General features: G+C 40.1%; 1 pseudogene; it reads right to left on the minus strand.

Annotated features, from left to right (window-relative positions):
• Nucleotides 1–21,825: 21,825 nt before the first annotated feature.
• Nucleotides 21,826–73,026, minus strand: LOC118837086 (annotated as a pseudogene).
• Nucleotides 73,027–144,179: the final 71,153 nt, after the last annotated feature.

Consider the following 144,179-nt stretch of genomic DNA (forward strand, 5'->3'; position numbering starts at 1 on the left):
ATTGTTGTGAAGATCAAAGGAGATTTTTTTTTTTTGTAAAATGCTTTGTAAACCTTAAAGTGCAATATAAATGCTGGTGATCATTCTTATTACGTTATCTTCCCCATTAGATTATGAGCTCCTCGAGAGCAAAGATCATCTTTTTGCCTTTCTTTATAGCCTTAGCACTTAGCAGGGTGCCTGGTACATAGTAAGTCCATGACAAATACTTGTTGATTGACTGACAAGTGGCATGCTCTTACGGCAAGAGAACAAGAAGGCTTATAACATGTTAGGTGAAACCTACCTAACCTTTTCCCCCTCCCCCCATGGAGGATTTATAGGAGGATATTGACCAAAGTCATATGGGATTAGAGGGCATGGGTAGGTTTTATCTGTATCATTGGAGAGGGCCCCACATTGATGAGATCTATCAAAGCATAGAAATGTATGCCTTGCCACCAATTTCCTAACTGACATATGCTCTGGGGCTCCAGTGAAGAATCTGGATGAACCTCCTAGATCTAGGGAAAAAAATACCATATAGGTGGGATAAACCAGAGCTTAGGCTATGCCTTACCCTGAGAAAACTGTAACTTTAGGCAAAGAGCAATGAGTTAATAGTGTACTATTTACTGTTATATAGTAGATGATACGATTATAAATAGTACCAGGACTGGTACTTGCCAATGGGGCACAAGCCTTCAAAAAAAAAACCCAAACCTCATGCCTCTTGGTAGTATATTCCATGCCCACATCACTCTTGAATCTTGGGCAATTGTGGTAGCAGCATCTCAACCCTATTTGAAGGATCCTATCACTTGCTGGTCAGAGAGCTTAAGCTTAGTGACTTTCTTGGTCATACTTTAAGAATTAGCAAAATTATGATGTAGGCTGTTTGGCTTCAGTACTCCTCACCTTTCCTTTCTACAGTCTCTGCATCCCACCTCGTGATAACCCTTAATACTTCAGAGGTTCAGTCAACTTAAGTCATCTGTCTAGTGCTCTTATGTTCTCTGTCTACTACCTCTATCAAAATATACTCTCAAGAAAATACTTTACATTAGTCATTTATGTCTTAGTGTAAATGTAAATTCCTGTCCTCTCCCCTCCTCTTTGAAGGGGAATAAACTTTATTTCTCATTGTGGAGTGTAAGAGTTTGTACCTTATGAAAGAGATTTTAAGCTTCAAGGGCATGGTCTACTTAGATTTCAGCAAATAATCCGACAGTTTCTCTTGCTATACTTGCCCCAAAGACTTATTCTTGTTGCTGTGATGTTTAATATTATCAAAGGTATATATTTCAAATTTGCAGGTGGCATGAAGTTGGAATGACAGAATCTGAATGCAAAAAGATATCAATAAGCTAGAATGTTGGGCCAAATCTAATACAATGAAATATAAGAGGAGTCAATGTAAATTTCTATAATTGGATTCAAAGAATCAATGACAAGTATAGAATGGGAAAGAATGTCTAGACAATGGTGCTTATGGAAAAGATCTGAGTGATTTATTGAAAGCTCAACCTATTTCAACAGTGTGATGTGGAGCCAAAATGTTGAATGCCAAAAGACTAGGCTACATTAAGGAAAATACAGTGCATAGAATGATGGAGGTGATAGATATACTGCTCTGCCCTGTTCACCCTGCATCTGGAGTAATATGTTCAGGGAAGGCTCCATGTTTAGTAAGGATGCATATTAGCAGGAGTTTTGGTAGAAGAAGACAACCAAGATGCTGAAAGGATTGGATATTATGGATCCACTTGTATTCAAAATAAGTCTTTAACTCTTTTCAAGCCTGAAGTCTTCTTGTGCCTTGTCCCCTTCCCCCCAGGTACTCTTTTTCCTTAAACAGAGGATATGGAAGGTGCAGAATTAAGTCATTCAGAGAGAGTTATCTAAGACTCTTATTAGTCCCTAAATAACGGAATTGCTCCATGGGGAGGTAAAAGGACACACTGTGTATTCAGTTTCACTGGCTGCACAGACTGGGTGGGGGGGGGGTCACTTCTTTAAATCATCTTCATCTTCATTCTTGTCATATTTCTTAAATCAAGTTTTACTCTAGGAGCAAACCCAACTTTCTGGGGAGCCAGAGCTGAACTTGCCCATACATCTTTTACAAGCCATTCTCAAATCATACTTTCATTTGTTATAGGTTCATGCTACTATTCACTATATCTAAAAACAACCATATAACTTATATCTACAACCTTAATAGTTCTTGGCATATTCTGTCACAGATATGTGTCCAGGGGTCAGGTTCCTATTCATACTGGCTCCAAACTAACTCCACTGATTTCCAGCATCAGGAAACAATCCTAACAGATCCTTTATGGAGGCAATCAGTAACTATATCTCTTCAACTCAGGAGCATGACTGCTCTCCCTTTGGAATAAAGACCATGTTATACTGGGATTAATTGAAGGAATTTGAGATGGTCAATCTGCAGAAAAGAAGATTCTGATGGATGTGACAGCAATCTTCAAGGGAGGATTGTGGTTCTGTGGAAAGAGGACTTGTCAACAGACTACAAAATCTAGGTTAATGTGATTTTGAGGTGGATGAATGGGACTTTGCCCCCACACTTTAGGATGTGGAAGATGCTGATCCCCCCCAGCCCTATAACCCCTCTTTACTTTTTAAAACTACTTCCCCCCCCCCCACTTCTCCCAATTCCTGTGGTTCCTAGGGTTATCAGGTACTTGGAGTCATAGGACCTGAGTTCAAATCCTGGCTCTGTCACTTACAATGTGACTTTAGGCATTTCATTCCTTTCTCCTTAGTTCTCTCACTTTCCAAATAAGGGAGTTGTGGCAGAGGGAGTAGACTTTTTGCATTTGGTCCCAGGTAGCTTAACTAGGAGGGATGTGTAGAGGTTACAGAGAATCAGAATTAGCCTTGGTACAAGGATAAACTTCCCAACAATTAGAGCTATTCCAAAGCGTCACAGGCCTTCCTTTGGAATGAGTGAGCCCACCATCATTAAAGGTTTTCAAATGTAGCATGGATGACCACTTTGAGGGTGAAGTTGTGGAAGGGAGCCTTTGTCAAGCAGATTAGATATTCTTCGAAGTTCTGTCCAATTCCGAAGTTCTGTGAAGTTTTGTGATTAGGTAAAATTACATGCCTGAACTATCTGCCTTTTGGCCCTGGTCAAATGGCCAAGCCAATCTCTTCATCCTAATCAACAGAGTCCAAAGGCAATTTTGTGCAAATATGTAGTTAAGGAAATGTGACTTGTAAAGTTCCTGGAAAAGAGCTATGTGCTCCTTTACGGGGGTTTTTAAATATCAGGAAGGGTGGGGAGGAGGAGAGAAAGGTAGTCCTGGGCAAGCTTCCAGCTCAATTTGGCAGCAACATCCTCTGATCAGATGTGCATCATCCTGATATTTATTTTATTTCCAACTGCAGATGCCGTGCTATTGTCCAATTTCTCCTATTTGTTCTGTTTCCAATTATTGTCAGTAGTAGTGGAAAATGAACTATTTTTGAGGGGTTAGTGTTGGGCATTTCAGCTGCTACTTTTCTCCAAGAGATCTTACAGCTTGTTCATCATTGCTCCTGTTGGCAAGTGGCACAATCTGGGCTAATGTGATTTCTAATGGGATGAATGGAACTCTCCCCGACTTTTCCCTCCCTCCTCTAATTTAGGCAGTGGAGATGTTGGGTTTTTCCAATAGCCTCTACTAGCTTCTTAATGTTACTTCTACCTCCTCAATCCTCAGAGATCTCAGAGTTATCAGAAAAACTAATTTGCAAAAACTGGATCCCTCTCCTATTTATAAAATCCCCATCCAGGGATTAATAATGGTCATTGATATATTTATTGCAAGTGGGCAGTCCTCGTTATTTTCCTTTAAACATTTAAAATATACAAGACCCTACATTTATATTTTTGACATGAAACCCTTTTGCCCTTTTTTTTCTCCTGTCACCTCTAAAATCATAATGAATTGCTTGGAAGAGAGCTGTCATCTATAAAATAAGGGGGTTGTACTAGGGAGCCTCTCTGGTCTCTGTCAGCTTTAGAGCTATGATCCTAAAATTCTGTATCACTAAGCAGTACAGACTATATCCTGGACACTAATTGTGCCTTCAGACTAAATTTTTAAGGGCAAATTCACTTTTGGGAGCGGAGTGGAGTTGGGTGGGTGGGTATGTGGGTTGGAGGTAGAAAGAAGGCAGGAAGAAGTAAGCAGGATGTTGGATACTTTCTATTTTTGTTATTCTTGCTAATTAGGCACTAAATCCAGGTTTTTCTGCACCGCTAAAAGGATGCAAGTATTCTTAGCTCCCTCTAAATTTCAGTATCTTGGGACAAAGGCCACAATCCTCACCCTAGTTATGGATCTGTGTGATAATTTATCTTAAGTGTACTTGAAATTGTGATTCAAGAAAGTCAAAATTGAAAGATAGCCATCCAGTAAGGGATCCTTGAGAGATAAGGAATAATTATGGGGTTTGTGTCCTAAGGAAACATCTTTTGTATATAGGTTCTCCTCATATTTCTGGTTAGAACTATCTTGTGTGATATGGGGGATACAAGGTCCTGATGATTCATCCCTAACCCCCAATCCTTCCCTGAACATGTAATTATCACCGATGCCTAGAATTCCATTAGAGCTTAATTCCTAAGTTTAAAGCTTTGCTTCTTCGTAAAAATTCAAATACCCCTGGGAGAGTTAATGCTTAAGCTGTATCAGTCATTCATAACAGAATGATTTTCTTATCTATTCTTGAAAGTAGTTACTTTTTCTTTTCTTAAATGAGGGGGAAAAGCTTCAAGACAGTATGTCCCCAAAGGGGAGCTAAGGTGAATAATAATGAGCAAAGAAACAGGTGGAGAGGGACTGCAGAAGGGGAATTGAGGGGACTGAAGATCTTAGAACATAGAATATCAGAGCTGGAACCATCCTTAGGGGTCTTATCTGGTCCAAGTCCTTCACTTTATATCACAGGGAACCTAGGCCCAGACACTTGTCCATAATTCTTACCTAGTGAAAGATATTATTTCTCTCACCCCTCCCCAATCTCCCCACTTTTGTATTTCCTATTATTTTAGTTTGATGCAATTGGGATGAAATGACTTGCCCAGGATCACATAGTTATTAAGTGTTTGAGGCTGGAATTGAACTCAGGTCCCCCTGACTTTAGGGCTGGTGCCCTATGCATTGTGCCACCTAGTTTCCTTTCGTCTCTATTAATATTAAGAGCCTCACTAAATATCCCAGTCTCCCAACTTGGTGTAATCCTCATTTCTTCACTCTTTCTCACCCTCCATATTCAATCTGTTGCCATGCCTTGTGGATTTTACCTTCATAACATCTCTTGCACATGCCTCCTTCTCTCCTCTGACACTGTCACCACCCTGGTACAGACCCTAGTCACCTCACACCTGGACTGCTGCTGTCGCTTTCTGGTTGATCTATCTCAAGCTTCTTCCCCCTCTAGTCCATCTTCTATCCAGTTGTCAAACAGATCTTCCTAAAGCAGTCACCTCCCTACCTCCTACTGAATAAGCTCCAGGGACTATTTCCTCCAGCAGCAAATATGAAATCTTTTGTTCGGCATTCAAAGCCCTTCATAACCTGTCTCTTCCTATCTTTTTTGCATTTCATGCTTTACTTACCTGCACATACTCTGTGATCCAGTGACACTGGCCCCTTTGCTGTTCCATCTCACGACTCTGAGCATTTTCAAGGCTATCTCTTATACCTGGAATGTTCTCTCTTCTCATCTTGACCTCCTGGCTTCCTTCAAGTCCCTGCTAAAATCCTACTTTTTGTAATAAGCCTTTCCTCATTCACATTAATGCTAGTGACATCTCTCTTTTGATTATCTCCAGTTTATCCTGACTATCTTGAGTTGTATGAAGTCACTTGCATGTCGTCTCCTCTGTTAAGAGTGCGAGCTCCTTGAGATCGAGGATTGTGATTGCCTTACTCGGTATGCCCAGTGCTTAGCACAGAGCCTGGCGCACAGGAGGTGCTTAATAAATGCTTCTTGACCTGATTGACTTGATGTTAGAGGTCATTTAGTCCAACTTCCTCATTTTACCGATAAGAGGTTGAAAGGCTGAAGAGAGTACCTTACAGTAGTAAGCAGTAGGACTGTGACTAGAAGTCGCTATTCCAGGGTTTTCTTGCATCTCCTGCTTCACAAATTTACCCAGGGCCAGTTTTGGTTGCTCATATTTAAAAGAATTAGGGGCCTTAGTTTTCTGCTTGGTATATGCTGAGTTCTACGGAATTGGGATATTATTTTCCTTAGCTCATGCTTAGTTTTAAAGAATTGTGGTGGTGTTTTTTCTCTCCATATACTTAGGTCTTAGGATCACCCACAAATCATGACAGTGTGTATAGTATTTGAAAAATACATCTAGACGTTTACAATTTTCTTAGGAATCCAGGCTGGTAACCACAGGCTTCCTGCAATGAAAGCAGCATTGTTTGCCCCTTTCAAACAACTACTACTATGAATAATTTTCTTAATTGTTCCACATTATTCAAATGATATTTAACACAATGTCAAAGACTGGAATGCTCCCGAAATTTAATATTTTTAAGCAGACTGAAATGGAGAGGATTTATAAGAATAGCAGAATGGAGCATGCAAACCAATCTTTTTTTTCTTTTTTTAAAAAAAAATTTAACTTGTCTTTTCTTACCCAAATTGACTGATAAGATGTGCAGATAATGAATTTTCCTCTTGAACCCAGTTTGCCCTACTCCACTTATGACAAAGGATGTGGTCTATAAGAGATCAAACTTAAAAAAAAATGACCAAATGGTTTATAGTCAAGGTCCTTTAAGAGATCTTGCTTCAACATGCCACATCTCAAAATAGCCTTTATTTTATTTTTTAAATAAAATTTAAGTAAGGCTTATGACCTGGACAAATTGTTAGATGTACCAGCTGGTCTAACTGTAAATGTGGCTTTGGAGTTGAAATACTTGAGCAAGTTTTTCAACATTGTCTACAGGTACAGCAAAATCTGCTTAATTCAGCTTGATTCAGGCCTAACATCAGACAAATCTGACCTGTTGATTCTCTTAAGAGAAAAGCAATTGTTATCATTGTGAGAAATCTTTTAATCCACTCTGCTTGTACTCTTCCTACACACATATTCTTCTCTGTACTTGGCTTTTTGTGTTTTACTCCTTCTAATCCATTATAAGATGCTTGAGAGTAGGGATTGTAATTTCATCTCTGCATCTCTAGCCTGGCATCTTTCATTGTACTTATAGTGTAATAGGAACTTAATATATGTTTTTTAATGTAATAATTAAATGTTACAAGGCCATGACTAATGGAGTCTTGCTAAGTAGGAGTCTCTCCACTCCCCTTCAGTAACAAATGTGTAAGGATCATTATCATCATTTTAGTGGTTTGTATGCCAATGGTAACTGCTAATATTCTCAAAAATTTGTTTTCTGAAGTTGAGTAAACATTTTCTCCCAAGTTTACTTAACACTATTCATTTGCTTAGTAAAATACTTTTTTTTTCTACCTAGAGTATAAATACCCACCTCTTCTTGAACGATCCAGAATTTTGACTCAGCCATGTTAATTTGTTTCCATTTTGGGGATGGACTCAGGCTGGCCGTACTTCATGCTCCTCCTGGCTATGCTTCTGATTCTTCAGATTTTGTTACTCCCTTCCTCCCTTTTCAGCTCTATATGTTGTCTTTCCCCATTAGAAGGTAAGCTTTCTGAGGGCAGGAGCTGTCTTTCATTTTGATTTTACTTGTATACCAAGTTCTCACCACGGTTCCTAACACCAAGTAAATGTTTAATAGCAGCTTCTAGCCTGTCTGCCTGTCTAAATGAGATTTAGTTGTATAAACTAAGAGAAGTCTGTATTGGAGGAGAAGAGAAATAATAGTTGATTGTATACAGAATTTTATGTACATTATCTCAGTTGTAGGTGCTATGATTACCCCCATTTTACAGATGACGAAACTGAGACTCAGAAAGGTTAAAAACCTTCCCCTGGTCACTCAACTAGTAAGCATCAGAGGTATGATTTGAACCTCAGTCTTCCCTGACACCAAACCCAGCACTCTTTCCACCATGAGGTTAAGGATGGAAAGGGAGAAGTGAGAAAAGACGAATGAAAAGAAGAAAAAAGAAGAAAAAAAGAAAAGAAAAATAAAAAAAAGAAGAAAAGAAAAGAATCATGAGCATGTGGTTTCAGTCTGCAGTCTTTTGTCATATAAAATGCTTGGATGACAGTAGGAGGTCACCAGATCTTCCCTGGAGAAAAGAAGTCAGCAAGGTGTTGAGAGAGGCAGCATGGTATTTTTGGATCAGAAGACCTGGATTTAAGTCTTTTTTCTAATCGATTGATTTTTTATTTTATTTTATTTTTTCTCAGTTACATATAAACAACTGGGTTTAAATCTTGATCTTGCCACTTACTAAGTGTGTAGCTTTGGAAAACTGATTCACTTCTAGTTTCCTCAACTATTGATGAAGATAGCGATACTTACCATAACTTATCCCACAGAGTGTTGATGAGGATCAAATTTATATAAAGTTCTTTGTGCCCATAATACAAGATAGAAATGTAAGTTATTTATGATTCTGTCCTTCCAGCCATTCTCTTTTTATTTTAGTACAGGTTCAATTCAGTTTAAAAAACAGATATGTTCATGAAAAGTAAATAAAGCTTCTTAAAATCAAACCATATAGTAAATACAGTAGAGGAGTCTATTACTTAAACTCTGTGGTGAGCCTTTTTGTAAAGCGAAGAATTATGTTCTAAGTCAAACAATTTCCCCATTTAGCTGTTCTAAATCTGGCTTTTCACAGACTGGGTTTGCTTAAAAGCAAGGTCTGCCGATCTATCATTTCTGGCATTGATTTGCCTGTTATAATAGCTCAGGAACTAGGAAACCTGGCCACTCTGTTTGTGATGTGCCCATGAATGTATACATTGAAAGGGAGGCCAGGGATAGTATCAGAAACTGATGTTGAGTTCATGATGTATTTTCACCTTTTTTAGGTCTCCAAGGACTTATGGATTTGTCCTCTCTCAGTACAAACTGCCTCAAGGAAGAATATGCCTGAGGCTGGTCACAGTAATTTGGTCGGTCTTCTCCCTCTCAATTTACACAATGGTTTTATATGGACTGCTCAGGGCTACTCTTCTGGTGTTGCTCAGGTCATGTGTGTTAAGTTAGTCAGTCGACAAACATTTATTAACTGCCTACTATGTGCCAGGCACTGTGCTAAGTACAGGGAATACAAATGTGAGCAAAAAGAAATACAGTTCCTGTCCTCAAGAAACTTACATTCTAATGGAGGAAGACAATACATAAAAAAAAAAATTGAAAAGGGAGCCAGGTACAGGTATATTTGGAGGAGTCTAGTGTATAGCCTGGTGAGAAATGAAGAGACAGCTGGCCTGGATGCCCTCCTTCTATGGAGGTTCTGAGAGATCTAATTAGAGTGAGGGTTGTAGCATCAGAGGGTACTTCTGGGTTTTGAATTTTAGGGCTGAAGTGATGTTCTAGGTCTCTAAGGTCTTTTCTTACTCTAAACACTACGATGCTCTGAGGTTATAAATTTTTTTCCTGACCTCAGGATTCTGTTGCCTATTTAACCCTTTAAAATCATCTCTGTCCACTCCCTGTTCATCCCCAAGGGTGATTGACAGCATTAAAGGCTACAGTGAGGTTGAGAAGGATGAAGACTGGGAAAAATCCATTACATTTGGCATTTAAGAGATCACTGGTAACTTTGGTGAGAGCAGTTTTCATTGACTGATGAGATTGGAGGCCAGGTGATAGTTAAGAAAAGAGTGGGAGGAAAGGACATGGAGACATGAATTGTGGGAGGCCTTCTCAAGGGATTTAGCCACAAAAAGGAGGAGAGGGGATGACAGCTAGTGAGATGATATGGCTAGTCCATGACAGATGACAGTAAATAGACAGATCAAAGGAGAGCTTGAAGCTGCCAGCAGAGAGACAAGATAAGTGAGAAAGGGATAGTAGAAGAGTCAGTCTGCATGTGGAGGTATTTGCCTTGGCATAGAGGAGAGCCATGTCTTCATGTGAAACTGGACAAAGGAGGGGCAGTAGCCAGGGAACAGAGAAAGACTGTGAGACAGCACTGAGCTCCTTGAGGAAAGAAAGGTAGTTTCCTGGAATCTGTAGATAAATTTCCAGAATTTTAATGGGTGGTAAATTTGGATTGAATGAACCTCAAAGGAGGAGAGGTGGTGGTAGAGGGAAAGTTTGAAAGTGGTATTGGGAGCAAGGAATGTTCTAACTCTTTCACTTCAACCCAAATCCATCCAGGGAGTAAAAGTTCAACCAGGGCAGGAAAAGGTGGCAATCAAGGTTGTGTCATCTGAAGGGAAACAGGTCTCAGTGAAAACAAGAAGATGGAAGTAGTGGTAAAGGAAAAGGTCTAAGGTGGAAGTACACTTGTTATCCATGGAGCAGGGATTCCAGAGAACACAATGGAAAGGATGAGTAGCTTTAGAGTAGGACATTGAGGTGTTGGAAAGGAGGAAGTGGGCATTGTGGGACGGAGAACGGGGTCTGAGTAATGACATCCTGGAGTTCAGAATCACTGCGATGGAGAAAGTATGGCTCTGTGTGTGTGTGTGTGTGTGTGTGTGTGTGTGTGTGTGTGTGTGTGTATAAATCACTAAGAAATGAGTTCAGGAAGGTTATCATAATCCCAAGGAGTTTGGCCTTCAAGTGGAGTTCTCTTAGGGTGTTATTCAGCTCAGGTGAGGGGACCAATGAGGGGAGTGGATAGTATGGTGCTTCTTTCCTTACCTTGTAGGCAGGGTAGACCAGGAGGCTTGAGGAAGGAGCACGATGGAATAGCATTTTTCTTCTTCCCAGAAAGGCAGGTGCAGGCCAGGCTTTTTCACGAGCTGTCCTCTATGTCTGGAATGTATATTTTCTTCATCTCTGTTTTGTGTTGTTGTTGTTGGTTTTGCACCATGTCTGACGTTTCATAACCCAATTTGGGGTTTTCTTGGCAAAGATACTGGAATGGTTTACCACTTCTTTCTCCAGCTCATTTTATAGAGGAGGAAACTGAGGCAACAGGGTTCAGTGACTTGTCCAGGGTCACACAGCTAGTAAGTGTCTGGGGCCAGGTTTGAACTCATGTCCTCCTGACTCCAGGCCCCAGTGCTCTATCCACTGTGCCACCTAGTTGTCCCTCCTCTGCCTTGTAGGATCCCAAGTTCCTTCCAGGCTCAATTCAAGTGCCAGCTATTTCATGAGGCCTTTTCTGAAATAACTCCAATAGCTAATGCCCTCTTCCCTCAAATGATTTGGTATCTATTTTGCATTTACTTTTTTGTGTTTGTACTGTTCTCCCTGCTCCTTTACCGCTCCATCCTACCTCATAAAATGTGAGCTCCTTGAGGGCAGGAACTGGTCATTTTTATATTTGTATACCAGTATCTTGAACATAGTTGGCATTTTGTCATTGTTTGATTATTCAGTCTCATCCGACTCTTTGTGACCCCATGGATCATAGCGCACCAATGCTGTCCTTGGGGTTTTCCTGGCAAAAATACTGGAGTGGTTTGCTATTTCCTCCTCCAATGGATTAAGGCAAACAAAGGTTAAATGACTTGCCCAGGGTCACACAACTAGAAAATGAGGCCAGATTTGAACTCAGATCTTCCTGATGCCAGGCCCAATCTCTATCCACTGAGTCATCTAGCTGCCTCCAGTTGGCTTTTAATAAATATTTATTGAATGAATGGTTCCAATTGTTAGAAAGTTTTCCCTGACATCAAGCTTAACTTTGCCCTCTAAGGCTAAAGAGAGGAAGCAGGGGGGATGTGGATCATATGATGGATTTAAAGAAATGAATTTTTGCGGATTTTTTTTTCATCACCTTCATTTTCAAATGTATTTCTCCTCAATCTCTTCTCCCTGAAGAGGCATTCCTTATAATAAAGAAGAAAAAGAAGAAGAAAAAGACAGTTTAGCAAAAGTAATGAACATACTCCCTAAAAGTCTGATATTATATTAGGGTACCACAGCCAAAGTCCCTCCATCTGTCCAAAAAAGTGAGGGGAGATGCCTTCTCTTCTTTGGGGCTAAATTTGATTATTATAACTGCCACATTCAATATTCTTAAATTTCTTTTATAAAATATGACTAAATTGACAAATTGACAAACATGAACTTTTCCTTACACAATGAACAGAAAAAAGATCATATATAACCTCACGAATATCTATTTTGGACAGCTTGTTAAAAAAAAAAAAGCACGCTTGTTTAGGGCAACTAGGTGGCACAGTGGATAGAATGCTGGGCTTGGAGTCAGGAAGACTCCTTTTCCTGAGTTCAAAGCTGGCCTCAGACATTTGTTAGCTGTGTGACCCTGGGCAAGTCACTTAACCCTGTTTGCCTCAGTTTCCTCATTTTAAAATGAGCTGGAGAGGGAAATGGAAAACCATTCCAGTACCTTTGCCAAGAAAACCCAAAAACAGGGCCTCCGAGTTGGACATGACTGAACAACATATTTTCAATTTGACCTGGTAATTCCAACACTGCATTTCGCTTGCTTGTCTGCTTCCCCTTCTGACTCTCCTTCACCATTCTTCTGGATATTTTAAAAATGTTTCATTGATACTCTTTTCTTTATTTTCTTCTTTTTTGTGTCACTGTCACTCACCCCACAACCTTTATAACTTTTCTCCCCACCAAAGAAAATAAAGCAACCTTTATTTTGTAACAAATAAGTACAGTAAAGCAAGTCAAGCCCACACACTGGCTGTGTCCAAAAAGTTTGTCTCATTCTGCACCTTTAGTCCATAACCATTTTGTCAAGAGGTGGGCAGCTCGACTCATCATTAGTTTTCTGGAGTCATAATTGTTCATTGAATTGATCAGTGTTTGTAAGTCTTTCATAGTTGTTTTTCTTTACAATGTTGTAGTCATTGTGTAAATTGTACTCCTAATTCTACTCACTTTGCTCTGCTATCGGTTAATATAAATCTTCCCAGATTTCTCTGAATCCGTCCTTTTGGTCACTAGTTGAATTTCAGTTCCTTGAGGGCAGTTCCATATTTTTTTTTTTTTGTCACTGTTATCTCAACCCTGAGGGTCTTCCCTCCCAGCTTGATTTTTTTCTTTTTTTCTAATTAAAAGGGCCATCCTTTGACTCACTTCTGAAAGAGGCCTATTCATTGAATGGGCATTACCTCACTCTAAGTGAGTGCATGAAAGGGCCTTAGCCTAAAGGGGCCAGGGTCTCCCATTGCATCCTGGGCCATCTCCAGTCATCCTGATGAATATCTGGTCACTGGACACAGATGGCTCTGGAGGAGAAAGTGAGGCGGGTGACCTTGCACAGCCCTCCCTCACTCAAATCAAACTGCAAGTCATGTCATCATTTCCCTGATGCCATGGTCCTCTTCGAAAACAGACAAAAAACAAGGATAGTAGGGACTTCATAGGCATTCATTTGTTTAGACATTATGCCAAATTCTCACCAGTCTGAGATAGATAAAGATTTCCCATTGAATCTGTCTTCTACAGACCTCTTTTCCTTTCCTTCTTTTCCTTTTTTGCCTTTTCTTTCTTTGCTCCCTTCCCCCACTCTAAGATGAGTTAAATGGTTTCACTTGGCTTCTCTGGAAGAGCAGGAAGTCTGCTTATCCATATCTTTCGAGGTTCTGGGAAATGTTTTACACGGCTATAAACAGTTAATCCTCCTCCAGTGCCAAAGTGACTGTTTGGCAGCAGCTGGTGCATTTTCATAATTGAGGCCAGCTTCCAGCACAGGGGTTTTTAAGACATTGCCTCTTAGCACTGGGGACTTGGAGTGCTAATAATGGGAAGCAATTTAACCCAAAAATCTAGTATCAGAATACTGGCTAGAAGATGCAAGCAAACCACTTCCAAACCAGCCTCACGGTATAGTGCAAAGAATGCTGTATTTGGACTCTGAAGTCCTGGGCTTGAATCTTGCCTCTGACCAGAGGCTCAGTGACCACAGGGAAGTCATTTAACATTTATGAGCCCCAATTTCATTATCTCTGAAACAAGGATAATACAATAATTTTTGTGCTGCCTACTTCAACAGGGTGTTTTGGAGAAAGAGTTTCTGTAAACATTAAAGTGACATTGATGTGAGAGGAAAAAAACAATACACTCATCTAAAAAATGAATTACTATGAAGAAGCATAAAACAAAGCATTCTCTGAAGTCTGAGACGGAAAGTTGTTACCAATTTAGTATATTAGGAAAGGCTTCCTGCTAAATGTGGCATGTAAATTGGGGTTAATAGGATGGGTAAGAATTCAAAAGATGAAGAGGGAAAAGGAGGACATTCCAAACACAAAGAATAGCGTGAATGAATATGTGGAAGTGGGATAATGGTGGAGCCAGGAAGACTTGGGTTCAAATCCCACCTCTGATACATATTAGCTATATGAGCCTGGTCAAATCATGAAATCTCTCTACAATTAGAGAAAGCCAACTCTTTAAGATTATATGCTGCTGAGGAGGTACCAACCTATACAGGTGAAGGGAAATTTCCTCTGGGGGTTCCCTATACCAATGAAATAACAGATGTAGTCCCTTTCCTACTTGCATCTGTGGGATTCAGGAAAGGCCTCAGGCAGGAAGTGTTTGAGCTGGGCTTTAAGAAAGACTGGGATTTAAGAATATTTGAGAGGACAAAATGGTATAAATTGGTGAAGTGCCTTTTTTTATCCACAAGGTAAAGAAAATAGAGACAAGATGAAAGTTTTATTTCAAAATAAAACTATAATATGATTTTTATGTCAATTGATATGCCTACTTCTTCTAGCAAGGAAGCTAAGGGATTCTAAACACTGGAGGTAATAAAGAATTTGAGACAACCTATGCAAAGGCATGGAGATGAGAAATAGAGTTCAATGTGTGAAGAACAGTGAGAAGACCAACTTGATTGTAGAATGTGTTAAGGGGAATAATGTTTAGTAATCTAGGAAATAGATGTTGGAATCAGGTTGTGAAGGGCTTTAAATACCAAACAGAATTCGTACTAGAGGCAAAAGAGAGACACTGAGTTTATTGGAAGGAAAATGACAAGGTTTCAATTGATAAATGGTCAAAGGATATGAACAGGCAGTTTTCAGAGGAAGAAATTAGATATCTATAGTCATATGAAAAAATGCTCTAAATCACTATTGATTAAAGCAATGCAAATCAAAACAACTCTTAGGTACCACATTTTCACCTGTCAGATTGATTAACATGACAAAACAGGAAAATTATAAATGCCGGAGAAGATATGGGAAAATTGGAACACTAATGCATTGTTGGTGGAGTTGTGAACTGATCCAGCCATTCTGGAAAGCAATCTGGAACTATGCCCAAAAGGCTATAAAAATGTGCATACCCTCTGACTCAGCATGACTACTTCTAGGGTTGTATCCCAAATAGATCATACAAGTGGGAAAGGAACCCATGTACACAAAAATATTCATAGCAGCTCTTTTTGTGGTGGCAAAGAATTGGAAATCAAGCAGATGCCCATCAATTGAGGAAAGACTAAATAAGTTGTGGTATATGAATGTAATGGAATACTATTGTGCTATAAGAAATGAGGAGCAGACAGTCTTCATAATAACCTGGAAAGACTGATGCTGAGTGAGGGGAGCAGAACCAGAACACTGTATACAATTACAGACACATTGTATCTGTGATGACTAACTTTGATAGACTTGGCTTTTCTCAGCAATGCAAGGTTCTAAGACAACTCCAAAAGACTCATGATGGAAAAAGCAATTCACATCCAGAGAAAGAACTATGGAGTCTGAATGCAGATTGAAGCAAACTATTCTCTCTCTCTCTCTCTCTCTGTGTTTCTCTCTCTCTCTCTCTCTCTCTCTCTCTGTCTCTCTCTCTCTCTCTCTCTCTCTCTCGTTTATTTCTCCTTGTGGTTCATTCCACTGGTTATAATTCTTCTTTTCAAGTTGACTTGTAAAAATATGTTTAATGTGAAGGTATATGTAGAGCCTATATCAGATTACATGCCTCTTGGATGGGGAGAGGGGAAGAGAGGGAGGGGAAGAAAATTTGGAACTCAAACACTTGTGGACCTGAATTGTTGTAAACTAAAATAAATTTAAATAATAATAAAAAAAGAAAATGGCAGGGTTAGATCAGGGGATTCTGTCAATTCTCCAAAGAATATCTACCAGGTATGATGGTGGACTTCTGGTTCTGATGAGGGCACAATCTCTGGGAACCCCTTGAACTCTCCTTGAATCTTCCCACTTGATCTGGCCTTGGCCTGAGGCTATAACCATTAAGCCCAAATGCCTACCTTGCCCGGTCCTCTATTGTCCAGCTGTTTCCCACCCTTAATCCTGTTTCCCATCCTTAATCCTGATCAAAATATCTATACCCTAGCTCTGTTACCCTAGCCCTTTACTGTCTGTCATTTCCATCACCCTAGACCACCCCTCAATCCCTCCCACAATCTTTGTGTATATAATCTCCATCTTGCCTCCATGAAGTTGGTCAGATCCAATCTAGCTCAGATTGATCTGGCCCGCTTTCCTTACAGGCTTCGCAAGGGGTGGGATCTCTTGGGGCAGGCCTATTTGGCTAACTCTTAATAAACTTTATCTTTTCCCTTGGCTGAGAAAGCTTGAGTTGAATTCTTTCGGCAGGATCCGGTGTGTTGGTACTTTGGGGTGTCGAGCACCCCTCACCCCAAACCCTCATCAGTTCTTTCTCTGTTTTGTGGCTCTTGTCTGTTATCTCCTGATATGGTGCTAGGTGGCACAGTGGATAGAGCACTGGGCTGGAGTGAAGAAGACCTGAGCTGAAATCTAGCCTCACATGCTTACCAGTTGTGTGATCCTGGGCAAGTCACTCTCCTTTCTGGCTACCAGTTGTTTTGGTTTCCTTAACTGTAAAATCGGAATAATATTAATAGCACCTACTTCACAGGATTCTTATGAGGGCCAAATGAGGCAATATTTGTAAAGTGTTCAGCACATTGCCTGGTACCTATTAGTTATTTAATAAATGCTTGCTCCTTTCCCTTCTTTTTTACTCACACATGTCCATTTATTTTTGTATATGTAGTATGTAGCATAAGTGCCTTGTGTATAGAAGGCCCTTGATAAATGCATGCTGAATTGAAAGATGTGTATTTGATTAAGTATTTTATGCCATATCTCTGTGGGTAACTTGCTATGGCCTACTTATACCCATCATACATCTTTCTATAACCCTTTGGATCACTTGCAACTTTGATTCTTCTGGGATAATGAAGTTCCATGGTTTGCAGCCATAGAATATCATTGGGAGAATATTAATGTTAAAAAGATGAGCTTTTCCAGCAGAATACAGCTTGAGATCATAGAAGACACTGGGCAATTTCCCAGTGCTACTCAGCCTACCCACTATTATTCAATTTACATAGTATACATATTTGTAATTCCTTTTCTTACTACTAAGTAAGCCAACAATTTCTACAAGCAATTCCTTACATGCCAGTCCTTTACAAACTAGGGAAAAGAAGGGAATCATTTGATAAATGATTATTAACTGAATGAATAAGTGTTTTATAAATTAACAATGAATAGAAATGAATGAGTGCCTGTAGGGGACATACTGTTCATTGGAGTCGATGGCAGAGGAACAGTGGTTCCATGCTGCTAGTTCAGGGACTTTTTCTTTACAGTTTTCTTATCTCCTCTTTTCATTAATTTTCCATTCAACTCCAAACCATACCACCTTCACTTCCACCATTATTCCCACCTTCTCCTCACAGGAACCTTGCACTACATCCCTGGAACTACAGTCAGCCCTGATAGGTGAGCTTTCATCTTAAGTTTCCCAGAACTAGATCTCCCCTTCACTTTCTGGCTACTAGTTCCAAACTATTCAAGTTTCAGCATCCCCTTTCCTTGTCCTCCCTTCTCACTTTCAGCTTCCTGTTATGTGCTATTTTCCTCCATTATAATGTAAACTTCTTGAAGACAGGGACTGTTTTGCTTCCTTGTATTTGTATCCCCTGCTCTTAGCACAGTATCTGACACATAATAATCACTTAATATATCATCTATCTGTCTGTCTGTCTCTGTCTGTCTGTCTATCTGTCTGTGTGCCTGTGTATCTGTCTGTCTGTCTGTTTATCTTTCCATCCACCTATTATTCTTACTTTTAATACGTATATATTCTTAGGTGCATCATTAATATCTGCTGTCCCAGAATGACCTCAAAACATCTCTGTGAGTAGGCAGAAATATTATTATTATCCCTACTTCAAAAAAGAGTGAAGCAAGGGCAGAAAAAAATATACAAATGTAATAAAAATAAGAAGATGCTAAGTGCATAAGAGGGATACTGAGAGCTATGAGATCAGATAATAGAGACTGTCACTTAAAATTCCTCAATGACAATCACTGTGTTTTACTTATCCCTGTATCTTCCTTAGTATTTGAGGGCATTGTATATGGTAGCCACATGTCTGGAATGCTCATCCCCCCTCCCTCCACCTATGAGTTCCCTTGGCTCCCTTCAAGTCTTACCTCAAATCTCAGCTTCAACAAGAGGCTTATCCCAGTTGCCCCAGCTGCTAATGCAGTTCCCTCTCAGATTGCATCCCACTTAATTTCTATACACATTTTATGTACTTAGCTGTTTACATGTTATCTCCTTCATTAGAAAGTAAGCTCCTTGAGGGCCGTGACTGTTCTTGCCTCATTTTTATTTTTATTACCTTTATTCCCAGTGCTTTGGATGTAATAAGGGAAGGGAAAGGAAAGGAGGGAAATGGGAAAAATGAGTTAAGTTTTAGACATGTTAAGTTTAAGATGTCTAAACGCCATCCAGTTCAAGATATCTAATAGGCAACTGGGGATGTGAGATTGGAGGTCAACAGAGAGGTTAGGGCTGGATAAGTAGGTCTGAGAATCATTGGCATAGAGATAAAAAATTGAAAGCATGGGAGCTAATAAGATCACCAAGTAAAGTAGTACAGAGGAAGAAGAGAAGATCTTGGGGACACACATGAAGAACCAGAAAAAGACACCGAGGAGCGGTGGTTAGAAGAGAACCAGGATGGAGCAGTGTCATAGAAACCTAGAGAGAAGAGGGGATCAAAGAAAAGAGGGTAATTGACAGTGTTGAAAGATGCAGAAAGGTCAAGAAGAATGAGGATTGAGAGAAGGCTACTAGATTTGGCAATGAAGAAATCATCGGTAACTTTGGAGAATGCAGTTTCGGTTGAGTGAGGAGGTCAGAAGCTAGACTGTAGAGTTAAAGAAAAGAGTGAGAAGAAAGGAATTGGAAGCAGCTACAAAAGGGAGAAGGGATATGAGGCAATAGCTACAGCAGATGGATGGATCAAATGAAAATTTTTTTGAGGATGAGGGAGAAATAGGCATGTTTGTAGGCATTAGGGAAGCAACCAGTAGATAAGGAGAGACTGAGGATAAGTGAGAGAGTAGGGATGATGGAGGGAAGGCAATCTGCTATAGAAAAAAGGAAGGAATGAGATAGCTTGTGCATGTAGAGAGGTTTGTGTTGGCAAGGGGAAGGGCCACCTCTTCGTGTAAAATGGGTTGAAAGAGAATATAGTGGCAGAAAGCAACTGGGTGATGTGAGATGAGTAGGAGGAGGAGAAAAGAGGGATCTCTTGGTGAATGGCCTCAATTTTTTCAGTGAAATATGAGACAAAGTTCTTAGCTAAATGACGAGGAGCCATTGGAGACTTGAGAAGGGATGCAAAGGTTTAGAAAAGGTGCTATGATGATAGTGAAGTAATTAGAGAAGTACAAAAGGATTGCCATGTCATGGTGAGGGCCCAGTTAAGATTATGTAGCATAAGTTAATAGTGGATCCAATCAGCACAGTTTTGGAACATGGCCAATGTAGGAATTGGTTTTGCTTGATTATGGATATTTGTTATAAGGATTTTTTCTTTTCTTTTTTTTTTTAAGTGGGAGAAGTGAGTAGGAATGAGATAAAATACTTTGTAAATTGAAACAATCAAATTAGATTAAAAAAGAAAACAGCTCACTTCAACTGGCCCTCGAATCTAGAGTAACAATGCATTTAGGTCCTGTAGGAAGGAGTCAGTAGTGACAGCTTCATTCAAGGTTGGTTCTCAGGGGAAAATTGGGAAATAGCCTAAAATGCCTGGGAACCACAGCAGGGCTGGAGTCTGGGAGGAAGGGAATAGAAGTCATCTTCTGAATTTGTTAAGGGTCAGTTCTGGCAAATTAGGTCACCATAAACTCTCCTCTGTTGACTAGCATAAGAGACAGGCTACAGGCCTAAAGCTCTGCACGTAACACCTCTATACTCTCCTGAGTGTTGCTCATCAGTAGTACCAGAGACCTATTTGAGGTCAGACTTGAAATTAGGCCTTCACAACCAAGTTCCTCATGGGGCTAACTCTCTCCTCATTTTCCCTCTGCTCCCTTTCCAGAGGGAGCCAAAGCCAGGGGAGTCTCTAAGAGCCCACTGTATTCACTGTTTGAAAACAGCCCTGTAGGAGTTTCAGGAGGACCAAAGTCTTGCCAAAGATGGCATTTATCCATTTTTTTTCTTTGAGTTAGATCGGCAGCTAATTATAGTCCCTAAGTATTTTAAAAACCACTCTCTCCGCTCAAGGCTGTGTGAATCGCTGCTTTCAGTGGGGATGTTCAGACTGCCAGGAAATCCAAGAGATTTAAGTTTTAAGGCTGATGGAGTGATCAGGATAAAAAAAAAGTATGTTTCCCACCCTGGTGTTATTTCTCAGAGCCCATATTTACTTCCCCAATATCTATGAGCATATACTGATTCAGTTAAATTCAACGAGCACTTATTAATTCATCTCCAAGCATTGGTTAAGTACCCACTATGAACTAGGCTCTGTGGATAAAAATATAATATATGAAATAATCCTTACTCAAAAGGAGCTTCTCTTCTTTTAAGTAATCATGGTGTGCCAGGCAGCATGATAAAGTACAGAGAGCCAGAAAGGCCCACCTTCGATATGGGCTATGTGAGCTTGGACACGAGTCTTAACTTCTCAATGCCCTTGGCAACTCTTTAACAATATAAATTAAAGGATAATAATCAACATACATTTGATAAGCTCTTACTATGTGCCTGGCATTATGCTGGGATACAAAACCAAAAAGGAAATAATTCCTGCCTTCGAAGAGCTTTCTTTGTATCTGGAGAAACAACTCATTCACCTACAAATAAATACAAAGTATATGCAAAATTAATAAAAAGGAATTTTGGGAGTGGCATTAGTAGCTGGGTATATTAGGAAAAGACTCATGTGGTAGGTGGCATTTGGTCTGAACTTTGAAGGGAGCTAGGGAGTCTAACAGCCTGAGGTGAGGACATTCCAGCATGGGGAACAGCCTGAGCAGAGGCATAGAGACAGGAGGCTGAATATCATTATAACACAAATTCTGTTCTCACTCTCCTCAAGTGAGGCTGGCTATACCTTTTTCTCAAGGTTCTAGGGTTTGGGGGTATCTCTCTTCTAGTACAATCAACCTGAGCCCCCTTCTGGTGTGATTCTCCTACTATTAGTTATCAGTACTTAGTACCCTAGTTCCATTTAACCCATTAACATCAATTAGCTTTTACAGTGGCATATTTACTTTCAAGATTTAGCAAGAACAGAAGTACAACCATTTCCCACAGTACCTTGAGGGGCATAATCTCCCTATTTTGCCTCAGTCTCAGAGTAGGCTCAGATTTAACACAGTTTCTAATTGCATTGGTCCCACCAAGTTCATGTACAAATCCTGTACCGGTGCTGGATGAGTTCCTGTCTCAGCTTCTACTAGACTGGGTCCTGAAGGTCAGGTGGCTCCATGGGGCCTCAAAGCTAGGCTGGATTCAAAATCCAGCGTGAACTTGACTCTCGGACTTCTGAAGAAGAAGCTTGCTCTTCTGACCTCTCAAAGTTCACAAGGTCGTAATCATATCCAAACTCCTTCACCTAAAATGAAAGAATAAACGCTAAAGGCAAAGAACCAAGGCCCATATTCATGGGTCACGTCTTAGTCTTGGCCCAAGGCCTCTCCATTCACAACTTTGCTGTTCTCTCTTTAGAATGCCACCTGTCAGGGAGAAGTCAGTGGAAGAGAAGACCTGAGGCCTTAGTCAGCTAGTGTCTTCTGGATACACTTTCACTTCTATCTCTTCAGCCAGTCAAAAAGGACACTGTTCGTCACACGGTAGGTAGATTGCTTACAGAATGTCTATGCGTGCTCCAAAGTCTCTCCAAGTCACTTTAATTGTATACCATCATGATTCTTCAGAAACAGGATTCCTAGGCCCTCAAGGACTTTATATTTTCAGGTGGGGGATCAGGGGTGGGGGGATGGTGTAGGACCTATATTAAAATCCCACCTCTGACATTTATAAGACTGAAAACAACAGAGAGGAGAGAAGTAGAAATGAATTTCTTTCCTATTAATGTTTGCAGTGTCCTGCTTCTTCCTCTCACTGCTCCCAGAAGGAAGGGAAGAAAAGAAAAAGAAGAAAAGCTAATTGCTGTGGGGGAAAAGGAATGACCATTAGTTAAGTGCCTACTATGTGTCAGGCAGTGTGCTAAGCTCTTTACAGATATTATCTCATTTGATCCTTACAACAACCCTGGGAGGGAGGTGCTGTTCTGATTTCCATTTACAGCGGAAGAAATCAAGGCAGGCAGAGGTCAAGTGACCTTCCCAGCGTCACATACCTAGTAAGTGTCTGGGGTTGGATTTGAAATTGAGGCTTCCTGTCTCTAGGCCCAGTTTTCTATCCATTGTGCCACTTAGCTGCCTATAGGTTATCATTTATGCTTGGTACATGTATTTTATCTTTGAGGTGATGTGGATCTCCTGGATATTTTTAAAAATAATTATAACATGACCAAGCTTCTGCATTAGGGTGTTTACTTTGGCAGTTGTGTGGAGTATGGGTTAGGGAAAAGAGAGAGCAGAAGAAGGGAGATTAATTAGGAAGCTATCGTGATGGCCTACATGAGAGGTGATGAGAGTCTGAACAATAGTAGTGACAATCTGAGTGCAAAGAAGGAGCTAGATGGAGAGGTTTGTGGAGAGACCATTGACAACTTGGCAACTGATTGTCTATGGAAGGCAAGGGAGGGGGAACAGCCAAGGATGAAGCTAAGGTTGTCAACCTGGGTAACCAGAATCATGATGGTGCTACCTTCCACAAAAATAACAGGGAAGTTTGGAAGGGGGCCAGGTTTAGGAGAGAAGATGGTTAATTTATTTTTGACCATAATGAGTGTGAAGTGCCAATGGGATGTTCCAGGTTGATGTGCCCAGCAGACAGATGACATTGAGGGAGAATTCAGGAGAGAAAATAAAGTAGCATATATAGATTTTGGAGTCATCTCCACAGAGATAATTCAAACCACTGGCACTTAGGAGATGACAAAGAGAAAAATTGTAGAAAGAGAAAACCCCTAAAATAGGAGGGCTCAGGACAGAGCCTTGGAGAATACATATTCTTTGAAGATGCAAGATGGATGATGTTTCAGGAAAGGAGATTGAAGAGTGGTCAGAGAGGTGGTAGAACTAGGAGAGATCAGTGCTATGGAAGCCAAGAGAGAAGAATAACCAGGCACTGGATACCAGTGTACTCAATAAACACAGAAACATTAATTATTAGAGCTGACTGGTTGATTGATTGAAAAGGGAATGGGCCCTGTTTCATTACCGGTAAAAATAATTTCTAAATCCCTAAATTACTTTCTAGATCCAACTTTCTATAATTCTATTGTAGCAGGTCACTACCCACAGGTAGACCTCAGCATCTCCCCTACCTGGCTTCCAGCCATCATGAGGCTGTGAACATGTTTGAAAAGAAAATTTTTGTCTCTTGTCATCTGAAAGGAAGGAGGAAACTGGCATGTTATGAGAGGTGAGAGAAGACCAAGGCCCTCCCTGGTAGGATGAGACTGCAGCTCAAGTGATACACATAGACTGGGAGGGAGAGAGGACAGAAGAGTTGGATCCCTCACAGCAGCAGCATCCAATGCCACGACTGTGCTTTTGCAAGAGAGCATGGTGAAAGTAAGACTATAGCTGTTCCCTGTTGGCTGCACAATGATAAGCTCCCCCTCCCCCTCACCTCCACCATGTCCTACTTTGTTCTGGCTCCCTTATGAGCCTACTTCCCATTCCTTATTTCTTTTAAACAGTCTGTTTGATTTTTGTGTTGGCCAAATGTGCTCAGAAAGAAACTGGTTTCTCTAAGACATCATTTTCCTTGTGAGTGTGTGTCCTTGTGGGGAATAAAAGAAGCAACAGATCGAGGGGCTGTAGCTGCTCTGGGACACACACACACACACACACACACACACACACACACACACTCGCACTTGCGCGCTTACATACACACATATACATACACACACTTGCGCACACACACACACATATACATACACACACATGCGCGCACACACACACACACGCGAGCACACACACAGAGAGAAGGAAATTGTCTTTCCACATCATTGGTGTATTTTTCCAGTTAGAACTAAAGAGCTATTATTGATAAGAATTATAATAAATATTATAACTTCCCCACAGCAAAGATCAAGAATGAATCTCCATCATTTGTGGATTGCCTTGGTAAGGAAAAATGGGTCAACAGTTTCATAGGAAAAAAAGGCTTTAGTAGGGACCTGGAATAATTTTCTTCGGGCAATTGCCTTAGTGTCCTTGGACATTTCCCTCCTTCTTCCCTAGTCTCCCCCCCGCCCCTGACCCCCCACCTCCACTTCGCCCCTGTTCAAGGCAAGTTTGAGGAAAACTGTCCCTACATGGAGTGGAACCAAGCTCAGTGACTAGAAAGCCATGCCTCAGGGAGGAGTTGGGAACAGACTGGTTCTCTCTACATTAGGATATAGGTCACAAAGTCAAGTCAAATCAACAAGCATTTATCAAATGCTTACTATGTGCTAAGCTGGGAATAAAAAAAAAAAAGCAAAAATAGTCCTTGCCAGGAAGGAACTCACATTCTAATGGGGGGAGATAGCATTAAAACAACTATAAACATACTCAACAGGAGTTAGGTGCACGTGCAGACACCATCAGTTTGCTAAAATGGCATCACCAATGTTAAAGACAATAGGCATCATCTGTTCCTGAGGGAATCGTGGAGGACAGAAGCATGCAGGGACATTCTGCATTGGCCTACCACATGGTTAGGAGCAGTTTTTATCTGTGAGCTGTCCAGTTGGAGCTGTCAAAATTTCTAAAACAGCCTGACTTAGTAATGGGCATGGCTTTTGCTGCATTGATCTGATAATTAAAGAACTAATAGAAAAAAGACTGCTCTCCAACACATAGTAGGATAACCCAGAATGTCCTCACATGGTCCTCTTTTCCATGATTCTCCCAAAGCAGGTCCCTAGTGTCTCCAGTGTGGATGTTCCTGACCTTATCATATGTATATATAAGATACAAACAGGGTAAATTGGAAGTGATCTCAGAAGAAAGGCACTAGCATTGAGGGGAACCAGGAAAGCCTTCTCAAAAAGACAAGATTTGAACAGGAACTTGAAAAAATCTAGGAAAGTAAGGAGGTGGAGAAATGGAGAGAATGGAGAGAAAACATTCCAGGTATGGAAGACCATTAATGAAGAGTTGGGAGCTGGGGGATGGAAGGTCTTGTGTGAGGGATTATTAGGAAGCCAGGGTCATCGAAGGGCAGCTAGGCGGTACAGTAGATAGAGCACTGGGCTTGGAATCAGGAAGACTTTCTTCTAGAATTCAAATCTGGCTTCAGACACTTACCAGCTGTGTCACCCTGGGCAAGTCACTTAACCCTGTTTGCCTCAGTTTCCTTATCTGTAAAATGAACTGGAGAAGGAAATGGCAAACCACTGCAGTATCTTTGCCAAGTAAACCCCAAATGAGATCACAAAGAGTCAGACATGAATGAAGTGACTGAACAAGAAAATTTAAAAGCTGAATGGAGGAGGAAGGACTGGAGTGGGAAGAGACTTGAGGCAGGGAAACCAATTAACAAACTGTGGTAATAGTCCAGATGTGACTAGGAAGATGGTGGCACTCTCGACAATAATAGGAAAGTTTGAAAGGGAGAGTAGTGATTGGAAGGAAACAATGAGTTCAGTATTGGGGATGTAAAGAGATGTGGAGACAAAGCAATAGAGTCTAAGCTTCCTGTACACAAATTTCCTCCCCTACCCCAAGTGACATTGCTAAATTGCTGCTTCCCTGATGGCATTTTCCTCCTCTTTCTTTCCCCAACACACAAATTGACATGCACCTGTCACCACACATTTGGCTCATTAATTTCCCTTCTTCTAAAAGCAGGAGCCTCTTATAACCCCTCTTCTTGCTTTACAAATGTGCTATAATCACATTTGTATCTCAAAATAGCACAAGCGTAGGTGCCAATTCATATGGGAGAACTCCCTCTTTGGCCACATATCTGTACATTGCTGGGCAGAGGCTGAATGTTTTTCTTTTTAATTTCTTTATAAAGTTTTCATTATGATGAATTTCGTTAAATCAATTGATTTGCCTAAGGTAGCAGCAGCACTAAGTGGCAGAGTCAAGATTCAGACCCAGGCAGATCCTCTGACTATAATCCAGCATTCTTTCTCCCATGCCACACTATCTCCCCTAACATTTGTTTCGTTAAGGATCACCCCCCCGCCCCCACCCTGTTGACTCCTTCCATTTCTTCCCCTTTAAGTTGATTGTCCATTTGAAAGTTATTGTGGCATGTGGTGTAAACTCACTTTTTTTGGTCTTTAGCCAAACTGATTTCTAGTTTCTATAGGAGTTCTTGTCAAATCAGGAGCTCTTCCCTACACAGCATATATTCTCCAGTTTATTGAATACTAGGTTATTGAGTGGCACAACTAGGTGGTGCAACGGATACGGTGCCAGTCCTGGAGTAAGGAAGACTCGTCTTCCTAAGTTCAGACACTTAATAGCTATGTGATCCATGGCAAGTCACTTAACCCTGTTTACCTCAGTTTCCTCATCTGTAAAATGAGCTAGAGAGGGAAATGGCAAACTACTCCAGTATCTCTGCCAAGAAAACCCCAAATGGGGTCATGAGAGTTGGATGTGACTGAAGAATGACCAAAGAGCAGGTTATTGAATATTTCGTTTCTGATCCTTGCTTATGTAGTTCGTTCCACTGACCTATTTTTCTATTTTTAGAGCAAATATATTACCAACTAGTCTTGGTGATTACTATTTTGAAATATAGCTTAAGGTCTGGGAGTGCTATTCTTTCCTTCTTACTTTTTTATGACTTTAGATTCTAGAAACTTTGTTCTTCTAAATGAATTTTGTTACTGTTTTGTCTAGCTCCATAAAATATCTCATTAATAGTTTGATTGGTATAATATTAGGTTAATTTAGATTCTATTGCCTTTTTAATTATATGGGTGTAGCCCAATCACTAGCTGTGAATATCCTTCCAAATATTTAATTTATCCTTTGTTTCTTTAAAGATTATTTTGTAATTATATTGATGGAAGTCTTGAAGAATGACTACAAGATGTTTTGCATTTTGTAGTTAATTGGAATAAGATCTCCTTGCTATTATTTCTCCTGAATTTGTTGTTGCTATTTAGAGATACTGATGATTCTTGTGCTTGTATTTTGTATCCTGATACTTTACTGAAAGTATTATTTGTCAAAGTATTTATTTTTTCCTATTTTATTGTTGTGGTTTGGGTTATTTTTATTTTAAACATAATTGTTTTCAATAACTGGCACATAGTAGATGCTTAATAAGTGCCTGTTTTTCAAAGTGCTCATTGAATCGTTATTCAACAGCTGCTATCTGCAAGCAACCATGCTACCTTCAACAGAAGGTACTTGTTTTGGGGGGGGAGGGAGTCACTGAAGATATAAAGATAAAAATTAAAAAAAGTCTCTACCCTCAGGGAGCTTATGTTCTACTAGCAGAATTTTATGTCAGAATTCTGATGCAGAATCATAGAATTTTAAAGCTGAAAGCACTTTAAAGCTGAAAGCACCAAAGAGACGAAGGGAATTGGCTCAAGGTAATAGAAATACTCCACAGCAAAGCCAGGACTAGAACTCAAATATTCTGACCTCTTGAGGCCAGGACTCTTTCCACTAAATTCTACTGTCTTCATAGTACCATTACAGTGAAAGTCATGGCTTTCCCAAATGGTGCAGTGCTCCCAAATGTCCCAGTGCACTTAGGGACCTGGGATTTGTTCTGTGAAGTTTGGATTCAGTCAAACAGTTGCACTTGAAGACCTAGAGGGCCACATGTGTCCTCAAGTTCACAGGTTCCCCACCCCTGGATTAGACCAAAGTGAGGAGATTTGACAAATGATTTTTCTTCTCTTTAAAAACTTAGGAAGTTTGGGACTGAAAAATTGGCACCAATCTTTCTCAGCATTGTTAGATGAAGTGATCACCTGAAAATTCCTCATCATGTTGTTTAACTTAGTCTTGGATACTCAATGCCTTTCCTAATTCCCTCAGCCTCCTCTCTCCTCTGATTGGAGGGTAGGTGGCCTTTTTCCAGCTCACTATCCACTTTTCATCTGCAAACCTGCTTTGTTTGAAGTCCACAGAATAAGATGCTGGGTACCCTCTGGCTTCCCCACTTCTCCAGCTTCTTTTTATGTCTTGTCTTCTCCCATTAGATAATAAGCTTTTTGAGGGTAAGGACTGTCTTTCTTTTTTCCTTATTTTTATCCCTAGTGCTATGGATAGCTAGGTGGTGCAGTGGATAGAATGCTGGGAAGACCTGAGTTTAAATCTGGCTTCAGACACTTACTGGCTGTGTGATCCTGGACAAATCACTTAACCCTATTTGCCTCAGTTTTCTCATCTGCAAAATGAGCTGGAGAGGGAAATGGCAAACCACTCCAGTATGTTTGCCAAGAGAACCCAAAACGGAGTCATGACAAGTTGGACCTGACTGAAACGACTGAACAATGACAATAACATCTCCAGTGCTTAGCTCAGTGCCTGGCATGCAGTGGGCACTTAACGTTCGTTGAATTAATTGAATTTAATCTTGGGTCTGAGATGGCTTTGAGTCTAAATGTTAAGGTGGTTAAGTTTGTCTTTGATGTCTTTGCTTAGTCTTTCTTTGTCCATTGCCAACCTTTAGCTCCCTTGCTCTTCCTTCTCAGTGTTCTCATCAAATGATACAATAAATTTAAAGAGCTTTGCAAACCTTAAGGCACTTCTTGAATTATTTTCACTTGAACTTCCTCACGTCTCTACCTCTTCCATATTCAGCATTGATCTTCCCAGGGTTGTTAATTTCCAGATAACATGAACCCTATTTTAGCAGGGTTCAGGTTCCTAGATGAGTATTCTTGCCTCAGATATCAAGACAATAGAGAATCAAGGAATGGATCAAATGATAGAGAGTATTAGCCAGTCTCTATGATAGAGACTCCAGCCAGTTTGATTCAGTTCACAAGAGCTGATTGTTAAATTTTTGGCATGATCATTTATACTTCCTTCCCAATTTTTTTGTGGTTGATTGCATGACTTAAGAAGGTGATAGAGAAAACATTAATAAAACATATTAACTTAAAAGTGTATTATACACATTTCCTTTACTCCTCCCTAAGGACCTAGTTACTAAACATTTGCCAGCATACCCTTCATTATAGGAATTGTGGGAATTTAGAGAGGCAAAGGAACATAGGATCATGGATTCATAGCTAGAAAGACTTGAGAGACTTTTCAATCTAATACTCTCTATAGACCTAGAATGGTCAGAGAAAACTTCCTGGATGAGGTGAGACCATTTTTATAAAATATTTACTCAGCACTTACTCTTCTCAGAGCACTGTGCCCTAAAAATGAGGTATATACAATGATTTTGGCCAGCTGGTAGCAGAAGAAAGCATAGATCATGGATTCTTGACCATTTTCGTGTGTGTGTCATAGATTCCTTTGTCAGTATGGTGAAGCCTATATACCTTAGCTCAGAATAATGTTTTGTTGCCCACATTCATAATAAAAGGAAATGCTAAATTTTAGTTAGAGACTAAGGAAAATAAACATGTAATTTTTCCCATCCAAGTTTATAGAATCCTCGAAATGAATCTGTGGGAGTCCATGGACCCCAGGTTAAGAACCCCTGGGGTAGACCACAAAAAATCATAATAAGAACTTGGAAGAGAGAAAATGTTGAGAAATTGAGGCAGAAAGTGGGTTGAGGAAAGAAAAATATACACAATGTCATGAGAACACCTTACCTAATTTATAATTAGTCACACATGTAAATGCACACAGAACTATAAGTAAAAAAATCTAGTGCCAAGGTCTAATTCATTTGAGTGTGAGGGCTGAAGGGAAGATGATATCCAGGTCTGGTGAAATTTATCTGGGCAGCTTAGAAGCAAAGGGGGAAAGGAGATTGGGAGAGACAGAGGTGACAGGTAGGAAGGTGCACTTTTGGTGGGTTGGATATAGTGGGTCCCTTTTGGTAAATAGAGTGCCTGAAGAACTGTGGACAGAGGTTTGCAATATTGTATGAGAGGCACCAACAGAAAACATTCCAAAGGAAAAGAAGAGCAAGAAAGCAAAATGGTGGTTTGATGAGGTTTTACAAATAGCTGAGGAAAGAAGGCAAATGAAAAGTAAAGGAGAAAGGGAAAGATATACCCAAATGAATGTAGAATTCCAGAGAATATTAAGGAGAGATAAGTAGTTTTTCTTAAATGAGCAATGCAAAAATGGAAGAAAACAATGGAATGAGAAAGAAAAGAGCTCCTCAAGAAAATTAGAGATATCAAGGAAAAATTTCATGCAAAAATGGGTATGATAAAAGACAAAGATTGTAGGGACTTAACAGAAGCAGAAGAGAATAAGAAAAGGTGGCAAGAATACACAAAAGGACTATACAAGAAAGCTCTTAACATCACCAATAACCATGATGATGTGGTTAATGATTGAGAGCCAGACATCCTGGAGAATGAAGTCAAGTGGGCCTTAGAAAGCATTGCTAACAATAAAGCTAGCAGATGTGATGGAATTGCAGCTGAGCTATTTAAAATCCTAAGATGATGCTTTCAAAATGTGGCACTTAATATGTGGGCAAATTTGGAAAACTCAACAGTGGCCATTGTATTGCCAAAGATAAATTTAATGTACCTAATCCTAAAGAAGGGCAATGCCAAGGAATGTTCAAATTACCAAACAACTGTGCTCATTTCCCATGCCAGTAAGATTATGTTTAAATTTCTGGAAGCTAGGCTTCCTCAAAATGTGAACCAAGAATTACCAGAACAGCAAGCTGGTATTCAAAGAGGCAGAGGAACTAGAGACCAAATTGCCAACATTTGCTGGATTATGGAGAAAGCAAGGGAGTTCCAGAAAAACATCTACTTCTGTTTCATTGACTACACTAAAGCCTTTGACTGTGTGGCTCACAGCAAAATGTAGCTAGTCCTGAAAGAGATGGGAGTACCAGATCATCTTACTTGTCTCCTGAGGAACCTGTATGTGGGTCAAAAGCAACAGTTAGATCCAAACACAGAACAACGGATTGATTTAAGATTGGAAAAGGAGTACAACAAAGCTGCATATTGTCACCTTATTTATTTAACTAATTTGCAGAGTACATCATCCCAAATGCCAGGCTGGATGACTCATAAGCTGGAATTAAGGCTGTCAGGAGAAAAATCAACAGTCTCAGACATGCAGATGATACCACTCTGATGGCAGAAAGTGAAGAAGAATTAAGAAGCCTCTTAATGAAGGTGAGAGATGAGAGTGTAAAAGCTGGCTTGAAGCTTAACATCAAAAATACTCACATCTTGGCAACTGGCCTCATCCCTTCATGGCAAAGAGAAGGAGAAGAAATGGAAGCAGTGCCAGATTTTATATTCTTGGGCTCAAAGATCACTGTAGACAGTGACTGCAGCCATGAAGTTAAAAGACACTTGTTCCCTGGAAGGAAAGCTATAGCAAATCTGGTCAGCATACTAAAAAGCAGAGACATGACCTTGCCAACAAAGGTGCATATGGTCAAAGCTATGGTTTTTCCAGGAGCAATGAATGGCTGTAAGAGTTGGACTATATGGAAAGCTGAGTACTGCAGAACTGACACTTTCAAATTGTGGTGCCGGAGAAGACTTTTGAGACTCCCTTGGATAGCAAGGAGATCAAAGCCATCAATACTTAAAGAAATTAATTTAGGCTATTCACTGAAAGGTCAAATACTGAAGCTGAAGCTTAAATACTTTGGCCACATAATGAGAAGATGGAACTTATTGGAAAAGACCCTGATGTTGGGAAAGATGGAAGGTAAAAGGAAGAGGGAATGATAGAGGATGGGATGGATAGACAGTGTCATGGAAACAATGAACATGAACTTGGACAGACTTTGAGAGATAAGTGGGGATAGAAGGGCTATGGTACCTGGAGTCATGAAGAGTCAGACAGGACTGAATGACTGAGCAACAACAACTCACGGTAAAAGGCAGGAACCAAGAGAAGAACACAACCCTTTTTATGGCTCTATAGAGAACAAGACGAGTGAAGGATCGAAGGCATAGGGGTAGTGGACTGGAAGACTGATGTTGGGAAGAGGTAGGCACTTTGGATGTTGGGCATCCTAGGCAAAGTCCTAATTATTCTGTGTTAGGCATGTCTGTTCACACATGCATTTATATAATTACATAATACATATGTATTCACCTATGTCCATATTCATGGATACATGCACACTTTCTGTTTTTCTTTCTCTTCCCCTCTAATTCCCTTCCTGTTTCCCTTCCTTTGCTGCCCACTTCATACACACACAGATATACACACACAAACATATAGCAACCCAAAATCCCAGTGAGTGAGTCCTCAGTGAGGCTGTTTTTTTACTCAGGCTGCTTCTTATCCTTGTCTATTTATTGCTGGCTGATCAGTGAAAAGAGACATGGTTCTGACTGGAAAGCAGAAGAGACTGCTTCAGATTTGGAGAACAGAGGCAAGAATTTCTCTTTCCCCCCTCCCTACCATTCAAACTGTATCCAAGCCACTGTCTGCAGATGTATCCCAAATGGATCCCAATTGCCACTGCATTTTTTCCCCCGGCAGAGTGAGGCCAAGAAAAAGAGAAGGCTAAGCCAAAAAGCTGAGGGGGAGGGAAGAAGAATTCCAGAAAAACTTAAAAACCCTAGCATTCCTGGCTTTTGTAGGTATCTTGTGACTAGGCTCCCACCAAGGGAAAAACTTTGAAAAATGTGTATCAGGGCAGTTCACGCAGCTCACTTGGGAGAACAGTGTCAATTCACTGTGAGTTTGGGGCTACCCAAGAAAGAGTCATGGGCCAGCTGGTTCTCCAACGTCATGCCTTAGTCCTACAGTCCTAGCGATAAAGTTGATACCATCTGTACTTTTTGTATCCTCCTGGATTTCCCTAAGGGCCCTCTTGGGCACCCGATCTTAGCAAAACTGGGAGACCTAGTGAAATTGGTCTCTGTAATACCCCTATTTTGTTTTCAGTGCCCCCTTATTCAGTTTTCTCATAATGTCCTCTGCTTTCTCATCACCCCTTCAGCCCACCTTCCCATGCCCCAGGGCTTTTCCTCTTTTTCCTCTACCAAAATTAACACACCCACATACACTGTGATCTTAGGGCCTTGCTCTTTGTCATCCAATAGCCAGACACTATGATCATAAAATCTCAAGGATGGACTTCTAGTCTGGTCTTGGCAGAAGTCCAATCCTGACAACCCTTCCTTGACAAGTCATCATTTAGCTTCCGCTCAAAGATGTGGAGAATAGATCTAGTGATGGGGAACTCATTATCTAACACTGCAGTCCATTTTACTTTGGAACAGCTCTGATCATTAGAAGTTTTTCCTCATGTGGAGCCAAAATCTAGCTCCCTGAAATTTCCACTCCTTATTACTAGTTTGGTTCAATGGAGCTAAAAAGAACAAGCCTAACCCTCTTCTACCTAACTGCTCATTTACTACTTGAAGGCAATCCCTTCACCCCTAAATTTTCCCTTCTTTAGGCTAAGAATTCTAAATGCTTTCACCTTATCCTCCTATGGCATGGTTTCCTGTCCCATTATCGTTCTGGTCATCTTTTCCTGCATGATCTCCACTTTGTTAGTGTCCTTCTCAAAACACTGTGTCACAAATGAAATTAATACGTACCTAAAATGTTACTTCTTCCAGAGGACATAAGTATACTTTTAATAGGAGGGAGGGGGAAGGAACACATGTTTACCAAGCACCTACTATGTGCCAGGCACTGTACTAAGTGCTTTACAAATATCTCACTTGATTCTTAGAACTCTGACAAGTAGGTGCTATTACTATCTCCATTTTACAGTTGAGGAAGCTGAGGTAGAGGTTAAGTGACTTGCCCAAGGTCACACAGCTAATAAATATCTGAAGTCAGATTTGAACTCAGGTCTTCCTGACTCCAAGCCCAGTATTCTATCTATTCTATCCTAACTGCCTTATGGAGACAGACAGAGACAAAAATAGAGATACTCTTGGGCGGGTAGTACCTTCAAGCTTTTTCAAATCATCCCATGGGGATCCTGCTCCTCTTTCTCTCAAGTCTTGAAATTTCTGTGCCAAATTGTAACTTCAATATTACTGTAATGGGTCTGGTGCATTTACAGAGCCAATCAGCTTGCTAAGATGGCATCTTCACATGGATGCTAGAGAGCTGTTTCTGGGACAATCATGATGACTTGTAAGGGAAGAGCTTTGGAGAGACAGACTGCAGAGCATTCATAGACATGCAATAAATGGTTCTGTTCTGCCAATCATAGATTGAAAGAGAGACTCTTTGGTTGTAAAATTATTTAAAAAGTCTAATCAGCTTCTGGTAATTTTTTTTCTTCATTGCTCTTGGGAGAATTTTGAGGGGAAGTAGAACTTATAACTTTGTGAGTTTGAGCGATCCAGGGGGGTCCTCCATCCAGGGGAGTCCCATCTTTCTGGAATTCAGATTTCCAACCATTGCAGCATTTATGCCTTGAGATGGAAGGAGCAAATTTTGGGAATTATCTCCAGGAACCCAATCTGGGAGTAGCTGAATCACAGGCTTACCTGGCTGTCATGTTACATCTGGACATCAACGTGTTGGGACCAATGTTATATAGGAACCACCTAAAGTTTAAGCCTAATTTTCACTCCTCCCGAGAGAAAGGTGGTAGAGGGAGATTTACTCCTCCAAGGTGTTGGGGAAAGCCAAATAACATTAAGTGGTTAAATGGACCTAGGGTGCTAATCATAGACCCCTCAAAAATGGAGGGAATGTAGCCAGTGGGCATGGAAGTGGATGGCAGAGAGAAGAGATAGTTCAGTCCCCTCAGGTTACCTGAAAACCCATTAATTCATTCAGTAGGTCTTTATAGAGCATTTTCTATGCGCTAAACACCATGGAGGACACAAAAGAGAAAACCTAGTTTTTGCTTTCAATGATTTTACAATTTAGTCAGGGAAAAAATACAGACGTCAAATAACTAGAAAGCAATAGAATTGAGGAACAGATTATGTATAAGCACCACAGGGTTCAGACAAGAGAAAGATGATAGGATCATAGATCCTAGGCTGGAAGGAACTCAGGAACCATTTAGTTCAATTCCTTCACTTTATAGGTGGGGAATGGCCAGAGGATGCTTCAAAGAAGTCAGATTCAACTATGGCAAACATTTATTAAGCACCTACTGTGTTCACAGCACTGTTCAAGGTGCTGATGATACAAAGAGTTTAGTCCTGAAGGATGGCTTGGATTTGGACGGACAAAGGTGAGTAACAAGGTCATTCTAGCTGGGGGAGGGGGAGGATGTTGCAAACAAAGGAATAAATTAGGGAACAAGCATGGAATGTGTGGTAGATAGAAATGAATGTCCAGGCTCCTGTCACTGTGTGCTGGGGAGAGAAGATAAGGCTAAAAAGATGTTCTGAGGCCATCTCATGGAAGGCCTCAAACACTGGGTTGGGTAGTTTGCACTTTATCCAGTAGATAATGGGTAACCACTGAACATACATATGTTCCAAACTAGAATGTGACCTCTTTGGAGGTAGGAACCTTATCTTCCCATAGATAGAAGTATTTTGAGTTCTTGCCCTGCTGAGTGTGTGAAGTCAGAGTGAGGAGAAGCAGGTAGTACTCAAAAAAAAATAGATTTGAAACTTAGATATGCTATCATCAAGACTTAAAGAATGTTTGTTGATTGACAGAAGAAGAGATTAGGACTGGTTGCCTGGCAACAACACCCCCTCACTCCTTCCACATTAACTCTCAGGCAGAACATTGACCTTTCTTGATAAAATTTCCCCTTCAAGGCTGCCCTTAATATTAATTTTAAAGGGATTTCACCTGCATAATAATGTTGCAGACTCACTTGATAACAAATTTAGAGATGGAAGTAGCCTTACAGGTTATCTAAGGCAACCCCCTCATCTTACGGTTGAGGAAACTTAATTCCATTTAGGTTAAATGATTTGCCCAAGGTCCAGCAGATGGTAAGTGTCAGAGCTGGGATCTGAACCCAAGTTCACTGGCTCCAAATATGTAATTCTCATTGCAGCACAGTCTCCCAAAGAGAGGTGCATTTGCGCTACAATCGCTAGGGATAATCCTGTGCCTTGCTGCCAAGCTCGGCAAAATCAACAACAAAATTTGGCCATATAGTCCTCTCCAAAGAATCAACTGAATTAGGTGGCAATGTCCACAAGGAGCCAGGAGCTGTGTGTAGGGTTTGCAGTCCATGCAGGAATGGCTTCATGTGGTAGGCATAGCAACTGGAGCCTCTTGTCTTCATTGGACTGCAGAGAACTCAGAAAGTTAGTCTTCCCTGGCTTCCGTCTAGTGTTTGCTAAAATCCCATCTTCTGCAAAAAGCCTTTCCTGGCCCCCTTAATGCTAATGACTTTCCTCTAAGAGCACCTCCAAGTCATCCTGTATATTATGTCCCCATTAGATTGTGAACTCCTTGAGGGCAGGGGTTGTTTTTGCCTTTGTCTTATATCCCCATTGTTTAGCACAGTGCTTGGCATGTAGTAGATACTTAATAAATACTTGTCGACTTGATTTGCCTTTAGAGATCATCTCACTAACCCATCTTCTTAAGGACAGAATCCTTTCTCTGTCATCTCTGATAAACAGTCATGCTGCCCTAAATGGTCTGTTCTCTATTGCAGTGCCAAAGTGTCTGAAATGGCATATAAATCATAGACCCGAGACTTTTAGACTGGAAGAGACTTTAGAGGTCAGATTTGATACTTTGGTTCTTGGAAGTTTTTCATCCTTTCTAAATATCCACAATTAAAATGTAAAAACTCCTGGAAGGGGTAAGATTTCAATTGCCTACCTATTTACTAATGTCTTAACCTGGCACTTCAGAATCACAGAAATGCAAAGATAGAAGAGACCTCAGTGGTCTTCTATCATCCTAATCAACTTGGTACCTGAATTGGTAACCCATCTATAATGTTGCTTAAATGTGACTCTACTGGAAAGCCCCCAGTCATGGGGAATTCATATTTCCTGAGCCTATTTTACTTGTGTGGCTATTTTTCTACCCATCCGCAGCCTTCAAGATCGGGGTCAAACAAAGAATTTTGGGTAGTTTCATTCCCAGGTAAAGTTTGAAACTTGTAGGAGCCCTTGGCTCTAATTGTTAGGATTTTTTTCTTACATTGAGGCTAAATCTGTTCCTCTCCAATTGCAGAGCACTTTTCTCTACATCAACCCATCAGGCAGCTAATAGCAAGGACCTCAGATCATAGGATTCAGGAAAGGAGTCTGTGGATGAGTGGGGAAGAGAAAGATGAAGCTCTGAAAAATGGTGTTTTTCGCTGGTATCTGTGAATCTAAACTACATGCAGACATAAATCCCTAAAGATGTGTTTAGTGAGACACAGTGCAACTGCATACTTTCTCCCTCGTTTGAGAATCTGAGTGGAAGGGTCTTCCCTCAGTGGTCCCAACAAAAAATCCAGATGACCCATTCTGTTCTGATCTCTCCTATAACTCTGGCTCATGCTCTGATCTTCAGAGGGTAAATTATCATCATTCACTGTTCTGGGACTGGGTTGACTGAAAACATGCTACCCTAACTCAAAGCACTAGAAAAAGCATATTGTACCAATGCTGGCAGAAAGCTAATAATAGTAAGCATTTATATAGAGCCTTACAAATATTATCTCATTTGATCCTAACAACAACCATGGGAAGTAGGTGCTGCTGCTACTACTACCCCATTTTGTAATTGAGGAAAGTGAAGCAGACAGAAGGTGTGATTTATCTAGTAAGTGCCTGAGGCTAGATTTGAACTCAGGTCTTTCAGATTCTAGGTCCAGCATTACTGAGCCACCTAGCTGCTTCAAGGGACCTCAGACTCTCAAAGGAGTGGCACCCAGAACTTTCTGAATTCATAAAGCTGAGCAATATGCCCTTTGGTATCTGCAGACCATTTCTAAAGTGTTATTGGTCCCATCACCTTCTTTTCTTTATTCTCTTTCTTCCTGGTTTAATGAAGATTGAATCAGGTTAAAATAAACAATAGTATCTGTTCTCAAGAAACAAGAACTCACTGAAGTGGAGATAGGGCAGTCCCATTACTTTTGCTTTATTTGAGGAGGAGATCTTTATGGGCTAACTATGTATATGTGGCTCAAGTCCTTTTTTTTTGTTTGTTTTAAATACAAGATTATGGAGCTTCATCTTTTTCCTCTTTCTCTTTCTTCTTTACTTCCTTTCCATAAATTGCCTTCCTTAGTCATTATCCAGATACAAGAAGCAGTGACTGTAATGCCATGGGCCTGGAGCTGTTGTCCTAAAAATAACATTAGCCTGGGGTCAGTTTAGGTTCTGTCTTTTGCCTTAGCCTCTTAGAATCCCTAGTTTCCTCAATTGAGGAATGGCTGAACAAATTGTGGTATATGATTGTAATGAAATATTATTGTGCTATAAGAAATGATGAGCAGAATGTTTTCAGAAAAACCTAAAAAGACTTGTCTGAACTGATGCAAAGTGAAGTGAGCAGAACCAGGAGAACATTGTGCATAGTAACAGCAATATTATATGATGATCAACTGGGAATGACAGCCATTCTCAGCAATACAGTGATCTAAGACAACTCATTTTTTTTTTCGGAGGGGGGAAGGCAAGGCAATTGGATTAAGTGACTTGCCCAAGGTCACACAGCTAGTAAGTATGTCAAATATCTGAGGCCAAATTTGAACTCAGGTCCTCCTGACTCCAGGACTGGTGCTCTACTCACTGTACCATCTAGCTGCTCCAGATCTAAGACAATTCTGAAGCACTTATGATGAAAAATGCTATCCACCTCCAGGCAAAGAATGGATGGAGTCTAAAAGCAGATTTAAAAAAAAAGTTAAATTTTAAATTCTTTATTTATTTAATTTATTAAAAAAATTTTTCTTTTTTTTGTGGGGAGAGATCTGTGTTTTCTTTTACAACATGACTCAAATTGCTTATTGTCTCAGGGAGGTGGGGAAGGGAGGGAAGGAGGGAGAAAACTTGGAACTCAAAATTTTAAAAATGTTAAAAATTTTTACATATGATTAGAAGATATAAAATATAATATTAAAAAAAGAATCTTGAGTTTTCTTCAAAACTCAGTTCAAATGCCAGTTCTATTGTCTGAGTCTCCTCAGATACCTGGAACCTCTTTCTCTTACCCCCAATTACCTTATCCAAGTCAGGAATCTCTTTTCTATTTCTAGAAAAACAATTCAAATCCTCAATAGTAGCAAATGGTCTATACATAGGTACAGGTATTCTGTATATCAGAGGTAGTATGATGATGGAGAGAGAGCTGGCAGCAAGATCTGAATTCTAATCCTATCTCTGTATATAGTGACTATGTGACTTTGGTCTAGTCATTGAAACTTTCTATGCTCTAGGCAACTCTCTAAGGAATGAATGAATGAAACACTCATTAAGCTCTGTGCAAAGCATATACTATCACCAGAATTTAGGACTGTGCTAAGTGCTGGGGACACAAATAGAAAATTGAGACAGTCACAGCTCTCAAAGAGTTCACATTCTAATGGGAGAAACAAAACATATAGAAGGTTTCAGTTGCAAGTCAGATGGAAAAGTCCTATAGTCCTTAGAACATAGCAGTAAAGCAGATATTGATACCTCTTCTTTAATGTCATTTCTATTGATAAGATGATATGATTTTCTGATGTTGAATCATTTTACAATGCCAAAGACTTCAGAGATGAGAATTCTCTTTTCTGGGTCTATAGTAACTATGGCTGTCACACTCGTAGGAGCAGTTGCCAGGCTGCATCTTTATAAGGTTTGCTTCTCAGGTGATAGCCGAGGATGCTGTTCTGGAAGCATTGCTATCTCCAGAGCTCTTGGGTTTAGAGTCCTGGGCTATCTCCATCAAGGTATGTTGGAAGATGGTGGTCAAGGTAGTGGTAGGGGTTTGACTTGCCTGGGATATAGTGCCTCTCCTCTCTCTCTCTCAGGGAGCTTTGCTGCGTCAGCTAAGCTGGCTTGTTTGCCCTATGTGTGGCAGTTGGTAGAGATGATTGGTGGCTTCTCCACAGGAGTTGCCTCCTCAGATAATGGTGGTGAGGGCTGGGCTGGAAACAGGACTGAACTTCTGGGAGGTGCTGCTGCTCCCAGGGGTGTGTAACAACAATCTGCTAACAGTTACTGTTACTGTTAACACTTACTGAAGTAAGACCCACCAACAACCAGCACACAGAAAACACAGGTTCTTTGATCTGCTTTTCTAAGGAAAGCAATGTTAAAGGGTTAACAATCTCAGTTTAATCAAACATACAAATATCATTCACAGTTTGGGGGAAAAGATCAGCCCCCTGAACTTCAAGGCAAATACAAACAGAAATTACAAACATCAACAGACAGACCTTGTCTGATTCAAATCACAATTCATAGTTACCAGAGAAGAACCAATGGGTCTGGGTTACAAAGCTGGGGCGGGGCAGTTATGGCTTGCCCAGAGTCTCAACACTCCTTCCATGAGTGTGCCCAAAAGTCTAAGGCCAAGCTTTCCTCAATTATACCCTGTTCAGAGCCCTGAGGGCTCTAACCTCACCCAGGCTGGGTGTGGGAAAGTTCTCTATCCTCTGTATCATGTCATATACAAATCAATGACTCCCAATTGTCTCAGTGCTGAGAAATACTCCAAGATAAAAAGGTCCCACTTTATCTGCCCCATTCAGAGAAAGGCCGGAATCCTTAAAGGCACTTAAGAGAAGAACAGCAAAAAGTCCCACCTTAATTACTATTACAGGGTGTTGTTCCTGTTTGACTACTAGTGGCAGTTGGTCTGCAGTTTTTGCTGGTGGTGATGAATAAAGCAGCCCCCCTCGCCACAATAATTTCAACCTTCAATGTTGGCTGTGGAACCTGGGTTGGAAGTGAATTTGGTGGTTTGGAGGGGAAGACACTGCTGTTCCCAAGGCTCTTGGGCTTGGGGTCCTGAGTTGTCACCATTAGTCCTCTAATACTACAAATTGCAGAGAATGTGCTGGGGATACATTAGTAGAGGAAGTTTCCTTATTCTCACTTAATTTCCTCATTTTATGCTATCGAATTGTAGGTCCTATTTTTATAATTTGTATAGATTTTCATATGTATACACATATGTATGTGTGACTGTATATGTATATATATTTATATATGAAATATATACTCCTTGAGGCAAAGGACTTTGATTTTTGTCTTTGTATTCCCAGTACCCAACACAGCAGCCTGCCTATAATAGGTGATTAATGAATGCTTGTTAACTACAACACTGAAAACCAAAAAAAATATCTTCAGGATTTCTATAGGGCCAGATATTTATGTAAATGTAATATCCCCCTAACCAGATTTTAAATATGGGACTGTGTCATATCTAAATTTATCTAGTTGAGTTTTGTACACAGTAGATACAAAAGACATGTTTAATTGAATCGAACCGGAATTTGAGAATTACTCCTTTGACATAATAGATGGTTTGTGAGAAATTGCTGTCAATCAACTTTAAAAAAAAATAGGTAATCCTATTTCCCCTATCTCCTTACTATTCCAGAAGTGGTTTAGAAATTTTTATTTTTAAATTTTTTTCTTCTTTCTTTTTTCAGAGGTGTTTTCATCTTTATGTCTGATCTCTTCCACAAGCAGTGGATCCTCATACCTTAGCTTTCAATTTCTCTGCTTTCAGCCTTTTGGTCAAATAGTTACAGGCCTATAAAAACTAACACATAAATGCACCAGGGAGGCTCACCATTACACCCTCTAGCTTGTATGTTTTCCAAGATTGGATTTTAGCTGTGCGGGGTTCTTTAGCAAAGGATAAGGACAGGTTAATCTGGTCTCTGATGAAACTGGAAACCTGAGCAGGTGGTGATCTAGCCAAGCTGTGAATGGAAAGAATTTAAGCTCGGGGAATTTCCATTCCTTTGATTATTCTCCATCTATAAGATCAAGTGAATTATAGTGCTTATTTTGTTCCAGCTCCCCTGGCATTCCAACCCTGTTCAAATTTAGTCGACAGCTCTCAGCAAAAACAATAAACCCTAGATGGTCTGGTTCAGTCCATTCTACTTTGCTTGAAGAACAGCTCTTTCTTCATTAATCATTTTTCAAATCACAGGGCTATCACAGCTCCATTGGCACCCCCAAGACCTCTTATTCAGTTACACCCTTAAACAGTCCCAAAGTTGGCTTAATGGTAAATTATGGTATCTGGAAAAGTCCAGGTGTCAGGCACTGCCTGTGAAAGGAGCTGCCCACCAGTAGCAGTTTTTCCTCCCTCTTTTTCTGCCCTCTCCCTTTTCCCTCCCACTAGGAGCCATGGTTGGGGATTGGTTACTTTCCTAACAGGAGTAGTACAAAAAATCCATGATCGAGGCAATCCTTTCTCTTCTTTATCTATCACCTTTGTTCTTGCTCATTGGGCTTCTGCAGATATCCTGGTTCTTGACTCCCTGGATTTTGGACTTCTTGCTTAATCCTGCCCTTCTTGCAAATTTTCAGGTTCTTTTCTGTCTATCTGGATTCTTACCAGCTCATTTATCTGACCCTTGTGCTTCTCAGAAACCTGCTAATATATGGTAAGGCATTAATGGCCAGTAACTTTGGGTGAATCTGAGACTGGGCAAGAGTTCCTCTAGGGAGCTACTGTATGCTGTGATTTCAGTTGAGAGGTCAAGTGAGGTAGTCTGAGATCCAGGGAGGGAGCCAAAACTGCTAAATTCAGGGGAGTAGGAAAGTGTGTACAGCAAATACAATCAAGGATGAATGCGATGGGATGCTTAGACATATAGAAAAAAAAAACAAACTAGACATGTAGCTGAGTCACCTTTTGGGATTTTGTCAAAATGGATTTGGACATGGAGCAAGAGGAGAGATACTTTCTGATCAAGCCTCTTTTCTTTGTGGTTTCTAAGCCCTAAGGGGTTTCAGACTTTAGTTGAGAGATAACTACTCCTAGTACTCTTTGTTTGATCCTGACCTTGAAGGGAATATGTGTCTAAAAGAAAAGACAAGCAGAGGGAGGAAAATTACAGAGTCATAATCACACCACCCTGTTTATCTATATTGGATGGTCATTGGCTGGTACTAGGATTCTATTCCTGACTCCTCAGCTCTTGTCTCCATTCTTTGGAGGATGCCTGACAGTGTTGAAGTCCATCCATGAGGACAGAGCTGTGCATTTAGATTCAAGCTGAGTTGCTGCTTGGTGCAGTGGGATATAGAATTAGAGGACTGGGGTTTAAATATTTGTTCAAATCTCTAACTTTGCTATTTATTAGCTGGTTGACCATGGGCAAGTAACTTCACCTAACTGGAACTCAGTTTCCTCATTTGTTAAGTGAGGGAGGTTAAACAGTCTTTCCCAGATCTAAAATTTATTATTTTGTGATCTAGCTCCAACATCTGTCTAATCACATTATTTTTCCTGTCCTTTTGCTTCTCCTCTTCCATTTGCTTGGCCTTTTTTTTTTTTTTTTTTACCTACCCAATCCCTTAAGCGTCAGGCTCACCATCAAACACAAAAAGACTTTGGGAATTTTCTCTGAGGTAAAGTCTAAAACCCTTAGGCACTTAGGTGCCTCCTGAGCTTGGAAGTTCCCAAAGCCTGATTGCTTCACTAACAGAAAGACCATATTCTCTGATTAGCTAGCTCTTTTATCCATACCCTTCAACTAGCTAGGAAATATCTGCTTTCATCTTAAGTATCGCTCCTCCCAAACTGATTAAAGATTTATTCACAAATAGTTTACACCTTTGATCGATCAACTGATTCAATGTAAAGGCCTTCTATGTTTGCATTAACTGGGGTAAGGGGGAAAGTCTTCACCCTTACATGTGAATGGGAAAAGTGAGATGAAAAAGCCAATATTCCATATCATGAAGAAGCCATAAATATAAAGCCATAAGATGAAGTTACAGTAGAAACATTGTTTCTTGATGAGAAAAACCACTCCACAGTCTCTTTAATGAAGGTGGTGTAGCAATAATTGGTGCTACTTTGAAAAATCCATGATTATTTGGCATATTTCTTCTGTCAATGCAAATCACCACCCATCCAGATATCATAAATTAGAGATAAGGATTTAGGAGTTATATTCAGATTTCTCATTTGATACTCTTCCTTATTTGAAGCAGAGTAATAATAATAACTCGTATTCATATAGCACTTTAAAGTTTACAAAACCCTCTCCTCACAACCTTATTAGATAGCTAGTGAAAGCATTCATATCCCCATTTTACAGATGATAGAACTGAGGTAGAGAGAGAATAAATAATAGTTATATTGCTTCTCATTGTCATAGCCTGGACTTGAACCTGTGTTTCCTGATTCCATGTCCAATGCACTTTCTATTATGTTGAGCACGAAACCAAATTAACAAAATTTCCAACTGTGAGTAGAATCACTTGTACTTTTCATTTTCTCTCACGGTCCTTGATTGCCCTAGCGAACACATGCTTCAGGTGGAAAATGAGAGTGTAACTTGGAAATAGAAGAAGGAAAAGGACTAGTAAATCTAGTTAATTAGCCCAGTGAGAGCACTTCCTCACTTCCAAATTTGTATGTAGAATTGTCTTGGCATTGCCAAGAAGATCACGATACTGAAGAGGGATTCCTGCTGGTTTGGACAGAAATCACACCAGCATCCATCCTTCCTCCTTTACCCTGGGGAGTTTGCCTTGATCCTGTGATTGTCAGTTTGGATGATGATTGACAAGCTACCCCTTCATAGCCTAAGGGATTGGAGACTGCTTAAATCACATGAGCAGATAGCATGCCAGCACCAGGCCAGCATATGGAAGTGGAAGAGGGCTGGCAACCACTATATACCTATAGATGTATATATGTGTGTGTGTGTATATACACATATATCTATATCTGTATCTTTATCTGTATCTATCTATTTATCTATATAAAGTGTACATGTTTTATATACATACATACATACATATATATATGTGTATATATATATATATATATATATATGGAGAGAGAGAGAGAGAGAGAAAGAGAGAAAATCTATGTATATAAGCTATATATCTATAACTATTGGATTTTCCATCTCACTTTTCTTATTCGCATGTAAGGGTAAGGATTTTCACTCCTATCTATATCTATATCTGTGTCAACGTCTATGTCTGTATCTGTATCTGTGTCTGTGTCTGTGTCTGCGTCTGTGTCTGTGTCTGTGTCTGTGTCTGTCTGTGTCTGTGTCTGTGTCTGTGTCTGTATCTGTATCTATATCTATCTAGCTCTAGCTCTAGCTATATATCAAGCAACAGAGCCATGAGATCCTCAGCACTGGACTTCAACACCAAAACTGCATGGGTGAATCTTATGTAGTGCACGTGATTTCTCCATGTTGCTTTCTCCTTTTCTCCCAAGAGGGCATGTTACAGTTTCTGGAATCTTATCTCTGTTTTTTAAATGTGGTTTGCCTTTCTGTTTACTTAGTCTTTTAAGTTGGGCTAGTCTGATAAACATGGTTAACCATTGCATTACTGATCTATGTATGTCATTCAAATATAGTACAGAGGACTCATAAGGGAGTACCTGGGAGCTGAGAGAGATAGATTTACAATGTTATTTTGCCCACGTGGCTCTGGCTGGGCTCTCAGAGCTAGAAAAAAAATTATTATTGATTAATCTTTTTCCAACTTCCCAGAGCAGAGAGAGAATACTAATACTTAGATTTTTTTCTAAGAAATGAATGAACCGGCAGTCTGGCCAAGCTGGGTGAGGGGAGGGGGGAAGGAGAAAAGGGGACCCTGAAGAGCTGGATTGGCATTGGAGGTACCATTATGCTTCCCTTTTTCTCCTCCTGGGTTCAGTTTGAAAGGAAAAATGTGTTGGAGGGAAGTGACTGAGTGGCTGAGAGGAGTGTCCAGGTCCACATTAATGTTGGGGCAAGTAAGAGTGACCAGCTCTGATAATGTTACTCTAGCACAATCTGATACTATATGTCTATATTCTTTTCCTTTGTAAAGAAACTGTAAAAAGTACCCTCTTGTGGTCCACCAAGACCTAGACAGAAAGGAGAAAAAGGTCACCACAACCGGATATCTGGTTATGGTGGTGGTGACTGAACAAGGTAAGGAAGGTAAATAGGATCAAGAATGGAGAACCTCTATACTCAGGGACCAAAGAAAAATCCTGCAAATTCTGTGTATTGAGTTAGAAGTCTATTCATGAAGAAGTTTGGAAAGTAGTAGCAAATCAAGGTCTTCTAATGAAATGAAAGAGTAGCCTTGGACCAGCTCCAGAAAGATCTGATACTCTAGGAAGCTGGTTTGGTTCATGAAGGCCTAAAGCTTAGAGGTGACTTCACACTCCCCATACATCTTTTTTTAAACAAATGATAATTTTAAAAAATGAAGTTTATTTTTTATTACAAACATAACAATCATCAACAAATCATAAATATTTCAATACACAAAAAAACAGAAAGAAGGATTGGATATGAAATAATGAACTTCTGTTTTATATTATTTTCAAGGGTATATTTCATTTAGTATGACAGTAGCCAAACTGTCCTACTTATCTGTGTTCTCTTCCGAACTTCCTTCTGTTCTCTTCTGTGTATTAAAGAAGTTTCATTGATGCTGTTTACATTAAGTTTATTGAATTTCACTGATTTCTACCTTCTCTTGCACTTCCTCAAATTGCTACCCCGTCAGGACTTTGATCTACTCAGAGGAAACCATAGATGTTCTAGACTAAGATGGGATTCATATGAGAGGATGAGATCATTCTGTCCACTTGGGGGTCTCCAATTTCACTACAGTGGTTCTGGACTGAAGCTTAACCAAGGACATATGTGCTTGGGCAAGTCAAGCTTCTGGCAAAACTGTAATAGGTAAAGTGAGTATTCAGTATTCCTTTACCCTTTGTTTTGGCAGCTACATGTCTAGGTATCACCTCTAGGTTTCCCATTTATTGCAAGAACTTCCTTCACCCCGCCTTCATTTTGGCATCTCATCATTCAAAGCCTAGCTTCTCTTCCATGAAACCTTCTCTCGTCACCCAGGACCATAGTATCCCTCCCTTCTCTCACCTCTTAATGCATTTCCTGACCGTACCACTCATTTAACCCCTTTTCCTATACCATCATGTAATTTTATTGCTTTAAAATATTACTTAGCTTTCCAGGTGGATATCTTGGCTCTTAATTAGACTAAAAGTCTGGGAGCAAGACTGTGCTGCAGGTGATAGAAAACCTGTGGTCCTGCTGCATGTTCTTGAAACTTAATTTCCAATCATCTCAGGCCTAGCTCCAAGGCCTAGTTTGACTTGGTTACTGCTGATCCAGGAGCTGTGAATAAGCTCAGTAAGTGACTTGAACATGGCATTCCTTCTCTCCCTTGTGTGCCTTTGTCAGGGCTACCCACACCATGCTTAGAATGCTTTCCCTCTTCAACCTACACATCTTTGAATGCCCAGATCCTTTCAAACTTCAGCCCAGGTCCTACCTTCTACAAAAGGCTTTCCTGATGGCCCTAATTAGTGCCTTGTTCCCTGAAACTATTTTGTATTTATTTGGGGTATTTGGGGCGTATTTGGTTTACTTACCTGTACACTTGTTTTCCCCAGTGGAATGTAAGTTATTTCAGAATGGAGATTTGTCTTGTTATTATCTGTTTCTCCAGAGCTTAGCACAGTGTCTGTCATTTAGTAGACAGACAGACAAAGAGCATTTATTAAGTGCTTACTGTGTACTAGGCACTTTTATAAGCACTGAGAATACAAATACAAGCAAAAAAGACAGAATCAACCCTCAAGGAACTTCCATTCTAATGTGAGAACACATAAAAAGGGGATTAGAAAGCAGAGAAGGGCACCCACTAGGGTTGAGTGCAAGGATTCTGCAAAGGATATGGAAAAGTATTGAGTCAGGAGTAGAGCTAGTCATGAAATGGTGGTTCAGGCCAGTACTCATCAATCAGAGGAGAGGACCACAGGAGTGGAAGGAAGTATCCCAAGTATGAGAAGAGGAGGAAAAGTCTAGAGAATCAAAATAGAGTGGAAGTGAAGTGAGCATGGATGGTCTGGTGAAGTTAGATGAATTCCATACTTGTAGAATTAAATTGAATTGAATCCAATGTTCCAGAAATACAGAACTTGGAGATCTGATCTCAGTTGTTGACAGCACCAAGAGAACATTTTTAGAATAGGATAGATGATATCATTTTCTATTCTCACGAATTCAATTGAGTGTTCTGTGTGTAACGCAGTGGTTGAGCTCCTGAACTTGAATGTTTTCGTACTTCAAGTATCATAGATCTTAGATCTAAAAAGGATCTAAAGAGGTCATTTGGTCCAACTCCCTCATTCTGCAGATGAGGAAACTGAGGCTCAGAGAGATTAAGGAACTTGCCCAAGTTTACACAAGGTGTAAGAGACGGAGCCTTAATTCAAAGGGCCACTGAGTCCCAGTTCAGGCTATTACAATGGGATTTTATTATTGTAGTTACAATGGGATTTTATTATTGTAGACACACCCTCCACTGATGTAGATGGCAACCCCTCACTCAGCCTTAGTGTTGAAGAGTTAATCCTGGCTGAAAAAAAAATTATCGCAGTGTGATCAACCACCATGGTGATGAACTTCTCCCCAAATTATCTAAGGCTGTTCCTCATACAGCATTTCTGAGCCTATTCTTAACAGCCTTTCCAGCTTGAGAGAACCTGCAAGAGCTTGTGAATTCCTGACATAGTCTTCAAGCACCCATTCTCCAGAAGATAACCTTCTTTGAGAATGACAGATATAAATATAAATAATAATATCAGTAGTTGACACTAAGATAGCATTTTAAGATTTTTACAAGTATGTGAATAATTAAGTGGCAAGTGTCATAAAGAGAGCAGTTAGGTTGTGTAGTAGATAGAATGCTGGACCTGGAATCAGGAAAACTTGGGTTCAAATCTGGCCTCAAACACTTACTAGCTGTGTGACTCTGGGTAAATCACTTAACCCCATTTTCCTTAGTTTCCTCAACTGTAAAATGAATTGGAAAAGGAATGACAAACCACCAGAATATCTTTGCCAAAAAAACCCCAAATGGGGTCACAACTAGTCAGGCATGACTGAAAAACAACAAAGAAGTATCACAAAAGAGTTAAGGAAGCTGGATACAGATGTGGATTCTATGGGGAGTTCTCAGGTCAGAGCATGATTCATTCATTTGTTCATATATTCGTTGTGTAGGAAAAGGTGGGGAGAAGTTTTGTTTCCACAGAGTTGAAAAAAGTATTCCCCCTGCCCCACCCCAGCTTTAGCAGAATTTAGGTCAGGTGACCCATTAGAACTAGTTCTGATCAGAGCTCTGACCTAGCAGAGACCAGGCCTCTGGTTAGATGAAAGGTTAGAGGCTTGTACGCATGCTTAAATGAGCTGTTTGAGGAGGGCATGACATAGGCAGTCAGGGGGTTGTATCTGGCCAATGAAGAGGCTGGTGGGTGATTTTAAGTGGGAGTCAATAAAAGGACTGGCATCCATCTGAGTCCTTGTACTTTCCTGTACTCTGTTTAGGGGACATACCCATTTATTCAGGCTGAATAAATGTAAAATATAATTAAAATGTTCCTGGCTTCCCAGTGAGTATTGTTTATTCCTAGATAATGTGAGTATTTTTTTAACAATTGGATAATTACTGTATGTCAATCCTGTAAAGCGCCTCCCTCGCTGGATTTGTTCTAGCGGTGGTTGCCCAATTCTCGAGAATTGAATAAAATTTATTTCTGTTCCCATCCTGAGATGGCTCCTTATTAACTTTTAATTGGTGAGGGTCTTTCATCCCACACACTAGTAATTGTGTGTGTGTGTGTGTGTGTGTGTGTGTGAGAGAGAGAGAGAGAGAGAGAGAGAGAGAGAGAGAGAGAGAGAGAAGGGATCTAAAGAATAAGTTATAGGGCTTCCCCTCAGTAAGTTTATTGCATTAACCAAAGAGTATGGGAATGAGCATCCCATTAGTGAGTAGTAATGACAGAGTCATACAATTAAATAGTGAAGAGATGCTGAATTTAAAAAGTGATCAAAGAGAAGAGTGGTAGCAGATCAGATACCCTACTGTATCTCTTTGCTAATTGAAAAAGTACTATAAGCCCCTGGTGTTACACAGGGAAAGCTTCCTGGAGGAGGGGAATTTTGAGTGAGGTCTTGAAAGAAGAGATAAATGGGGAATTTAAGGAAGAGAAAAAGGTTTTTCCTCCGGAGTGAAAGGTAACTGAGGTAGAGTAAGCTCACCTGGATGGAGAGAGAGAAGATAGTTTAGGGAGTTAGACAAAGGGGTGGCTGATGGAGATGAGATAGCAGAACTCTTGGGATATCAAGTGAGAGAGAAATTTGAAGAACTGTCCCCAAACCCGGACAAAGCTAGGCTGTCATCTAGCTGATTAAGGATCTATTCCTTTGGGCCAAGTATTGCACATTCAGGCTCTTCTTTTAAAATGCAAATTTGCATGGAAAGAGAACACTCAAGTATTAAGCCCCCATTATATGCAAAGTACTATGCTGAGTACTAAGGATATGAAGACAAAAAACAAACAATATCTGCTCTCAATGAGCTCTTGTGGTGGGGGGTGGGGGCTGGTGGGAGTGGTACAATAAATACACAGGTGGGTAAATTCAAGGTAATATAAGGTACTTTCCAGAGGGTGAAAATGCATTATGCCCAAAGAGCTATAAAACTGCCTACCCTTTGATCCAGTAATAATGCTAGTAGCACGATAGTACTTTCCCAAAGAGATCAAAGAAAAAGGAAAAGGATCTGTATGCATAAAAATATTTATCATAGCTCTTTTGTTGTAGTGACAAAGAATTGGAAACTGAGGGGATACCCAACAAATAGGGATTGGCTGAACAAGTTGTGGCATATGACTGTGATGAAGTACTATTGTGCTATAAAGACATGATGAGGGGCATGGTTTCAGAAAAACCTGGGAAGACTTACACGAATTGATGCAGAATGAAGTGAACAGAACCAGGAGATCATTGTACACAGTAACAGCAATACTGTAATGATCAACTGTGAAAGACTTAGCTACTCTGATTAATACAGTGATCCAAGACAATTCCAAAGGACTCGTGATGAAAAATTCTATTCTCCTCCAGAGAGAGAACTGATGAACTCTGGGTGCAAATTAAATAGGATAATTTTTCACTTTATTTTTCTGGACTTTATTCCCCCCACAACATGGCTAATATAGAAATTTGTTTTGCATGACTTAACATATTTAATGGGTATCATGTTGTTTGCCTTCTCAATGGGTAAAGGAGGGGCTGGAAAGAGGGAGAGAATTTGGAACAAAAAAAATGAATGCTAAAGAAACAAAGAAAAAAAGAGGGAGATGACAGTAACAACTGGGAAGATCAGAAAGTGTGTCATATAGGAGGTGGTACCTAAGCTGTGTTTTAAATGAAGCTAGAGATTCTAAGTGGTGGTGATCAACGAATACATTCCACATATGTCCAGTTGAATGTTGTGTATTGAGCCTCTAGTAGGCTTTTTGGTCAGAATAGAGTATACTGAAGGGAGTGATATAAAGTAAGACCAAAAGAGTAGGTGGGAACCATATTGTGTAGGGATCTGAAGAACAGATTTTATATGTCCTAGAGGTGATATGAAGCCACAGAAGATATTTAGGTGGGTGGGTGGGGGAATGGTTAGATCTATGTTTTTAAGAATATCAATTTGGCATCTGTGTGGTCTGATATATGGGCGAGAGAAAAGACTGGAAGTATGACCCAGACTCGAGCCATTAGACCCCAAACAACTCAGGGAAATGGAGTTTATTTTACAATCATAGCATCTTAGAATTGAAAGAAATCTTAGGACAACTTCCTACCCAAAGCAAGAATTTCTGACAGATGATTTTCCCTTGGTGGGGAGAAACTACTACAGCATGAAGATACTGGGTACCCCAAGGGAAGGAGGGAAGAGCAAAACAAGGATGGTGGACAGAGAAAAGGGAAATTATACCGAATGTGCTAAATTACAGGGGTCTGGTTGCCCCTGTTCTTGCTAAAAGGTAGTATCAGAATTTGTTACAACAACCCAGGCATCCTAAAATTTTGCCCATACCAAATGCCTTGTCAGTCTCAACACACAGAAGACCAAAAATCTGGTCCCAGCAGCCCAGCTGAGGTGGCGGGAGGGAACCTGCAGATGGAGAGAAAAGCAGGCTGATTTATGGGTTAGCTAGAGGGAAGGGAAGGAGGAGGGGTATTGGCCGCTGGTTCAAGGGAAGAGTCCAACACCACATTTCAAATGTGCATTTAGAAGCGCATTTCCATTCTGCCGGCTTGCAAAACCTCTCCAAGCACTCGCTCATATTTTAGGGAGAGTAATCACAGGGACAATTTAGCATGCTGTGGTGGGGCTGGATTTTAAGCCGATTACTACCACCTTTGTCACATCCACTTTTGTCTATGTCTTTACCTGGCACAAGGGGAGTGCTGTATTTGGGGCTACCCTTGGCACTGGCCCCAAGAAAGGGAATAAGATCCTACAGCCTATCCCCACCGTAATTTCCAACCTAATCTTCTGCCTACTCCCCCTTATGTATTGTGTATTTTAGTCAGGCCTACCTCCTCTTGGTACCCAAAATGTGACATCTGTATTCTCATCTCTGTATACTGGCTCCTGATGTTTGCTCCAACAGGAATGCCTTCTTTCCTCCTTTTTGCTTCCCTAAATCCTGCCCATCCTTCAGGGTTTAGCTTGCCCAAGCTTCTCCATGAAACTTTCCCTAACAGCTCTAGCCCGCAGAGATCTGTCCTTTCTCTGGAATCCAATAGCATTTATTGTCTGTAGCATATGATTTGACCTTTACTTATTCCCCGTTTCATGCATATTAGTTTTGTTTCCCCCAGGAGATTATAAACTCTGAGAGGGTAGTGACCTTGCTGTCTCCTTCTCTTGCATCTCCCACAGCACCTGGTACAGTAGATGCCCAATAAATGCTCACTGATTGATTAAATTAATGATTGATATGTTTGGGGACAGGAAGACCTTGGTAACTGTAAAAGAAAGAAAAAAAATACTCACACGCATCATAGGCCTCTTCTACCTATTCATAAAAGATTGTTCTGGGCCAAAGGCACTTTGGTGATAACCCATGACTATAGCAATCCAATTCCACAGTGGAGCTTCCATAGTTCTGTTCATTTATTCCTCAGTGCCTGGTCCCTGAGTAGCAGAGGCTGTGCCCAATGGCAGTAGGTTCTGAAAGGAGTTGCTTCAAGTACTCCATTGAATGACTCTGGATTCTCCCACCATCTCTCCTTTCATCAGGGCACATTACAGAAGAGGCATTTCAGTGTTAATGGATCTTTAATATCAAATATCTCTGTTCTGCAAGACTTGGTGTCAATCAGGAATCTGGGGGAGCAAGTCAGGAGGAGACTGAACTGACCAGCTAGATACAATATAAAATAAACACTAAAAAGAGTTTGTTGGTAAAATATTTATGAGTCCAGATAGAAAGGTAGCCATGCTGCAGTAGAAAGCACAATAGATTTGCTGTCAGAAGACCTAGATTTGAATCCTGGCTCAGTCATATCTTAGCTCTGTGGCCTTGGGCAAATCATTTAACATTTCTGAGCTTCAGTTTCCTTATCTACAAAATGACACTGAGTCTTGAAATCAGGAAGAACTGAGGTGAAGGTCTGCTTCTAGCTCATTCTAGTTGTGTAACTGGGGACCTCTGTAATGGTAATTAAGGTAGGACTTTTTTACTGTTTTCTCTTTTGGAGCACTGAGGTAATCAAGTGCCTTTGATAAGTCTGGCCTTTGCGTCTTTGATTAAATCAGGAGTCTTTGATGACCTGCTTAAGAAACAAGAAAGCCTAGTTCACATAGGTTTGAGTCCCATGATTGTGATGCCTGAAGAAGTGTCACATGGTTTTGAGTTGCATGGTTGTGATACCCTTTGACCCTGAACAGGGAATATAAACTCAGAGGTTAGCATTTTGTTTGGGGCTCTCACTCACTGGAAGAGTGTCATGTGATTTGACCAGATGAGACTCTGGGTAGCTGTTGGAGTTCCCCAGTTTTGAAAACCTAGATATTGATGTCTCACTCTCTGGTAACTATGTAATTCTTTGGCCAGACAGCTAGAGGCCTGTCTGTTGGAGCTGTGTGTGTTTGCTCTGTTTATATTGTCTCTGTTTGTAATTTCTGTTTGTATTTGCTCTGAAGTTCAGGGTGCTGGCTTTTCCCCCTGAACTAAGTGAATGATGTATATATATGTTTAATTAAAGTAAGATTGTTAACCCCTTAAAGTTGCTTTCCTTAGAAAAGCAGATCAAAGAAATAGTGCTGGCAGCCCTTCAGTGTGCTGGTGTTGTTGGTCTTACACAGACACAATAGCGGCAAGCAGCATTGTTGTTACAACCTCTTAGAGCCCCAGACAACTCTCTAGGACTTATGTTACAGGTAAGTTGTTGATCTGTATTATTGTTTTCCCATGAAGACTCTTCATGCTAACAAAACTATCATTTCGCTTCTCTTCCCTCCTGTTAAAAAAAACAAAACAAAACATTTTCATCACAAATAAATATATTGGTCTCTATGTATAGGAACAGGGCAGGTAGGTGGCAAAGCAGCAGAGTACTGGGCTTAGAAGCAGGAAGAGATCTTCCTGAGTTTAAATATGGCCTCAGACATTTACTAGCTGTATGACCCTGGACAAGTTTCTTAATCCTATTTACCTCAGTTTCCTCATCTATAACATGAGCTGAATTAGGAAATGGCAAACCACTCCAGTATCTTTGCCAAGAAAACCCCAAAAGGGGTCATGAGGAGTCGGACAGGACTGAAACTACTGGACAACAACAAATATATAGGAACCTTGTACTGAAATACTCAGTATAATAATAACCATAGTCATGACTTAAATGACGTATGTAGCTCATGGTACACTCAGGTCTGGATTCTTCAGAGACTGGGGTTCAAATTGCGGGGGATGCTCATTGGCAAATCTGGCTAGTTTTGCTCCTTCTCCATTAAGAACTTTGGTCTAGGGTCTAGGTATTCAGTTGCTAGCTATGCTAATAAATCCAGGCAAGGAACAGTGTTAAAGCAGCAAAACACTTAAGTCAAGAGAAAAATGAAAAACTAAGCAATCAAAAAAAAATCTTAATCACATTCTGCCATTAGAACAATTTCATTCCCTTTCCTTCAAGAGCAATCTGGAACAGAAACTCCTCCAAAGCTCATGACTCTGATGAGGAAGCAAAGGTACAGGATCACTCTTGAGCCAGAGAATACTGGTAGTTGGATCCTAGGGGCTGAGACTTCGCTGACGGGGCAAGTCTGTGCCTACCCAACATTCATTCCCTTGGTTCCCTTGCTGTCATTTCTACATGTGGCTAATCTGGAATCCATCTCTCTCTAGGTTCGCATCCAGCGTGATACTCTACTCCAGGCATTACAAACTGAACTGAACTTCCTATTACTCCTACATCTTTCCTACAGTCCACTTAAATCCATCAACAGCTCTGTTGCAGGCATACAGCCACATGGGAAATGGAGTTTTGCTTTCTTCTAATAAGCATTAATATCCTGGGGCTCAAGATTTTGGTAAACGTAATCCTTTTCCACCTTGGCTATGCCTGTTATGTACAATTTTAAATTAAAATTTTTTTCTTTAAATTTTTTTGACATTCATTGTTTGAAATTTTGAATTTTAAATTCTCTCCCTCCACCCATTGAGAAAGCAAGCAATATGATATTCATTACATATATGACAACTTTAACTTTTCAAAGTACCTTCCTATCCGTGATCCCTTTTGATCTTCAAAACACCCCTTTAAGGTAGGAGTGTCATGTATTTTTATCCATGCTTGACAGATGAGGAAACAGAGACCTGGAGAGGTTAAATGATTTGCCCAAGGTAACCCAGTTAATTAGTTTCAGTGCTGCTCTAGGATTCAGGTCTCCTGGCACTGAGGAATGAGTAAACCTTACCACAAATGCAATATGAACCCCCTCCCTTTTTGTTCAAGTTTCAGTAATTTTACTAGTTCTGAGGAACTCTTAGGGGACAAAATCACTACGGTATCTCATGGAAGCATAAAATAATGAAAGGAGAGGAAAAATACCTGTGCCTGTATAGTGTTATTTAATTATATAAAGTCCTTTTTGTTTCTTAAAAATTATTTATTCGGGGGGGCGGAGCCAAGATGGCGGCTGGTAAGCAGGGAGTAGTGTGAGCTCCTTACCGAGTCCCTCCAAAAACCTATAAAAAATGGCTCTGAACCAATTCTAGAATGGCAGAACCCACAGAACAGCAGAGGGAAGCAGGGCTCCAGCCCAGGACAGCCTGGATCGTCTCTGGGTGAGGTCTATCCCACACGGAGCTGGGAGCTGGGAATGGAGTGGAGCAGAGCCCAGCCTGAGCAGCGTGGAACAACCAAACTTAGAGTTGGGCGGATGGGGCACCTAGCGCCCTGAATATGTGAGCTGCGGCAGTTACCAGACTCCTCAACCCACAAACACCAAAGACTGCGGAGAAGGTTAGTGGGAAAAGCTGCGGGAGTGGAAGGAGTTCCCGGCTTCCAGCCCTGGGGGCAGCGGAGGTGGGGCAGCTACAATTGCTAATGCTTCTGGCCCCAGGCCCACCTGGTGGGAGGAATTAAGTGGCGGATCAGAGCAGGAGTGCACAGCCTGCTAAAGATCTAAGCCCAGTCCGGGCTGGGGGTTCTTGGGGAAGGAGGAGTGCTGGTGTGACAGAGCTAGCACCTCCCCCCCAAACGTGGAACATAGAACTCGTTAGTCTACAAGCAGTCATACCCCACTGAAAAACTCAAGGGTCAAGTTAGTTGGTTGGGAATATGGCCAGGCAGCGAAAGCACACCCAGATTCAGTCTCAGACTTTGGATTCTTTTTTTGGTGACAAAGAAGACCAAAACATACAGCCTAAAGAAGACAACAAAGTCATAGAGCCTACAACAAAAGCCTCCAAGAAAAACATGAACTGGTCCCAGGCCATGGAAGAGCTCAAAAAGGATTTGGAAAAGCAAGTTAGAGAAGTAGAGGAAAAATTGGAAAGAGAAATGAGAAGGATGTGAGAAAACCATGAAAAACAAGTCAATTACTTGCTAAAGGAGACCCAAAAAATACTGAAAAATACACTGAGGAAAACAACACCTTAAAAAATAGATTAACTCAAATGGCAAAAGAGCTCCAAAAAGCCAATGAGGAGAAGAATGCCTTGAAAGGCAGAATTAGCCAAATGGAAAAGGAGGTCCAAAAGACCACTGAAGAAAATACTACTTTAAAAATTAGATTGGAGCAAGTGGAAGCTAGTGACTTTATGAGAAATCAGGATATTATAAAACAGAACCAAAGGAATGAAAAAATGGAAGACAATGTGAAATATCTCATTGGAAAAACCACTGACCTGGAAAATAGATCCAGGAGAGAGAATTTAAAAATTATTGGACTACCTGAAAGCCATGATCAAAAAAAGAGCCCAGATACCATCTTTCAAGAAATTATCAAGGAGAACTGCCCTGATATTCTAGAGCCACAGGGCAAAATAGAAATTGAAAGAATCCATCGATCGCCTCCTCAAATAGATCCCAAAAAGAAATCTCCTAGGAATATTGTCGCCAAATTCCAGAGCTCCCAGATCAAGGAGAAAATACTGCAAGCAGCCAGAAAGAAACAATTTGAGTATTGTGGAAACCCAATCAGAATAACCCAAGATCTGGCAGCTTCTACATTAAGAGATCGAAGGGCTTGGAATGTGATATTCCGGAGGTCAATGGAGCTAGGATTAAAACCTAGAATCACCTACCCAGCAAAACTGAGTATCATGCTCCAAGGCAAAATATGGATTTTCAATAAAATAGAGGACTTTCAAGCTTTCTCAGTGAAAAGACCAGAACTGAATAGAAAATTTGACTTTCAAACACAAGAATCAAGAGAAGCATGAAAAGGTAATCAAGAAACAGAAATTGCAAGGGTCTTACTAAAGTTGAACTGTTTTGTTTACATTCCTACATGGAAAGATGACATGTATGATTCATGAGACCTCAGTATTAGGGTAGCTGAAGGGAATATGCATATATATATATGTTTATGTATATATATAAGTGAATGTGTATGTATGTATATATCTATGTGTATATGTATGTATGTATATATATGTGTGTATATATGTGTATATATGTGTGTGTGTGTGTGTGTGTGTGTGTATATGTAAAAGAGAGAGCAGACACAGGGTGAGTTGAAGATGAAGGGAAGATATCTAAAAGAAATAAAATGAAATTAAGGGATGAGAGAGCATCATACTGAGAGAGGAAGATAGGGAGAGATAGAATGGGGTGGATTATCTCGCATAGAGGTAGTAAGAGGAAGCAGTTCTGCGGGAGGAGGGGAGAGGGCAGGTGAGGGGGGAATGAGTGAACCTTGCTCTCATCAGATTTGGCCTGAGGAGGGAATACCATACATACTCTGTTGGGTATCTTACCTCACAGGAAAGAAGAGGGAGGAAGATAAAAAAATAAAAAAAAAAATAAATAAATAAATAGATAAATAAATAAATAAATAAAAGGGGGGGGATGATGGAGGGGAGGGCAGATGGGGGTGGAGGTAATCAAAACAAACACTTTGGAAAGGGGTCAGGGTCAAGGGAGAAAATTCAATAAAGCGGGATGGGTTGGGAAGGAGCAAAATGAAGTTAGTCTTTCACAACATGAGTAGTGTGGAAGGGTTATACATAATGATACACATGTGGCCTAGGTTGAATTGCTCAACTTCTTAGGGAGGGTGGGTGGGAAGGGAAGAGGGGAGAGAATTTGGAGCTCAAAGTTTTAAAAACAGATGTTCAAAAACAACAAAAAAAGTTTTTGCATGCAACTAAAAAATAAGATACACAGGCAATGGGGTGTAGAAATTTATCCTGCCCTACAAGAAAGGAAGGGAAAAGGGGATGAGAGGGGAGGGGGTTGATAGAGGGGAGGGCTGACTGGGGAACAGGGCAACCAGAATATATGCCATCTTGGAGTGGGGGGGAGGGTAGAAATGGGGAGAAAATTTGTAATTCAAACTGTTGTGAAAATCAATGCTGAAAACTAAATATGTTAAATAAATAATTTTAAAATTAAAAAAAATTATTTATTCACATTCTTAAATTTTTTTCTTGAAATTTCTCTCCTTCCCTCTAGCCCCTTACCCATCCATTGAGAAGGTAAGCAATATATCAATTATACATGTAAAATGCAAAATATTTCCATATTATCAATGTTGCAAAAAAATAAGAAAAATAAAGAAAGTGAAAAAATTACACTTCAATTTGCACTCAGAGTTTGTCAGCTCTCTGGAGGTGGGTAGCATTTTTTCAGCATGAGTCTTTCAGAATTGTCTTGGACCAATACTGATCAGAGTAATTAAGTCTTTCACCGTTGATCATCATTATAGTATTGCTGTTTCTGTGTACAATGATCTACCGGTTCTGTTCACTTCACTCTGCATCAGTTCATATAGGTCTTTCCAGGTTTTCCTGAAGCCATCCCCCTTGTCATTTCTTATAGCAAAATAGCACTCTGTCACAATCACATATCACAACGTGTTCAGCCATTCCTCATCATTCAGGCATCCCCTCAGTTTCCAATTTGTGGCCATCACAAATAGCGCTGCTATGAATGTTTTTGTACATGTAGGTCTTTTACCTTTAAAAAACATCTCTTTGGGATACAAACCTAGTGGTATTGCTGAGTCCAAAGGGTATGTATAATTTTGTAGCCCTTTGGCATAGGTCCAAATTATTCTGCAGAATGGTTGGACTAGTTCATAATTCTACCAAAAGCACATTAACGTCCTTGCTTTCCCACATTCCCTCCAGCATTTGTCATTTTCTTTTTCCGTCTTGTTAGTCAATTTGATAGGTGTGAGGTGGTACCTCAGAGTTGTTTTAATTTGCATTTCTCTAATCAATAATGATTCAGAGCATTATTTCATGGGAATATAGATAGCTTTATTTTCTTTTTTTGAAAAATGCCTGTTATGTCCTTTGACAGTTTGTCAATTGGACAACAGCTCATTTTATAAATTTGACTCGGTTCCTTATATAGTTAAGAAATAAGGTCTCTATTGCCCTTTCATATATGTATATATTATTTAATTTCATACTAACAATTCCATTCCACTTCTCTTCCCCCCTGTAGTTTACTAATTTTACAGATAAATAAACTGAGGGCACGGAAGATTGTAATGATTTGCCTAAGGTTGGAAAACTAATTAATGACAGAGCTGAGACTTGAGCCCAGAGTCTTCTAATTCCCAGACTACTGTTGCTTTTGTTAAGTTGTGTCTGACTTCTTGTGACTCCATTTGAGGTTTTCTGGGCAAAGATACTGAAGTGGTTTGCCATTTCCTTCTCTAGCTCATTTTAACAGATGAGAAAACTGAGGCAAACAGGGTTAAGCGACTTGCCCAGGGTCACATAGTTAGTAAGTGTCTGGGACTAGATTTTAACTCAGGAAGATGAAGTCTCTTTACCTCCAGGCCTAGACCTAGAGTCAGACATGACTGAAAAATAACTCAACAATAGACCATCTAGCCCAGCACCTTCATTTTACTGAGTAGGGAATTGAGGCCCACTAAGTGGGGCTGTTTAGTTGTTGCAGTTGTAGCTAACTCTTTGTGACCCCATTTGGGGTCTTCTTGGCAAAAACCACTGGAGTGGTTTGTCATTTCCTTTTCTAGCTCATTTTACAGATGAAGAAACTGAGGCAAACAGAGTTAAGTGACTTGCCCAGGGGCACACAGCTAGTAAGTGTCTGATTCAGATTTGAACTCAGGTCCCCCTAACTGCAGGCCTGGTTCTCTATCCACTGTGCCACCTATCTGCCCTAGTCACTTCCCAAGTAAGTAGCAGTTCTGGAAATCAAACTCAAACATTCTGACTCCAAATCCAACAAGTCCTGTTAACTCTCTCTCTCTGACTCTGTCTCTGTCTCTGTCTCTGTCTCTGTCTCTCTCTCTCTCTCTCACACACACCCCCAAAGTCATAACGCCATATAATCTCAGTTAGAAAAGCTCAGTAACAAGACCAGCCTGCAAAGGGTTTTCCTTTCTCTGAGACACTTGTGCTTGTCATTTTTTATTATTCCTTGCAGACATTTCCCAGTGGTTTTATTTTTAGGATCTCATCCATTCTCAGTGTTTTCAAGCTTACCCAGAGCCAAGGGTAGAGAAGTTTAAGCAGGTTAAGATGGTTGCTGACAATAGGCAGAACTCACCTAGCAATCTCAGACTATTTGAAATCCTGTCAAGTTGGCAAAGTTTGTCTTTGGTGCCTCCAACCTCCTCTTTTCTGCGTTCATTCATCATGAAGGGTACCCACTCCAGTCCCCAGGTGTCTAGGGCCTGTATGTACTCCTCCTCTATTCCTCTTCTAAATTGCTCCTGGAGTTTCGTTCACTCCCAGATGGCAAGTCATGAAAGTAGGGCAGAGTGGGACCTCTGCTAGAGTTATTTGTAGTAGAAGGACCAAAGCCTTCTAAACTAATAGGATGAAACTCTGATAACGAAATTCCCCACATCAGTAAGTGCATAAGGGAAGGGGGTGGGACATGGCCAAGGCCTTCTCTAAAGTTCCTGAAAACCCCTACAAGGCTTGCACAAGGATGAAGCAGGCCTGAGGGAGAGTTGTTCAATGGCATTACTGGAAAACAAAAATGAAAGTCAAGTCAACAAACATTTATCAAGTGCCTACTATGTGTCAGGCACTGTGTTAACTGCTGGGTATACAAAGAAAAGCAAAAATAGTCTCTGCCTTCAAGGAATTTATGATCTAATAGGGGAGACAGATGCAAACAACTATGTATAAACAAGAAATACAAAAAATAAATTGTAGATAATCTCAGAGGGAAGGTACTAGCATTGAGGGGGACCAGGGAAAAGGCTTCTTGTAAAAGGTAGGATTTTAGCCGAGACTCCAAGAAAGCCAGAGATTATAATGTCTCTTCTGCTGAAAAAGAGGGAACTAAAAGGAGAGAGAGAGACAGAGACAGAGAGAGACAGAGAGAGGAAGAGAGTGGAAGAGGAAGAGAGACAGACAGACCGACAGACAGACGGAGACAGAGAGAAAGAGTCAGAGAGAGGAAGAGGAAGAGAGACGGAGACAGATCTAAGTGCTCACTTACAGTAGTTGAGTGAGGTGGAGGTCCTACTGGGCATCAGGAACAGGTGAATGTAAAGATACACTAATTGTCAGATAGACTTTTACTTCCAAGGGAGGCTTTGGCTCCCTGCAGAAGGGGGAGGTAAGCCGATGTTTTCTTCTTTCTTGCAAATGGCATCGTTTACTTCCTGCCCTGAGATTGAGATTGTGTACTATTTGTGGCCTGTGCTGTGGGAGGAAACCAGCTGTAACTTGAATGCCAGCATCTGAAAGTCCATCTCTGCCAGCATTGCCAGACCTTCATTTTTCCATGGGGCTGATGGCCACACAAAAAAACCAGCTGATGGGCTTTGGCTCAAGTCTTGTTACTGAGTGATGGGCCACCTGCCAGCAGGGAGGAATCATGGGAACTGGGAACTGGCAGGAACCTCAGAGGTCATGTTGTCTGAACCCCTCATTTTACACATTAGGAAACCGAGTCTGAGAGAGGTGAAGGGACTTGCCCCGTGTCACACATATTGTAAATGGCAGAGGCAGGAGCCTCAGCCAGTCTCACACTCTTTGATTTCAAATCTGATGCTCTTTTTGCTACACCATTGTGTAAGATGGGGGCTTGTGGATGGATCTCTGCAGCTCCTTTCTACTCCTCTAGAAACAATTCAAACAATAGCAACCACTACATGAAAAACACTGTATAAAAAAAAATTGTTAAAGGGTTTATAAAAGGTTGTACAGCTACGCAAGGTAGAGCCCGGGCTAAAACCCTCTTCTCTTGACTTTTAGTTCAAGGCTTTAATCCGGTTTTTAGGAAAACGCTTAAAATGGCCCCAAACGTAAATGCATTTGTGGGAGGACCAATAGCTATCTTCCTTCTAATTAGTTATGGAAGGCCTCATGAAAGAGATGAGCCTTTTTATGGCAGAGACATAGGTAGTCAGGATTGCAGGTAAATTAGAACTGCTAAAACTGGAACCTAGGGCTGCTGGATGGTGCAGTGGATAGAGAGCTGAACCTGGAGTCAGGAGGACTCATTTTCACAAGTTCACACCCAGATTCAAACATTTGCTAGCTGCGTGACTCTGGGCAAGTCATTTAACCCGGTTTGCCTCAGTTTTCTCATCTGTAAAATGAGCTGGAGAAGGAAATGGCTAAACCACTCCGGTATCTTTGCCAAGAAGATTCCAAATGGGGTCAAGAAGAGTTGGACATGATTGAAAAAATGGCTGAACAACAAAGCTGGAGCCAATGGCCCAGTCTGGGTGCCTCTTTAATCCTAAGCCCCAAACCACTGAGCTCTTAATTTCTCCCTAAAACCATGTTTCTTTAGTCTGACCATTTTCCACATTTCCATACGGAGGTATCTTTCCCTTTCCCCTCCCAACCCCCAATTATCTGACAATTGTAATCAAATCAACACTGCCATTGCTTCTAGAAAGGGTGTGTCAGCTGAGGGACCTATTGTTCCACTCCTCATCCAGGTGATTTCCCTGACCAAGACTGGTTTCCCTGGCTGTCACTCTACTTTATCTCTTATCTTCCCCTGTTGGAATACAAACTCCTTAAAGGAAGTCACTGTCATGCTTTTCTATTTATATCCCCAGTGCTCAAGTACAGTACTTGAAGATCCATATAGTAATAATGCTTTTTCATTCATTCATTCATCCCATCAATCATTCAGGGGGCAGTTTTAACCCTTGGGGCTTTTCCTCTTATTTGAGAGTCAGAATTAGCTAATAGTTCCATTTTTCCTCTCCTTACCCACTTTCCCATTTGAAAATCAGCCCCTTTAAAGGAAGAAGCTCAGGAAGAGAGATGTACCATACCTAGAACAGTTCATGTCTGATGTCTGCCAACCTAAAGACTTGGGCCTAAACCAGCTTTCCTTAGGCATCTGTTAAAAGAGTTAAAAATATAAATCATCCCCTGTTAAAAAAAATAGCCCAATGGAATACCACTTAGTGAGGCCACATCTGGACAATAGGTTGCTCTCTGTCTGTTAGGAAAAGGACCAGGCCTGGAGGTGGGAGGGTTGGAATGCTTGTGACTTCTGGAGCTGAGCTCACTTTATAGAGACAAGGATGCAAACAAGGGGCTTGGGACTGAAGATCATCTGTAGCAATAGCCTCTAGTAGATATCCCCTCCTCTCGTCATGTGCTCTCCCCACATTCCAAACCTCTAAGAGCAACTATTCAGCAAATATGTGCCTGTCCCCTGGTTGAAAAGGTTTAAAGTTTTCTCATCTTTAGAAGACTTCTCAAATATTGGCCTAGCATGGAGTAAACCTTAATGGCAGTAGGCTTTCAGAGAAGCAGAAGATTGTTACTGAGTAGATGAAAAGAAAGGAACAGAGTTTCCCTACCAGCCCTCAGGTTGGTGGTTCCCTGGTTTAAAAACATGGAAGCTTAACTAGACCCTACTTTGGGTCAGCCCACAGATATTTATTCAGCAGCAAGAGTGTTTTTGGCCCTGAATCACTGTTGGGGATGTAGATAAAGAGTAGGGGAGGCAGCTTGGTGTGAGGGACACTGGATGGTGCAGCAGAATGAACACTAGATCTAAATTCAGAGAATCTGGCTTAGGATCTTGAATCTGGTTATTGGTTATGATTGTGGTCAAGGCAATAACTCTTCATTTGTAAAATGAAGGTATTAGACTAGATAAGGGATTTTTTTTAACCTGGATCCATGAACTTTATTTTTAAAAATATTTTGATAATGATATTTCAACATAGTCATTTTATTTTATATTCCTATTTTATTTAATACATTTAAAAATATTATTATGCCAGCGGGTTCACAGGCTTTTCCAGGCTGCCCAAGGGGCCCGTGACACAAAGATTAAGAACCTTGGACTAGAAGATCTTTAAGGGCACATCCCAACTCTAAAAGTCCATCTTTCTTATAAGGTGAATCCCTGCCCTCAAGCAACTTACCTTGTAATGGGGGCCAAATCTAACGTGTAAAATCATGAGTGGGTAATATAAAATGATATATAATCAAGGGGTGGAGTTTGTGATATTGACTGTAAGTGGAAAATAACGGGGGTCTGAGAAGGTAAAGACCACTGAGGACTGCAGGAGCTTGGCAAATGTTTCCCCTGTTTTCAAAAAAAAGGAAAAGAGGAGAGCTCTAGAAACCTCAGACTGGGGAGTTTGATTTTGATCCCTGGCAAAAATTTAGAGCGGTTAATAATAGGATCTTACAATTATAGGGTACGACAGTTACCACAGGCCTGACCTACCTTAGGTAGCAGAAATAGTATTACTCCCATTATGATTGTTTGGAAAAACCTTCAGGTTTTTGGACCTAGACTTTTTTTTTTTTGTGTGACAGGCTGCCTTTAGTCACATACTCTTTTCTTCCCTGGCACTCGCTGCCTTTTTGGAAGTTTCCATGCATGGAAACTTTCACGCAAAAAACTTCTATCTCCAGTGCCCCAAAGTACAACCTTGGTTCCTCCTTCCTTGTGACATCAGAGGGGGAAGCCAATCAGATGTGACTGAGGCTCTACTACCCTCAATACCCATCCCTCTTTATAATTCTCAAATTGCTGTGACACTGGACCCAATATTCCAAACTATCAATCAGTCAGTCGACAATCATTTATTAAGCACTTACTATGTGTATCAGGCAGGTGGGGCAGTTAGATAGCTCAGTGGATAGAGTGTGGGGCCTGGAGTGAGGAAAACCTGAGTTCAAATCCAGGCTCAGACAGTTACCAGCTGTATGACCCTGGGCAAGTCACTTAACCTCTGTTTGCCTTAATCCGCTGGAGAAGGAAATGGCAAACCATTCCAGTATCTTTGCCAAGAAAACCCCATGGACAGTATGGTCCATGGGGTCATTAAGAGTCTGAAACAACAAAATGTGTCAGGCACTGTGCTAAGCATTGGGGATGTAAGGGGGAGCAAAACATACAGTCTCTGCCCATAAAGAGCAAGGAAAATTTGGTGTAAGTATTGCCCAAGCTCAAGAGGTGGTTGTGGGATTGGTTCTCATATGACCAGCATGGATTTTTCCTTCTTGAAGATGTCAGAAGAGATTGGCTACTATATTCTGGTGTGTGTGTGTGTACACATGAGAGCTTGCATACATACATGCATGTGTGTGTGTGTGTGTGTGTGTGTGTGGTGTATGACACTTATTGTCCACCTCTTGTTGTTGGCTGCTTCCCCCTTTATACTCCCAGCCTTTGGTGTCTCCAGATGAGCCACACAACCTTTCTTTAAATGTCCCACATAAAAGTTCATTGGTTTCCTTCTGACAAGCTCTGGCTTAAGATCCAGGGCTATTGCTATGGATTGGAAGATCCATTTTATGGCTGGAGAAATGGAGGCTCAGAGAGGTCATGTAAATTGCCCATTTATTTGCCTCACATAGCAAGTAAATGGCTGAGGAGGGATTCAAACCCAGGCCCTCTGCCTCCCAGCCCAGTGCTCTTCCTACTATACAAAGTTTATATAACCCCTAAACTCTGAATGCACTTTGTGTCTGTCTCATACAATTTACCCCTTAATAATTTTTCTTTTCCGTTCCCATGTGTTTATTTTGTCTTCCCAATGAGAGTATAAACTTTACGTGGATAAAATTCACATGTGTTAGCCTGGTATTCAAAGCCCACCACAACCTAGTCCTATTTCATCTTACCAGTCATATCTCCAATTATTCTTTGATATGAAATCTTTGCTCCAATTGAGAAGATTTTTATTCTGTCTCTCCCAAGCTATGCTCATTTGTAACTCTATACTTTTGGTGATAATTCTGTTTCCCTCAAGGGAAAATGCAAATCCTTAAGAACAGGGACTGTCTTTTGCCTCTTTTTGTATCCCCAGTGTTTAGCACAGTGCCTGCCACATCATAGGTACATAATAAATGTTTGTTGATTTGATTGATTGAAATATCAATACAAGATAGCATGTGATTAAATGGAGAGGCAATATAGAACAGTGGATAGAGGGCCTGCCTTAGTGTCAGAAAGACCAGGGTTTAATTTTTGCTTCTGACACCTAAAAGTGGCATGCCCCTAAACAAGTCACTTAAAATTATGGATAATTTGCCAACCTATATCAGTGGAGGATTTTTCCCACACTGGTAGTTCCTCACACCAGTGAAATCATGAGTCCAGACTCCAAAATATATATGATTAACTGACAAAATGGGCAGTATCTGGATAGGAAATGAGAAACATTATAGAGTGGAGACAGGAAAGTTGAATAGACACTAGTTATGTGATCTATCTATGCAAAATGTGGGAAGAGGATTAACTTAATGGTCCCTAAAGGCCTTTCAAGTTCTAAATCTATGTTCCTATCTTGAGCTAAAGCACAGAGGAGGTTGTGAACATGCTGTATTCTGGGTCCAGTGAGAGGCCCTGCCTGGCTGGAGGAGATAGTGTGTATTAGAGAGTTATGGGAAATTAGATTCGATAAGATAAAGTGAACCAGGTTATGTAAGGCCATGAAGGCAGATACTCTTTCTTTGCCATTTTTGAGTTCAGCTCATCTCATGTTTGAGCGCTGACTCTTTGAGAACTTTTCTTGAGTCTTACAGTCTAGCAGAGGTATAATTAGCTTGGAGTGAATAGGATTTTGTTCCAGAATGCCAATGTCTTAGGGCAGGGGGATGAGGCAGGGCTCCATGCACACAGTGACCACCATCCTTAGGCCTTGCCTCATGGTTATATGCTATATCACGTGTGGCTGGATTGCTGAAAGAAAGGCACAGCCACTCTTGTGTCACTACTTCCAAGGTCCTGCCACCATGGCATCCCAGACCACATATTCCCTCCCCACCCAACTCCACCAACTCCTAAGGGTAGGAAAGGATTCTCTTCTGGGTAGGAGGGTAGAATGCCTTCCTCCCGGATTGCCTGCAGCCTTAGTTAGGCTCTTCTCACTTTCCCAACCCATCTTTTATCTCAGCTATATTTGCCTCAGGTGCTCAGATTCCTAGTGAGGCACACAGCACTGGTCAGAGGAGATAGGGTGTATCAGGGAGTTATGAGAAATTAGATAAGACAAAGTGGACCAGGTTACATAAGGCCTTGAAGGCAGAAACACTTTCTTTGCCATTTTTAAGCTCAGCTCTTCTCATGTTTGAGAATAAAAGTTTGGACTTCCTGGTGGTGGTAGGAGCTGGTCCAGTGAAGGAGAAATATTTTTAAACATGATTCAGTGGATCCAGGCCAGTGTGAGGTTGTGATGATCTGAGAAGCTGGTGCTAACGGCCCACAAATAGCTGGAATCTTCTGAAAGCAGCAGCCCTATACTTCCTTCCAAATATTTTAATGCTTTCTCAAGAAGTCCTCTGAGAGTAGAATCTGTGTGTTAGAACTTGAGCCAATAGCATTACCCCTCAGATGTGATTAAATAGTGAAGGAACAGTGAGATTTTCTTGTCTCTGGAGATGTTTGGGGAAGGGTACAGGCTGGAAGGTGGCAATCTTGTTCCTTTCTCCTGCTCCAAGAGGGCCTAGTGGAAAGCTTGTTCAGGTACATACTGTCTCTCCAATGTCAATGGGAAAGTATCAATCATGGTGAGAGAGGTGCATAGTCTTTAAATTGCAAGCATAGTTCTTTTCCTTCTTCCTACATGGTTCTGCTTCATGGGTTTTTTTTTGGTTTATTTTTCTATATAATTTGCAGAACTGGACTATTTTGTAACTCAACAATGAGATGCTCTGTGGCCACAGGAAGTGGTCTGGAAGAGAGTGGGGAAAGTTTCTGGGCTCATCCATGTGCACCCATGTCCTCATTCAAGAAAGCCTTTTCCAAAGTGTGCGTCTACCCGTGAAACTTCTATTTGTTCTGTAGTGTTTGTTTGTCTTTTCAAATCAACGTTGGCTCAATCAATCAATTATTCAATCAAGCTTCTATTGAGCACCTACCATAAATATCTTTCTTGTCTCTGAATTTCGATGGTGCTTACAGTAAGAAGGATATCAGTTTTGCTCCTGTTTTCTAGTTGTTTATGATTTCCAAGCTTCTCTTAGAAACAAAGGTCAATCTTTTTTCTTTTTTAGCTATTCCAAATATTTTAATGAGTTCTCTGGAAAGCATTTAAAACACTAGTTTGTGAGGATAAACTCCATTGGAGAGAGAGAGAATACAGAGAGCAGGTAGCCACGGAGCTGAGGAATTTTCTTGATTTGGGGCAGGATCTGAGAGTCCGCTGTTTTCTGATCAGCCTTGCGCTGCTCTGTAATCTCGTATTTCTCTTTTTCTGTGTCAAAAATCTCTCCTTCTTGGTGGCTAGGTTTACAGAGCCTCTTCTTCTTGAAGTAAGCATCAGTAAGATGATTTGGAATTTTTACACCTGAAAGGTTAACCTTGGTAGAGGTGGCAATGACCAATTTCTGATGGGTCCTTCTCAGAGGAACACAATTGATGGTCAGAGGTCCAGTCACCAGTAGCAAACCACTAGTCAGCTGCTTCAGGAAAACCACTTGCTTGCCCCTGCAGTGGCCAGTGAGCATGATCAGAACGGTGCCTGGCTTGATGCTAGCTCCAAGTCTCCTCATATGCTGGCTGAAGGGCTTTTTGCCATGACTTAGCAGCTTTCTAGGCACATCCTCAGTCAGTAATACTGAGGCATTTTGCAATCTTTACCACGAGGGTTCCTCCATTCTTATCACCATCAACTGGCTTTGAGATAGTAGCAGGCACCTTCTCTTTCTTTTTCCTTTCAATTTGGGTTTTTGGTGCAGCATACTTCCACTTGTAGATGGCTCTCCAGGAATACATTGCAGACCTGGAGTATCTACCAACCCCTCAGGCCAGGACTGGGTTCCGACTGCAGTGCTTTTGAGGCTTTTTCACCACCTTTTCAGCCACATCTTCCTTTTCGTTTTCTTTTTTTTTCCTTTTCGTTCTCTTTTTTTTTTCCTTTTTTGAACTTCTTTTCCTTTGGTTCCTTTGGGGGCTTTTTGTCCACCATCTTGAGAGAAGGGAAAGAGCAACAAAAGTCAATCTTAAAAAACATTGGCTCCTCTTTTTAATACCAGTAATGATGGTTTTGTATCAAGGCAAGTCATGGGAAACTATACTCATTGAAAAATTAAACATTAGTGTCACAGAGAAGGTAATGGGGACATGAATGGTGGTTGTTCACAGGCTGCCAAACAACCAAGAAAGATAGCAGAGTGGAGGCGAAACTCAGCTGAATTCTCCCAACAGTCCCCTCCAAACAACTTAAAAAGAATGCCTCAAATAGAATTCTGGAGTGGCAGGGCCCACAAAAGGTCAAGGCAAGATGTTTTCCCAGCCCAAGACAACTTAAGAGTTCTCAGAAGAAGTCTGTGACACTGAGATTGAGACTGGCCTAGAGCAACACCACCAGTGGACTTTGGAGGCAGCAGCAACACCACCAGTAGGGCTTGGAGGTGGCTGTGATAGCAGCAGCAGTCTCTTTGGAAGATCTCAGCCAGAGATGGTAAGGGAGTCAGACAACTAATCAGAGAGAGATCACAGGGGACACTTTGATGCCACTCAGTGCAGCACCCTGTTGCATGGCCCATATGGAGTTTAAGTTCTCAGTTCCAGGGTGAAGAGGAGCACTTGTAGCCACAGGGGAATAGTGGGCCTGGTCACAATTCCAGAGCTAAGAGGAGTGCTAGCACATGCAGCTGCAGAGGAGCAAGGTCTCTTCCTGAGTAAAAACCAGAGCATAGGCCAGTAGAGCATTGACCACACTTTTCCTTGGATTATACCACACTGGAAATATCAAAAACCTACAGACTCTCAGAACTAGCTCTGAAAACAGCAGCACAAAAAATCTGAAACTTGAGGCAGTGCCACCCCCTCCCCTGCCTCCAACCAAGCAGATCCCAGCTTTAACATAAAGTTAAAATTCAAGAAATAGACTGGAAAAGTGAGCAAACAGCAAAAACAGTACTTGTACACAAAAAACTACTATGGTGACAAGGAAGATCAAGACACAAACTTAGAAGAAAACAATGCTTTCTAGTGTTTTTAGTAGGAATGAGCATTGTGTTTTGTCAAAAGCCTTTTCTGGACATATTGATATAATTATATGGTTTTTATTGTTTTTCTTATTGATATGATCAGTTATGCTGATAGTGTTCCTAATATTGAATAAGCCCTACATTCTGGGTATAAATAACACCTACTCATTATGTATGATCTTTGTGATATATTCCTTTCTAGTATTTTGTTTAAATTTTTTTGCATCAATATTCATTAGAGAAATTGGTACAAAGTTTTCTTTCTTTGTTTTTGCTCTTCCTGGTTTTGGTATCAGAACCATATTGGATTTTTTGAGTATGTGGGTTCATTCTGTTCCCTTAAAAACAAAAGGAAGGAAACAAGCATTTATTAAATTAATGCTATTTGCCAGGCATTGTGCTTAGTGCTTAAAAAATACTATCTTATTTGATCCTCACAACAACTCTGGAAGTTAGGTGCTATTATTATCTCTATTTTACAGATGGGGATATTGAGGCAGAGGTTAAATAATTTGCCTTGGGTCACTCATCTAGTAAGAGTCTGATGCAGGATATGAATTTAGGTCTTTCTGACTCCAGGCCCAGAGCTCTGTTTACTGAACCCCCTTGTCTTAATGACATCTATAACAACAGCATTAATAATAATAATAATAGCTAACATTTACATAGTGCTTTCATATAGCTAGATTGTGAACTCCTTGATGGCAAAAATGGTGAATTAGCTCATTCTGGCACAAAGGGTATATTTTATTTGGTGGGTCTTGCAATTCATTCATTCGTTCATTCATTAAGTTTTCATTAAAATACCTGTTTACTAAACACATAGTCCTAAGCTAGGCTTTTTAGCAGGATTTTTTTTTGGGGGGGGAGAGGGAGACAAATGAGCTTTTTCTGCTCCACTCCAGACGTGCTCCCTCTGTGGCTACAGAAAAAGAAGGATTTATTCTTACTGTCCAAGAGTTTATAAACTGATGGGAAAAACAAGATATTTGCTTAGAATCATTGACCCTTCTATTTGGAGAGAATTTGGGCTGTCTAGGCTAACCTCTGATCTAATGCAGGAATCTTGACTATTACATTCCTGAAGGATAGTCTTTCAGCTGCTGTTTTGAGTACCTCTGGAGGAGGGGGTTAGAGTGAGTGTTTTGCCAGCCCTCAGATCTTTTCAAATTGCTGCCTAACCACATCTCCCTCTTCTTGCACTATTGAAGTCAATTTTTCCAACCTAAGTTTAAGACTTCATGTTCTTCCAGGTGCGATGGAACACTCCTGTAGCCCCTGTCATTGAAGAGGCTGACAATAAGCAGAACAAAACAGAAAAAGATCTTACATTTATCACTATCAGATTTCATCTCAGTAGACTCAGTCTCATATTGTAGCAGGTCAAGATCTTTTCGGATCTTGGTTCTATCATTCAGCATATTTATTAACCTTCTCAGTCTCATGCCATCTGCAAAATTGATAAGCATGTTGTCAGTGCTGTTATCCAAGTCACTGATAAAAATGTTCGTTAGCATGGAGCTGGGCACAGGTCTCTGGAGTGCTCCACGTACTGAAGATGTACTTATTGTTATGTTATTATTATACAGGGTGTTCCTAAAGTCTGGACACATAGGAAATCTCATTAGCTTCTCATTAACCGTTTCACCGAAGACTCTGTTGTTCAGCAACTTCTTTTTCGGAGGTATGCTAAAGGAGAAGGTATACTCAATGAAAATCACAGATGCAACACATTTGATTGACTGCATAAATGAATAAAGACTGAATGTGCTAAAATTGATGGCAATGTGGAGTTATTGCATTGAGTTTACGTGAATCTTGCAAAGCGCATCAACCTTTGCATCACAAATGATGGAAATCATATTGAAGATGTTATTTGTTAATATTCCCATTAAATAAAATGTTGTTGAAAATGTCATTCGTTTCATTTCTTGAAAATATGCTTTTTTGCTTCTGTGTCCAGACTTTAGGAATACCCTGTATTATATCAATATTATAAGTAATGTTGATGATAATAATGCTTATAGCTAACATTTACATATTGTTTATATGTGGCAGGCAATGCACCAAGTTCTTTACAATCATTCTCTCACTTGATCCTCAAGGCAACCCTTCCTTGGAGGTAGGTGCTATTATTAACTTCATTTTATAGATGAAGAAACTGAGGCAAATAGAGATTAAGTGACTTACTCAGGGTCAAACAGCTAAAAAATATCTGAGGCTACATTTGAACTCAAGTCTTCCTGACTCTAGGCTTGGTCCTCTCTCCACTGTACCGCTTAGATGCTAGATTGAATAATCAAGGATTGTTTCATGGATCTGGACATTCAACATGTCCTCAATCCAATTATATTTTCATTTAGTCCTCACTTTTCTCTCTTATCCACAGGAGTAATATGGGGAATACTTCATCAAACTCTTTGCTAAAGAAAACTACATATAAGGCATTCCTTTGATCTACCAGCTTAGTAACCCTGTAAAAAACAGGTATAAAAATAGTCTAGCGTGACCTGTTGATTAAAAACAAATTCTGGATTTAACACGCCCAGATAAAATGATGGACATCCTGTTTTTTGATGAAACTATGCAAAGTCTTTGCAATCACGGCTCTCCTTCCTAGATGTTCACTAATTATTTCTTTACTAATAAATACTAGATTTTTTTCCCCCAGGAACAAAAGTCAATCTCACTGATCTAGAGGATGTAGATCAAATTCTCTTCCCTTTTTAGAAAATCAGGGTATTTGCCTGTTTCCATTCCCAGCTTACGCCTCGAGTCCTTCCCAGTCCTTCTCATATCATTGAGAAGTGACTCAACAATCACTCCCATCAGACCTTTCAGTACCCAAAGAGCAATCAGTGAACACCAACATGCATTTGTTAAGCACCATGTCACTCCTATTGAAGGGCACCAAATGCATTCTTTTCACTTCCTTCTCTGGGCTTTAGGTCAACATTTCCCCCACTTTTCTCACTTTTCCCTACACATTTTCCTGCCTCCTAACTAGATAGCTGGAGCATATATTGGGCATACTGCTCATTGTATTATTTGTGATTCATCTATTATCTTCTTCACTGAGTTTGAAAGTCGAGATGGGTCTTAGTTGTCTTTGTTCCTCCTCTAGCACCTGGTGCCTGACACGATGCTCATAACTGTTTGTTGAATGCTGAATGTTGACTTCTCTCACTACCAGCCCTTAGATCTAAGAAGCATATTGCTATTTAGCACTGTGACCTTGAACAGAATTATCATTCTCTTCTATTTACAACTCACAGCCTCCGTTAGAAGATCATAGGATCCAGGGAATGCCTTAATTCAAGCAGGCCAAACTATCAAAGCATAACAGGCCACTGGGCTTGGGAAGCTGCCAGGAGGCAGATGTTGCTGACTGAGGGATTTCAGGAGCTGGCCAATCTGTCACCGAAGCTTATGTGCTTCTTGGAAAATCCCAAACAGAAGGAGTTTCAACTTTGATCAGTGACTTTGATCAGTCAATCAAAATGAATTCCCTGCATTCCTACTATGTGCCCAGTCCTATGTTAAGAACTATGGCTCAGATAGTGCTTAAAGGATAAACCTTATTGAAAAGATAAGACTCAATCCCTTCCCTCAGGTGACAGTCATGAGCAGGAGTTCTCAAAGTGTGGTCTGAGTACCCTTGAGGTCCCTGAGACCCTTTTGGGTGGTCTGCAAGGTCAAAACTGTTTTTATTAATAATACTGACATTTTGATGTCTAATTAGGCAAATATTGGTAGATAAAGGCCACATAAACAAAAGATCTTTGGGTGGGGTATCAATAATTTTTAAGAGTACAAAGGAGTCCACAGACTAAACAGTTTGAGAAGTGCTGGTCAAGTGTTTAGTTGGGGAAACCAGTTATGGATTTATCACATGAAGGGATTGGGAAACAGCTCAAGAAAGCATATAATTAAGGACAGAATGATGTTACAAATCATAAATTCAGGGAAGAGGTAGAATGTATAAATCTTTATCTCTCTGCTGTATGGGGAAGAGTACCAAAAATCCCCCTCCCAGGCTCAAACATCACTCACAGGCTTGCCCCTAAATAAAGCAAGCCTTTTGAGGGCAGTGGCGATCAATTTTTCTTCCCTTTGTATTCTTGGCATCTGGCACATTCACAAAGCACCTTTGGGTGGTGACCATCAACTCCTCCTATAGCACTGATGGCTTCTTTTCAGGGCTAATTAGGCCTGGGAGAGACTATTATTCCAAGAGACTGGAGTCTTCTCCCTGTATAGGCTCCAAAGATTGTCCAGGGCAGTGATGCTGCTTTGGATGGCCACTAAAGTATTGATTGCTACTAAAGGAGATGAATACAGTAGATGACTTTCTTCCACCGATACCCTTTCCCTTTAGGGAGGTAAAAAGCCAGCATATGGTGGAAACACATTTGTGGTTCTGGTTAGCTGATGGGATTGTTTTGTGGAGTTTGTTGGCTGGCGATGCAGTGGTTACGTAAGTGCTATTTTGCTTAAAGGCTGTCAGTGGGGAGGTATGTGAGGATTCAGCAGATTTATCTTGAAGAGGGCAACATCCACACTTGAAGAAGGGTGAATGAGTAAGGATTACTCTTGTGAAAATCTGAAACTCCTTCTGCTCCACAGACAATCAATCCCCCCAGAGTTCTGAGAAATGATGTTGGTTGTTGGTAAGTTTCCTGTAGACAATGACTGGGGTGGGAGCTCTAGTCTGGACTCTGGGAATCTTGACCCAATTTCTTAAAGATAACATTGAAAGTCATTAGACCACTTCACTCACAGTGTTGTGGCATCTCATCCAAACATTGCCTTAGCAACAACATTCCAGAGCCAAATAACTAGATAATAACTCATTTTAGAGGGTCAGAGTGGGGAAGGAAGTTGTTTAAAGAAATTTGGATATAGCAAGGCCTTGATTAGTGTGAATAATGAATCCTATAAAGTGGTTGAATTATTTTAATTTGTACTGCAGGAACCAATGACCAAACTTTACATGATTATGACTTCAAATAATACAAATTTGAATACAGGGGACCACTTCATGGGATTTCATTATTTGTGCTAGTTGGGACCTAGCTGTGTCTTATAGCTTAGGGGTTTTTGGGAACCTGAAGTTTAAACTTCATCCAGCTTTGACTTTTGAACTTTCCAGGAAGTGGAATTCTGTCTCCCAAAATACCTCAGTCTACTACGTGGAAATTCCTTTTGGGAGGATGTTTTTCCTTACTTAAAATTTCCTCTTTTCACCTTCCACCCACTGTTCCCGATTTTGCCTTTTGGGGCCGAGGGGAACAAGTTTGTCAGTTCTTTCAAACACTTGAAGACAGCAATCATGTCAACCTATCTTTCTCTTCTCCAGGCTAACCATCCTCAGTTCATTCAGCCTATTCTTCTATGCCATGAACTCAAGACCCTTCACCATTGTGGTTGCCATCTATTGAACATTTTCCATCTAATCAATGTCCTTCCTAGAAAGTTGTATCTGGAACTGAAGGTCACACCCCAGATGTTGACTGATAAGGGAAGTTATTATCAACTTCTTAGCCCTCGACTTTTTTTTTTTTTTGATCTGTACCTATGGTTTAATTGGCATAAAGAGCTCATTCATAAGGGAAGAATATTAGGGGAAGGGAACAAAGATTTTTTGTGTCTACTATGTACCAGGTACCGTATTAAGCACTTAACAATTATTAACTTATTACCCATTTTATAATGAGGCAATTCCTTACTACAGCCCAGGGTCACACAGCTAGGCAGGGTCTGAAGCCAGATTTAAACTCAGGCTTTTCACTCCAGACCCAGTACTCTATCCACCGTGCCATCTAGCTTCCCAGCTGTAGTAAGGAATTGCTGGTTGGCAAGTATTCTGGAACTTTTATTTTTAGAGAATTTTCTGGGGGCACTGAGAGGTGTTCCCACCTTTTTACTCAAATTGACAATTATTCTGCAACTTTTAGTCCTAGAAAGTTTATTTGAGGGGGGTAGGGTGGAAGGATTCTGTGGCTAAATGACCTGTCCAGGGTCACAGCTCTGGTGTGCCACAGAGGTAGGACCTGAACCCCATGCTAACTCTCAGTCTGGTATTCATGCTGATTTTCAGAGTCCTATATACCAGGGGCAGCTAGGTGGCAAAGTGGATAGAGCACTGGCCTTGGAGTCGGGAGGACCTGAGTTCAAATCTGGCCTCAGACACTTACTGGCTGTGTGACCCTGGGCAAGTCACCTAACTCCTCCCTTCCCCTTCCCCCTCAAAAACCCCCTCCTATAATACCAAATGTCTCTTAAGGCAGCTTCAGAGACAACACTAGCTCTTTTGGCTGCCATATTGAGTTTGATCTTTTTCAGATTCACTTTTATCCAGCCATACCTTGTACTTACAAAGTTGACTTTTAAAAATCCAAGTGCAAGACTTTCCATTGACCTCTATTAAATTTCATCTGATTTGATTTGACCTGTTAAGTTCTTTTTTTGTCTTGACTGTCATCCAGTGTGCTACCTGTCCTTCCAAACTTCATGTCATCTGCAGATAAGGATGCCCTTTACATCTTTATTCAAATCACTGAATAAAAGGCTAAACACACAGGGCAGAAACAGGTTGCATGGCATTTCTCTGGAGACCTTTAAAAACCTATAATTTACAGAGCACTTTAAAGTTTGGGAAGCACTTTGTATCCATTACCTTATTTGATCTTCACTGACTATGTGAAGTAGGTACTCCAGCTATTTTATTCCCATTTTACGGATGATCACACCAAGGTTCATAAAGGTTAAGTGATTTGTTAATAGTTACCCCACTGGGAAGTATTCAAACCCAAGCCTCTCCTAGCTCTAAGTCCAATACTCTTGCTGCCTTTTGTGCTTCATGCTTTCAGATGATCACATTCATGATCCTATCCATGATCTCAGGGAAACTTTACAACAACCCTGTGAGGGCAGGAAAGGAATTGCCCCCATTCTATTGGTAAGGAAACTGGGGTACAGAAAAGTTTATAAACTGCCTATATTAAGAACTCTGTGGCCCCATAGGCACTGAAAAACTGTCTAATTTTCTGTTCCTTTTCTCTTTCCTCCTTCCCATTTGGACAATGATAATCTTTCCTGGGTCCTCTAAAGCTGCTAGAAGTATCTTGTGGAACCAAGGAAACAGTACATTCCTATCTTCCTTCCTAGTCATGGCTCTTATTAAGAATTTCGAAGACAATTTACATAGTTAGTCCCCTTGTAACTAGCCTCCATGAGCTCTCACTGGTTAGATGTTTTTCCCCGATAATGAGTGTGTCTGGGTTATAGGGCAGGAATGGAGGAAAGAGTTGCCTCTCAGAGGTTCATACTCAATTGGCCTCTTAATTCCTCAGGCCATAAAAGAGGAATTGCCTTTCTAGCAAGGAAAGGCTTCAGGCTAGCCTCTTTGTTTCCACTAACTTTAGGGACCCTTCAGCACATGCCTAGTGAGCTTACTGGGTATTTGACCTTGGCCTGGACAAGGCCACACAACTAGCTAGTAGTAGAAGATAGAATGAGCTAGGCCTCCATAAGGATTCTCAGCTCATTGCTCTATTTATTATATAACCCAACCTTTAAAAGTTATGGTCTTGATGTCAAAGACTATAGTCTCAAAACAGATATCTAACTCTTCCTATTAGAAAATCTCTACCACTCATTCTAATAATTTGCTCCCAACTTTTAATAGATTCCGGACAGAGGCAGCTTTGTGGCACAATGAATAGACTGCTAGTCTTGGAGTCGGGTAGACCTGAATTCAAATCTGGCCTTAGATGTTTGCTAGCTGTGTGACCCTGGGCAAGTCACTTAACTTCTGTAGGCTTAATTTTTCTCAACTGCAAAATGTAGATATCATAACAATACTTTACTCCCAGAGATGTTGTGAGGATCAAATGAGATAATATCTGTAAAATGCTTAGCACAGTGTCTGACACATAGTAGGTGTTTAATAAATGCTTCCTTCCTTCCTTCCTTCCTTCCTTCCTTCCTTCCTTCCTTCCTTCCTTCCTTCCTTCCTTCCTTCTTTCCTTCCTTTGTCAGATTACCTGATTACCTCTGGGGGATCTTGTTTTGTTCTAGGACACTCTGATTTCAGAAAGGACAATGATAAGGTGGGGAATGTTCTGAGGAGGGTGACCAGAATGGTAATGGGCCTTGAGATTAAGTCATATGCATATAGATTAAAGGAACTGGGGATGCTTAGCATGAAGAATAGAAGATTTAGGAGTCACATGATAACTGTTTTCAAGTATTTGAAGGGCTGTCAAATGGAAAATGGAATATACTTCTTATCCTCCTTCTGGCATAGGAGCCATGGGTGGAATTGCAAAGAGGTAAAGTTGGAGGAAAATGATATGTTCAGATGGTTCTAGAAATAGAGCTAAAAGGGACACGAGAAGCCACATGGTCCAACCCCCTCATTTTATAAATGATAAAACTGAAGCCCTGGGAAGGTAAGTGACATGCTGAAGGTCACATTGGACACATCAGGTGAGCTCTGTGAGTTGTGGTCCTCAGAGGTCTTCACTTAGAGACTGGACAATGACCTGTCAGGTACATTGTAGAGGGCATTGTCATTCAGATATAGGCAAGACTATATAGACATTGAGGTCACTTACAACTTAGAAACTGTATGATTTTTGACTCCAGCATTCTCTTCTAAATATAAACAATAATTCTTGCTCTTTATACCTTACAAGGTTGTTATCAGGAAAGCATTTTGTAAGCCCAATGGAGATAGTCCAGGATTGTGAATCCAAAAGCCTTGGAATCTGTCATGCCCTGCAGACACACACACACACACACATACACACACACACACACACACACACACACACACACCACATGCATGTATACACGTACATGCATTGGATTTCTGATGGCTCACATTCTCTTTTGGAAAAGTTCCCAAATTTTGACAGAGACTTCAAAACCTACATGCTCTATACCTCCTGGAGTGACATTAATTAATGTTGCTAAAGATCTCTAAGCCTCTTTTTTGAAAGGTGCTGGAAGTCGGAGATATTACTTTAAATTCTGATTATAGAAACCCCTACTGAGATCTTGCAATTAGGTGGCAGTTGTTACACTTGAGCATGTGTAATTTTAATAACAAACTTAGTTTTAATTAAAGTAAGGCCTACTGTAACTCTAGATTTAGCAAGAGAAGTATTGCATTCTTAGCAGCTCATTATATATATAATATGCTTGGGTTTCCAGGGGCATTGCCAATTCTGTGGTCTAAAATTCAAATGTGTTTTTAATCCCTATCCTCTAGATTCCCTCTTAGGTGAGTGAGAATACCTTTCTTCCTCTTTAGGCTTTTTTTATGCTTGCTTGTTTCAACAACCCTTTACACCTCCTACTCTTACTCTTCTGGCTCCCAGGAAGACATCAGTTTTCACTTTCTTAGGTCCTGTTCTTAGTCACACGATTTTGAGATTAGGATTTATATTTCAAGGGTTATGTTTATTGGTAACCTTATAAAATAATATGTATCCTATGGAAAGCAATAAAAATATCCCCAGACTTAGGAATCAAGAGGACTGGATCTGTGTCACTAAGTTATATTAGTCCCTTAAACCATGGTTTCTTGATTTGTGAAATAGCGATATGCAAATAATATTTTCATGAAAAAACAGATGGTGATACCTCTTCTTTCATGTCACTTCCAGAGGTAAAATCATGCCCATTTCTTATACTGACCACGTATTCGATCATGTCATGTTTGACTGTGCCGAGGACTTTGGTAGTGAGAACGTTCTTTGGTAGCTATAGCTGCCAGATCCATGGAAGTAGTTTCAGGCCACATCTCCATAGAGATATGATTCTTGGGTTGGTGGCTGTGGGGGCTGGGCTGGAAGTAGGTATGTTGGAGGGATAATGACTCTCTAGGATTTCCTGGGCTTACACGGTTAGCAGTTGATATTGCTAGGAGCAAGGAAGGTGAGCCTCTTTTCCACAATGATGGTTTTGTGGTCTGGGTTGGAAGTAGGGCACTAAAATTCCCAAGGCTCTTGGATTTATGATCCCAGACTATCTCTACTGGGTTACAAAATATTCCCTCAAAACAACATTGTAAGGTGAAAGGGGGAGAAACATTGTTTTCATTTAATAGGTGTAGAAACTGAGGTTCAGATAGGTTAAATCATTTTCCCATGGTTCTATAGCTAGTAAAAATCAGAGCCAGAATTCAAACCCAGATCTTTGGACCCTTAGGTATGATGTTTTTTTCCACTATACCATGTGGCTTCTTATTACTGAGGGTGTAACAGTAAACACTATTCTTTTTTATTTTCAAAATGATGATTCATTGATTATTAAATGACCGAAAAGCAAGTGAAGACATTATACAAGGCAGCTAAAGTAATGGGGAATATAAAACAGATTGAAAATGATTTAAAAAATTTCCTGACATTTTCCTTCTAACATTCCAGGGTGGTGCTGAAGGCCAAAAAAACTTTCTTTTCCTCCACTGTTACATCTGTGAAGCCTCAGTTCAGTGGATCTGTTCCAGGTGGTGGCTGGCCTGATTAATCTAGAATTCTGCCACTCAGAGAAGTACAACTCTCCCCTCTGAAGAGTTTTTCTCTCTCTGTTTGGTAGGAACACATTCAGAATCTGCTGGACAAAATCTTCACGAAGTGAGCTCAGGGAGGTACAGGAGAGTGAGAGTGTCGTGCTAATGAGGCCAAGGTTGCAGTTTCAATGCTTTCGTGAGCATTGTTCTCTGAACCTCAGTGTCCTCATCGGTAAAATTAGTCGGTTTTGTGTCATCTCTAAGGCCTCTTCCGTCCTCTACCCCTGTGTGTTACTGGTATCATCATATCCAGAGAATATGAGGAAGGTCCCTAGTGCTCACTCCCTCCTTTGGAAGGGAGGGAAGGGAATAAGTGTTTATATTGGCCCTACTGTGTGCTAGGCACTCTGCAAATGCCATCTTATTTGACTACCCTTTGGGTGTGAAACTTAGAGGAGGACATGAACCAGACTTGCACAGAAAGTAGGCATGGTTACATTACGATCTGTGTCATTGCAGGGAACACAGATACATTAAATCACAGATCTGTTTTTAGTATTTGAGTGCTCTCTTAATCATAATATCTTACATTTATATATCACTTTTGTTGTTGTTTGGTCATTTCAATCATGTCTGACTCTTCAAATTTTCTTGGCATAGATACTGGAGCAGTTCTCCATTTCCTTCCCTAGTTCATTTTACAGATGAGGAAACTGAGGCAAACAGGGATAAGTGACTTGCCCAGGGTCACACAGCTAGCAAATGTTTGAGGCCAGATTTGAACTCAGTTCTTCCTTAGTCTAGGCCTGGCACTCTATCCACTATGCCACCTAGTTGCCCCACATATCACTTAAAGTTTACAAAGTAAGTCACGCTATCCAACTTGATCTTTACAACAATCATGTGTGAAAGGTGGTACACATATTATTATCTTTATTTTACAGATGAGGAAACTGAAGCTCAGAAAAATGAAGTGACTTGTTCAAGGTAGCCAATACTGAGGCTGAATCCAGTTCTTCCGAATTAAAGAACGGCTTTCTTTTTGTGACACGACATTGTGTCTTCTTCTCCTTGTTGCCTCAGTTGTATAGTACGATCAATCATAGCTCTATAATTGGAAGGCCATCTCAGCTACCCTCTTCAACTCATACATTTCAAAGCCTACCCCTTACATGAAGCCAATCTGACCACTTCAGCCTGTGGGGATCTCTGGTATCCTAGCATAGTCAGTCTCTCCTATGGTTTTAAGCCTAATCATTTTCCAGATGAGGACACCGAGTTACCAAGGAGAGTGTGTAAATTACCCAAGAACACACAGGAAATAGGTATCAGAGGCAGGATTTGAACCTAGGTTCTCTGCCTCTAGACTCAAGACTCTCTTAGCTGTGTCACGTGACATCCAGTACAGACGGATTGCTTCTCATTTACATTTATTCTACCCTTTCCATTTTGGAGATTCATCCTCCTTGTCACAGAGCATGGAAGTAAAGCCACAGTTGAGTAGTTCTGATTTCTCCCTATCATCTGTTAACATTACACCATCTGCCCCATGCAGCAGGAGTGTCCCTTTTTTCTTCTTCTCCATGCTCTTAACATATTTCAGCTTTTTATATATTAAAAAAAAGCATTTATCTATTTTGGGTCCTGTCATCGTACTGTTGCAGTCAAATTGGTCACGTTACCACCCACTGCCTCTCCCTAACCCGTCTGACAGGAATGCTCACTTCCCCCTGAATGCTGCTCTCTCTGCCAGCATTAACTTCCCCCTCTCTCTCTCCCTCTCTTCACTTTGCACATTTCAAAGCCTACCCTTTATATGCAGCCTCTCTGACCACTTCAGTCCATAGTGGTCTCTTCCTTCTCTGGTGTTCTAGAACATTCAGTCTCCACTACGCTTTTAGCTATAGGCGCCCATGTAAGACCTCGTCCTTATAGGTGGGGAGACATTTCCGTGCATGTGGACTGTGTTGAGGGATTTTTCTTCCTATTTTTTAAATCTTCAATGTTAGTGAGTCATTTCTCTGAGGTGGCAGTGAGGACATGAACCATATTCTTTTGCCTGAAAGAAAGGAGTGGTCAGAGTCAATGGCTGAGAGCAAGGACTCATGTTCAGTCCCATTGTCTCTGGCAGGTTGAGGCGGGCAGGAAGAGTTAACTCAGTTCTGATAATGAATGGGAAATTAGAGTTGACCACCTGGGCCACCCAGGGTGAGAAATAGAACAAAAACTCAGTCTGGGGGGAGCCTGGGAATAAGAGGGCTCCTGATTCTGAATAGTGGGCAACGGAAGTTTAGCCTTATCTTCTGATGCCCAAGGGTCTGCACAGAGCAGTAGGTGAATAGGTGAGACAATTTTCCCTCTCAAGACAGAGCCCTTCTTCTCTGCAGTGATCGCCATTGCTATGTCTTGCTTTGTGATCTTTTGCCACCAACCCTAGGTCAACTTCCCCATCACAGTTCAGCCATCATAACACCTTTCTTTGGGGCCTGCCTCTCCCCCATTTCCCAGCACCCCTGGGGAGCATTATAAGTCAGACTTTCTGAGGGACAGTCCTCTCTCTCTCCCAGGTCCACTACACATGCAATTGGATTGTTTTCTGTGTCACCTTCCTCATAGTTAGTTTGCCATCTCCTTCCTCTGCTCCTTCATCCTGTCCTCTGGGATATTTTTGTCCTAGGTGAATATGAGAATGTCCAAGAATTGGAGAGAGAGAGAGAGAGAGAGAGAGAGAGAGAGAGAGAGAGAGAGAGAGAGAGAGAGAGACAGAGAGAGACAAAGAGAGACAGAGAGAGAGACAGAGAGAGAGAGACAGAGAGACAGAGAGACACAGAGAGAGACAGAGACAGAGAGAGAGACAGAGAGAGACAGAGAGAGGCAGAGAGAGAGAGAGAGAGAGAGACAGACAGACAGAGAGAGAGACAGAGAGAGAGACAGAGAGAGAGAGAGAGAGAGGGACAGAGAGACAGAGACAGAGAGACAGAGACAGAGAAACAGACAGAGACAGACAGAGGCAGAGAGAGACAGAGACACAGAAGTACAGAGAGGGAGAGAGAGAGAAAGAGACAGAGAGATAGAGAGACAGAGACAGAGATAGAGACACACACAGATAGACACAGAGGGAAAGAGGGAGGGAGGGAGGGGGGGGGAAGGAAAGGAGTGAGGGAGAGAGAGAGACAGAGACACAGAGAGACAGAGAGAGAGAGACACAGAGAGAAACAGAGACAGAGACAGCATAAGACAGAGAGACAAAGACAGAGAGAGACAAGGAGACACAGAGATAAAAAGACAGAGAGGAGCAGAGAGAAAGAGACAAAAAGATACAGAGAATATTCAGGAGATAGACCATTGAGATCTCCATAGGAGGGTGAGGAAAGCACAGGATCTGAAGCTCAAGGGAAGAGATCTTAGGAGACCAGTAAGGGAAAATCCTTGGAGAGAGAACAATAGACTTGAAATCCGAAGACCTGGATTTAAGTTTCAGCTCCACTGGACAAGTCACTTACCCTCCCTTACCCTGTTCCTTCATCTGCAAAATGGAGATGAAAACACTTGTAATGCCCACCTCATAATCCTGTTATGAGGAAAGCACTTTTAAGTGCTGTATATTGTGATATTATTGTTGTTATCTTCCCCCTGCTCCTCCTCCCATATTTGAAAGAATTCAGGTAGAGACCATCTGAAGACAAATTACTCTTCTCCTATTATTCTTTGTGTTTGCAAGTGCGAGGAGGACAGGAATATCTCTGTTTTCTGTCCCCAACAGCACCTCGCCTGTGCTAGACTTATAAGAGGTTTACAATGAATATTTGTTGATTGATTTCCAATTAATACATAATCACCATTTAAGATCATCATATAGACACAAACATAAAAATCTGTGGAGTTCCAGCAACAGAGAAAAAGAAGAGACTGAAATGAAGGGAGGAAGATTCTAGAAAAAGTCACCATTCTCAAAGAAGAACTAGTTAGAGAGGGTGGAAAAAGATTATTGTGTAAATGGAGCACATAAAATGGGGATGAAAACAACATTCTCATGCCAGGGTTGTTAAAATGAGATAATAATTATAAAGTGCTTTGCAAACCTTAAAGCACAATATAAGTACTATTACTACTATCATTATTATTATTATTTAGACAAAGGAAACTGGATGCCCCAATCCAGAGTCAGCAGAATACAGCTGTGTTTGAAAACTCTCGCCGGGAGGAGTTCTAATGAGGATAAACATAAAGGTTGGAAGAATCCCTTTGGAGTCAGGCTTGCCCTTCTGGATACTTATTAGTCACGTTAGCAGGCTTTATCTACACATCTCCCCTCCTCTGGGTGAAGGGTCCTGATCTAACCAACCCATATCACAAAGTTGTTCACTTTTTTTAAAATCTGTTTCCTTATTCAATAAATGGAGATGAAAATTCCTTACCTGTCTAAGGATTAGTTAGTGAATGCTATGATGCTTAGAGAAAAGTGTAATGGGGTCTAAGCAAACACACCACACACACATAGTGTTATTTTTTCTTACACTCCATAAATTCTCAGTTTCAAACTTCACATAAAATATCTACCAAAAAGGCATCCCTGAGTGAGCAGAGACAGTGAACCAGAAATGAGAGCTCTACTGGAAGGCTCCAGGGGAAGAGAAGGAAACCCCTGTGAACTCATTAAAGGGTAAGGTCTAGGTATTTGATGGTACTTGGTGTTTTCCCAGAAGATGGGATATTTATTTTCCTTTCAATTCACATATGCTGCCCAGAAGCCTCCAGGCATTTCTGTTGAGAATTTCATCTATCTCTGCAATAATTTTCAAACATCATAGTTTCTGTTAACACTTAGGACCTTCTGTAACACCATCACCATTATAGGAACATAGATTTAGATCTGGAAGGGAGCCATCATCATGAGACAGCATGGTGTAGCACACAGATGTGGAATTGGGAAGTCTTGGGTGTGAGTCCCACTTCATAAACTCATTAGGTATGTAAGCCTAGACAAGTCATTTAACTACTCAGCCTCAGTTTCCTCATCTATAAAATGGTAATGATATATGGTTCACAGTGTTGTTGTGAGCATCAAATGATATTTAGTTCAAAGCAACAAACATTTATAAAGCACCTACTATGTGCTAGGCCCTGAGGATACAAAGACAAAAGCTGTCCTTGCCCTCAAGCTTACATTCTATTGGGATAATGCCTATAAAGTGCTTTGCAAACCTTAAGTGTTATATAAATGTCTGTTATTATCAAGAAACACAATTCGATATATAACTACCTATTCTTGAGCTCCTGGCAGAAATGGAAAAATGCTATGTAGTCTAAAGTTGGGAGGCATATGCTTCTGGGATCAGGAAGCATCCAACCAGGTAGTTCTGAAAAGAGATGGAAATCCTAAGTTACGTTTCCCTCTTATCTATTTCAAGAAGTCTAAATTTCTTTAACTGACTATCAAGGCCCTCAATTACTGGACCCTAATATACTGATCTATCTTTATCCACTACATTTTAATATCCACCTAGTTAATCAGACTGGTTCATTCACTGTTTCCTGAATACTTCATGCTCTGTTCATTTCCTGCTCCACACTCTTTTCAGGCTTCCCTGCATCCCCCTAGTCCGGGATGTCCTTCTACTCCTGAAGGCTATTCAAATCCTACTCATTCTTCAAGGCCTAGCTAGAGTGCCCTTTCTCCCATGAAGCCTTTTTTTTTTTTTTTTTTGCCCATCCTTGACCTCACTAGTTTCTCTCTCTCTTTGGGTCCCCATAGCACTTATTGCGTTTCTCTAGACTCCTTCGGCATTTAATATCTGAACCACATTAATTAGAACTTGATTAGATTCTGGCTTTTCTTGTCTTGTTTTGGTCTGCTGGGGGATTAGGTCATCTTCTCTTACATATCTCATAGTCATAAGGACATACTGTTACTGCTCTCTCCAATGTAACCAGTGAGCTCTTAATTTCTAAATCTAGTGGCCTTTTCTTAGTCCTCATCTTTCTTGACCTTTTTGTAGCTTTTGACCCTTTTGGTGACTGTCTTTTTCTGTACACTCTTTCTTGTACAAATTTTTCATGTTACTGCTCTCTCCTGGCTATGCCTACTTATCTGACCATTTCTTTTCAGTATCCTTTGCTGGTTCTTCAGGTCATGCCTACCCACTGTAGGTGTCCCCCACAGCTCTGTTCTGGGCCCTCTTCTCTTTCCCTCCATAATCCCCTATGGTGATCTCATCAACTCCCATGGATTTAATTATTATTTCTGTGCAGATGATTTCAAGATCTATATATGTAGCCCCAATCTCTTCCCTGAGCTCTTGTCTCATATCACCAACTACCTCTTGGACATCTCAAATCACATAGGCATCTCAAATTGAAGATGCTCAAAAATTTCCTCCCCTCCCCCAAATGCATCTTCTCTACTTCTCTGTTACTTTTCAGGTCACTATCCTCTTAGTCACTCAGGCTTGAAATGTTAGTGTCATTCTCGACTCTTCACTCTCACTGCACCTCCCCCACCTGCCCATATCCAATCTGTCGCCGAGTCTTGCCATTTCTACCTTCCTGACATCCTTTGTATATGTTCTTTTCTCTCAACTCATATAATCACAATCCTGGTTCAGTTTCTCATCACCTGCTCCCTGCACTATTGCATTCGCTTTCTAATTGGTCTCTCTGCCTCAAATCTCCACCCCTTTGCTCCAGTTAATTTCCCACTAAGTTGCCAAAGTGATCTTTCTCAATTTGCAGGTTTGACTATGTTCCATGTCCCTCCTTGTTTAATAAATTCTAGTGCTTCCTTATCACCTCTAGGATAAAATATAAAATCCTCTGTTTGGTTTTAAAGCCATTCACAACCTGTCCCCTCCTACCTTTCCAATATTCTTCTGTTTTGCTCTTCTGTAAGAACTCTACAATACAGGGACATTGACTTTCTTGCTGTTCCTAGCGCATGACACTCTATCCTGACCCTGTGCCCTTTCACTGGTTATTTCTCATGTCTGGAATTCTCTCCCTCCTCACCTCTACCTCTGGGCTTCACTGGTTTTCATTAAGCCTCAGCTCAAATAACACTTTCTGTAAAAGGCACAGTGCCTGGCACATCATAAGTGCCTCATAAATGATGGTTAATTGATGCTACATCTCTGAATGTAGCAGCTATGAGAAATTTCCCTCTATACATTTTAGAGAGTTGCTTGAGGCATATAGAGGTTAAGTAATAGTCACAGGGTATCAGAAGAAAGATTTGAATTTAGATCTTACTAACTTCAAGCCCAACAATCTACTTATTTCCCTCTGTAGTATCCCCCTGTGGGCTCTATACCAACTCAAGTGCCGGTTGGGTCCCTAAAGGGGTGACTTCTCTCAGGTTTCAAGGTAGTCTATGGCCATGATTCTATTGGTAAAGGATAAGCTTATCAACTTGGAATTTGTGAGTATCATGTATGAATCATGGATTCTTGAAAGATTGAATCAAACATTATTATCATTAATTCATATTAGCCTCATTTAGCCTTTGCTTCTTGAAGCAGTTGGTCCTCCCAACCAATCTCCCAAAACCACCATATTAACTTCCTGTCTAGAGTTTTATCCTACTTGTTATCTGGGTGCCTTTGTCTTCTGATTTTCCTTTTTGTAGAGAAGCCTTTATGGGAATTAGAAATAAAAAGCTTGGGCCCAGGCAAGAGAAAATGCCATTAAGTTTCTGGCTTTGTTTTTATTTCAGTTTTCCTTCTGATCAGCTCACCTCCCCTGACTATAGACTGTTCTTATCCTCTCCAAATTATTCTCTCCAGAACAGGAGCACTTGCTGCCCACTCCCACCCCCACAGACCAATAACTACAGAGGTAGCTGTCTCTGTATGATGTACCTTCCAAGGGGACTCAAAGGACACTGTTAAGCCAAGGCTTCTTAGCAGCTGCCACCAGCACCCAGATGTCCTTTGCCTGGGCTTTATAGGCCTTTAATCATTAAAGGAATCCTTTGTGGCTTGTTAAAAAATCATAAAGACTGATGCCTGGGTAGTTTATGACTTGGTAATTGTATTACTCTGAACAGTGACAACAAACCTCCATTTTGTTTGTAGATTGGGACCAAACCTTTGTGTTTGGGATTAGAAGGGAGGTAGAATCCAATCAAATTGTGGACTTTGAAATTAGGATTTCCCAAATCTGCTGGGCTTTCAATGTTTTAGCTTAAAATCAAGGAACTGAATGGACAGATTTTGCCAAAATTAGTTGGCATAGGAAAGTTAATTTTCATGAAATGATTTCCCATGATACTTTAGTACCAATAGTGGGGTTTCCAGTAGATTCACTTGATATGGGCCTAGAGGACCTTCAAGGTAAATAGAAGCAAAAAGATAAGCTTGGGTCTCTAGAGTGCTAGGTTGAAGATTTTCACTGCATGGGGAGATAATAGGATCATAAATCTAGGTCTGGAAGAGGCCCAGGCCATCTAGTCTAGTCCCCTCTATTTACAGATAAGCCAACTGAGGCCCAAGGAGGTTAAGTGACTTATCCTTGGTTGATTAGTAAATGGCAGAGGTGGGATTTGAATTGAGGTTCTTTTACTCCACAGCCAGTACTTTTTAAATTGTGATGTATTTTCTCATCTACAATAAACATGAGACCAATTCAGTTAAATTCACTAACCATTTCAAAGCATGTACAGGAAGGGCACTGTGTGCTAGGGCTTGGTGATTGATAAAAGTAAAAAAAAAAATGACCTATTCCCTGCTCTCAAAGTACCACATAGTCTGGCAGGGAAGAATAAGAGTAGCAACTCCTTTCTTCAACTAATCAATCAATAAACATTTATTAAACATCTACTATATGTCAGGCACTATGCTAAGCATTGCCCTCAAGGAGCTTACACTCTAATGGGGGAGATAACATACAAAAAATATATACAAAATTAGCTATATACAGATAAAGTAAGAAATAATTAACAAAGGGAAGACATGAGAATTAGGAGGGATTGGGAAAGGCCCTGCTCTGCCCTAGAGTTTAAACTTGCTAAACCTGAGCTTGTGGGAAGGACAATTAGACGCTGGAGGGTCCATGGAATGGGTTTGGGAGAGGGACACTGAATATTCCTCAATACTGGCTTAAGTCAGGCCTAGGTGGAACATGGTGGAAGAAGAGATGGTAACTTTCTATTTTCTTGTTTCCCATGAGTTACTTCTTTTTAGGCACTTGGGGGACCAATCTCAGTGGTCCCATAAATAGGTCTATCAAAGTAGAGGTAAGGAAGAGTGGAGGGAGTGTCCTCTTGGGTTTTTGCGTTTAGGGGGCTCTGAGCATCTTATCTTGTGATTGTAGAAATTGAAGTGTGGACAGAGGACTGATTCTCTTCTTATAATCTAAGACCAAGCTAGGCAGCTTTTCAGAAGTAAGGTGACATTGCTGACTCTTATTCTTCTGGGGAAAGTAGGGTGGAGGTTGGAATATAGGTGTGAAACAAATTCTTTTTGCTAAAAAAATAACTTTCCCTTACATATTATACTAACTGGAAGTTCATTAAGCTTGAGAGATTCCTTTTCTATAAATATATACTTCCTCTCACATATTAAAATGGCAGAGAGAGAGAAGCAAGGTAGGAGAGAGTGAATGACTGGGCTTCCTGGTCAGGAAGACTGGGTCCCATCTCTGACACAAACCAGCTGTATGATCCTGGATGAGTCACTTAAGCTCTTGGTTTTCTAGGCAACTCTCTATGTAAACTGAAGAGAAAGTGCTGACTTGTATTAGCAGAGGGATTTTGTCATCCAGGAGCTCTCTAAACAATGAAATTACCAGTCCAGTCCTATCTCAATTCACTTAAACCCACTGTCATTCACACCTCAGTGAATGATGTCAAAATAAAGCTTAGCCAATGTTTAAAAAGAGATTAGGGAGGAAATGCAGGGCCACTAAGGGTGGGGGGAGTTTCAGCCCTGAGAAGGCTTGGATGGAGTGCTGAAGTAGGGACTTTTGAAAGGGCAGAGGACAACATGAAGACATTCCATACTAGGAACATGGAGGGAAAAGGGAAGCAATTGGGAAAGGGGCAACAGAAAGGAAAAGTGGCAAATGGGAGGAAGAATCTTGAAGGGGCATAGAGAAGAAGGTGGGAAGAGGCCTAAGACAAAATTGATCTCTTTTTTTGTTTTTGTTTTGTTTTTGCCCATGGAAGGGTCTGCCCAACCATACCTGGAAAAGTACCTCTGTGTATCATTTCGTGTAGATGCCAGAGGTTACCGATGTCTGTTCTAGGTGAAGCCTCTTACCTTAGCCTGTTACTGTATTGTTTGGGCATATTTTGGGACAGATGATTTGATTTGTAGTATATTTGAAGTCATGTGGTAATGAGCCACTTCAATGGATTCTTACTGAATTTTAAGTACTAGCTTAATCATTCTCTTGCATGGAGCAAATTCCAAAGAATATTTTTTTATGTATTTGGATGAGAACTTAAAAGGGAATGGGCCTTGAGACCAGCAGGCTTGGAGTGGGGGTGTTTTAGGGAAGTGGGAGAGACGTTTCCCTTTATGTTAGAAATCTCCTGGGTCTAAGTTATTTGTAAAAAATGTAGTTATGGTCCCAGGAATGTCTTTCCTGTGATTGCTATTTAGAGTGGGGGACTGTACAATGCCAAAATTTTTCAGTCTGTGCAAAGCTTTTAGGATTTGAACCTGGATGTTTGGATTTGGCTGACAGCTGAATAAATGGAAAGTTCTGTTTATAAGAGAAAAGCCTTTCTTTTCTCTTATAAAAGGAAAACTCTCCAAGTTCCCCCAAGTGACCTCTATGAAACAGATTGGCTCATACCAAAAGATTATATGATGGGTCAGGCTTGCGTGAATTAGAAACATGCAGCTCAGGACACTGTAAAGTGGTCCTTGGAATGATTGAGAGGCTGCAGGTGAGGGAAGTTAAACAGGATGTACAGGATTATATTGCTGGAGTGGGGGGCAGCCCTGACCTCTAGGCTTCCTGGCCAGGAGACGCAACTTAAACTCCCTCAGGACAGTCTGCTCCATAGCAGAGACGTTGTTGCAATTCAGCCTTGGATCTTGGTAGTATGTCAACTAACTTTCTTCTTTGATCTAACTTTCCTCACTCTTGGCTGCAAATCTCAATGAGAATGAACATCCGATTTGGGAAGACTCCAGTAGGTAGATGGCTCATCTCTGCTAACCCTGTCACCTCGGATTGAATTGTGTTGTTTTCACAGTGTAATTGGACTTTCACCCAAGCCCGGTTTTTTTTTTTTTTTTGTATTCTTCTGCCTTGGGGAGAGAGATGGGACTCTATTGGACAGAATGCTAACACTGCACTGTGTAAGAGGCACAGTTGGTGCAAAAGCTTCTCAAGAGAGAGACATGTATGGTTCCACATTCTCTTGTGGAAAGATGAAAGAGAAAAAAATGCTTTGGAAACTGCAGACATATGGAGGAAGTCAGATCTCCAACATGTCCTTGATTTCCAGCATGTCTCTATAGAGACTTTAGAGAGAAATTTTCCCTTTGGTAAGATTGGTATCTATCTCTTGGTTTGTGCTGGATTCCTTCAAATCCCCGTTAAAATTCCTCCTTCTACAAGATACCTTACGAGTTAGCAGGCCAACTTTTGTCTTAATTCTTACCTAGCCTTAAATTACTGAATTACTGAATGGGCGTTGCCTCAGTCAAACTGAAATCTGGGAAAGACCTTAGCTTAGAAAGGCCGACGTTTCCTACCATATCCAGGGCCATCACCAGCTGTCCTGACCTGTGTCTTGCCACTGGACCCAGGTGACTCTGGAGGAGAGAGTGAGGCTGGTGACTTTGAATAGCACTGCCTCACTTAAATCCAATTCATTTGCCAGTCAAGACATCGCCCTCCTGATGTGATCGGTCCTCTTTGAGAATGAAGGAAGAGCGACAAAGAAGAACAATTACTAGTACCTTCCCTCTGAAATTATCTTTATCCTATATACATATATATATATGTATATATGTATCTTATTTGTGCATAGTTGTTTGCATATCATCCATCTCCCTCATTAAATTGTGAGCTCCTTGAAGGCAGGGGACTATTTTTGTCTTTCTTTGTATTCCCAGCACTTAGCCCAGTGCCTGGCAAATAGAAGGCACTAAAAAATGCTTGTTGATTTGATTCACGCATTTTGGGGTATATTCTAATGGATATCATTTTTCTGATTTCTGTTTGATGTTTGTTTGGATAAGTGACTTTGCTCACTATTTGCTGTTTGTGATGGTCTTTTGGGTAACCTGCCCTTGATGATGAGTTAAATCAGTGAGTATAAGCTAAGGGACAGAGGTCAAAGAAGTGACTCTTGTTCTAAACCTACTGTATCCTTAGGCCAGTCAAACATGTGTATGTGAAACAGATAAAATTTTAGTCTAATACTCCTTTTCATAGATAGTTGAGGAAAGGGACGAGCGCCTAGCCACTTTCTCCTCCCCTCCCTTTTCCTCTTTCCCTCAAGGCAGAAATCTGCCTCTCTTGGGGAGGTATGGCACCAATTCTAGCAATATCCAGGCAACCTGTGAGCAAATTGAATCTATGTTTAGATAACCCATATGAACATACATATCTTACATGGGAACACACATATTACAACAGAAAAATACTGATATGATGATAAACTAATTTAAAGTAGGGTGTCACCCTTTCTTTTTTCTCTCTCTGCTTTTAATTCTGTAGGTTTATTCTGAATGTGCCTGCCTTATGGCTACACTTTTGCTTTCGCCCCTTCTCCCTAATTCTAAAGTGTTAGCAAGTCGGAATAATCTTCTCTGCCTGCTGATTCTACGCAGCACGAACGGTATGAATTGGCAAGGGCCGGTTCTGGGGTTACACCCTGAGAGGACCTTTGGCTCTTTGAAGATGCAAAATCTTTGACCTTTCAGCAGCTGTGCCCTCTGGGCCATTGGCAGAGTTGCTGGGAGTGTATGTGTGTAGAGGGTGTCACAGGGAGACTTGGCAGGTCAGAATACTGAAGGTGGACTTAATTGCTTTATTGCATGCACAAAACTGTAATTATTAATGATAGAGAATTGTTTAGAAGTGGTTGGAATACCTAATTTTTGGTTAATTGACTTCTGTGGGTTGGTCCCTACATTTATTGTGAAATGTAGGAGTGAAGCAGTAACATGGGCAATGTGGCTGCTCAGTGAAAAGGGATTTAGAAGAGGTGTCCTTGAGAAGCTAGACTCTAGGAGAGTTAGAGCAGATAAAAGGGATCCCTATGTTCCTGAATGGGGAGTAAAGTTATGAAACTATTTACCTTATGAAGTGATGTGGATAGAAAATGGGTAGTTAGGTGGCTCAGTGGATAGAGTGCTGGGCCTGGAGTCAGGAAGACTCATTCTCCTGAATTCAAATTTGGCCTCAGACACTTTCTAGCTGTGTGACCCTGGGCAAGTCACTTAACCCTGTTTGCCTCAGTTTCCTTATCTGTAAAAAGAACTGGAGAAGGAAATAGCAAACCACTCCAGTATCTTTGCCAAGAAAACACCAAATGGGGTCATGAAGTGTCAGACATTACTAAAAAACAACAAAAGATGGAAAATATAAAATATAAATATAGCTTCATGAAGGGTTTACAGTAGTTCATTAATGATAGAGACAAGTTTATAAAAGACTATTTGGGAGTTGTTCCTATTCTTTGAGGCAGATGTCTTGAAAGACAGTCATTAATCCAAAATTCCAACTGTTTGGCCGCAGATCTCAAAGTGAACGAACACCCTGCATTGTAACACTACCATCCTTTGCCACTGCCCCACCCTTCTAATGCCACACCCTATCACGGTGCTCTTGTTAGAGAAAATAACACTACCTGTACATTTTCCAAAGTGCATTTGCAACCTTTTATCTGCACAGCAACTTTGAAAGGCATTAGGACAGGAATCCTAGAATCTAGAGTTGAAGTCCATCTATTCCCTTACTTTACAGAGGAAGAAGTTAAGTGACTTCCTCAAGGTCACACAGCTAATAAGTATTAGAAGGAAGATTTGAAGCCAGGTCCTCTGAATTTTGATCCCTTGTTCTTTCCAATGGTCCACACCACCTACCTCTCTATCTCTCTCTCTCTTTCTCTTTCTCTTTCTCTCTCTCTCCCCCCCGCTCCCCCCCCCCCATTTTGCTGATGAGGAAGCTGAGTCAGAGAGAAGTTATCATTTGCTCAGACTCATGAAACCGGTTAGTGGTAGAATTAGAATTAGAATTGAGGTTTTCTTTCAAACTTCTGTTGTTTCCTCCAGCTATAGCATTTCTCTGCTGAGATGAATGGACTACAAGACTAATTGTCATTTTGTTTTTCAGTTGTCTGGCTCTTCATGACCCTCTTTGGGGGTTTCTTGGCAAAGATACTAGAGTGGTTTGCCATTTCCTTCTCCAGCTCATTTTAGGATGAGGAAACTGAGGCAAACAGGGTTAGGTGACTTGCCCAGGGTCACACAGATAGGAACTATCTGAGGCCAGATTTGAACTCATGAAGATGAATCTTCCTGATCCTATTCCCAGCATTCTGTTCACTGAGCCATGTAGTTGTGCCCTGAAACTAGTGAGACTATTATAGGTTGGCAATTAAGTTCTCAGCTCTGAACTCCTGGCTGCCCTGGACCCATGCTTCTTCACAGAATCACTCTCTCCCTTTGGGATACAGCTCAAGAACCCCTCCATATAATGTCTTTCCAAAATTTTCCAAATCCTCTTTCCCTAACTGTCTTGTGTCTAAATGTCTTTGTTAGTAGCTAGTACTTTTTCTGGATTCCTTCTCCCAGTGAAAAGCTACTCTCCACCTCACCGTTCTAGTGGTACCCTGAGAGGTTTGAGGTATCTCTCCTAAGGTTATCAGCTTGAGTCCTCATTTCCATGTGTTACAACCAGTGATTAGTACTCCAGTTCCATTTATTAATTAACATCAGTTAGCTTTTATGAAGACACATTTCCTTTGAAGATATAGCAAGAACATAGGTTCAAATATTCTCTCTCCCCAAACCTAGGTGCACATTCTCCTCTATACCACCTTAGTTCCTGGGAAAGTGAATTTGGATTGCACATAATTTCAACAAAGAATTTGCCTCTACCAAATCTACTTCCCAAAACAGAATGGATAAGTGCACATCTCTGCTCCTGCTGGACAGAGCTCATAGGTAGCTTGGGTTTTTTGTTTTCTCAGCTGTTAGATAGAGATACTGAGTCCTACTCTGCCTACTTCACACCATTTTTTCTGTTTTATTATTTTTTAAAAAAATGATGCTTAATTTCATTGAATTTTTTTATTTCCGCATAATATTAATTCCCAATTATATCTCTCCCCTCTCCTCCCCAGTGAGTCATCCTCTGTAACAGAGATTAAAAAAGAGAAAAAAATGGGTTAACAAAACTAAGAACAACCATTATCCCTGACAATATATGCAGTATTATACACCCATCATCTCTCACCTCTGCAATGAAGGGAGGGAGGTGTGTTTTCTCACCCCTTCTCCAGGGCCAGACTTGGTCAGTTTCAGTTTTTTGTTTGTTCTTTCTATTTTTCTCTGGTTGTCTTTGTTGTGTATATTGTTTTTTTTCTTGTCCTGTTTAGTTCATTCTGCTTCTCGAAGGATTATTGTGAGGACCAGATGATGAATAGATTTGGAAAGCAATTCAAAAAAACACAAGTGTGATGTGCAAATTCAAGGAACCATTTCAAATATAATTAGGTTGAGACACCAGAGGTGCCTTTGGAAGCTCCAAGCAGGGAGAGGTCCTCAGATCATCCACCCTAGTATCTTTGGCCTCTTCAGTGGGTAAACAGAGGCCAAAATGTTGGAAGGTAGACAAGATCAGAGCCTTACTCCAAGATAGTGTAGTCAAATTGACAAGCATTTATTAAACACCTACTGTGTGATAGGCACTGTGCTAAACTTTGGAATACAAATTTAGGAAAAACATGATTACTGCCCTCAAGGAGCTCACAGTCTAATGGGGAGGCATCATACAAACAACTATGTACAAGCAAGGTATAGACAGCATAAACTGAGGAGAATCTCAGAGAGAAGACTCTAACATTAAAGAGGACAGGGAAAGGTTTCATTCAAAAGTGGAATTTTAGCAGAGACTTACTAGAGGTGAGGAGGGACAGAATTCTAGGCATGGGGAACAATATCTGGAAGAAGAGATGAAGTGTCATGTTTGAGGAAGAGTAAGGAGGGTCACTGGATCATGAAACATTGTAAGAAGACTGCGAAGGTAGGAAGAAGCTAGGTTATAAAGAGCTTTTTAAGCCAAACAAAGGATTTTATAGTTGTCACTGAAGGTAATAGGGAACCACAGATGTTTGTTGAAAAGGGAGTGACATGGTCAGATCTACACTAGAGGAAGAGAGAATCCTGTAGCCTCCAGACCACATCACCTTATATAAGTGACATCTTGGCTTTTATTACTAAGCTGTGTTTTCCTGGTTTTGGAGGATCATAAACACTGCCCAAAGTATATTCACTTTAGAAACCTGGCCATCTGTCCCATGAGTTTCCTGTGATAATTAAAGGGCAAATCTGACTACACCCTGGGAAAGGGATCAGTAATGTGGATCTGGTTATAAGTGGGTGGCAATTGTTAGTTTTTCTGCCTTTTCTGAGGAGTAATTAGAATAATGTGTTGGCTTTCCATTGCATTGGGTGTTGCATGGCTTTTGGGGAGAATTGTTCCAGAACCAGGGGATCTTTTCATGTGGGTTCTCTGGGGGATTAGAAGTTCAAAGGCTCCCCATGAGCTCATGCTTCACCCTTCTGGTAGGGGGTGGGGCACAGACTAGTGGGAGTTGGCTAGCAAGGGTTCTGTTCCATCACAGGATAACCCATTTCTCTGGGTACTGCTTCCTTATGTAATGATCTTCCCCCACACAGGAATAATCTGACCCACTTACTAGAGCAGACTGTGGGAAATGGAAGCCAGATCAAGTAACTGGAGAAGCCGCCATTGTCCTCTTCCTCTTGTTGGCTGTAAATCCTTTCTGTGCCCTAGAGTATCTGAAACTTTCCATTGGAAAGATTTATGGGGAACACTTCAGAACATGCTAGTCAGATCTGTCTTTGTCATGCAGCATGCTTGATTTAAGTCTCTTTAACTGCCTGGTGAAGTCTCTTAAACTGTCTGCTTAGGAAAAAATATATGATTTTGTGGAAAGCTTTCAGGATATTGGAATGGGAGATACAAGAAGATAATTCGCTAGGAGGTCTGGGAGCATGACCCCAACATCACCTCCTGTAAGGCCCTAATGACCATCATTGTCCGTTACTGTGTTACAGAGGACGTCACAGGAAAAGGAAACATTCATCTTCTAGTAGTGGTTCTAGTTGAACCCTCATAGAAAGTTGAGGAAAATAATGTGACTTCCCATAAATATCAGAGGAAGATGAACACTACCTTTTTAGTACAGTCTGACTCATTCTAAACCTCTCAGATTTCCTCTTTTAGCTGCTTTTAAGTATTGTCGGAATTTTCCAACATGTTTATGACAAACCTTTTTTCCACCTTCCTAATTGCATTATTGGGAGCCTATGCCCTTGTCTGAGCCTATCTATACACTCAAATGTTTTTATTACAACTATATGCATGAAGACACATAACGCACACAAATAAAATTGGTTATAGAATGGTGAATAAATATCCAGACTATGAATCAAGAGGATATGGTTCAAGTCCTTCCTCCACATGTTCTAGCTGTGTGGGAATGGGCAAATCCTCTAACCTCTCAGGGGTCCGGATCACTGCCATGAGATCACACGATGACATCACACCATGACATCACACGAAAGTTGTTGATAGGCATTGGTAGAGTCAGTTTCAATATTAGCCATTCCCCAGGCCTATAGTCCCTCCTCCTGCCCCAAGTATAAAAGTGTATGTATATTATCATAGATAAAGACCTGGAAGGAACCCCACAGGTCTCTAAGCAAACTTTCTTATTTTATAGGTGAAGAAACTAAGGTCCAGAGAAGCTAACTGTTGGGTTGGAAATCTAGGTTTTCTGATTTGAAATCCAGTGTGCTCTTTCTACTCTAGCATATATATACACACACATATAACACATATAAATAAAATACGCAAATAGTATTAAACATGTGTATATTATGTAATGTGTATATATATTAACATGTTCAGTCATTTTTTCAGTTACATAGGACTCTTTATGACCCATTTGGGGTCTTCGTGGCAAAGATACTGGAGTAGTTTGTCATTTCCTTCTCTAGCTCATTTTATAGATAAGGAAACTGATGCAAACAGGGTTAAGCAATTTGCCCAGGGTCACCTTGCTAGTAAGTGTCTGAGGCCAGATTTGAACTCACAAAGATGGAGTCTTCCTGACTCTAGGTCTGGCACTCTAACTGCTATACCACCTAGTTGACCCCAGTAGATTATAGCATATAGTATATTAAAGCATATATAGCATATTTATAATACATTAGTTTTAGAATGGTGTATTGTTCTATACAATATCATATCCCATATCATAGATAACATGCCATGCCATGCTCTGCTATACTATGTTATCCTTAATTTTAATGAGGTATAATATATCTATATCTCTGTACAAAATGTTTTACTAAAATATTTACATTCTTTATAGATTAAATTTTAATATGCTTTTCTTTATATACTTGTTGCTGTTGTCAGATATTTGAGTTGTTTTTCTAGGAGTAGAAAGGAGTGTACCATCAAACCCTTATCTTATATTATCATGTATAAAAAAGTTTTACATTTGAATAAGAAAATAAGGGGACCTGAGAGAGAGACTCCTGGCTCTGCAACTTACTGCCTCTGTGACTTTCTTTAAATTTAATTTTAATTTTTTAAAATTTATAGAATAAGACAAACATTTCCATAACAGTATAATAAAAAAAGATGATGGTGCATGAAACCACAAATTTATTATATACAACTTGCTATCCCTTTTAAATATATAATAATCGTGTAAATTTCTTATGTTTTCTCCCAGCCCCCCCCCCCCACCTAGAGATAGTTATCATTAGACACCAATAGGTATTTATGTAAAGTTTTTCTATACATACTTCTTTTTATCACTTCTTTCTCTGGTTGCAGACAGTGTCTTTCTTTATACGTCCTTTATACTTAATTTGGGTTGTGACTTTGGGCAGATCACTTCTCTTCAGGACTCAGTTTTCCCATTTGGAAAATGAGTGACTAGAAGTGGACTACAGTTTGGTCCGTTCCAGCTCTTAGATCCTAAACCCTTTGTAACGGATAGCATGTGAAATGACTAGTCAGGATTAGGGATACAGACTTTGGCCTTGGAACAGAGCAAAGTTAACTGGCTTACATAAGGATCAGTGCATTAGCCTGGTGCTTGAATAATATCTTCTCAAATACTTTTGTTGAAAGAGGACTTTTTAAATCCTTGAGCTGCTTAACCTTGGGCATGATACTTCTGGTCTCAGTGCTTTATTTTTCATTTGTAAAATAAAGTGGGGGTGGGGTGGGGAATTCAGTAATTCAGTCAACTAAGCCTATTGGAAAGAACTCCTGAACTCATTATCTTTCCTTCTCCCTTCTTCTAAACCTCACTATTTCTGTAGAAGGCACCACTGTGTAATCTGGTTGTGTTTTCCCTATTAGAATGACAGCTTCTTGTGAGTAGGGATCATTTCATTTGTTGTATTTGTATCCCCAAAGCTGAGCACAGTGCCTGGCACATAGTAGGTACTTAATATTTATTGACTAACTGATTATGGAATATAGATGTGAGGAAATAGGATGGGAAACAACCTCCATTATTAGGGAACATTTAAATCGATTTTGTTCCACATTTTCTTAAAGTCACATGCCAGGCTCTCCTCTATGGGATTCTTTCCCTCCAAACCATACTGTTCAATATAGGATTCTCCTTGCATTGGGTGTTCAGTGGTTATCTCTGTGTGATGCTGAAATTAATTATATGAAAAAGGAAATATTCTATTGTGGAAGCATATTGCAAACTTCTTTTTTCTGTAAAACCGAAAATTTCAAGAAAGAGTATCTATCTGGTCTAAAAAGTCTTTTCCGGACTTCCCAGTTTGAATCTGGACAAAAAAGGCTTTTAATAAGGAAATAGATCAAGAGTGGAAGCTGATGTTTGAACAAAGAATACCTCTGAAGTGATTGGGCTATTAACCCATCTAAAGGTAGGCTCCTTTTTGTCTACCCCTTGAAGCCACTGGAAATAATCCATCCATCTCTATTGAGAAAAGATTAAGATTTGATCTCAGGGAAGAATATCCCTGTCCTTACTCTTGGAGAATACTTGAGGGGAGTAGGATGGGAAGGAACTGAATAGTAATGACTTGTTTTGGAATGTTAACTCTAAAATTCTCTTTTAACATATTGTAATTTTTTTTTCTTCTTCAAGATTCCTATAAATATTACCTCAAATCATCTTGAGGTGGTGAGACAAGTTGGAAGGCAGGGAGAAACTATGTCATCATGTTGGATATCTTACTCTCTAGATTAGAAATGCTTACATGCTAGAATAACATAAAATTGAATAAAATTGTTTCTGGCAGACATGCCTAAAATGAAGAGAAAAGTATTAGTGTCTTTTTTGATACCATCAACCAGGTGGATATTAGTTTACCTGATACTAAAAATCCAGAAATTTGAAAACATCTTGAGAATGAAAACATCTGAGTTTTTCACTTATAAATTAGACATTGAATATTATGTAGATATTGTTAATAAATACTGGTGATTGACTGAATGCTTCTCTCCGCTCATACCTACCCCTACACATGAAACCCAACTGCCTGGTATAATCCTGACATAGAAGTATGTGACATATATGTAAAATATACATGTAGTCCTATGACATGTGGTGGTAGATCAATAATGAATTAAAACTTGATTTCTATATTTAGTTTTAAACATATGTATAATTCTATAGCTGTGAATACATCTAGAATAAAAAATACATGTAATTTCTAGTTGGAAGGGAACTTAGAGGTCATTTTGTCCCCAACATTTTTTGTCTAGCAACACTGACATCTCTTCTACAGCTTTCCAGGGGAATGGTCATCTACTTAGTACATAGATAACTATGCTAAAAGATCTATGGATAGATTTCAGGGGACCATGCATGCATTGGAATGGAAAAAAAATCTTTTGATAAATATATTTCAATATAATTGGTTTCCTTTGCAATCCTATATGTTTTTATATCATTTAAAAACATTATTCTGAGGAGTCCACAGGTTTCACCAGACTGCCAAAGGATCCATGGCAGAAAAAAAAATGTTTTGAACCCTTGATCTAGATACTGTTTTTGTATACTTTTCAATGACAGGCATCTCGCCCCCTATCTAGGTATCAAATTCTATAGTTAGATAGTTCTGACTGTTAAAAATTTCTTCCGGTGTTGAGCCAGAATGTATTTCCCATTACCTTATCTTCCAACCCAGATGGTCTTTTAGGCCACCAGTGGTGGTTTAGAGTTTTGGCCTATACTTTATTTTGCAAGGAGATGGAGCCAAGGAAAATCCAGTAAGAGTCTGGATGTCCACTTTCTGCTCTCTTTGACATTCTTAAAATTTTATTTACTATGCCCCAGAATATTTTAAATTCCTCACTCCTGTGTTACTAGATTTAGTACTTTTCTTTTGGTAAGTGGAATAAATCTTAACTGGAAATTCTAGAATGATAGCAACTTACTTCCTTTTCCAATCCCACCAATCCAATTTTCTCCACCCTATGATGTCTTAAAAAATTTTAATCAAAAAGCTTTATTTTCTCTCCTTCCCACCTTTAACCTCCTCAAAGAAAAAAAGAAGCTAAAGAAAAACAATACTAAAAGTAATAGCTAACATTTATAAAACATTTACTATGTGCCAGGCACTGAGTTAAACATTTTACAACTATTGAGCCTCACAACAACCCTGGGGGGCAGGTGCTGTTATCCCCATTTTACAGTTGAGGCAACTGAAGCACACAAGAGTCAAGTGACTTGCCCAGGGTCACATAGCAAGAAAGTGTCTGAGGCTGGATTTGAACTCAGTTCTTTTCTTGACTCTAGGCCCAGTGCTCTAACAAGCTACTTAACTGCCAAAACTCTTGTAACAAATATGCATAGTGAAGGAAAACAAATTCCTACACTGGCCATGCCCAAAAATATAGACAGTCAATCCTCAACATTGGTGCCTTTTAACTTTTGTGATTTCAAGCATTTCCATGATTTTATTAGTAATCACATTTTCACTTTCATGTTGACAACCACACACAATTGAAGTTATGTGCAGTATAGAAAAAAATGAGAGGCATGATGGGTGTAAGTTTGTGGAGTGGCTGGTATCTTACTTTGTGCTTCATTGGTCTTATCGCTCTACCATTATAAAGCGCTGCCTGTGCATTCACTGCGTATTTTCATTGTCTGCCTTCAAAATAAAATTTTGTGTTGCAATTATGCCCCTCAGACATAATGCAAGTCCTTTGGGCTCTAAGGTTATATTGAGACCTTGCCCACCTCAGTGTCTTCTGGCAGCAGCGACTAAATTCCTAGCAACCCCTCCCTTGATTTTCAGAGGGTGGCCAGGGTAGAGAGGTTTACAGCTGCACGGTATATAGTACAACACCTTCACACTGCCATCTGATACAATGGAAGGTAAGATTTGGGTTAAAAATGTTTTAGTTTTAAGAATTTTGTTATGCAATATTTATGATACTGTAGCTTTCATGTATTATGAAAAGTCAATATTGTCTGAAATCAAAGTTTTTTTTTATTGAAATAGAAACACAAAAGGTCACCTAATTCTAGGGAATTACTAGTGAGAAAAATGTTTTGCATGTTACCAATTTTGTTTTGTATACTGCATTTTATGAGTTATTTCATGGTTACTGTATTAGGAAAAGTGTGTATTATCAAAATTAACATTTTGTTATAAGGAATTGTATGCAGAAAAGTGTATTTTCAGTAATCTCTAGTGAAAGATAAGTTTTTGGTGGTTGCTGGAACCTAACCCCCTCTTTCCCATAGATTCAATATATCAACATTAGTGTTTTTGACTTTCATGTCATTTTGTAGGAATGTTACCCTTTACCAAAGTTGCGGAGTAAGTGTCTCATTCTACATCTTGAGTCCAGTTCTTTTCTGTCAAGAGGTGGATATCATTCTTTATCATGAATCTTCTGTTTATTTTCAGTCACTTAATAACAGCTTAGATGGACAAAAATATTATACACGATACTCACGTCTTGTTTGTTATGTTCAGCCCAAACTGAATGCCATTAATGGGTTCCATTCTAAATTCATTCTTCATTCATGAATGTGAAAGTTTTCTTTGATGGGGCATCTCTTTAGCTTAGCTTTGGTATTCCTTGAAGCTTAAGATTTTCTCTCACAAGTGATAAAAGATTTATCTAGATGGCATTAAATACTGCATCCTGCTCAATTCCATTCCATTCTTTTCCAACGTTTCATAGGAACTTAGATATAGAGCTGAACAGGACTTCAGAGGATATGTAGTCCAACCTCCTTGTTTCCCAGATGAGGAAATGAAGCCAAAGGTTATGCAGCTTTCTCAGGGCACAGAGGTAAAGGGCATCAGAGGTGGTATTGAATCCAGATCCTCTGACTGTAAGAGTTGGTGCTCTCTACATTGTACCATGCTGCCTCCCACATTGTGCATGTAGCACCTGTTGTACAAGCAATGAATTCTGGGGCATTATATGTGCCAAATGCTAGGTATTCAAATATGAAAATAATATAGTCCTTTTCCTGAAAGATCTTATATTCTTGGTAAAATAAGGATACAAATAACTGTTTATATAAGTTAAAATGAGGGTAACTGCATGAAGATCTGTGAGAGATAGATGAGAAATTACAGGACAGAGGGATTACTTCTAGAGGAGTGAGACTTCACGCTATAGAGTGGGTGGCATCCAGGGGTATGCTGGAGCCAGATGTAATTGGCTTGTAAGCCAGTTGTTAGATTTTCAGTGTGAACATTTACACTTCAGAAACCGGCAAAAGCTACAACTCAGGGCTTGATGTATTGTTTTGTTGATTACTTAGGCTTAAGAAAGTGATGGGGAAAATGTTAATAAAGCAGATTAAATTTAAAAGTGAACTGTGTGTGTGTGTGCTTTTTTTTGAGAGCTTGTATTAAACATTTACAAACCAGCCTCTGGTTCACTGGAAATGGATTTTGAAGGACGAGAAGAATTTCAACAGGTAGAATTGAGAGGAGAAGTAGTGTGAATTAAGTCTGGAAAAGGTAGATTGGAGAAAGGCAGATTATAGAAAGCCTTGACTTGCCTAAGGTCACACAGCTAGTGACTGATATGGAACCTTGGACTCCTAGTCCAATGCTCTGTCTATTATATAGCATGATGCCAGACAGAATTATATGATCAGGATCCTCTGATGACTCCCCATAAAGTGAACATCAAGCCTACCCCAAAGCCTTGACTTCAGGCCAGGAAGTCTATTATTTATTCTCTAAGCCAGTGGTTTCCAAACTATCTTGATCCCATACTTCTATTAGGAATTTTTTCTTAAGGATAACCCCTCAATATATATATAAAATTTGCAAATTTTACATGTACCTTATGAGATTTACACAGAAATAGAAATTTAAAAAGTTGAGATTAAGACAAGCTATTTAAAAATATTTTATTTATTAATGGTACAAATCCTCTTTTGTTCTTGCTAAAATATTATCATAATGATATTTTAATGAGAGCAATGTGATTGAAAAGGCCATATTGCTTTTAAAAATCTTGGTTTAACACTTTGTGATGCAGTAATTCCAAAGGCTGGTTCAGTTTATTTTGATAACCAAGTTTTAATAGCTATCTAACTGAACAAAACATATCACAAAGATAAATAGATCTAAATGGAGGAAGTATTTGGTTGACTAAGGTTACTTAATCATGATACTCATTTTTTAATCCATCCACTAAATATGCAAAGGTTTTTGTTGATATTCAGTTAGAAAATTTTTATCTTCCCTGACATAAATTAGTTGTTTTTGTAAACTAATCAGATGGTATTGCATTTTCATATTTTTAACAAATGGGTTCAAAACCCACTGAAAATTTGCAACATTTTTTAACAAGATGGAAAATTCTGTTCCCAAGTTTTTCAAAGTGTGAGATTATAAGAATTTTTATAAGTGATTTATTTATTTATTTCATTTTTAGTAACCCAGAAAGCAGATAATAAGTATCTAGGAGTAGATGATTATCAACAGTGTCAAATGTTGCAAAAGATATCAAGAAAGAGAAATGGTCTCAGATCTGGCAGATAAGAGGTCATAGTAACTACGGGAAAAGTAGTTTCAATTGAGTGATGAGGATAAGGAAGGAGTTGAGAAACTAAGAGACTCTTCCAGAAAGATAGTTGTGTCCTTGATGAAAACAGAGAATTTCAGAAAAGGGGTAGATTTGGGGAGAAAGATCCTCTAATAATATCTGCAATGCACGTCACAGTCCACACCTGCTAATCTTGTGCTAGTCACCCTTACCAACTTAAAACAGCAAAATTGGGATGGGGAAGAGGATCTTAACCTACCATTGTCCCAGAATGTAGATCTTGCCCATTCAGTCAGTCAGTTGCTATATTTCCAAACATTTACTAAACCCTTACTATGTGCCAGGCATTGGTGCCAAGCGCAAGGGATGCAGAAGAGACAAAAACACGGACCTTGCTGAGAACTCACATTCTAATGGAGGAGGCAACATGCAAAATAATTGTGTACATACAAGATACACACACACACACACACACACATATACATGCAGTTTAATGGAAGGTAGTTTCAAGGGGAAAGTCCTGGTAGTGGTGGGGGACTAGTCAAAGTCTCCTGCAGAAGGTGGGTTTTGACCTGAGTCTAGAAGGAAGCCAAGAAGTAGAGGTGAAGGAAGGAGGACATGCTAGGAATGGAGGAGAGGCAAAGGCACCAAATAGAGTGTTGTGTGCAAGGTACAGTAAGAAGGCACGTAATACTGGAATGTAGGGAAAGGTAGAGGAAGGGAGAAGCATTTATTAAATGCCTACTATGTGCCAGGCACACTGTGCTAAGTGATTTACAAACATCGCATTTCTTTGATTTGTAGACTATATGGAGAGGAATAAAGTGAAAGAAAACCAGAAAGGTAAGAAGGAGACAGGTTGCAAAGATTGACTGAATGCCAAACAGAATTTTATATTTGATCTTGGAGGTAATTGGGAGCCATTAGAGTTTATTGAGTGTGTGTGTGTGTGTGTGTGTGTGTGTGTGTGTGTGTGTCTGTGTCTGTGTCTGTGTCTGTGTCTGTGTTTGTTTTTTCCAGAAAATTTTTAAAGAAAATCACCTTGGCAGTTGGGTGGAAGGTAGATTGGATTGAGAAGAGACTTGAGACAAGGAGAATAATCAGAAGGCTTGCACAATAGTCCAAGCCTGAGGTAATGAGAGCCTATGTAAGGGTGATAGCTATGTTAATTTAATAGGGTATACACACACATATGACATTGTAAAGGTAGGAACAGATTTAAGAACAGATTGGATATGTGGGGTGAATGTGATGGGATAATCAAGGGTGACACCAAGGTTGTGCAACTGGCTAACTTTGAGGATGGTGGTTACCCTCAACTATAATAGAAAAGCTGAGGAGAGGAGAGGGAAAGATAATGAGTTCTGTTTTGGACATACTGAATTTGAGATGACTACAGGACATCCAATTCAAGATGTACAAAGAATCAGTTGGTGATTTGAGACTGGGGCTCAGGAGAGGGAGGGCTAGAAATATGGATCTGGGAATCATTTGCATGGGGTTTATAACTGAACCCATGGGAGCTGATAGGATCACCAAGGGAGATAATATAGCGGAAGAAGAGAAACAATCTCAGGACAGAGCATTGTGTGGTACTCGCTGAGGGAGACCTGGTAGAAAGAGTATGGGGGTGTTGGGGAGAGGATCTTGCCAGCCAGTGTTTTGGGTGCTTAAATCTCATTTAGATTATGACAACCCTGAAGGGCTTATGGCTAGTGCAGCAATAAGAAAGAAGTGAAGGGAGGGGCTGGGAGAGTATTGAGCTATGATAGGTAGAAAAGGTGGTATAGTTGTGTTGGAGGTAACGCCATGATTGGTTATCATGGGAAAAGTGAGACGTGACCCACTATTTCATTCTCCAATGATTGATCACACATCCCCTGAGTTTATGTCATTCCCTGTCCCTGCCCTGACCTCCCCCCCCCACCCCCCAGACCATGGTACCTACTTTGGAGACTACTATTTTAGGCAATTTGGGATGGGGTGGGCAAATAAGGGACATTAGCAGGGGAACAATGTGATTAACAACGTGAATTAGGAAGATCACTGAGACAGTAGGTAAGATAGACTGGAGTAGGGTTAGATGGGAGACCAGTTAGAAAGCTATAACAATTGTCCAGGCAGTCTGTAATTAAGATCTGAATGAAGTAGTGACAGTGGGAATAGAGAGAAAGGGCAAGATGTGAGAGTGCAGAGATCTTGCAGGAGTGGAGAACCTGTGGTCTTAAGGCCACATGTGGCCCTCTAGGTCCTCAAGTGTGGCACTTTGACTGAATCCAAACTTCACAGAACAAATCCCCTTAATAAAAGGATTTCTTTCGTAAAACTTGGACTCAGTCAAAAAGCCACACCTAAGGACCTAGAGGGCCACATGCGGCCTCAAGACTGTAGGTTCCCCACCCCTGTATGGAATGCTAATCAATAGAATTTGGCACTGGGTTGGATAAATGGGGTAAGGGTTAAGAAAAATCAACAGGGTTGGATGACTACGAATCTGGTGTCATCAATGAATATAAGAAAGCTAGGTGGGGCAGACTTTGAGAAGAAGAGATGATTGAGTTCATCTTGAGTTTAATGTTTGGGTAGCAAATACAAGTGGAGATATGCTTTTGGAAATGCTGGACTGGAACTCAAAAGGGAAATAGGATCTGGAGAGAGAGATTTGGAAGTTATCAGCTATCACTACAGTGATGATTTAATTCACAAAAGTGGATAAGATTACCAAGTAACTCAGCTCAAACACCACCTTTTTTGCTATGAAGCCTTTCCTTGTTTCCGAAGGTGCTGGGGCTGCATATCCCCAAACTACCTACCCCGTTATATGTACTCATGTGTGTGTGTGGTGTGTATATGTATGAATGTATATATATATATATTATACATATATAATATGTGTATATGTATATTCATCTTTGTACATGTTATTTCTCCCATTAGAATGTAAGCTCCTTGAGGGTTGGGACTGTTTCAGTTTGGTCTTTATATTCCCACCTTAGCATAGTTCCTGGTGCATAGAAAGAACTTAAACACTTGTTGATTGAAGTGAGTATAGAGAGAAAACAGAAGGGAGCTTAAAATAGAACTTCGTGAGAAAGATTACATTTAGCAGCCAGGATGAGGAAGAAGTGCCAATAAAAGGAACAGCTAGGTGGTGCAGTGAGTAGAACACTGGGCCCTGGAGTCAGGAGGACCTGAGTTCAAATCTGGCTTCAGACACTTGACACACTTACTAGCTGCGTGACCTTGGGCAAGTCATTTAACCGCAATTGCCCGTCCTTCCAAAACAAACAAAAAAAGAAGGCCAATAAAAGAGAGTGAAGGAACAATCCGAGATAGAAGAGTCAGTCTTATGGGCTATTTAAGAATCAATCAATAAGCATTTTTTTTTTAAAGCACCCACTACTCTCCAGGTCCCCAGGTAGGCACTTGGGGTACAAAGACAATAATGAAAGAGTTTTTGCCTGCAAGCACTTAATAAATTTTTTCATTCATTCATAAGAAAGATACACAAGATAATTTTTTGGAAGTAGAAAGTATAAAAGAAAGAGAAATTTTAAACAAAAAGATAAGGTGGCTAAATAGTGCCAGTGCTGCTGAAAGGCCTAGAAGATGAGAAGGGCGAGGCTGGAAACATTTTATCACTCAAGTATAAACTAAATTCCTGAATTGTTTCTCTCTGTGTCTCTGTCTGTCTGTCTGGCTCAGTTGAGAGCTCACTACCGGATGCTGGGGAGCCCATTGCCTTTCTCTGGGCCTCTCTTTCTTTATCTGTAACATAAAGAAATTGGAATAGATGATCTGTAAAATCTCTTCCATCCAAACTCTAACAGTCACTGGCTTTGTTTAAAGGCACCAAATAAAATAAACAAAACTAATTTCATAGTACATGAACCAGGCAGGTAAATGGTGTCCCTGGTCCTTCTATGGTACCAGGAAAGATTAAAAAGTGGCTGCATGTCAAACATTCATTTAAAGTATTCCTCATTTGGTTGGAATTGTGTGAAGTTCAGGGCACTTCTTTAGGGCTCTGGCCGTTTTTGTCATCTGACTCAGTCTTCTCTGATGCCTCATGTTTCACCGTTGCATTGTAACCTTTTGCTGAGCCAAAATTTTCAGCTTGTCTGTAAAATTTTGAATCCCAATCCTGGACGGGGGCATTTTGTTTCCTGGGTCATCACTGATTATTTTAAACCCAAAGAGGAATTTTGACTTGGTGATTATACCTCCTCAGACCTAGAAAGGCAATATCTGCTGACACAAAGGAGTCCTAAGTTAATCTACAAGTTACTGAACAACAGCATCCTTTATAACTCCATGGACATTTATTCTGAATTTTCTATTAGCTGTGCATTTTTCAGGAACGAGCACGACTAAGCAAACATTTCTCTCCAATCCAGTACCGGATCTTTTCACTTAGATGTGTGAATCCAGAAAAAGACTCTAGGTGTACAAACTCTCTCCATTGACATTGGTCACGTATCACAGCCTACTCATTATTTCTTAGATAAGTTCCAGGGAATTGTTTGAAGCAGATCAAGGTGAAATGACTTGCCCATGGTGACATGACTTGTGTTGGAGGAAGGATTTGAATGCAAGTCTTCCTGACTCTAAAATCAGCTATTTATTACCGCATCCTACTGTTCTGCTTGGAATCTGGAAAGAGCTGCCTGATGCTGTGACCTAAGGCAAACCACTTCACTCAAACCGCCTGGATCAGGTCCTGCCCACCTGTGTGGCCGTGGAGAAGCCATTTAATCTCCCTGGGTCACAGTTTCCTTATCTATAAAACTAGACTAGATGGTTTCAGAGGTCCCTTCAACATCTATCATCCTATGTTCCCTCTGGGAATCTGAAGGAGAGCATGGTATAGTAGAGAGTGCTCTGCCTTCAGAGTCAAATTTCGTTTCTGGATTCTCATCTTGTCTCCAATGTTTCCTGCTTGTGCGACCTTAGGAAAGTCCTTCAACTTTCCCACTTAAGTCTCAGTTCTCTCATCTATGAAATGAAGGGTTTGAATTTCAGATGGCCTTTGAAATCCTGTCCAGATCTATGTCAATGATTCTGTGATAAATATCCTAACTGATCTCAGTGTTTGGCCCAGAGTAAGAGCTTAATCAGCGCTTGTTGGGTTGTTTTCCTTCCCTATTTTTTTTTCCTGTAAGATCCATCACGTAGAGAACTCCTTCATATAGCATCAATTTCCTTAACAATGGATCCTTGATCAATCTTGAAATGAAGTTTGGAGACACCTTCAAAAAATACTTGTTCAGATTCTAAACGCTGACAGTCCTGTTCTACTTTGCTTAGCTACAGGGACTTTCCTCTCTGGACTCCAGTTTCCTTATTTGTGAAAAACAAGACAGTCAGATCAGATGATTCTGAGGAACCTTCTAGCTCTGTGGTTGTTTCTGAAATTAATTCAAAGGACTATATCAGTGGGTGTTTGAACTGAAGTTCACAATATTTAAGTAACTTCTTCAAGGTCACAAAGGGGAGCTAGGTAGCACAGTGGATAGAGAATGAGGCCTGGAGTCAGGAAGACTCATCTTCATGAGTTCAAATCTGGCCTCAGACGCTTACTACTTATATGACCCTGGGCAAGTCACTTAACCCAATTTGCCTCAGCTTCCTCATTTGTAAAATGAGCTGGAGAAGGAAACAGAAAACCACTCCAGTATCTTTGCCAGAAAACCCCAAATGGGGTCACGAAGAGTTGGACATGACCGAAAACGACTGAACAACAAACAAATCACTGGGCTGAGTCTATGGCTTTTGTCTCTGTTGCTTGTCCCACTCTCTCTGGCAATCTCAGTGCTCTGATCCACTGTCAGGCTCTTCTTTTCTCTACCTTGACCCACTTCCTCTCCTTCCCTCTTCCCAGAGTGGCGTCATACAAAGACTTACGGTGGCCTGAGCTGAAATCCCACATCTCGTACTTCCCAGCAGCTGCATTAACCTCTCTGAGCCTCAGATGCCTTATGTGGAAGATGAGGATGATAATGCCCTATCTCATGGGATTGTTGTGAAGCTCAGATGAGATCATGCATACAAAAGGCTTTGCAGACTTTAAATCCCATGTAAATATCAGTTATTGTTAATATTTTCTTGGTTGATGGGATCGCAGAAAGGACTTTAGAGATCATCCAATCTAAGCTAATTTTGCAGTTGAAAGAAACTGAGGTTCAAAATGTTTAAGCGACTTCTTTAAGGTCTCTCAAAGAGCTAGGATTTGAACTCAGGATTTATTCCACCAAATCTTGTGCCCTTTCTACTATACTATGAAAATAATATTGAGTACACTTATGAATAATTTGACTCTTGATTACTGGCATAGGGACCAGTTGGCCTCCGGCTAAGAGACTATGCCTCTAGCCTCCTCCTCCTTTCTCCAATGAGAAAAAGTGAATGTGCAGTAGTTATGGTAGATGTCCATTCTGCAATGTGACACTTCTAAAACTATAGTACATTACCTTAGAAATTAATCAAATTAGTTAACTTTTTTGATATTCCTGCTCCCAGATTCAAGTGATAGGAACCTCACTCAGGCAGCCAGTTTCTTTTTCTTTTCTGTTTTTTTCTCCTATAAGCATAATACAAATGTATTGAACTGCCCTTTCAGAATTAATATTCCAGCATCTAAACATGCCACAGTTTTCTGCAGAACTATGATTTTGATCTGAGAACATCTGCAGTGGCCTAGAACATACTTTGCCTGGTACTTGACTTGAAGCCTACTGTAGCTATCAGACACCCACTCTCAGAACTCTGCTGTTAGCTATAGGATGTCAGAAACACCAAGAGGGAAAGGGAAGAAGTTTGGTTCACTCACTGGTTGTTTTGTCTGCATATGTGAAGCCATACATCCAGATGTGCGTACGTGTGTGTACATGTAGATGTGGGTAAGGTGGGAGTAATGTGAAGTCATACACATTCTGAAGACTGCCCATTATGAAAAAGGTGATAGCAGTTATAAGACTTGTTTGTGCATCTTAATGGTTCAACATTGGTAAGACCAGTGGTGTCAAACTCAAAATGGGAATGGGAACCACTAAAACATACATAAAGATCCCTGCGAGATGCATATTTACTTAGAAAATAAAATAATAACATTATCTATACCCTATTATATTTTAACTATTTTGTTAAATATTTCCCAATTACATTTTAATCTTGTTTTCAGGGCACTCCAGAGTGCTATTTCAACAGTATGGCCTGCTGGCCATCCTTTTGACCCTTCTGGTTAGGAACAATCCAATATAACCAGCATTTTCAAGTATCTCCCATGTACCAGAACTTGGAATGAAAAGATAGATGAAAAGGATTTCCTGCCTCAAAGAGCTTACCTCCTGTTTGGGGTTGTTTGGGGGCAATATGGTTTAGAAATATGCAAATAGTTAAGTATAAACATGATGAGAGGAAGTACTTACAGTGAGGGAAATCGTATGGTGGCGCATGAACTGAGCCTTCAAGAAAGCTAGGAATCCTCACTGCTCATAAGTCTTTGTCCAAGGCGATATTTATCTGCATTAAAAATGCAGCAGCTTTCTTAAGGTGCTCATTAACAACCTTCTTAATTAAATTTCCGCTACAGTCAATAATAGAGATGACTGTTGTTTAAGAATGGAGACGGATGTAAGTGGATGTGAGTACTTCTTTCTCCATTACATCTTTCATCTGCTCTGGTAAGTCCAAGTCCAAAGTGCTCTTGGGTAGAGTAGGATATCTTATTCCCTAATAAGCCAGAAATTGGGAAACCTGACACAGTGCACTTTCCTAGGTACGTTTCCTTGTACTTTTTCAAGCTCAGTGTCACAGTAGAGAGATTAGTGGGTCTGAAGTTAAGAAGACCTGAGTTCAAATATGACCTCAGACACTTAGTAGCTGTGTGACCTTGGGGAAGTCACTTGACCTCTGTCAGCCTCAGTTTCCTCCACTGTAAAATGGGATGATAATAGCACCTACCTCCTGTGCTAATTATGAGGATCAAATGAGATGATATTTGTAAAAAGCATTTAGCACAGTGCCTGATACACAGTAGGAGTTTAATAAACACTTCTTCCCTTCTCCTTCTATTGCTTTGACATGCTATTGATTAATTGCTCCTTCCATGACATTTAACAATTAAATTTAGCAAACATATATTAAGCACCTACTATGTACAAAGCACTGTACTAGGATTTGGTGATTCAAGGACAAAAAAAATTAAACAGCTGCTGCACCCAAAAAACTTATTTACATCTTCTAGGGGCATATGGTATTGATGATAATGACAAGAAAGGCAGTGATGATGATAGCATTTAGTATATGGCACTCCAGGATTTGCAAAACTCTTTACCAATACTACTTCACTTTAACTCCACAACAACTCTAAGAGATGGTTGCTATTATTATCCTCTTTTTTCAGATGAAAAAAATTGAAGTTAAGTGACTTGTCCAGGGTCACATATCTAAAGTATCTAAGGCCCCATTTGAACTCAAGACTTCCTGACTTCAGGTCTCAAACTCTATGCACACGTATACCAGTAGCTACAAAATAACAACGAAGTCCTAGAAAATAATTTTAAGAGGAGGAGAATGTTAATAACTGGGGGAAAATAAAGAAAGGACTTGAGTTGTAGGGGTCACTGAGCTGTGCTTTGAAGGAAGGTGGGGATTCTCTTAGGTAGAGGTTCCAGAACTCTCTCCTTAGTGGCCTTTGAAAAGCAGACAAGGATTTCTCTCTTTAGGGAGTTCTGGTTTTGAAACAGGTGGTTAAACAGTGTCACCTCCAAGAGTCTGAGAATGTGCTATTCCACCACGTGGATGTGGAGGCTGCATTTCTTACATTCCTTTGTCCATACCTACACTCGCCCCAAGGCTTTCCTGCCTGAAAGAAATGTGCTGGATTCAGGGTTTTTGCTATGTGCTGAGGATACAATGCAATTCTTCCATAGAAAATGAGTAAGCCATGTAAAGGCAACAAATCTTTCATTTTCAGAAAGCTGCATATGATGGTGCTTAAAAATAATTCTAGCTAGTTATTATTCAGTGTTGGAAAAAGCTTCAGTACTAGGACAGGGTGGATTCTTACTTGATGGTGAATTATATAATTTGCCATTAGCTTTCATTCCTTGCCTTCCAGCATCATCCCCCCCTCTCCGCATGCCCCACCCCCCCAAGATAATGCAATGGGATTCAATCGCCTCTTCAGGCTTCAGTTTCTTCATCTGAAAATGAGGATTTTGGAGTAGATGATCTCCAAGGTCTCTTCTAGTTTAAAGGAATGCTTCTTAGTGATATCACTGTCTTGGTACTCAGAGAGAAATAAATTTGACCTCTAAAAAATAGTGAACACCACGCCCCCACCACACACACACACACACACACACACACACACACACACACACACAAAACACTGTGCCTCGCTCCTTAATGAATCCCAGGGAGCTAATCTTCTGAGTTAGGATCAGCCTTTGGCCGGTCGATTGCAATATGATTTCATATTTTGTATTGTTGGAACCTCCCAAGATAAAGTTATTTGTGTACCTCCTCTTTCTCCCTTATTCTCCCACCCTCTTCACTAAACTATCGTTGACCTTGGTTGTCATCAGGAGCTTTCCGGGAATCTTGGAAGGAGCAGGGCCCTCTTAAGATAGATTAATGCATGTAATTGGCTGCTGACTTAACTGCTCAACAATGTAAACTGAATATTTGTCTCTTGCCAGGAGTTCTTTTTTTTCTTCCCACCAAGATGACTTTTTGTAATAGCAGCGAGAGATTCCAAGAGGAGTATTTATCAAGTGATAATAACCTGGCGGCAGATTATGGCTCATTTGGCCAACAACCCCCTTGCCCCAGCCTCCCCGGGCTGTACCTTATTGTTTAATTGTGAAATGCCAGCAGACGAGCCTCCTGTTGGATCGGTGGATTCCAAGTAAGAGCTGTTTAGAACACAAAACTCATTCTCAGGCAGGAGAAGAGCCCTGCCTCTCGCCTCTCAGTTTACTTCCATAGACATAAGGGGAAAGTTGACAAGAGGAAGCCTGTGAGAGAAACCTTGTGGAAAGCTGGGGAGGAAAAGGAGGCATGGGTAGTTTCAGGCTGAAAAGGAAAGATCCAGTAACTTTTCAGCATGGCATATTTTACATTTCAGCACTGTCTCCCATTTTCAATGCCTTCAATACCACCCTTAAGTGGCATATCTATATTTATGACAATTAGAAAGTTAAAGTTGGCAATATAAGGAGAGGTATTTCTTGGGCTCTCAGATTTGAACTCTAGTCCTCAGAATCTAAATCCTGTGTCCTTCACTTTAGGTCAGGGTGCTGTTTTCCATTGCTTCTGATTCCCACTTAGAATTCCCAAAGAAATTATTTTTATGCTCTGTGTTGAAAAAATCTTTTGGTGAAATGCAGCATCTAAATCAAACATAGTAACATCAACTAGGTCACAGTAACTCTTGTGGATGGGCAGCACAGTGCAAGCAAAGGAGTGCTGGATATGAAATCAGAGAATCTGGATTTGAATCCTGCTTCTGCCAACTGTGTGACCTTGAGTAAATCACTTAACTCTCTGGGCCTTTATTGGAGAAAAACAACAGCACCTCAGCACTTGATTAGGATTGATTTTTACTGGATGGTAAATTAAATAATTTGCCATTAACTTTAATTCCCTGCATTCCCGCACTTTTTCTCCAGGTAGTGCAATGAGATTGAGTAACCTCTTTGGGTTTCAGTTTCTTCACCTGAAAATGGGGAGCTTGGAGTAGATCAGGGCTGTCCAACCTTAGGTTTTTATTGAAACAATAGACAATATATTTTGATTTGCCATTTCAGTGAGAGCTCTGTGGTAGCTTGGCTTCTTTTACTAAAGCATTTATGTAAATGTCAATGCTTGTAGGCGGGCTGCATAAATCCCACCGTGGACCTTGGACAAGCCTGGAGTAGATGATCTCTAAGGTCCCTGCTAGCTTTAAACTCTACAAATAGGTACCTTCCAGCTCTAAATCTACTATCCTATGAAATTCCTTTCTTATGTTTCCAACTTTCACTAGTGTGTTATAAATATACATAAGCCACAGCAATGAGATATTGAAGGCCTTGTAAATGAAGGCCAGTGTCGAAATCTCAAATATTCAGTGCCGAAAACTTTCTGGATCTCCCGTCTTCATCCTGAAATTAACCTTGCTTACTTACTTTTCCTTATTCTCCACAAGGTTTCCCTTGCAGACATTCTATCACCCCCTTTTTCCTTATGTCTAGGGAATAAAATCGAGAGACCGGTTCTCCAACCTGCTCTCTGTGTAACATTGGCCAAATTCACTTACCTGCTCTGGACTTCCATATATACGCATCTGTAAAGTGAGAGGCCTGGATTGCATGGCCTAGAAGGCCTTTTCATATCTAAAATCTATGATCTTTTGGTCTGGTAAGGCTTGGATATATTATGGCCATGAATGTGAAATCATAGGTCTATAACAATGTTGAAGTCCCCTCATCTAATAGGCATTTCCCTATCCCACCCCCACCGCATTGTACCCTGGAGGTGGTCCATTACTATAGGATAATGGACATCTTATTGTATAGCACCCCAATATCTGAAAAAGCCGCAAAATTATCAAATTAACACTTCCATCATTCTCTCTACTATTAAACCTTTTCTACAGAGTATTTCTCAGTTCCTTAGAGACCCAAGCCATCTTGTCATGGCTATAAATTACAAACATCTAGTAATTTAATGAAAATTTATGAACTTGTCTTTTGGCTCTGCAAACCCAAATTCTTTCCCCCTCCCCTGGTTGGGAGATTAGCAGGTTGTGCTGAGCTTCATTAATTCCAGGGATGATGTCAGCAGGGCTTGTTGAGATAATTTAAGGACCAAACATTGGAGATAACAAATGGAGAAAATTGCTGTTAGAGCAATGAGGCTGTACCTCAGTGCAAATTCTCACTTCACAGCTCAAGAACAGATTGGAGGAAGCATTTGCAGAACAAGGGAGCTGGTCCAACACAGCCTCAGCCTAAGTCTAAGACCACAGGAGCTCCAAGGTCATGCAGAAGACTCCGATGGGAAAACCTACATTCTTAGCATGGGCCACAGATGCATGAAGGTTGTCAGTCCAGTAAAGACTCAGCTGCTCTGCAGGACACATTTTCTGGAATTCAAATATAGATTTCAAGTTGTAGATGGGGTGGTGCTAGTGATTTCCCTTTTAAAATTATGGGCAAATGGGCTCAGTGTTGGGAAGTTACAGAAAGGAAGCATAAGCGAGAACATTGAACTTGGAGTTAGAAGATCTCATCTTGAATCCTGCCTCATATGCTTTATTAGTTGCCACTAAGGGCTGACTATTTAACTTCTCTGAGTCTCAGTTTCTGCATCTATAAAATGGGATAATAACAATACCCATCAGTACCTACCTTTTAGGAGTATTAAGAAGATGCAAAATAACAATATAACCCAAGTGCATTGCCAACCTTAAATTGCTTTATAAATGCCAGTTGTTATTAATATTTTATAGTAGAAAGAGCTCTGGACTTGGAATCAGGAGACTTGGGTCTGAATCCTGCCTCTTACCCTTTCTAGTCGTGGAAACCAGAGGCGTCAAACATATAGCCCACAATAGAGTGTGGCCAGATTAAAATGTAATTGGGAAATATTTGGCGAAGTAAATAAAAATACAATAAAATATAGATAATGTTTTTAGGTTTTTTTTTTAAAGTCTGTATGTCCCATCAAGGATTCTTATGTATGGTTTAATGGCCCTATTTGTATTTGAGTCTGACAACATTGGTATAAACTATGGACTAATCATTTAAACTCTGAGTCTCAGCTTCCTCATCTGTCAAATGGAAATAATGCCCCATAAAATATCTAATTCAAAGGGCTGTTGTGAAGATGAGACATAATAGTGCATATGAAGGGCTTTCCAGATGTTGAAATGTCATATGTACCAACTATGATTAGTATTTTATAGTGGCACAAGCTCTGAGTTGGGTTGGGATCTTCCCTTGTCCACTAACTTAATATGTGATCTGGGCAAGTCACAACCTATCTGAGCCTGAGTTTTCTTGACTATCACATAAGGCTATTATTGCTCTCTTTCCTTCTAGTCTCATAGAACTATAGAAGTTTATGTGGAGAATTTTATGCAACAAGCTTCTCCTGAAGACTAGGGGATGTCTGGGGTGGGAGAGGCAGAATCCATCTAAGCAAAGGATCAGAGGAGAGGGTAACTCAGCAACACTTAGTCTCCAAAAGACTTTTGGTATGAACTGGTCAAGATTTTGGAAAAGAAAGTAGAGATGTTATGACTATAAAAAAAGAATTTATAAGGACTTATTAAAAGGAAGGGATGGAAGTGGGGCTGGGGACACACATGAAAACACGTTTCAAATCGCTAAGAAGAGAAACGTAAATAAAAACAACTCTGAGTTTCACCTCACGTAACACAAATTGGCAGAAATGCCCGAAATGATGGGCTGCAATAAGATAGGTATACTGATATGATATGGTTTTGACAATTACTTTTATTTCTTTTTTGCTTTAATTTTGCCTTGTTAATTGTTCATTTTGGTCATTTGATTTTTTTACCCTTTTCTTTTGTATTAGGCTAATGAAAGTTTTATTCATATTAGCTTCACCACTTCAAAAAACCAGTTTTTTTAAAGCTTGGTTTATCAGTCCTTCAGGCTCTTCTTTCTAATTTACCCATGTCTCCTCTAATTTTCAAGATTTCCTTTTTTATTCTTACTTTGAGTTTGCTTGTTCCTTTTCTAATATTATAAATAGCATATTCATTTTATTTATTCTTTCTTTTTCTATTTTCTTAATATATGTACTCATAGATAAAGTTTTACATCAAAGGAATGCTTTAGTTGCATCCCAGACATTACGGTCTTATCACTATCATTCTTTTTCATATAGTTATTAATTATTTCCATAATTTGCTTTTTGACACCTTCATTTTTCAGGATCACTGATATGCTCTTGGAGGAGCTATAAAGTGGTCTAATATTTGGTATTTCAATTTGGAATTATGCAAAAAAGTGATAAAACTGTCCATAACCACTGACTTGATAACTATACTATGGAGAATATACCATAAGGAGGTCTAAGACAGGAACAAAAATGGAACACGTACCAAAATTCTAATAGAAACACTTTTTTGAGGTGGCAAAAAACTGGAAACAAGCAGGTGTCCATTGACTAGAGAAAAAAAAAAACCCATGGTATATGAATTTAATGGCGTAGCATTAGACAGCAAGAAATGACAAGGAATTCGGAGAAACACAATAAGATTAGTATTAACTGATGCAGGATGTAATAAATAGAAACAAAAGAACAAAATACACTATTATTATAACTGTAAAAGGAAGTTGAACTCTGAGTATTGAGAAGACTAATAAGAACGCTAAAGAAAAAATCCCTAGTTCCTTCATAGCAGAAAGATGAGGTACTGCCAGGAGAGTATATTGTATATATCGTTGGCCAAGTTTGTTGTATCAGATGTCATTGTTTAGTTATTTTTGTTCTTTAAAAGGAGGGTTCAGGCTGAAGAGACTAGTGAGAAAGGATTAATGTAAAGACAAAAGACATTAATAAAATGATTCCAAAAAGGAAAATCAATCCTGGGACTGGATTTAAACATAATGAAACAGACCTCCTCTTTCATGGCATAGAGGTGGAAGACTACTTAGACAGAATACGATATACAGTGTTAGATATAATCACTGTATTAGATGCTTACTTGTTTTTCTTTGTCACAAGGGAAGCTTCAAGTGTTGGAAATGAAATGACAATGATATCAAGACAAAAGATTTTGATAAACTTATTTTTAAAATAAAAGGAAGTGGAAGGGGGACAAAGGAAGAACAAGCATGCATGATCTTGATCATAAAGCAGTCTTTGGTCCCACTGAAATGGGGAAGCTGTATGAGTTTTATAATGATCAGGAGAGGAACTCATCCAAAGGGGAAAACCCATTATAGAAAAGAGCAGAAGAGAAACAAGACAGAGGCTTTGAGTCTATTGCGTTTATGAGGAAGTGAAATATGATTAACTGGATGCTTGTGGGAATTTTGAGTTTTTTTGGTGCCAAGAAAATTGTCAAATGGTGTCCTCTGTTAAGTGCCTTTACTAGACAGAACAACCTTGAGAGATACGAGTACCAGCGGTATAATAACAGCTATATGATGACAGCTAGGTGGTACAGTGGATAGAATATGGGGTTTGGAGCGAGGAATACTTATCTTCCTGAGTTCAAATCTGGCCTCAGACACCAGCTGTTTGACTCTGGGCAAGTCATTTAACCCTGTTTGCCTCAGCGTCCTCATCTGTCAAATGAGCTAGAGAAGGAATTGGCAAACCACTCCAGTATCTTTGCCAAGAAAACCCCAAATAGGGTCACAAAGATTTGGACATTACTGAATGACAACCACAAATACAGTAATATAACTATATAATAGCTGATGCTCATATAGCACTTTGTAGTTTAGCATTAAACAAAAATTTGCTCATTTAAACCTCACAATAGCCCTGGAGGTAGGCAGTATATCTCTGACCTCCCCTTTTACTGATAAGGAAACTAAGGCTCAGAAAGATTGTGAATTATTCAAGGTCACATATCTAGTAAATGGCAGCATTGGGATCCAAACCCAGGCCTTCGGACTTCAAATCCAGTGCTCTTCCAATCATACCATAGATACGAAAAGCACTTTGAAAAATTTTGAAATTAAAAAGGTCTTTCATTCATGAAAAGTGGGAGTATTAGACTTCTGTCAGAACTTTGGTACCTCCTCCTGCGGGGTCAATTGGGGCTGACTACAAATATTATTTCTGGCACTAGTCCAGAACATGAACAATATGGACAACAAGCAGTGAAGTGCCTCTTAATTGTTGCAAGTGCTCAAATGGGTTGCCCTTGTTTACAGAGCAATTAGGTTTCTAGAGAATAGGGAATGACTTCATTTGCATTTTATTCCCTACTCTTTTTTCTTTCTCACAGAGCCTGATATGTTGTAGGCTCTTGGTAAATATTAAATCAAACCATTAGTAGATTTGTGGAAAGGGAATCCAGGCTGTAAACCGATGGATGATCTTTCCCCATGAGTATCTGGATAAATAAAAGTGTAGTGTGCTAATGGTAGAAGAGAGCATTGCTAATTTTTTAAAAAAATAAATAACCTAAGCCTATTTTAAAAATCTGATTATGGATTGGTTACATATTAAGTGCAAGGTGTAACTATTCCATAGCCTAATCAATCTCTGTCCTTCGTTGGTATGTATCTACAGGGATTATTTTCATTGTTGTTATTTTTTAAAAAATATTTTTACTTATGTCTTTTTTTACATCTCCATAATTTCTCCCAGCATCTCTTCCCTGTCCCTTTTCAGAGTCATACAATATAACAAATATTTTTAAAAGTCTTCTTGCTCATAAAAAGAAAAAGAAGAGGAAAAAATGAGGAAAATTAACCAATTCATCTGCAAAGTGGTAGAGGTGTCTTCTTCTATCTCTTCTTTGAGCCATGTTTGTTTTTTGTAATTTTGCAGCATTCACCTTACATGTGTACATGTGTATTCTCATAATTATTGTACATATTGTTTTCCTGGCTTTACTTGCTTCACTCTGCATCAGTTCATGTAGATTTCCCCATGCTTCTGTATATTCAACATATTGTTCACAATATTATATTGTGCATAGTAATATTCCATTGCATTTATAAACCACAATTTGTTAAGCCCTTCCCCAGTTCATGAGCACTTATTTTGTTTCCAATTCTTTGCTATCACATAAAGTGCTGTTACAAATATTTTATCGTGTATGGGGACTTTCTTGTTATCAGTGGTGTCCTTGAGGTATACGCCTAGCAATAGAGTATCTTGGTCAAAGGGTATAAACATTTTAGTCACTTTATTTGTATAATTCCAAATTGCTTTCCAAAATGGTTTTATTGATCCACAGCTCTACCAACAATGTTAGTGTGCCTATTTTCCCCATACACCTCCAACATTGACTATTCCCATCCTTTGTCATCTTTGACAATTTGCAGGGTGTGAGGTCAAATGTCAGAGTTGTTTTGATTTGCATTTCTTTTAGTATTAGTGATTTGGAGCACTCTTTCATATGAGTAATAGTTTGTAAATTTTTGATTTAGAACTGTTCTTATCTTTTGACAACTTATCTATTGGTGAGTGGCTTTTCATTTCGTATTTGTCTATTAATAATTTATATACCTTAGATAACAAAACCTTAGAGAGAAATATGATACAAAGATGTTTTCCTGTTCAACCACTTCCTTTATGCTAGGTGGGTTAATTTTGTTGCTGTTGAAGCTTTTCAGTTTCACATAATCAACTTTATCTATTTTATCTTCTGTAGTTGCCTCTGTCCTTTGTCTGGTTAAGAATATATCTTCTCCCCATCTTCTCCCTCTAATTTTTTTAATAGTATAGTCTTTAATGTTAGGGTCATATATTCATTTTGAACATATTGAATCATGTGGTGTAAAGGGGTGGTCTAAGCCTAATTTCTGCTTGTTTTCTAGTTTTCCCAGCAGTTTTTATCAAATAGAGCAGTCTTTCTGAAATAACTTGTTTTCTGGTTTGTCAAGCACTTGGGTTATTGAGTTTCATTGCTTTTGATACTCCCTTGTCTAGTCTCTTTCATTGAGTGTCTCTGTCTTTCTTTCTCTCTCTCCTTCTGTGTCTCGTCTCTCCTCTCTCCCTGTCTGTCTCTCTCTGTCTCTGTCTCTCTCTCTGTGTCTCTGTCTCTCTCTCTCTGTGTCTCTCTCTCTCTCTCTCTGTCTCTGTCTCTCTCTGTCTCTGTCTCTCTCTCTCTCTCTCTGTCTCTCTCTGTCTCTCTCTCTCTGTCTCTCTCTCTCTGTCTCTCTCTCTCTGTCTCTCTCTCTCTCTCTCTCTCTCTCTCTCCCCCTCCCTCTCTCCCTCTCTCCCTCCCTCTTTTCCTCTTTCTCTCTGTCTCTGTCTCTGTCCCACTCTGTCTCTGTCGCTCTCTGTCTCTGTCTCTATCTCTGTCTCTGTCTGTCTGTCTGTCTGTCTCTCCATTGCTAAACGGTTTGATGGCTACAGTTTTATAATAAAGTTTCCACTCTGGAAGTTCTGTTCACACTTCATCTTTACCTTTTTTCATTGTTCCCCTTGATATACCAAGGATGCAAGGATGGCTTAACATTAGAAAAACAATAAACATAATAATATTAGAAACAAAAACATTCAATACCACATGATTATTTTATTAGATGCAGAAAAACTCTTTAGCAAAGTACACCACTTTATTCTAAAATTTCTACAATGTATAGGCATAAATGGACCTCTTTTAATATCATAAAAGTATCTATCTTAATGTGAAAATAAACATCATATGCAATAAGAATACATTAGAACCTTTCCTAATAAACACAGGATATATTTAATAAGGACTTGGGATGGATTTGGATAATAGTCATGTAAAATAGAGCAGCCATGGATGGGTTGAGACCTGCATTGCTGAAGGGAATACCTATGTTGATGAGATCACAGATTTATTGAACTAAGTAAGGATGGATACTCACTTTCTCCACTATTATTTGATAAAGTTCTAGAAATGCCAGCAGAAGGAATAAGACAAGGAAAAAAATTAAACGTGTAAAGATAGGTAAAGAGAAGATAAAGCTATCTCTTTTTGCTGATAATATGATGGTTCACTTTGCAAATTCCAAGGAATCAGAAAAGATAATAATTGAGACAATCAAAAGCTTCAGTAAAGTTGCAGGCACCAAAACAAACCCTCAGAAATGTATAGCATTTGTACATAAAATATTAAGAAAATTCAAGAGGGAATAAGAGAAAGAGAAATCCCATTCCAGATAACTACACAATATACAAAATATCTGAGGGTCAATCTACCAAAGCACATAAAATACTTGTATGGGTTGATTGCTATGTGTTCCCTAAATAAATGAAAAACTTAGGTAGAGACATATTTAGTCCTGCTGGCTCGGCTGCACCAATATAAGAGTGACAATACTGCCAAAGTTAATTTACCATTTTAATTGTATGCCAATCAAATTATCAAAGAGATACTTTATAGAACTCTATAAAATAATAACAAAATGTATTTATTAATTTGGAAACTATAAGACCTAGTCCAGAGTTTGTGTATATGGTGTGTGTGTGTGTGTGTGTGTGTGTGTGTGCGATCAATCTCTTTGGTAGTCTGGTGAAATCTATGGATTCCTCTCAGAATAATGTAAGACAATACATAGGATTTTAAAGAAAATGAATTATATTGAAATGCAGTTTTCAAAATAATAAAAAAGCCAAAATGTTCACAGATTCCAGGTTAAGAATCCCTGATTTAGAGGAAAACCCCTAGTTCTTTTGATGGATCCCCCAGAGAGGATTTATGGGAAGATTTGGATGAGAGTCATGCAGAATAGAGCAGCCCTGGTTGAGATCATACCTGTATAATTGGAGGGAGCACCTATTTTGATGAGATCATAGATTCATTGAAATAAATGCCATGGTGCTTTTATTTGAACTTTCAGCTTCATCACTCAGCATGCTCCTGTCTCTTGTTAAGCATTCTTAGCCTGCTGACCAAGAAGGTTCTAGCAATGGATTCCCAAAATTTACCAAACACAGATGTTGACTTAGTGGAGATTCTGGTTCTTTTTCTTAATTGTGGGATGGGAATAAGTGGTGATAAAACTAGGCCTATTATTAATGGATAAATAAATTATGATAGCAAGCTCTCTATCTGGAAGAATTTGGTTGAAAAACAGATGGTTAGAGCTGGGTGACATTTACTTTTCTGTCTGTCAATATTTGGAAGGTTTTATTACTTTGCAGTGCCAGGTTTTAGAATGAATTAAATGGCTAATGGAAATATTAAAATGGAATTAATTTAACTAACTAAATAAAACTAGGAGACTCCCTACTATATTCTCTGAGAAGTTATTGGATATGCTTTTCAACATAAAACCCTAGGGAAGAAAATGCTAAGTTGTACACTTTAGTTGGATATTCCTGTATACTTATTCCTTTTTATGTCTGAGTTCCGGAGAAAAGGAGATAAGAATGGGCAGAGGAGGTAAGCTATGGAAATGGAAGGCAGTTGGAGGCAGAATCAGCTTTACGCAGAGACTGAATAGAAGATTGTTTATCTAATGAGACTTAGGAATAGAATAATCCTTCCTCCCAAGAATTCTTCTTCCACCAGACTTTCATGCTGTTCGAAAGTTCACCATTAGAAACTTATCTTTTTGGGTTCAATATTGATTTCCCAAAGGACTATTGTTTAAAAGATAGAAACATTAGAGGATTTCCTTTCTGAATGAAAGAATCTATGAGAATGCTTGTACAAAGTTGTGAGAAACTTGTATGGAATTAAAAGGTAGAAATGAACAAAGACAAACATTGTCAAATTCTTAACTTAGCATACATACGCAATACAGGATTCGAGCAGGATGGTGCTGGTATTAGTCTGGTGTGTGCCCTATGTAATGGAATGGAGGGTCAGTTCAGATAATTTCTCCATTGTATGTTTTCTTTTAACAAACTGGGCTTACCTTCATACTCACATCCAGGTGGCATTCCGCGTGTGAAGCAGTAGACTTGAACGAGGCAATCCATGGAATTCCAGCTATGCTAAGTTCAGATTGGCCCCCACAGTGAACGCTGTGTCCTAACCATTCACCTGTGAATGGAGAAAAGTTGGTTATTAATAGGGAAGGAAAGCTGCTGCTATCCTTGTTTCTTGGTTATTATGAAGACACTAGGGGTGCTTTGGCTTCTTTGAGAAATCCTGGGTTTTAGTTGAGTAATACTTTGGTGATCCTATAAACAAAATCATTGAATTTAAAATTTGTCTCCTGAGTATATCGTACATATAAAATCCTACCACAGGCACAGCTGGTATTCTGTACCTGCAGCTACACTGTAATTGGGTACACCTGTATGGCTCAGCTGGTAGTGAAGAGTGGCATGTAGTATGGATGTTTTTGTCAGAAACTCTCTCCTCACATGATGGGCCCTTGTACACCTCGGGGACCTCTCACTTCTCTGTTTCTTCCTACATTGTTTTGTTAATGGAATAGGATTTTTTGGTAATGAAATGGGAAGATCTTTCCCATCCATTAATAGGCCTATGTGACCTGCTTTGAGCCTGGGTCACATGGAAGTCACAGAAGCCTGTGATGGGAGGAGCTTGCTGAATGGGTGGAACAGAGAGTTGAAGTGAGTTGGAGCTTGGAGAGAGAGAGGAGGCAGAGAGAGCAGAGCAGCTAGCCTGAGGGAGAGAGGGAGTGATTCTGCTTAAGGGAAGCCTGTTGCAGGGAAGGCTTGGGGATGGTGGTGCCCCCTGCATTGATAATGTGTATAGATTTCTTTGTTGTTATGATGGATTTGGCTTTCTGGTGTTTGAAAAAATGTTTTGGTTTTGTCTCCCATGAAGAGAGTCTATTATATCTTGTGATTCAGACCTGGGAATACGCCTGCATATTCATAGCAGCTGCTGTGGGTATTGCATTGGCGATATATACACAGATAATTTGGTGTCTGATCCCTCTAACTAAGGGTACTCTCCATTTCCTCTAAAAATCACATAGCCTTATGAGACAATACATGATTGGTTTTATTTTCAAGTTAATGGAAAAGGATGGGACTCATGTTAGACACATACAAAATAGAACACAAATGAGCAACCCTTCTCCCAGAGATTGGTTACACTCTCAGTGACTTATTGTAGTGATGTGGATAGGTGCCCCGCACAGGGGGCCAGCTGAGGTTTGCTCCTCTATCTCAGTATTTCCCTATCACTGGGCTGCTTTGTGGTCCTCTGTAGTGCTGCCTTTTGCAGGTCTCGGCTCCCAGTAGGTGCTTGTTCAATAAAGGCCCTTTCCTCAATTGCTCCAAAGCTCTGCTTCCTGAAGTTCTCCTTGCCTCCACAATAGAATATGTAATCTCTTTGAGGTGGGGGGAGGAGGGAGGACAAGTAACCTATAGGAAAAGAATATCCTGTGGAGTCTGTCTTGGACAGTTGTACTTAGAGTTCAGCAATGGCCTCTAGCTCAAAGCACCTCCATTTTTCTGAAGCCTTCTTTTGTGAACCAGTTCCCATGGCCACATACCTCACAAACAAGAGAATTCCAGGGCATTTAAGCATGATTTCTTCTTGTATGTTGGATAAGCAGGATCCTGTCTCCCCAATTAAATGTACAGGGTAGCTTGTAACCATTTGCACTTATATCAGTATTTCCTACTAGTTTTGGGGGTCTTGTGTGTATGGTGGAAATGGTGGGGGGTGAGGGGAGCTGTTCTCTCTTAGACCATCCTCTATCCCACATACTTTCCCTTGAGCAGTTGGGTATGGTTAAAAAAATTACCCCCAGGCTTCTTTCTGAAATATCCCAAAGACAAAGTGAGAAGAAATTATATACTCCATCTGGTCTCCTTTAGAGAAAGATTATCAATCCTACCACATGAATCAGAATTGATTTTGATGCAAGGGGGGTAAAACAGTGTAAAACATCTGCCCTTAGACTAATCTTTAGGAAAACTCTTTGCATTATGTCATCTCTCTGTTGAAAGCCTTCAATGGCTCCTTAATTAGTATAGGTTGAACCAGTCTGAGGCAGTGGCAATCAAGGCCCCGCACAATCTGGGATCTATCTTTTTAGGCATGTCTCACCTCACTCCCTTACATCAACTCCTTGTCTGAGTAAGGCCGCTTTCTTCATCGTCTCATTGATTGCTTCTTCCTCTAGGGCAAGGGTTCTTAACCTGGGCGCGCAGGCCCTGTAGATAGATTTCAAGAGGGCTGTCAACTTGAAAAGGAAAAAATACATCTTAATTTTCACTCACCTGTAGATGAAATTGAGCATTTCCTTTAATCACGAATATAGGCACAAACCGTTATTCTGAGAAGGGGTCTGGCTTTACCAGACTGCTGAAGGGGTATATGAGATAATTATGAACTGCTAGCCTAGGACATTTTACCTTGCCAGGAATGCTTGGCCTCCTCCTTAAATCTGTTCAGATTCTACACCCACTTAGGGGGCATTTTGGTACCCTTTTCTCCCTTCTTTCCCATTCCCGAAGGGGGAGGGGGCCGGACACATTATGTACCAATTTTCTCTCTGGGAGGCAACTGTGCTTTCACTTTCTTTCCTTTCTATTCCCCCTCCCCAGAACCTAATCACACCCAGGAGCTCATGGCTTAGGGAGAGCAAAGGGAGACTATGATACTGCCTAAGGACCGCTGTCTAACAGCTAGACATTCAAAGTTCCAGCTGCTCTCTACCCTTCGCCCTTCTATGTCTAATCAAGTGGGGATCCTTTATCAAGGAACTCCAGAGGGGAAAGAATGGAGAAGGCCCAAATCCAAGGTCGTTGCTGCCTGAGATCACAGGAACAAAGAACTTGAAGCGATTAAAAGCTTCTGGCAGGAGCCTGAGAGATACGACTCCTCAGACAAGAGTGAGCCAGCTGCTGGGTGGGGTTTTGGGTTTTTTTTTTTGGGGTAAGGAGCCTGGCTTAGCTGTTTTATTATCTTTGGGGAATGCTTTTTTCCTTAGCTAGGGATTTATTTACCCTGTGTATTTGATATAGTCTTTTGCAGTGGCAGAAAGGGGAGCTGGTACATTCATTATTTAATGTTGTAGTAAAGTAGAACAAGAAGTAAAATTGCAGTCAAAGACTCCAAGACCTGAATTGGAAACCTAGTCTTGGTGCTTACTAACTGCGTGACCTTGGACAAGTTGCTTAACCTCTCTGGGTCTCCATTTCTTCATAGGTAAAATGAGGGGTGTTGAACTAGGTCATCTCTGAGGCCCTTTCTAATTCAAAATCAGATGGTATCATATTCTCTGTGTAGCACATGTCCCTACCCCTGCTTCCCCCACCCCCACATTGAGTCCCAGGAATTTTGTGGGCAGCATTCATTCAGAACCATAGCTTACATATCTTCACTGAAGCGTTTAATTTTACAAGGCCGGAAGACACATTAGGTTAAAAGTAAAAGACACTTAATCAAACAGCATAGCAAACTTAGTGATAAGAAAAAATCCCCCTCCATGCATGAGTACATTCTTCTAAGGTTATAATACCAACAGTGGAAGAAGGCACACGTGCACAGAATAAGCATGGTCAGGGATACCCAGATAAAATACATGCATAGGAAATGTGTATAGTTAAGGAACATCCATGAAGGGGGATCTATGTCAGGATGAAGTGTGGCAAGGGTGTATTCAGGAAAGGCACACATGTGGCTGGTGCATTCCTCAGATGCTACAGAGCTGCCAGAATACATTACTGACGTTATTGCGTTGCTCCCTATATGTCCCTGCTGGATTTTGATCCCTGATCTCTGCTAGGGATATCCCCTATTCTGGTGATCACTGAGCTGCTCTTCTGTGATCTGAATCCTTCAGTTATTGAAACTCTTCAGGGCCATCTGTTGCTTTTTGCATAGGCTAGTAAGCCTCTTCCTGGCAATTAATCTATCAACTAACATATATCAAGTGCCTACTGTGTGCCGTGCACTGTGCTAGGTTCTAGGAATTACATGATAAAAATGAAACAGCCCCTGCTTTCAAGGAGCTCATATTCTATAGGAGGAAGACAAGAGATGGTTAAATCTCTTTTAGAAAAAGACTGAATAAAGCTATGAACCATCACACCCAACAAGTCAGCCAACAAAATAAAATCTGAAATTAGTATAGTGCTATAAGGTTTACAAAATGTTTTATAGGAGTTCTTGTTTAATTTTACAACCATGGTGTGAAGTAATTGAAACAGGTATTGTTATCCTCATTTTATAGAATAAGAAATGGAAGTACAATGAGGTCAAGTGATTTATGTGTGGTTATACAGCTGGAAAATGTTAGAGCTTCTTTCTGCGGCTTTCACTGGCTTCAGAGGATGATACTTGTTCCTTTTTTTGAGGTATATGAAGGGGAGGCAACTGGTCCATAGAAAAAGAATGCTTTTATAGTTTCCATCTCTGTCCCTTGGAACCCAGATCTTAATGACTTCATTCCTAGTATTTTCTCTGAGATGTCAGGACTACCTCAAAAGCCAGACTAAGAAATCCCAGACTAAGTCTATTCTTTTGACTTACTCTTGTCTGGATACTGCTTGAAGTCCTTGCGAAAAGACTTCCTTTGACCTTCTGTCATGGCCCTGATCACCAATCTGTGTCCGCTCAAATCATTTTGGGGGACTCTACTCCAAACTTCAAAGAAGGCATGTAGATAAGTAAGGGTGTTGAAACTTCTGCCAATGCTCTATAATGATCCTGGTGGCCATGCAAATAAATCTAGGGGCAATGACACAAAAGCTAGGTAAAGCTGGTAGGACTACGAGCCTCAGCCTTTGTCTGTAGTCATGCCTTTATTATGCATACCTGCCAGCAACAAAACTGCTGGTCATTCTGGACAGCATCAAAGCACTGGCTTCTCTACAATCTATTCTAAAGTGTTACTTTCTTTAACAGCCCTGGTGATTATTTTTTCCATTATGGGATTTTGGGTTTAGAGATTTTTTTCCTTTTCTCTCCATCCCCCTGCCATTAATTCCTTAACCAGTGTTTCAAGTAAATAAATTTCAAAGTGGAGAATGATAGCAATCAGATTAACTGAGGAAAATTAAGGTGTGAATGATTAATAGGTTTAATCTTCCCTGGAGGGTAGTTATATTATAACAATGGAATATGTCAAACCAAATGAATCTATGATAGGTGGAATGTGGGAAAGATATTTTTCATTGTGGAGCTCTTCCTTATGCTACTTGCTCATTTTGGAAGAAACTGGTATTCCATACCATTCAGGGGACCACTTACCCTGCCTAGGTGCAAAGTTGATCCTGGTTACTTGCTGGTATTCTTCTCCTTGGGGTGCCTGCAATCTAATTGGAGAGACAAAGTATAAGTTTTCAGCTCTAATTTGTGATACTTTGACGTTGCTACCCTTCTAGGGCAGGCTATCATCACCTCGTGCCTGATGGTGGGTCTGCCTGCCTCACATCTCTCCCTGCTCCAATCTGGCCTTCATTCAACTACAAAAATGATTTTCCTAAAATGCATATCTGATCACATCACAATGCTTCCCCCACTCAAAAAACTTTGCTGGCTTCTTAGTGCCTCATGGAGCAAGTACAAAATGCTATTTTTTTGGCATTCAAAGCCTTTCACAACCTAACCCCCTCCTACCTTTCCAGTCTTCTTACACCTTATGTCCTGACATGTACTCTGTGCTCCAGTGACACTGGCTGTTCTATGAACAGGACACTCCATCTCTCAGACCTCGGCATTCTTTCTACAGGAAGCCTTCCCCAATGGCTCCTAATTCCAATGCCTTCCCTTTGTTGATAATTTCCCATTTATCCTGTATGGCTTGTATTGTCTCCATTTGTTAGCATGCTTTCTCTCCCATTAGACTGTAGGCTCCTTGAGGGCAGCGATTGTGTTTTGACTCTGACTGTTTGCTATTGTGTCCCCAGCATTTAGCACAGTGCCTGGAACGGAGTAGGTGTTTAACAAATATTTACTGATGGATTGATCTGATGTACCCATAAAACACACAGCAATGCAAGAAAGTTTCTAATAAAATGCCAAAATGCTTGTCTGTGGACAAGTATTCAATCATTTATTCCACAAATATTTGTTAAGTGTTGAATAGTGTAAGATACTGTGCTAGGCACTGGAATACAAAGACAAAGCCTATTTCTCACTTTAAGGAATTTACAATTCACTCAAAAGGATATAAACAGATGAGGATGATTCAAGATCATGAGATCTCATGATACCAAAATGGGGATCCAGGTAAAGTACTCTGGGAATATTTGAGTGGTAATACTCTCTGTTGTGTGGGGGGAGAGGGATCAGGGAAAGGTTTATGGAAGAGAGGGCTGCAAAGCTGAGCCTTGAAGGAAAGATGAGGATTCTGGAAGGAGGTTAGGAGAGAGTGCATTATAGCAGTAGTTTCCAAAGTACAGTTGATATATGCCTAGGGATCCCAAGACCCTTTCAGTGGGTCCTAGACGTCAAGACTATTTTCATATTAATACTAATGCATTATTTGCCTATTAAAATATTCCTCTATTTTCCAATTACATATCTGTGTGAACCCAGATTTTCTTCACATACTTCAGCCAAAATGATGTATCACAACAAATTGAATGAAGAAGCAGATATGAGAATTCAGCAACATTCTATTAAGATAGACATTAAAAAGATATTCAAAAATGTAAAACTGCCACTCTTTTCATTCCTTTTTTTAGAAAATACAGTTCTTCCTAAAATGTTATTTATTAATATGTACTGAGTTTATTATTTTAAATGAATTAATCAATAAAATTTTTTATCAGTTTTAATTTCTCATTCAGTAATTACTGATAGATACAACCCACATAAACAAAAGCTCCTTGGGGTTCTCAATATTTTTAAGATTGTAAAGGGACCCCGAGGCCAAAAGAGTTTGAGAATTGCTATGTTATAGGCAAAAGGAAAGGCTGATGAAATAGTAATAATAATCATAGCTAGTATTTATATTGTGCTTTAAAGTTGGTAAAGCACTTTATATATGTTATCTCCTTTGATTGTCAAATGCCATCTGTGGGGGATGGTATTGGAGTGATGAATGTTGCATGGAATCTTTCAATTCAATTCAGCATGTTTTTATTACCTACTATGTGTCAGATACTGTTACTAGGTGCTGGGGATACAGGGATAAAAATGAAATAATTTCAGTCCTTAAAGATTGTGTATTTTATTGGTGAGAGCCACGTATCTGTGAAAGAGCAGCATGAAAAATCAAGCAGAAGAGTTTAGCCTTTATCCTGGGGGCAATGGGAAGCTATTGAATGTTCTTAAGCTTTGGCAAGATTGCCCTGGTAATGCAGGATGAAGGATGGTTTAGAGGAGGAAGGGAGACAAGCTAGGAGGCTCTTGCAACAATCCAGGTGACCTGGTCTGTCAGCTACTCTATTTGAAAATAAACAATGTGTGCACATAAACAGAAGGTGGGTCTGATGTGGGAGAGATTCGAGATGTATTGAGTATAGGTTATCTGAAAGCCTGCTTTAACTAGGATGGATGAGATCCTTAACCTCTTCCTCCTAACCCCCCCAACCCCATCTTCCCTTAAATATACACACACCTATACATCATCATTTTAAGGAATTTGGGCAGGAGCTGAGAAAAAAAAAGTCAAGAGAAAACCACATCATATTCCCAATTTCAAATGTCTTGAAACAAAATCATGTCCTATTTGTAACTGTAAACAAAGTCGGATTTTAAAAACAACACGACATAGCTTTTAAAGCTGTCAGGGTAGTGAAATCTGAGAGGTGCAGCTGAGTTTCTGAGAAGAAGAGAGATGATGGAACACTTTATGGGAGCCGGCCGCTCACTCTGATTTGTTTCCTTGCCTGTTTATGAATAATGGCATGGCTCCAGCCTTTATTAAATCAAGAGAGGAAAATATTTTAAAAAACAGCTAAATAGAATTTAATTTGCCATGTGGTAGGAATTAACAAGGAATAATTCCTGACCGCCTTTAAAGGGTCTGAGGGGCTGACAAGCCCATCTTTCTGCTTTTCAACTCCAGCTCTGCTGGAGCTCTTGTAATCAAGGGTTGTGGATAGAGTCTGAACTTGGCCAGAATTGGCTCCAGAGCCAGTAATTCAGCACAACACATTTTGGATAAATATTTGACTTCAGTGGTTGGGCTGAGGGATACAGTAAAATAAGAAACATTTGAAAGATTTTTTTTTACCCTAGCAATTCCAAATGCCCACAAAGATGATTAAAGAATTGGAAGGCATGACTTGAGGAAAGAGGATAAGAGGAAGTAGGATTGGTTAGACTGGAAAAGTGAAACCTGAGTTGAGAATTTACTAACGGTCTCTTCACCATCCACCAATTCAATTTCAATTCAAACATTATTTAAGTACCTACTATGTGCAGGACATTGGAGTTAAAAAGGCCTAAGGGAAATAATCCCTGTCCTTACGAAGTTTACATTCTACCGATTGAATTTAATTACACATTACCCCGTCTTTCACCCAAAGTCCAACAAAATTGACCTTCTTCCAAGTTCATGCAGGGAACTCTGTCTCCCATCTCTGTGCATTGGTGCTGGCTGTCCCCTATGTCTAGAATGTACTACCTCTTCACCTCTGCAATTTGAGAATGACTGAAAAGGCATTTAGTAAGACTTTATTTTCTGCCAAGCACTGCACTAAACTCTGGAGATAAAAATACAAAAAGAAGATGGTTCCAGCCCCCAAAGAGTTTCTTGCATTCTAAAGCAGGAAGACAACACATATAGGGGACTGCTGACCAGGGAAGAGTGTTTTAGTCTAGGAAATCATAGGGCTGGTTTAATGGCTTTAAATGCCCCCAATCCCCCCAAAAGGCACGTGTATTTTATTCTAGGCAATGGGGAGTAACTAAAACTCCTTGAGCAGAGAAATAACATGGTCAGACCTGTGCTTTAGGAATATTAATTTGGTAGCTATATGTAAGCAGGATTAGAGAGAAGAGAAACTGGAGGCTGGGATATCAGAAGCCTTTTGCCTTTTACAATAATGTAGATGGGAGGTGAAGAGGGACTGGACTAGATTGGTTGTGGGATGGTAAAAGAGAAAGGACAGCAATAAGGAATGATGGACTTCTGCAAAATAATGAAGAGCAAAATGAGCAGACCCAAGAGAACATTGTATAAAGTAACAGCAATATTGTTTTAAGAACAATTTTGAGTGAATAAATCATTCTGACTATTATAAATACCCAAATTAACTACAAAGGACCTATGAAGGAAGATGCTATCTGAACCCAGAGAAAGAACTGATAAATAGAAGTATATATAGGATGATTTTACAAATACATATGTGTGTATACATATATACATATGTATATACACACACACACATATATTTATATAGCCACATATTTGTGTCTAATGGTAGCTATCTCTAGGGCAGGGGGGAGGAAAAAAGGAAAAAAAAATAAATTTACATGATGACTGTTTAAAAGGAATAGCAAGTTGCACATAATAGATTTGCAGTTTCATGTGCAATCTTTTTTTTAATTATACTATGCTATGGAAATGCTTGTTTTATTCCATATACAAGAAGGAAAATAAATGAAAAGAAAAAGAAAAAAAGAGAAAGGAACAGATATGAAAAATATTGAGGACGAAATATTGAATGATTTGGCAACTGATGGTATATGGGAATGCGGTAAATGAGAGTCAAGGGTGAGTGGTCACTCTTAATTAGCTTTGGAACCTGGAATCCTAGAACAACGGTGATACTCAAGTGAGGAGGAAAGGAGGTTTAAGTGGGATGATAGGAGTTGTGTTTTAGACATGTTGAATTTGAGAGGCCTAAGGGACATTCAGATAAAGATGTCCAGCACATCATTGTAGATGTGAAGCTAGAACTCAGGAGACACTTGAGTGCTGGATATAGAGATTTTGGAATCAGCTACATAGAGATTTGAAGCCATGGGAATTGAGGATATCACCCAGAGAAAGTATAAAGAGAGATGATAAGTACTAAGGACAGTGCCCTGGGAAATAACCTCTCATAGGGTGTGGAATATAGATGATGATTCTGCAAAGGGGCCTAAGAAGGATCCATATGGATAGAAAAAAAAATCAGCAGAAAACAATGACATGAAAAACTGGAAAGAAGTAGCATTCAGAACAAGGGGATGGTCGTCAGTAGTGTTAAATGCTGCAGGAAGGTAAAGGATGAGGACTGAGAAAGGGCTCTTGAATTTAGAAATTAAGATATAGTTGGAGAAAGTGGTTTCATCTGTGTAGTGGGGATAGAAACCAGATTGCAAAGGACTGAGAAGTGGTGAGATGTGATAAAGTGGAGGCAGAGAGAATAGGGATCCTTTCCCTGGGAATTTGGCTTTGAAATGGTGGAGAAATACAGACCAATAACATGAGGAAATGGTAGGATCAAGTGAAAGTTTTTTTTAAATATAATTTATTTAACATTCAATTTTTAAAATTTTGGATTCCAAATTCTCTCCCTCTCCTCTGCCTCTCCCCTTCCTATTGAGAAGGCAAGCAATATGATATCAATTATACATGTGAAATCATGCAAAATATATTTCCATATTAGTCATGTTACAAAAAAAGCAAGAAAAATAAAGTGAAAAAAGTGTTTCAATCTCTACTCAGAGTTCATCAGTTCTCTCTATGAATGTGAATGGTATTTTCATCACGAGTCCTTTGGAATTGTCTTGGATCATTGTATTGATTAGAGTAGCTAAGTCATTCACAGTGGACATCATTACAATGTTGCTATTACTGTGTGCAATGTTCTTCTGGTTCTGCTCACTTCACTTTGCATCAGTTCATATAAGTCTTCCTAGTTTTTCTGAAACCATCCTGCTCATCATTTCTTACAGCACAATAGAATTTCATCACAATCATATGTCACAAGTTGTTCGGTCATTCCTCAATTGATGGGCATCCCCTCAATTTTCAATTCCAAGAGAAAGTTTTTTTTTTTTTAATGATGATAGACCTCTGTGCATGCATGTAAGTACAGTAATGAGATAAGGAGAGACTGAAAGTTAGGGAAAGGGTGTAGTGATGATGGAAGAGGGAAATTTCCTGGAAGATATAAGAGGAAATGGGCTCAAATATATAAGTAGAGAGGTTGGACTTGCCAATGAGAAAGGACACTTCACCTTCCACGATTGAAGCAAAGGGTAAGAGGGTTTGAAATCTGAACTGAAGCCCTCTGATGATAGGGAGGGGAAAGGTAGTAAGTACTTGGGAAAAGAAGATAAAGTTTCGAGTATCTACTTTGGGAGGAAAAGAGTCAAAGTTTTGGCAGGCAACAATGAAGGTTCAGCTGAGATTGGATAAATTTGTGTTAGACCTGGTCAGTATGGTTCTGTGACTTCTTCCTTCAGTAGCAGATGAACAAAAGTTGGAAAGGTGGAAGGTGGGAGTAACCCATGCTTGTGGGTGTGAGGGGGTTAGCAAAGACATAACAATGGGGTAAGGAATTGAAGGGTTGAGGGCAGCATATGCTTTTATTGATTAACTAATGGGTTGAGATTTCGAGGATCAGAATACAGGGATCCTGGGCCAGGATTATCAACTGTGAAAGTTTAGGGCACTAAGATATGCATTGGGAAATATAGATCTACTCCTTTTCTTCCTTTCTTTCAAGGGGAGGTTAATCTTTTTGAACCATCCTGGGTGCAGCATATGCACTGAACCTGATTTTCTTTCTTTTTAAAAAATTTATTTAATTTATGGAATAAAACAAGCATTTTCATAACATAGTACAATAAAAAAAGACCATTATAATGAAATTGCAAATTTACTATGCATAACTTGCTATTCCTTTCAAATATACAACAAAATTATCTTGTAAATTTTTTTTCTTATTTTTCTTCCCTTCCCCAGCCCCCTATCCTAGAGATGACTACTATTAGACACAAATAGGCATATATATGTAAAATTATTCTAGACATACTTCTATTTATCAGTTCTTTCTTTGGATGCAGATAGCATCTTTCTTCCTATGTCCTTTATATTTAACCTGATTTTCAAAGTATTTCTCCCCTGAACATTATGGAACCCTTTCAGTAGTGAATCTGATTGAAAGGCACCAAGGCCAACAGGCCCTCATGGTTTATTGCAACATCTCTGCTGCCAAGCCTTAGAGTAAAAAATCCCTACTCTCAGAGAGCCCAGGCCAGCCCATGGAGAAATTGTGAAATTGTAGGTTTGTTTTCCAGCTTTCCTTTTACAGATTGTCCTTCCACACTGTGCTCATAAAATTTCAGCTAAAGGACCTGTGAGGTCATCTATTCAACTTCCTGCCTGATGTGGGAATTCCTCCTTTGAACAGAGGTTTTGTCATTTCTACTAAAACACCCCCAGTGCTTTGCTGTGTGGCACCCTGGCCTGCCCCATTTACAAAAGTTCTCTTTCCCTCTTATCCACACCTACTTCCTCTACAACATAAAATCTCCTAATCCTTTGGAGCCACGTTGCCAAGGTTTCCTAGTGGTTTCTTTTCTTTTCTTTTTTTCTTTTTTCCTTTTTTTTGGCAAGGCCATCAGGGTTAAGTGACTTGCCCAGGATCACACAGTTAGTAAGTGTCAAGTGTCTAAGACCAAATTTGAACTCAGGTCTTCCTGATCCAAGGGCCAGTGCTCTATCCACTTTACCACTTAGCTGCTCCTCTCCTAGAGGTTTCACGAAAAGACCTGTAACACACTAATTCACACTAAAGTATGAATGATTGATGGATTACCTCATAGGTCACCTGCTACAGTCTTTCAATGCTCCTCTTAAATTTTGGTGCCAAGAACTGGGCACAGTACTCCAGATATGACCTGATCATTAGAATCATAAAACCATATAATACAGCATGACTGTCACAATACTCTCCACAACATGTCAGCTCTGTCCCTACCTTTAGCCTCCCTTGTCTGTGTTCTTAGATGTCTAGTATCCTCCTTTCCACTCCTTCTTTCAAAACTTATTCCTTAGAAAAGAATCTGATACCAGTTATTTACCTCTCAGTGTGAATGTCAGCCCCTAGCTTTCCTCTCTAAGGAATAATTGCCTTTTTCCCTCTTAACTATCGGGATCATCTACAATCTATCTCCATTTATGCAGTCAAAGGCTTTGTTAGCTAATAAAGGAATTTGGGGAAAGAATGGTTTAGGCATGAAAGACTGGCAGGCCTTTTTATCCCTCTTCTCAATGATACCATAGAGACCACTGCTTTCTATGTCTGTGTAATTAGGCTGACTTTTACATTACTTATCCTTGAAAGGCAGGATGGTGGAGTGAAGTCAGAAGGCCTGGATAGGAATCCTGACTCTGCTACTTACCACCTCCATTTCTTTGGGAAATTCAAAATGGGAGTCTCTTTGGCCATCATTTTTCTCATTTTTAAAATGAGAGGCCTAAGGTCCTTTCCAATTTTAAATGTCCATTACCATTTAGGGATGAAATGTGTACTTGGTTTCTGTTTGTTTTTGTTGTTAGCTCTGTGTACTTTGACTACAGCAGAAATCACTAGAAACCTGTCTGTTATTGAAGGAGAAATGCATCTAGCCTCCAGTGTCTTCGGGGAACATAAGAGTCACCTGCTTTCTTTCTGCAACAGCTTTCTAAGGGGGCCCATCACATTCCTAATGGGGTCCTGACATCCACATGCAGTCTGGAAAGCATCAGGGATACTTGGGAAAAAAAGTTTGACTTTTGGAGTTAATTTCAGGTCAGTGCCTCATGTTTGTCTGATGAAGCTAAGCTGCCTTGGAGTTCTGTTTCTGCCCCAACAAGTTCAATGTTTAACTCCAAGACTCACAATTCCACATTATGATGATCTTCCATTTTAGATTGTTGCGAGGGATAGAGAATTCTACGAGAACTGTTGAAGGCTGGGTCACTTTAAAGCACTGGATTAAACTTCTCTATTTTTGTTTTTGTTTTTATAGATTGTTCCAATTGCTTTTATTTCCATTTGATTTTTGGGATCACAGATTTAGAGCTGGAAGAGACCTTAGAGATAATCCATTAATAATAATGGTTATAAGTGCTTTACAAATATTAACTCATTTGACTCTTACAGCAACCTTAGAAGGTAGGTGCTATCATTGTCCCTATTTTTACAATTGAGGAAACTGAGATAAAGTGACTTGCCCAAGGTAAACAGCTAGTAAATATCAGAAGTCAAATTTGAACTCAGATCTTCTTGACTCCAGGTCTACCACTTTGTGCAGTATGGTGCCACCTAACTGCTAGTTCAACCCCTTCATTTTACAGGAGGAAAGTTATTAAGTAGCAGCATGACATACTGGATAGAGAACAGGCCACAGAGTCAGAAAGACCTGAGTTCAAGTCCTGCCTCTGACACATATTGGTTGTGCGACCCTGGACAAGTCTCTAAATATCTCTGTGCCCCAGGAAACACTCAAAGAGGGCTGACCTTTATTGGTAGAGAGAGTTTTCTCACCTGGAGTTCCCTTTACCAGTGGAATCACAGATCACAGGTCACTATTCCTTTCTTCTCCTCCTCATACCCCACCCAAATGTGTTAGACATTGAGCTAGATGCTGTGAATATCAAGACAAAAACCAATCAGTCCCTGCCCCCAAAGAACTTATATTCTACATTTACTCACACACTTTGTCTGAGGTTGGATCCGAAATATATTTATGTTTAAGATAAGTCCCTAAGGTATATCAGAGTTCAATACTTTCTCTGTGATCCACCATATTCTGTTGCCTTAGAGGAAAACAGAACAATTCAACAATCGATCTGCAACAAGGATTTGGATCTTGCGTAGAACACTTCTGATTGCACGTTTCCATGTGGAGAGGCTAGTATTTCTAAGAGAGTTTGTGGGGTATCTGGGTGGTACAGTGGATAGAATGTTGAACCTGAGTTCAAATTTAGACTCAGACTTAACCGTGTGACCTTCAGGAATAACACCTCAGACTCAGATTAATGGTAGCTGAGAAACGAACTCTCACAGCATTGACACATTTGGACATGAACTTGGTGGGGCCAATGCTATGTAGGAACTGGGTTAAGTTTGAGCTCCCTCTTCTGAGAGAAGGTATATAGGCGGAGTGTACCTCCAAGGGGTAAAGGGAAGAAAATGTTTGTACTTTTACTCTTTCTATATCTTAGAAGTAAACATCCTTTTGTCAACGGTAATTCATACTAGCTGGTTAAATAGAACTGGAGTACTAGTCACTGGCACTTAAACATGGAGTGAACACAGAACATTAGAGGAGAGAACCCTCAAAGCCCTCAGGATACTTCTAGAGCCCTGAAGGGGTAGATGTAGCCTGCCTCTGGGAACGTGAGCCAGAGCATACTTGCTACAAATCAATCAACAGTTTTGTATTAAAAGTGCTGATCATTTTTATGAGACAATGAACAAAGGAAAAGACCCACCTCAGGCCCTGGAGCTTCTGATGTCTAGCTGGGCAAGCACCTTGGTCTCCCTCTACTTTCTCCATCCTCCACTGTTCCTAAGGAACGATTTATAACTCACACACACCAACTGAAAATAATGTATGGTATGTCTCTACTGGGGCTATTTAAGTTTTAGGGTTCAAAGCTTTAAGTAAAAGGATAAAGGTTTATTTGTAAGATTTCAACTATCAGCAAGGAGGCAAGGATTTGGGAGAGACATCAGAAATTGTATCTCGTAGGCAAGTGCTGCTCATGTAAGGCTGCCCTGGTCTTATCTATAATCTTTCTAAGGTGCTTCAACCATAGAAATCTCCTAAGTGAACTCTACTGGAAAGTGTGATAAGAGAGGATGATTTTTAAAATACTTGATTTCTTTTTGAATCAGGAACTCCTCCTCATGCTACTATTTCACAACTTTGTGATAGTCAGTGAAATGTATGAAACATGGCTACCAAATAATGGGCCCAATATTCTAAGAAACATGCTAGAACTTAGATCTTGTTGGGGTCATATAAAGACTACCTCATGAGGTCCCTTGCCCTGACACTGACATGCCCAGGAGAAAAAAGAAAGGACTCAGAAGGTTTTGTTCAAGGGGAAGAATGGTCCAGTAGAAAGAACACTGGGTTTGGAATGAGAGGATATGGGTTCAAATCCTGTGCCTGTCACTACTGGTATGACTGTACGCAAGTCACTTACTTTAGGTTCCTCATAGGCAAAAGGGTGGTGTTAGACTGGGTTAGTGCTCTCTAAACTATGACCTGAGAGCCATATTGAATGTTTTTCTATAACTCATGAGCTAAGAATGTTCTTTTTTTACATTTTTAAAGGCAATAAAACTTAATTTAAAAATGTAAAAAACATTCTTAACTCACTGGTG

This window comes from Trichosurus vulpecula, chromosome 2 (assembly GCF_011100635.1).
Source record: "Trichosurus vulpecula isolate mTriVul1 chromosome 2, mTriVul1.pri, whole genome shotgun sequence".
Lineage (NCBI taxonomy): Eukaryota > Metazoa > Chordata > Mammalia > Diprotodontia > Phalangeridae > Trichosurus > Trichosurus vulpecula.